The following is a 121,896-nucleotide window of genomic DNA, read 5'->3' as shown; positions in this document are numbered from 1 at the left end:
AATTGAACCAGCAACACTACGTCCTCATGAGAGCATCAGGAAGTCAAAATGTGCCTCTGGTGGCAGCTGACTACATCAGAAATACCATGGGTAGATGTTATTGCCATTGGCAAGTGAGTGACCCCAATCCCATACCTGATTCCAATTCTGGCTAAAAGCGCAGTATAAGCTACAAAGAAATCAAGGACGCCTTGAAACTTTTACTGTCCCATTTCAATGCTGTTTTTTTGATCAAAAGAATATGACCAAATGCAAGCCAGGATTTTTGCTATTTTTCTGGCTACAGGAATCCCTTCATATGTACTCAAGATTTACAGAGAGCAGAAGATATATAAGCTGACAACATTTTTCTGGATCTATTTCTACAGTGGTCATTTCTTCCCCCCACTGAGCTCATTCCTTGCAATCCTTTTGAGTTGCACCTCCACCTCAGCAGATGACTAGCTGGGTTTATTATTATTTTTGGCATCTTCAAAGGCAGAGTCTTCATATGACCTGGAAAGTGCAAACCACAGATGAAGCTCATCCAGAGGGTGAATGGTAAAGGACAAGGAAGTAGATAAATCAGCAGAAGAGGCAAGAGAGCCAAACTGATGTTTTCCTTCTGTAAAAATCTGCTTTGGAGTGAATGATTAATCATTTATTTTTGAGAGATGCTTGTTAAAACGTATTATAGAGGGTGGCCTCTTTGTCAGTAGGATATAAAAAGAAATGTCAATGTTTCCTGAGGTATCCGCTATCGAAGTCTCTATACCAGACTCTCCTTTCCTTCCTTTAAATCTCTTCTGGTAAGCAGCTACTTTGATCTTTCTTTTTCATAGCCAATTTGCTATATGATATTTAATATAGAGGGTACAGTATTCAAAGATGACAGGACAGCAATAAATCTGAATTCAAAGGAAAATTTGCAGAAATGACAAACCTCATAATCATCACTTCATCTGTATCCAGGCTCAGAATAATGTTTTCTTGTAGTTTGCTAATGGAAATGCATTAGCTTCTCCTGCACCTTCATTCCAGACTTGGGCAAGTTTTTCTACTGTATACATAGATTCTTATAAATTGCTCATCACCACAGTTTCTGAGTGCCTTCTAATAATGCACATCTGTCCTGTACTGTTTGGTCTTTCATCCTATCCTCAGGTGGAGAAGTGTGTATAATAGAGTGTCTTGTTTTGGTAGCATTTTAGGTTTTAATTAAATATAAATCTTGCTGTATTTGCAATTCCTCTGCCAAGATTCAGTAACAGTATAAGCCAAATTCTGATCTCAGTTACACTGGTGTAATTCTAATGCAATTCCACTGAAGTCAACAGAAGTTACAGGTGGAATTGAGATCAGCATCTGGTCCCATGTGTTTGAAAAAGTCCTTTCAACTGAAAACAAAACACATGATGGAAGAATAATTGATGGAGAAAGGTTAAGCTTCTTCTACCAAAGTATTTCCACTGGAAATACAAAGAAGAGATTATTTCAAGCCCGGCCCATGTGGATGACCAAACTTTGACATGGAAGCCACACATTACCCTTCTTTCACAGCTACATGGCCCTAGCATAAATAAGTGCATCCAGAAGAACCAATTTTGAAGAATCATTTTTTGAAGAGTGGAGTTCTAAATCATCTCTTTCTCTACTAACAATTATCAATTTTATTAGCATTTTATAAAGCAAGGCACAAATGTACAAAAATTGTGTATATTAAATCATCCCATTTTCTTATATATATATATATATGTATGTATATACACTGTGACACAATATAAAATGTGCTATGGCATTATAAATAGCACAACAGTAAAGAAGACAAGACTAATCTTTGTATCAGCTTAAAATCAGGCCCTATATTTGTCTGTGCTTCACCTGAAGGAACCAATTTATATGCATACACACGAAAAAAATCAAGCCACTGTCTTTTATTATTCCCACACTCACAGCGATCAAAGTTTGTTGCTAACAAGATGCGGAAGGAGTAACAGGCAGTAGACTAGCACCCAGAGGAAAACAATGAAGTAAAACAATTCAGGTTGCTCTACACACGGAGGTTCAGGAGGTAGAATGGCATTCTCTGGAGCCTCTAAGTCTTTCTTTCTCCTGCAAAAATGGATGAGAGAGAGATTGGGTTGGGAAAGGAAAACAACGGTAAATGTGCAGTGGATTGACTGAAGTGGTTGATTGAAAGACAGACAGAGCTATAATGAGGCAGTAGATCAATTAACCTCTTACAGTTCAGCCAGATAGAGAGAGGGAGTCTGAACTGTGAGGCATACAAGGGGGTTGTGCAGTATCATTCCTTGGGAGCCAGTGCACACAATTGTTTTAAGCCTCTGAAAACTACGGATAGATTCTCAGATATTGTCAATCAGTGCAGCTCCTGCTGAAGTCACTGGAGTTATGCCAGTTTACATCAGTTGAAGTTCCGCCCCTTTGTTTTAAACTGTAAACACCTATGAATATTGAGCAATGTTCAAATATGGATTTTTAGTTGAAAACAAAGCTAAGGTTTTCAGAAATTGTTAGTGATTTTGGGTGTCCTACGTGAGACATCTTAAAGGGACTTGTTTTTCACACGATGGGCCCACAGCAATTTTTGAAAAATCAGATCCCTTTCAGGTTTCTCAAGGTGGGCACCCACAAATCATTAGTCACTTCTGAAAATGTTTAAGTAACAGAAGCCATTTATTTTGGAAGTTCTTGCCTCCATGCATTTTTCAAAAGGGAGCAATTTAACTATACATTGATAGCATATGTTGGAAATATTTACTTGAGGGTGGGGGGATTTCCTGGTGCTATTTGGTCAAAGTTCTTAAAAGTCTGAAATGAAACTGAAGGACTAACAGGAGAAACTCCAAAATTTGCAACTGTAGTTCAACCCGGGAAATTTCATGGGTCCTGTAATGGAAACCACCACCACCACTGGGCACTTAGGTAGAGTTTTACATCTTCAGAGAGCCGTAATTAAATCAGGAGAGATCTCTGGAGCACATTTTAAATGATTCATGATGACCTGGGACAGCAACCATACACATTTTACAATGTATACATAGCATCTTCAGTGTGGCTTTTTTAAAATTTTAACTTGGAATAAACTTGTCATTTTTTTCAATGGTATGAAATATGCCCTCATGTTCTCTTTTTGTTTTTGGAATCACTGCAGATTTGCTTTAATTCTTCTTACTAGAAATCTGACTGGATATCAAAGGCAGTGAATTTTATGCTAGAGTTTTACAAAACAGTCATAATGTGACAAGTTGCTTACATAGTTTTCAGAAAGTAAGGCACTATCAGTGATACAAGTAGGAACTAGAAACTCCTGTTGTTTTCAATAGCATTTTTACATGTTTTCCATAAGGAACTCCTGTGACCACTAATTCTGAGCCAAATCCTGGCTCTACTCAAGTTATTGCAAAAACCCCCTTTGACCTCAAGAAGAGGTTTTATCTATACTGTAACTGCAAAGAATCCCGGTATAGACAAAGCCATACACTGGCTGGAACAGTCTCCAAAAGGCCACTGACCCAGGATTGCTGGAGCACATCACATTTTAACTCCACCCTTCTCCCATTCTTTCCTTGCCCTGGAATGTCCCTTCCACCAACCAAGCATGGAATGTTGCACGCAAAGAAGATTTAACCAAGGCTGATGATCTGCCACTATAAATCTACACCTACCAAATTTTGTTCTACAGACTTGTGAGGAGCTGCGCTGAATCCTATTCCATGCCAGTACCTATAATTTTCTAAAGTATACACTAGTTTCAACCCCTGTAGAATAGTTATGAATTCCATGAAAAAGATACTACCCACCTGATAATTAACAGATTTGTGTTTTCACTTGTGTCTGTGTTCTTCGGTTTGTTTTGGCTAACGTGTTCCTAAAATTACATATTTGTAAACAAAAATACAATGAAAAGAGTTAAATGCCTCTAAATAAGCATCAAATACAGCGACAAAGACAGCAGCTGACATTAAGTTATGTACAAAAATCTTTCTAAATTTTGCTCCAACCAAATGAGATCTGGCTTCTTAATACATTCCCCTTTGCATTCAACACCTGTCTGATATCAACAATAGTGAAACACAAACCGCCACAGACATTGCTGCTTCCAGTATCTTTTATTCACAGTGGGCAAAATTCTCTTTGCTTGCATACATTTTGAGTAGCTGGACTTTATGGATGAAATGTGTGCATGAAATCCTGGCTCCATTGAAATCAATGGCAAATTCCTATTGAATTCAGGGAGGCCAGGATTTCACCTTGTGTTTGGGAGAGCCACAGTTCCAGCCTGGGAAGATGGAATGTGGCTGTAACAGCACCTGTTGCCTCCCTGTGCCACATACATCAATGTAGGACCTCTTGAGAGAACAAGAGAAACCACATCTACCAGTGGAGTTGGACTGAGGCATTAGTGCAATGGCATGACGCAACAGCCACTGCATGTTTGAGGCAATAAACCCAATCCTGTTAAGTACTTATGAAATGCTCGGCAATTTGTGGATTGGACCATAAATGAGGTGTTTGGAGGCTACTGCACATAAAATACAGAGCATAAATCATGCTCCTGGCTATTTACTGAAAGCAGAAAGTGTCAGAGCAGAACGAAAGAAAACTCACTATGCAAAAAATGGCAGCCTCAGTGAAGTGAAGTCAGTGACTGCTACAGAAATATTGAAATTACAAATGTAGTCCCAAAATTATAATGTGTATAATTGCATGATTAGACATTAATTTGTGGATATACTTAACTACATGAGGTTTGATTTAAAATTGTTTGTGTTTTCCTTTAAAACTTTTATTTATTCCTAATGTCTTGGTGCCTAAAACCAGAAATTCCATGGCTTTCATTTAATCAACAGGTTTATATCTGGTTGTCTTTTAGCAATCGTATATAATTACTTTTTAAAATCAGTATTCTACCACTTATGAGGCCTGTGATTTTAGGAGCTAATTAGAAGTAGCGAATGGAAGATACTAAATTTTTCCACATACTAACCTTTTCAGTGGGATTAGGAATCTGTTTTCGGAGGTAAACACTGGAATCGCTGTAACTAATCCTGAAAAGTAAATAAAAATAAATTTTAAGTTCACAGAGCCAAATTTTACCTCTAACGCCCCTGCAATTCTGTGTGCCTCATCTTCTGGATATGCAAAACTTCAAATACACATTCAAATCCATGCTTTTATGCATACAAAATGTTCAGGTGCAATTTCAGAGGCTGCTCTGGAAAATCTGTCCATGATATGAAAAACTAGCAACAGCCCACTTTGAATTATTTCTGAAAAGCAATATCTTGATAGGTGTTGAAAGTGCACAAATCCTATTAGATTGAGGTGAGAATATATCCTCCAAACCGTTACCATTTGTGCTGTTTTCTTTTTTGAAATTATTTTACCATGAAAGGTATTAGAATGGTGGTTAATGTACAGAAAGCCTGGAGAAACTGAGTTAATGGGATTCTGGATGTGATTTCTATTGGGTTGGTTGTAGTTCTGACTATAATCTTCACCAAATTGAGCACAAATCCATTTTTGTTCAAATATATTCCCTTGCAACTAAATTAATATTCAAAAGAAACAGGAGTGAGAGTTAGCTGAATGTTTCAGTCCTGTGTGTATAGATATAGGACATCAACCATTAAAGTAGTTCAGTGGACATAGTGTCAGTGATTTTGTCTCCACTACAATTATAGCACAGTTGTGTGTTAAATGTGTTTAGGACTCTGTATGGCTTTGCATGTGTAGATGACCATGTTATAACATAACTTGATTTATGACAAAGTCACATTGCCATTGGTTCCCCCAACATGTTTGTGACTGTAACATAGAGAAGGCCAGTGGGGATAACATATACGAGCTAAATGAGATTTGTTCAGAAACATTCTATTGAAAAAAAAAATTCACATTTAGGCATATTAAGAACTCTAAAAAGTTAATTAATGTGAAGTACCTGGAAAAGTCCTGATAATCAGTGATTTCTTCATTTTGTTTATCAGGTAGCTGTGTAGTCCCAGATTCTGAAGTCTGAAAGTTTTCTGTGTGGATCACATTTTTCCTTTTTTCCTTCCTTTTACTTCTTATTTCTGGTCTCAACACTGCTGACAATGTATCCTCTAACTGGTCTACCATGACCTGTTTAAAAAAGAGATTTTCCATTAGACAGTGACAAAAATAGTACAAAAAAACTACAATACCCACAAAATAAAAATAATACAAAAAAAAATTACATAGGGAAGTGAACAAAAAGATTGACAGAGCCACCTACTACAGGATAGATCCAATAAGGAAAACAACAGAACTCCACTGGCCATCACTTACAGCCCCCAGCTAAACTCTCCAACACATCATCAAGGATCTACAACCTATCCTGGAAGATGATACTTCACTCTCACAAACCCTGGGAGGCAGGCCAGTCTTCGCTTACAGACAGACCCCCAACGTGAAGCAAATACTCACCAGCAACTGCACACCATACAACAGAAACACTAACCCGGGAACGTATCCTTGCAAAAAACCCCACTGCCAACTCCGCCCGCATATCTACTCAAGTGACACCATCATAGGTCCTAACCACATTAGCCACACCATCAGGAGCTCATTCACCTGCACATCTACTAACGTGATATACACCATCATGTGCCAACAATGCCCCTCGGCCAAGTACATTGGCCAAACCGGACTGTCTCTACGCAAAAGAATAAATGGACACAAATCAGACATCAGGAACGGTAACATTCAAAAACAAGTAGGAGAGCACTTCAATTTCCCTGGACACTCAGTAACAGACTTGAAAGTTGCCATACTTCAACAAAAAAACTTCAAAAACAAACTCCAGCACGGAACTGTAGAGCTGGAACTCATATGCAAACTTGACACTATCAGACTAGGTCTGAATAGAGACTGGGAGTAACTAGCCCACTACAAAAAATAATGTTCCCTCTTTTGACATTCACTCTTTCTCATCAACTGTTGTGAATGGCCTCATCCAGCCTGATTGAATTTACCCCGTTAACACTTGCCTTCCTCACTGTGATGTAACTCACCCATCCTTGCATGTGTATATATACCTACCAAACTGAAGTTTCCACTTCATGCATCCGATGAAGTGGGTTTCTGCCCATGAAAGCTTATGCCCAAATACATTTGTTAGTCTTTAAGGTGCCACAGGACTCTCGCTGTTTTGCTAAAAAGAATACAGCTTTGCCATGACCCACCTTTCAGATGTCTAATGTCTAGTTTGCTCCTAGTCTCCATAGCAATAAATTTCATTTAATGAATCTCACTGAACAGGATAAAAAAATAGCTCTTCTTAGAAAGCAAGTTGTTGCTTAAATGTTGAATTGGGCATATAGGGCTACATCATGCCATCAGTTCTTAAATAAAACTCCTCATTTCTTTCAAAGTGGAGTTTTGTTTAAGAAATCATGGCACAACGTGGCCCCTGGAAAGTATCACTTCAGATTTTTCTAACACTTCCCTGATAAAAGCAAACAGCCTGTACTCTGTAGTTCTTTTAGTTGATAAAATCTATAGGGTGTAGTGAGCCTCTACGGACCCAGTCCTGCAAATACGTACTTGAATCAGAGTTTGTCTATACATGAACGTTATAAGCAATATAAGGTAAGGTTTGAATTTAAATTGATATACTAGTATAACTCCCCAGGTGAACACTCTTATTCCAGAAAGAAAATACTCTTTTCCAGTTTACTTTATGTCATTGTGAAATGGGGTTAAACTAAACTGAAAGAAGACACTTTTATTCCAGGATAAGAGTGTTCTCATAGTGAGTTAGATTGGTGTATCACTTTAACTATGCCAGTGTAATTATATCAGTATAACTGGTACAATTCTTAATTTTACTTATGTGGTTAGTCCCATTCAAGTTAATATGACTACTTGTGTGAGTAAGGTTACTCAAGTGTATGAATGTTTGCAGGTGGAGATGCTTAGATTTAAACTCTTTAGGGCATAAATTTGTCTTCATTTGTATGTTTTGTATAGCACCAAGCATGTTGTCAGGCCTTAACAGCAACAGCTGTACCTAGGAGCCAACCCAATGACAGAAGGTTTATAAGCTTATATAATCATAATGTCAGCTACACAGAAGCATTAGACAGTGATTTTAAATGCTATTGGTAACCCATGAAAAATTCTCATTTGGGTAGTAGTATTAGGGCTTATATTCTATCGCAGCTATTATGAGAATAAAGTGATCACACATGAGCCAATCTGACATTCCATCCAGCAGAGGGCAGTGGTATACAATGTTTTGAGAGAACAGACATAGCATATTTAATACAGTTATCCAAAGATCTTATAGTGCAAATTAAGGTGCTGGGGCCACCTTACACAAGCAAGTAGATGGCTGAAATTTAAAAATCAAGATGAATACCTCAGGATTTTCTGGATCTGTAGAATCTTGAGAGTTTGTGGATATATTGCTGTCTTCCTCGAATTCTTCATTCTTTCCTATTAGGGCAGCCTGTACTTTTTCAGAGAGCTTAGTGGCACTGTCATGATCCATTTTCTCCTCTTCTATGTCCTCAGCATCCATTTCTGCTGGAGAGACACTCAGATTGGTTTGTAGATCTGGCTCCAGAATGCCTCCCTCATTGTTTAGTATAAACAGCTCCTCCTCATGCAAATAGTTCACTGATAGCTCACTGCAGATTTTGCTGTTTTCAGAAACATAAGTGTCAGGATTAGGCTTAGCAAAAGCTTCCAAAACTGCTGATATGGGAACATTGTAATGGGGGTAGTAGAAAAGATCATGGGGAATTACAGAAACTTTCAAAGAATTTGGTGACATTTTAGCTGAAGACCCATCTTCGCTATGAATATCAAGGTTCTCGGGAATTTTTGTAATGGGTGGGCTTGAATTTTCAGATTTGTGGGACACAGACATTTCCATTTGACCTTTGGGATCAGAATCCTTGGATGAAAAATTGGTATCTTGTATTGTCTGAAAAATAGGTGATTGTTTTGGATGTTCTGGCAGTTTTTTAGATATTGCTTCATCTAGTAGATGTGAAACATATTTACACATATCCTCTTCTTTGGAAGCATTTTCCTGTAGAAAAGTTGAAGTTATGGGTTCAGTGTCTTCTACTAGATTTGTTGGTTCATTTTTATGTGCATCTGAAGTCTGAGACAAATGGCTCAAAGAACAACTATCCCATGTTTTGACTAGTGAGTCCTTAACGTCATTGTTGCATTCAGTAGATGTCTTTATAGAAAATCCTTCTTTAGAAGATGATTCTGAATCAACTGTGTCAATAGAATTTTTCTGATCAGTCAAAACTGTTGCTGAAAGGTCATAATTCTGTTTCAATGGATCATCATATATGCTCCCTTGGTCCCCTTCATTCTGTATCAGTTTATCACTAAGAACTTCCCAAGAGGAACTGGATTCAAAACTGACAGATCCTGTAATCTGCAAAGAGCTAGGCCTCTGAGGTTCCTCTCCAGACAACAAAACCAATGACTCTTCCGAGACTCCCTGTGAATTATCCGATAATGGTTGATTCAATTTGTCATTAAGTTCTTCATGTGCAATTTCTGACTGGAGTTCCTCGGGCAAATCACGGACACAAACCTTTGGAGGAGGAGGGTGGCTCTTTTCATGGTTAACAGTATACACACGTTCTCCGTTTTCATTCAAAATCAAGATCTTGCCCTCTTGTTCTGATGGTGTATCTTTGATATGGACATATGTGGCTTCAATTGGGAATTCCTTATCGGGATCTGAAAAATCTTCCTGTGAAGTATGATATAACATTAAACAATAATTTACATATCACTTTACTTTTTCAAATGGCTATAGAAAGAGTAATTAATCAACCCTTATATCAGCCTGTGAACTAGTAAGTAATGACTGCCCCATTTTTTAGGTCAGGAAACTGAATTAAAGTTATTAAACTGCACAACGCCACACAGCAAATCACTGGCATAGCCAGATTAGAATTAAGGAGATCCCAGTTCTCAGTCATTAATTCAATTCACCTCTCCATGCAGCCTCTATCTGATTTAAATATATAAACTGGACTAAAATAAACCCAAGAGTCCACTAAATCTACTGTAGATCATATTGATCTGCTAGTCTGATTTTATCTGCAATCTGAACTGAGCAGTTTATCTGAAAAGTAGGAAGAAATTCAAGTTTTTTTTCATTCAGAAAATGCAATTAACGAACCTTAAAAATTGATGCTATAAAACACAAGTAACACAAATAATGCAACTGGAGACTTTAATAAACATAAATAAGGAGAAAATTAGTAGCAAAGTAACTTGAATGTAAGAGCTGTGTTTTTATCTGTATGTTACTTGAGGAAGAACAAGAAAACTATCATCCTGCTTCTCATGGGGAACAAGCATCCTTGGGATCTCCTTTTCATACTAAAAAGGTGTAATTTAAATTAGTGATGACCTCAAGAGGTCTGAGGTTCAGATAAGCCCTGAATGTCTGGCTGGTTATACAGATCTAAATGTGATCTCCCCAGTTCCTTCTTTGCTTTCAGGTTTTTGAATGTCTCCCATCCTTCAATCTCCCTTCCTCGGTCCCGCAACAAACTCCTCTACCAGAGCCCCAGGAGGCCCTCTCCATCTCCCACATGAGGTCTCCTTATCTACCAGTTCTTCCCAAAAAACCCCAACCTGGCCCCTTATCAAAGGTAAAGCCTGGAGTGAAATCCTGGCCCCACTGAAGTCAATTTAAGTTTTTTCCATTGACTTCAACGGGGCCAGGATTTCAGCTCTGTGGTCTTGAATCTGGTACAATGTCAGTCTGTTGAAGAACATCGCCAGTCTGAGCTCAGGAGATTTTAAGTCAAACCGATCCAACAAAGTCTGCCAAATTGTCTGAAATCTTGGGGTGGATTTTAGCACAAAGATGAAGCCTGTTAAGGTTCAGAGGTGAGAGAGGAGTGGGGTAGTACTTATTTGAATTGATCCGTACGTTTGTAAAACAGCTTTGGGTTTAATGTTTGGATTGATTCTTATTTTCTCTAAAGCAGTTTAATAGCCCCAAATTAAAACCTAGAGTATCGGTCAGACAAAAAGAACAGGAATCATTAAAATATTACATGGTTTTTAAACCACTTGAAATAAAATGTAATAATTCTGAAGATAAAAATGAGAACACATATCTGACTTCATCAAGAATGCCATGGCAAATTATGAAAATGCTACTCTCTGAAAGAAAAACGTACCCCTTCTATCTCTGGGAAATGCTCCAGAAATTGTGCCACATACGTCATGATTGATTGTTCATCAGGTGACTCAACCATTATATCTATGGAGAAAAAACACAAAGCACTGGGCTCTTAAATACTTAAAGAGGACTTGCACAAGAATGGGCCTTCAGACGTATATCCTATTTTTATGATTCAAGGTAGAAACATTCTTATGAAAAGCCATAGACTTATTTTATTTTTGAGGAGAGATGGCAGAATCTTCTTCTTTGCTGATGGAATCCAGAGGATCTTTCACTCTCCTCCACCTTAATATCCTTCCCCTCCCCAAAATCAAACAAGTGCTAAATCAGGGTCACCTTCCTTAGGATATTCCCACTATAGCATGTCAATGCTGCACTTTCACCAGCTAGTGGTTTTGCTGAGTGACAGACAGTGATTTGTTTCCAGTGGGAAAGCCGGGGATATCCGATGGCTCTAAACAGGGCTGCGTGCAAGTGTAGCAATCTGCCCACTTGCCAGCAATTGCAGGATCGAGGCCCAACCTCAATTTAGGCTTAAAGCAGAGAGAGGAGGGACAGATATTACAGCACACGTTTAATTTACTCAAGTAGAAAAAAAAATGGAAGAGACACAGAAAATTTAAAATTAAATTTAAGACCATTTAAAATAGGCAAAAGAGAAAAAAGTAATTTAAAAATAAGCAAGGACAATTATAAAAAAAGAACAGAAAAAATAAATTACTGGAGCTAGCAAGATGTGTGCCTAGCATCAACCTGATCATTTTTGCTCATTTGCTGGATCTCTTTACCCCACACTTCGCTCATTTTGTCTTTTTAGATTGTAAGTACTTTGGGACAAGGAGTCCTTTTGGACAGCACCCAGCACAATGAGGACCTGATAGTGACTGAAGCCTGTGGGACCTATTGTAATAAAAATAAACAATCATAAGTTTTTAATTATTTTACAGATACACCAAGGAAGGTTGCTGTGAATGTGTTACCTTCTGGCTCCAAAAGTCTAGGAACACCAAGATTATCTTGTGCTATGCTGAAAGCATCCTCTAAGTTTTCCCGAGCTGATTTCTCCAGAGCTCGCTTCATGTCTACCAAGTTGGAATCTATTGTTTTTATTACAGCTAAGAAAGCAAGGCCACTCCGCCAACTGCTGGCAAAATCTTGAACTGCAACACCATATCTAAATTTTAAAAAGTACAAATATATATTGTAGAAATCCATATGAAAAACAACCATCACCCCACAACAAAAGCAGCGTCACCTTCTAAAACTCCTAAATTATAAGTAAAGTTATCTAGCTGTAGTCATTATAGGTGAGAGTTTCTTGATTTTAGGACAGTAGGAAACACTTCCATACAATATGAAGACTCACTGTAAGTGGAGCCAACAGTTTGGCTACCAACTGATATCAATGTACTTGTAGGAAGTAGTTAACACCACCAAAATCTACAAGTACTTAGCAACCATATTGAACATTTACAAAACCATATGTCTGAGTAATTACTGATTTTGCTTTGCTATAGTGTTTTTAATGCCATAGTATGGGATAAGGGCCAGCACATAAGCATATTAAACCTATCATAAATGAGTCACATTTGTGTACATGTGGCCTTAAATATAGAAATCTATGTCATGCAGGATGCAAAAGAAATCCAGTGAAGGTATCTGACAACTTTTGAGTTTTTAAAAGAATTACAGTGAAATACCACAAAGATAGAATTCTGAAAGTTTCAAGGTTTAAAAGTATACAACCAAGTTTTCATTATCACTGTACTTTGTTGTTTCTTCCCATAGATGCTATAAAACAATTCATTTCTCAATCATTTATTTCCTTCCAAACTGTACTTTTGAGTGGTACTGAAAACACTTTGATTGCTTTGGTTATCGTTTCATTATTGGTACCCCCCAGTTATCAATGGTATTGATCAGCATCATAGTTCTAGAAATAGGATTTCTTCATTAACTTGTTCTTCCTCTGCTATCTGGATTGGCAGCAGCTGTTCATGAAACAATGGGCCAAATTCATCCATGGTTCAATTCCACTGACTTCACTGGAGTTTCACCAGGGATGGAGGTGGTCTAATGGAGTAGATTTTTAGAAGTGACCTTTTAATTTTGCACTTGCATTGAGGGCCCAAGTGTTCTCTTGTGTGCAGCAAAGATTTGTACATGTCAATTCCTAAAAAATTAATTTGGGTAAGTGAATTTTGACCCCCATGCCCTATGAAAACTCTGGCTTTTTCTTTACTATTTCTTTATGATTCATTGGGACTGTATGTAAAATCCAGAAGAGACCTCTGCACTATAACAATTTTACACTAACAAGCATTTTTGGCCTAAACTACTTGACAGTGTCCTTGTCAGTAATGTTTCATTTTAAATCATAACCTGGTTTTATTAGAGAGTAATTTAAGATGCAAAGGTCAGATTAAGATCCATATTTCACCAAAGTTTAAGGAAGTTTTTAATCCAGTGTTCCCATTGGAGTCACCACATTTTGCATTACACATGAAATGGCAGTTCTTAGAGAGAGACAGGTCTGCTTCTTTAGCGTGAACAGAGCAATCCCAGAGGAGAAAACAACATTAACAATTATCTTAAATGCAGTCAAAATCTTTCAATATTAATTATTACCAGATTCAAATCCTTCATTTATATCTAATCTTTTGATTTGTGCAAGACACTAATAAATTGCTAGCACCACAGGACAGGGGATGAGTCTATATCTGTGTCTTGCACACTGCCAAGCATGCTGATGGTAGTTAACATATAACATGCAATATTGTGAAATAATGAAGATAGAGGGCCTGATTCTCAGCCGGTTTAAGTCAGCCAGTTTAAACCAGCTGAGGATCTCACCCATAATATTAAAAAATATAAACTTGCTCACTCTAAAGCTTGAACACATTAAAACAAGGAAGATCCTACAGTATGTGTTATCATTTTAGATTCCTCCTATGGCCTGCAGAGGGAAATGAGTTTCTTCAGAAACAAACCCATTTGCAGCTGGTAAAATGGAGACTCTTTTAACCTACCAAAAGGAGGTTAGCTTACTTTCTTGTTTTCCTTTGAACCCAGGTTAAAAGTGCTCTGATTGCTTTTCGCTGATCTTTCACTGAAACAGACATGCTTCTCTCTATATTAGGAGTGCTTGGATGCGATGTGTCTGAATCAGCGCCGCTGGGCCCAGATGACAGGCTGGAAGAGGAGGAGTTCCTATTGAGGTTGCCTGTCAGTTCTTTAATCTGTATTGAAAAAGGTAAAACACGTGGTACTTCAATTTGATACAGACATTCAATCACCATAAATCCTGCTGTAGGAAAAGTAACACTCTTGTTCCTTTAGGATAAAAGCTCTCAAAATTGAGTTAACAGGCTAATTATAGATCTGTGCATTAAAGAATTCAGCAACAACTACATAGACCAGAATAGACCTAACTAGCAGCGCCCGTGTTGGCAGTCTTAACACAGATGTCAAAGACTGATGAGCAAGGATACATGCAGTGTTGTTGTAGCCATGTCGGTCCCAGGGTATTAGAGCGACAAGGTGGGTGAGGTAATATCTTTTATTTGACCAACTTCTGTTGGACTGAGAGACAAGCTTTTGAGCTTACCCAGAGCTCTTCTTCAGGTCTGGCAAGGATATAGTTATTAGTTTACAGGTCTGGTTGACAACTAAAAAAATTGTGCCATGAGAAAATGGGTTTTCATTAAAATCAAAGACTTCTATTGGAACAGATAGATTTTGGTAGAACTTTCTGTTGAGAAAATCTAAAGGAAACACTAACCAGAGAGGTTTGCTTTGTAATAACTTGAGTTCTTCAAGATGTGTTGTCTCTATGTGTACTGCCCTTCAGGTTGTTCATGTGTGCCATGTACACAGGGCCAGAGATTTTTCCCTAGCAGTGTCCACCTGGGCCACACATGCATCCTCGCTCTCACACACTTGCACCGAGGAGATAAAGGGGGCTGCCAGACCACCACCATCTTAGTTCTCTCTCTACCATCAGTTCCAGATGGGGTGACCAGGCAGTGGGGGAAAAGGATGGGTAGTGCACTGCACACGTCAAAAGAACTCAGTTTGTTACAAGGTGAATAACCCATCCTTCTTCCAGTGATTGTACCCACGTGCAGTGCCTAAAGAGTATCTCTTTCAAGGGGGTATACCTGGAGTGCTATGACACAACAGACTGCAGATTGAACTCCCCTGCCCAAAGAAGTATCAGAAACAGCTGCTTCCACCAATGCATATTGTTTAGTGAAGATGTGAACAGAACTCCAAGTTGCTGCTCTGTAGATGTCAGTAATAGGGACATCTCTAATGGAAACTACCCATGTTGCCTCAGCTCTTGTCAAACATACTCTCACATTGCCTTCAAGAGGGATATTGTTCATCTCATGGCAGAGCAGTATGCATCCCAAGATCCATTGTGACAGCTTCAGGGATGAAATGGCCTCTTTTTTCATTTGCTCCACAAATGATACAGAGAGACTAGGAGACTTTTGAAATGATTTTGTCCTTTGCAGGTAAAAGGCAAGAGCTCTAGGCACATCCATTGAGTCCCACACCACCTCTTCCCTGCTACAGTGAGGTTTAGGGTAGAACACCAGTAGATGGATATTTTGGTTAAGGTGAAAGTCTGACATCACCTTCAGAATAAACTCTGGATGCAGCCTCATGGATACCTCATCCTGGAGAAAAACTGTATTGGGACAGGGATCTGCCAGGAGTGCCCCATATTCCCTAACTTTTCTGGCCAATGTGATAGCAACTGAAAATGCTACCTTCATAAAAAGATGTAGCAGACAGCCGGAATCTAGAGGCTTGAATGGTAATTTAGTCAAGGTTGATAAAAAGATCGAGTCCCAGTCTGGTACAGGTTTAGCCACCAGGGGGAAGGCTCCAATCATACTCTTCAAGAAGCAGAAAATGACAAAGTGAGAAAAAACAGAATAGGTATATGCTAATGGATGAAAGGTGCTGATGGCTGACAGGTGTATCATGAGGGAACTAATAGACACCATGGATTTTAAGGACAGGAGGTAATCCAATACATTTGGACTCTGAGCCTGTAAAGGGGAAATTCCTCATTGGTCATACCAAAACATAAATCTTTTCTACTTTGCTTCATGACATTTTCTGGTAGAGTCCTTTCAACTACTGCTCAGGATTGGCTGCACATCAGCCAAATAGGCCTTTTCTAACTCCAACATCCATCCAAATACCATGCCCTCAGATGACGAATGGCTGGGTTGGGGTAGTAAATCCTTCCCTAAACCTCAATTGAGAGGTGAGATATGCTAAAGAGTCCGGACATGCTATCTGAGCCTAATGTCAAGGCATATTCTGAAGATGGGCATCAGCCATAGTCCTTTTCCAACTTTGAGGATTCGGAGTCCAGATCCAGTGGAGGAATTCTTGATATTGGAGGAGGCAGTCATGACCTGCCTCTGCTAGTTGATGGTACTGGTGACAGTCTGGTTTAATTGCTATGCAAGGTTTGTTATGAAGAGAGGTACCTCAGGGGGATCGGTACCAGCTGAAATCCCAATACTGGGCACTGGGCTCTGGAAAGCTGAGGCAATTCTGGTTCCAGGAACACCACGAGGTCATCTGGAGCCAAGAAACAAGCCGAAGTCGATGAAGTCATTTTTGTAACCCAAGTCACTGAGGCAGACGGCACCAGCAGCACTAATTTTGTAGAGTCTGGTGCCCAAGTACCAATCCTGGTACTGAAAGGTGCCGCAATCTTGCCCTTCAAAGAAATCCCAGTCCGGTCCTTCCCGGTACCAGACAGTCTCGCTCTGGAATGGGGACTTCTGCCTCTTCTCAGAGGACTTGAAAGGGAACATTCCCTCTTATTGTTGGAGAAGCACTTGTGTTTCCCTTCCCCTTGTCTTTCCTGGCTCTGCACTCCTACCTTCTTCAGGCCAATATACAATATACCACTGGTCAGAGATTGTTCCCACCTCCAGGAGGAACCTTCAGAGTTTAGTCCTACTTGGGAACAACCTGGAGATACTGCACCTGGAGGGAACATGCTCTTTCTTCAGGCAGTAGAGAGGTGTTGTGGTAGTCCCTGATCAGAAAGGGTCTGTGGCACATATCACAGCTTTTAAAACCAAGGATCTTTGGCATACTCCCCTGCCATCAAGGAGAACACTGAAGCTCCATCTTAGACCACAAGAGTTGAGAAGGAACTAAGATGGCAGCAGTTCAGCAGTCCCCTTTGTCCCTTCAGTGTAGAGCAGGAGGAAAGTGGGGGTGCATGTGTGGACCAGCTATATGCTGCTAGGGAAAAACTTCCAGTCATGGGTACAAGGAGCACATTCGCTACCTGAAATGCACTACACATAGAGACAATCACTTAAGAAGAAGAACAAAATGTCTACACTAAAATTTTATATCAACATAGCTACATCACTCAGGGGTGTGAATCACAATGCTGAGTATTTTAGCTATGTGAATCTAACCTCTGGTGTAGATGCGGCTAGGTCAATGGAAGAATGCTTATGTTGACCTAACTACTGTCATTCAGAGAGGTACAGTTCCTACAGTGACGGGGTATGTAGCCCCTAGATATCTAGATACCTCTAGATCAGGGTTGAGACACCAGATGTACAACTGAGGTAGGTTAGAGGAGAATCAGGCTCCCTGTGCTCTATATCTGTTCTTTATGGATATAGGTCAGTATTCTGCTGGGAAACACAATGATTTTATGGAAGTAATTCTCTTGTGATTACAACATATAAATGGTTTTACCTGAAAAAACAGGATTATATTCCATATTAGTCCAAGTACCAAAGAAGAGTTTCCATCCGCTATTTCTGCTGCATCAATGCTAACCAGTTTTACCTACAGAAAAGTAGGTTATAAGTTTAAGGGGATGTGTATATATGGATTATATAAGAAACACAGTGTAAATGTAGAATCAAACCAAATCAAATCAAACCCAGACAACAGGACACTCACAAAACCCTTTCACAGGCTGTCCCCCGTCGTCGTCGTCCTCCCTCCCCCGCAAAAAAAGCCATCACTGGAATGTGCTAACAAAAAATTGTCTTTGACTGGATAACCTTTTTTTTAAACCAGTCCATAAAGTCATCAAAAACTGCACACAAACTCCAGAGCTGTTCTAGACACTCTTCAGAGGTGTCTGCCCCAAAGTTGTTACAAGGAAAAGATTACAAAAATTAGACACCATTTGGTATATTTACTGCAAAATTCAGATAGTTTGAATTAAATACAGCGTAAACTCGAGGAGAGGGCAATGTGATTTGAAATCACCTTCTGTGCAAAGGAAAATAAAGCCTCCCAAGACTTCACTTTTCTTTTTAACGTACATCTCCCTTCCCCACACTCTTTACCTTATGGCTTCTTAAAGTGTTTATCACTGATCTCCGACAAGATCAATTAGAATAATTGCTGGGTTTGCTTAATCCTAGCAGATCCCAAAGTTCACACATTGTGGTTTCTTTCACATGATAACACCAGGATATTATTCGCTTAGATAATTCTGGCTTGTTGTTGGTAAAGTAGCAGAGCAGGAAGCAAGGAAGTTGTCAATATTGCAAATGACCCTCAGACTGAGTTAATGCCCAGTATCAGTCTGTGTCTATCACTCAGAAATATCATTCATATGAATCACTGAACAATACTTTACCCCACTATCCTGACTCTATAGAACTGCTGATTGTGACAGGTTCCACCCTATTTGCGGTTTAATAAATAAACCTCTAGCGCCATACAGCCAAGGCATTTTGCCAACACTTTCATCACCACCTTTAACTCCCGGATTGGTTTAAACTGAAATAATATATTAAATAGCACTTTAACCTGAGGCTTACAAAATAGTTTGCAATCCCAGTAAGAGGAACCTCTTGCTGTCAGATTTTCTTACAAGCCACAAAATAGATGGTTTGGGGCAACTGTTTAGGCCTATTGCATTTTTTTTAATGCCAGTATGTCTAAGGTGGGAGCTCTCAACTGGAGTTTATTGTTGGACTGCTTCCAGTATCAGCTGTAGTCTATCACTGCTGCTTACCTCTGTCAACCCATCCCTATACAGATGACATTCAGTTGTAAGGTTTTATCCACCTACACTCTTATGGAAACAATCAACATAGATTTGACTGTCAAATAGGCACTCCTCAGTTAAAAGGCTGATTATACCTAAGGAAAGCTCCATCCACTCTGCTCTGCCTTCAGATTCTGTAAGAGGGTTACAGACTGTGACATAGAACAACCCTTAGCAACAGAGTCAGTATAGAATGTGATGACAGCAGCATATGTAGAATTTAGTGCTATCAGTGGGTGGAGCAACTTGGGCAGAGAGGGTTTTCAGTCTGCCATTGGATGTTGATTGAGTTTGTGTGTTAAGTGTAGTGGTGGGGAGCATTAGACAATGTGAGAGTCTGAAACTGCTGCCCAATAGGGTACAGTTTTATAAAAGTCCCAACATCTCTCTCTCAGTGTTTCAAAATCTGAGATGTGGAGATGTATATTTATTTTAGGGCCAGATCATCCCCTTATGCAGGGTTTCCTCCATAGGGGACTGAAATACCAGTGAGTTTGGACACAGTTTCTGCCTGACAGTCTCCCCTCATGTCTTATGGAATAAGATGGAGGTTTGCCCCCCAAACCCACGGATCTTGGAAGATCCACAGAAAGCCATTTGCCTCCACCCCCAAACCAGGCCTTCTTTGTAGCTCATGCTGGATCAGTAGGGCTGGGGGTTCCGTAGCTGGGTTTTACTCCCAATCTCTCCATCTGGGGCTGCTCAGTGCACAGAGGAGAAAGCAATCAAGATAACGCTGTCAGCCAGTACGGGCTGACTTGTGTGTTTACTGCACAGTTGGAGGGGGAGGACTCCACAAAGACGGGTCGTCTCCACAGCTAGCCCTCTCTGCACCCACAAAGCTTAACACTGCAGAGTGCTCACGGAGGAGCCGCCATGAGGTCAATGGCAACAGAGTATACTGGAGAAACAGTTTTTTCTCCCACAGCCCAGACCCTCTCCATTCATAGAAGTGGAGGAGATGGTCTGCAAATCCAGCCTTACTTAGGCAAAATGCTTATGGAAATCAAATCCCACTAAAGACAATAGGATTTTGCCTTAATAAGGACTAAGGGCTGCATGATTTGGCCATTACTCTTTCTTAACCTAGTTTCATTCTGTGGTCTGCATAATGTACATTAAATGCAGAATATTTAGGGCACTGAATTTACTGTTTAAAACACTATTTGTTTTAAGAAACCTGTTTTTTACAGGCTTCTATTATCTCACTCTTCTTGCATACAGTGATTGTCAGGAGCTCTTTCCTTTAACTCTATGGGGTAACCCTCTGAGTTCCATTACTTAACAAGAGGCCACAGAACCCCATATTAACTTGCTTCATCTCATGTCTACTACTGTGTATAACCAGTGGAAGAGAGTAACATAGGAGATCGTATGACAAAGCAATTTCTGTTTAAATTTCTTTTTCTTTTTTAATGAAACCTATTGCACATGCTCCTAAAGTGTGGTTTTTAACCATACAGAACCTGATCCTAGTCTCAGTTATGCTGCTCTAAATCTGGAGTAGTATGTATCTTTTCAAAGTAATGGGGTTACATCAGCATAAATGACAGCAAAATTTGGCCCAATATTCAGGAGTAGATGGTCTAGGTAAAGGGTTCCTGGACAACAATGGAGTGGAACAAGAGAGACAGGCAGAAGAGATGTGGTATCTGGGAGAGCAGGGAAGCTGGAACAGCAAGGGGAGTTAGGTTGGTGGTAAACTGCTGAGTAGCAGTTGGTTTGCCAGCATAAAGTTAGCAGCTGTAACTGTGCTAGACAGCTGGGCACAGGAGTAGAGCTGTACGTTGGCCAGTAGGTGCGGCATTTGAGGAGCTGCTGATTTAGCTGCGTTAAAAAAAAGAAAGGTCTGCAACATGATAAGAATACTGCAACCCTTCGATCTCACACGGAGACACTTTAAAGGGAGTGTTTTTATTATAGGGTTAATTTGCCTATTAAAAAAAGTCAAGGGTATATTGTATAAAGGAGTCATGACAGATAAGGTGCAGCACGGGATGTGGATGTTTCCACCATCACTTCCGCTATCTCTCTGTCATGTTGTATCTTATTAACAGCCAAAAAAAAAATTTTTTTTTAAACCATAACATCGGAACTAAAGAAAATTCTGGTGGAAGAAATCAACACGGATTATTTCATTTTAAAATACTGAGCCCAATTCTCCTCTCACTTACAATGATGTAAATTAGTAGCTCCACTTAAGTCAGTGACATTGCACTAGTGTAAAAGTGGCATGAGAAGAAAGTCTTCTCTTATACTGTTTTGACTGCAAAAGTTATACATTTATTATCTAATGTTTCCAGATTTAATTTTCTCCTGACATGGACTCATGATCAGCTGCTGCTGCTGCAATTTAGTAAAGAAATGCAGAATTTCTGGTACTTAAAATACTTTTAATCAAAGGAAAAAAGAAAGAAATCAATTACCTTCAAAGTAACTGAAGAATCAATGCAGTAAAGATTACTTGCGTTTCTAGTTATTTTCTTTTAATATTGGTCTCCTGATCCTTTAATCTTGTTGAACTTTTACATTATATAACAAAAATATAATCCTTGTTTTTTAGACTCTGTAGGTGTCCTTCTGCATTTCTATGTGGTATTTTAGCCCTGCTGTTAAAGAAGGCACAACTTCTTTCAGTCAGTGCATTCCTCTTACGGACATGCTGCGTAGAAAACTAGGTGCAATTATATTTGCAAAATATACTGTGGAAAGTAAGAAACTGAGACTGAGCTTTGGAAATACTTACATTACTATCCTCCAAAAACTTAAGCGCTTTAGCTATGTTGTTCAACCGAAAAATACGATGGGTTGAGGACTTATATTCGTGCAGCTAGAAAACAGAAACACATATTGCTTTAAAAGGCAGACTAGTGGTGAACAGTCTGGGTTTTTTAAGTGAGTTGTTTCACATGGACAAACAAAACACAGAGCTAAGTGAAGACATTGTGCATGTGTAAAATAACCAAAAACAAAAACAAAACAAAAAACCCCACTGTCTGCCCTTCAATGACTAGCAAAGTGACGGAATCAGTCAGGACAAAGGATAAGTGCACAGATTAGTGGGTTAATCATTTAGGCTTTGTCTACACTATATCTTTTAACCAAGTTTATAATTGATTAATGGCTTGGCTGGTTTTAAACAGGATATGTCCACACATGAGATGGTCAAGATTTAGTTAATAATCATCGCAACTAACAGTTTTTCACCTTCGCTTGAGACTTAGGGCTTATTTTCACTGCTAAAAAAAATCCCTGATTTTTACCTTGAGGTATTGACTTTGGCATGTTTATTTCATGATAAAACTAAAATGCGTGGTCTTCACTGTATTTTTACCTCAGGATAGCTCATGCAGATCAGTTACATCAAGGTAAAAAACACACCTTTCTTAGCAGTGAAGACAAGCCGCTAGCTGCCCCATGGCCTTGTAGCTATAGCTTGGCGCAGTTTTTTGTTCTGTGGACAGACTCCTGCATGTGTAACCAGTTTGGCTAATTCTCTTTCCTCCAGGCTACCTGTGCAGCAGGACATCCCAGGATGCATTGCCCCACAGGTTGCTCAAGCCATTTTGTGTGCATGCCCTGAGGGCCTCTATCCCCTGCTGAGGCAGCGCGGGAAAGCTGCCCAGATTCCCTCAGATTGCACTAATGCAGACGTTAGACGGGAGGGTAGTTGTGGACACACAAATTCGCTGAGACACAAAAGCTGCAGTGTGCAGACAAATCTCCTGCTTTCTGTAACCCAAATCAGATGGACGTTTCACCAGTTGATTATGAGAACACGATTACACTTGTAATGTGGAGTCGATTGTGGGGCCAATTTCTCCTCTCACTTACAAAGCAGGATTATATCCACATAAGAGGGGTAAATCTGGTACTAAGCAAGTACGAACAAAAAGACCTACCACATAGTTAAAATGGGCAGAGGATTATCATCTGTAATTGATTGCTCATGTCTACAGCAGATGTTTCTATTTTTCAGGCACTGGGAACTTTGAACACAGTTTTCAAAGGTAATAAATGACAGCGAGGTCAAAATTTGGAAACACAAATCTCCACATACCAGGAGGATTGAACTAATCTGAACCAAGGTATCAGGATTGAAACCAAGGGCTACTTCAGAAAATAAATCAAGCATTAAGCCACAGATCTTTTGGTTTAATGAAAGCTACCAAAAATAAAACTACAATTTATAGATAAAAAACATAGCTCTACTAAAATCCTTTGCTCCTTCCACAGTGCCCTCCGTTTGAGGATCTCAAGGCACTTTACAAACATTAATGAAAGCCTCACATAATTGCTGTCAGGTAAAGGAGTTTACACTGGTCTCTCACCAGTGTAAGGTCTCATAAGGACAACATGACAGGTGGGTAAGTTAGACCATAGGAAGCCAGCTCACAGATAAGGGAACTGTACTGGGCTCACTGGCGTGCCCCTTCCCCCCACTCTGCTGTGAGAGGGAGAATCTGGCATATTATACATTCACACATGTACCCATATAGGGACAATCCCATACCACGTACAGGGTTTTCACCCTTATATACATACCAGATTTTGCCCCGAAAGGACCTCCAGCAAAGCCATCAAGATTTTCCCATCTTGAATATCAACAAACAAATCTTTCACTTCCAGAGGAGGATTGCACTGTGAGGAAAGGAAACAGTGTTACCTGGACGGTGCTGGGTAATCTTTTAAGCACTTGGTAAATCACCATTATTTTTTAAGGAAATAAGTGGCACTTTACAAAACACGGATGCTTATTTTTATTCTTATTTACCATTTGTATTACTGTCGCACTAGGAGACTACTAATGATACATTTCTATCCACTGTGGGCTATGCTCTGAAATTTTTCCTCCACTTTTCAGCCAAAACTCTTATTAGCCTATATGGAAATTTTGCCCAAGTAAGGACTGAGCTAAAGCTGATGGCCAGATTCTGATCTCTTTACACCACGATGTTGGAGTCAATGGAGTAATTTCAGTTTTACACCACTGTAACAGAGACCAGACTCTAGCCATATAGACTTCTGGGCTCGGCCTGATGTAAGTACTGGATAGACCATGGACCAGATTCTAATCTCTTACACCAGTGTCACTCCAGTAGACATCAGTGCTGTTACTATTGCTTTACCCTGGGATAAGGAAGATTACAGTCCAGGCCAGTGACAGTATTGGGTTGCTCACACTGTAAAGTTTCCTTTGGTGCCATTATATTTCCATGTATTTTTAATATACTTAACATGACATGGCAACGTCATCTACAGCAGCTCTCCTTTTCCTGCAAAACCCTCCGAAGGGAACCAGCCCCTCCACCCACGAAGGTGTTGGAGGATGATGTGTGTGCTGTGAGGCACACAGCCAAATCTACTCAATCCTCAGGAGTCAGTCCCAGCTGCAGAAATTACCCTCTGTTTGGGCATCACTTACTCATCCATCCCTAAAGAGCCACGGCTTTATTTCTTTGGTTGGACTGCATATTACAGTTTGATTAAGCACAGCTTCTGGCAATTTGGAACGGGGCCTGTTTGGGAATAGTCTTCCTCCCATTCAGCCAAAAAATACTATTCAATGCTACCCAGGGGTCTGAGAAAGATATTAGTTTCCAGAGCAATAACCTACTTTGAACCAAAAACTTCTTTTATAACTTCCAACACAAGAAGGACCTCAACCTTCAATCTGCTAAGCATCCACAACTCCTCCACCACAACTCATGGGGGCTGTGAGTAACCAGTTTCTCTCAGGACCAGGCCCATACCAAGGGGAGCAGTGGAGGACTTAAAAAAAAAATCTAACTGGCTTCAAGACTGAGCTTGATAAATGTATGAAGGGGAGGGTATGATCAGACTGCAGTGCCTACAATGGCATGTCACTGATCTGCGACTGCTAGCAGTAAATATCTCCAATGGCCATGATGGAACAGCAGATGGGGAGGGCTCTGAGTTGCTAGAGAATTCTTTCCCAAGTGTCTGGCTGGAGGGTCTTGCCCACATGGTCAAGGTCTAACTGATCACCATATTTGGGATAGGGAAGGAATTTTCCTCTGGGTCAGATTGGTAGGGACCCTGGGGTTTTTTCACCTTCCTCTGCAGCATAGGGCACGGGTCACTTGCAGATTTAAACTAGTGTAAATGGTGGATTTTCTGTCACTTGAAGTCTTTAAACCATTATTTGAGGACTTCAGTAACTCAGCCAGAAGTTAGGGGTCTATCACAGGAGTGGGTGGCTGAGGTTCTGTGGCCTGCAACATGCAGGAGGTCAGACTAGATGATCATGATGGTTCCTTCTGATATTAAAGTCTATGAATCTGCACTGTGCAATATAAGAGCACACCAAGTCATAGAAGACATTTGAAAGAGGTTTTTCTTATATTTAAAGGCAAAGCAACAAAATATCCATCTTTCAGTGGAACCTCAGTTTCAGGAAATCTCATCATCATGAAATATTCTGGCAATGCTCTCAATTCAGCTCAATAGTTTACTTTGACAGTTTCATCAAACCTAGCACCATCAACAATAGACATTGGCTGTTGTCAAAGAGCATTTTGCTTTGTTGTAGCTGGGAGAATATATGCAAGCAATCCAGAGAAAACACTCCACATGCCCACAGCGTTCCTAAGATTTCATGTGCTTTGTATGGTAGAATTAACAGACCCCCACAGCCTTTTCATGATCTAATTCTTTTTGTAAATTAAAGAACTTTTTCAGAAGCCAGATGCTCGGCATGCATTTCTGACAACTTTCAAACTGCAGTTATTTTTAAATCCTAGTAATTCACAAGGGAATTACATACCTTCTCTTTATAATGTGGATTGTTCCCAAAGATCTCATGATCAAAACGTCACTGCTTAGTCTGTATTTTCAGTTAGATTTAAGAAGACCCTTTCATTTCCTCAGTAACAGACACTGCAAATTCTTAAGTAATAATATATTTAGAGACTTTCATCTGAAAACTCTTGACAAGTCACATACCTACAACATCACTGAAATGCAGCCACCTCTGCCAGGAATTGTGGCAGCTAGACCAAAAACTGCACAAAAATACAGCACAATCCTGCACTTCCTGAAGCTTGGCCATTGACTCCCAAAGGGAGTAGGATTAGCCCTCTCAGATTGCAGACTCTTCTGGGCAAGGACTTAGGTATGTGTCTTGTACCGCTCCGCACAGTTGCCACATCAGTAGTAATACGTTCCTTTTCTGCAACCTTCCCACATTGAGTAGCACTTACTCATGAGAGTAGTCTCACTCTCAATGGGACTACTCAAGTAAGAAAGTATTATTTAGTGTGAGTAGGAGTTGCAGAATCAGATCCAAAGCAAAGTGTGTGTGTGTGTGTGTCTGTAGATATAGAGGAGATTGAGACAAACTGATAATTATGAAAAATACCACAAGGTCTTTAATATCTACATGGAACAGAAAAGACCTCATTTTTAAAGACTCAGTTTACCAACAGACAAATAGTAAAATGCAAGGAACTTAAATTATCAACCTGAGATGAAAGGTTGAGCCATGTTCCAAGGAACGCATGTATCTTAAGCCTGATGTTTAGACTCCTAAATGTGCTAATCCAATTTGAAAAGAACACTGTCAAAGTCCTGTTATGTATTTCCCACTATGAAGACCACAGCAACCAAGCCACACACATTTATTACCTTTATTATTTCTTTAGCTTTAAAAAGACAATAAAAGTCTCCCTCACAGGAATCTCTATGTACCTTAATGCTAACAATGAAATTTAATCACATAATGACCACTCCACAGCATTAAATAATCATAAACATGTAACAAATAAACTCAGCCAGCCAATGAATCAAAGCAATAGAAAAGCACTTTTCACACACACAGAACATGCCCTCAACCTTCCCCACAAAATAAAAAAAACATTTCAATTTTGCTATTTATTTTCTTTTAAAATCAGAATAATCCTGAATGTCCAAAGTCTTTAATCTGACACTTTTAAAACACTTTTCTCATTGTGTTGTTCTTCTGTATCAGTATGCAGCCAGTTTCCACTTTTCCCTACAGCACAGAGGTGTAACTTTAGCTTGGACTGATTTCTGGTAAGAGCAAAACATAACTCTTCTTTTGTTTATGACCATTGTCTTTTCTAGAGAATCATTCTTTTCAGGGCTCCAGAATAGTACGACCTGAGGAGCCAATGCAGTAAAAGGAATGTAATAGCATCAGGCCTTTATTTTATAAAGACACATTGTATCCTGAAACTCTTTACAGTAACAATATATATAAATACCAGAAGGCACATGAAATCAAGAAATATACATGGGTAATGAAGAAACTACATTTTCAGCAGATAGGTGTGTGCATGTATCTTAGCCTGAAGGAGGTATTTATAGAAGATGTATGAACAATTTTTACTTTTACAAATGGACAAAAGTGTGTGTTGGCCTTACCTTTTCCAAATGAAGATTTATCCACCTGGTAAAGGTTCTCTTCTGCACATTCTCCCTCTCCACTAGAAATAAGAAAGTAGGTGATTTACTCTTCAGAAGAGGAAAAATTCACAGCAGTTTCTAATACATTAAAAAAAAATATATCAACCCCATACAATAAGGAAGCTGTGTGGCCAGTGGATTACACCCAGGATGGTGAGTCAGGAGTCTGGGGTTTGATTCCTGAGTCTGACATGGGGTATGTCTACACTCTGAGTTGGGGGTGTAATTCGTAGCTGAAGGAGGCATACCTGTGTTAGCTCTGATCCAACTAGCATGCTAAAAATAGTGTCGCTGCGGTGGCACGAGGGGCCAGCTGCCCTGAATGCGTAGCCATCTGAGTCTGTAGGCATATCCGTGGGAAAGCTATCCCTCTTGCTGCTCATCATGAATTCTGTGGATTCGGCATGTGACCCAGGGCAAGCCTTACATTTTTAAGCATATGGGTACAAAAACACTTAAGCCCAGATTCTAGCAGCTGATTCATAAAGATAAACCTTCTGTATTTACAGAGCTCCATTTAATATAACTGGGCTCTGCACAAGCACAGTTCTACTCACACAGGTCAGCTTGCAGGATTATCAGGACCCTGACATACTCAGGGTGGCATATGCTCCAAGGTGTTTGCATGCACAATTTGAAAAAAATAGTGCTAAACCTCTCTCTGCCTCTCTCCCCAGCAATAAAAAGTGTAAAGGATAATTATATTTAGATATATGGATGAAAAACACTATGGCCTATTACGATGTATTTTTCTATTATTGCCATGATGAGATGTTGCCGTTCTGGAAATCCAATGTCAGCCTAAAAGGGGTGCAGTGAATATAGGCTGTCTAGACACTTTATATGTGTGGCAAGTGGGAGTTGTGGATATGGTTCCTAGCTGGAAATATTACAATTTCTCTCCATGTTACGCTTTCATGCCTGGGGTTAAGTGAAAGACTAGCCATTGCTACCTCAGTTATGAGCTAAATTGATTTCAAAAATAAAAATACATGCAGCTGCTATGAACAGTGAATTTTTTGCTTTGGTTAATGAAAGAATTAGAATGAAGCCTTTACCCTTTTAACGATGCTTTAGTGACAGGCTTTTGGCTAAGATCTACCGTAGTATGAGTTTATTATTTGACATAAACTCTATTGGGATATTAAATCCTGCATTCAGTGAGAGATGTTCTTGATTTTCTAACAAGTGTTTTCCATTTCTAACTACTAGAAGAGTAAGTAGTCTGGATTTTATTAACTTTGAATATTTAAAACCTAAATTAACAATCTGAATTAAATCTACTTCCATAAGGATAAAAGCAAATTTTAGTGGCTAAATTTAGCAAGAATAAAGATAAAGGACCAGATATTCAGCTGGTGTGAATCAGCATAGCAGCACTGACGTCAACTGAGCTATATTAATTTACATCAGCTGTGCATTTGGCCCAAAATTAATATTATTAGTAGTAGTACCTAGGAATCTGAGCCGTGGGCCAGGGCCCCATTGTGCTAGGCAGTGAAGAAACACAGAACATAACGATGGTCCTTGCCCCCAGGAGCTTTTAATTTAAGTGTAAAACAAGAGACAAGAGATGGGGGAGTACAAAGGAATATTGAGACAATATAGGTCACCATGATAGGTTATGGTATAAAAAGTTTGATTTACACACCTCTTTTACACACATTTAGGGAAATGTTCACATCTTGATTCATGCCACTGGATGAGAGTCTCATCTTCCTAACCTCTGAGCTATTGTATTTTGCATCAAAATGCCAACTTCCCTCAAAGAATTAATTATTATTTGTACTGTGATAACACCGACAGGCTCCAATCAGGACTAGGGGTCCCATTATGCTAGGTATTGTACAAGTACTTAGGAAGACACAGGCCTTGCCACAAAAGGAGTTTACAGCCTAATGTAAAAGGACTCAGCAAGCAGTACATTTCCATATTAAACTAAAGGGACAGCATAAAAAAAGTCATACTTCTGCCTATTTCTATTTACTTACTATTATAAAAAGTAACACCTACATTTCATTTAACTGAAAGAAATTAAAGAGACAATATTTTCATTTCAGGCATTCAGTACTTCTCAAGTGGTTCTCAGCTTTCACTTAAATTAAGGAAATTTGACAACTTGCTAACAAAAATACCATATTAAACTAGTTACCTGCTGTATTTCTATTTACTTGAAGAGCACATAACTAATATATTTAAATCATTTTGTGTTTCCTTAACAATAAGAAAATAATAGCTAGCCTAGTTCCTGGGTAATCATGTCCTGTAGAAGAAGTCTGAATTGTTATTGGTCAGCCTAATTATGGGTTAAACAGTAGCTTCCATAAATCACAGTTTAATATTGTGCTTTTAGATCATCTTAATTCCAGGGTCAGCATCCTCTAATGACACACACAATTATTTTGATGTATAGGAATAGAGCTTTTAGTGTGAATTATATCTGTCACTGCCAGCCATTCAAGCCTTTTAAATCAGCTTATTTCTGTAAAATCTGATTTTCTGTACGACTGCATAAAAAGAAATTCATTACCCTTTAAGTGTCTTAGAGAACACAAAAAATGCCAAACTAATTATTGCTATTGGCTTTTTTTCCCCAAAAAAAATATTTCAGAAAGTATGTGCAGTTTTTAAACAGCTCCTTGCACGTGAAACTGCAAGGTCACATTATGACTTTAGAATATCAATAAAAAGTATCATTTATTACCTGCAAGTCTCAATATACAGTAAACTATGGACCATGGCACATCCTTCTAGGGCCTCTCCCCTTTTGACTGACAGTCAAGCACCAGAACTGGCATTATATATGATCATGCAAGGAGGACATGTGCTATCTGTCCTACACAGCGAGGGATGTATATCTTTTGGTTTAGAAAAGGACAGTTGATCTCCGGAGACTAGTGTATTCCAATTCCAGTTAGGAAGCAAATACTATTAGAACAGTATTCTGGAATTTCTGCTCCAGCTGAAACCAGGTAGTCCAGAAGCATACATAGTTAGGGATGGGGAGAGATGGGAGAAGGGAAATTAACATTTTCTTACTCAGAAGAAGTTTCATTTAGGTCAGTTTCTATTTTATTTCAATCAGTCTGTGCATCCCTAATCCTAGGGTAAATAAAAAAGATATTCTGCAGGCTGTTTTGAACAGTTCCAGAGGGGTAGCCATGTTAGTCTGTATACAGCAAAAACAACAAGAGTCCTGTAGCACTTTAAAGACTAACAAATTTCTGCAGGCATAAGCTTTCGTGGGCTGCAAACCACTTGGTCAGATGCATGAAATAGAAATCAGATAGGAGGTATATATATACATTCAAGGGTAAGAAACAACAATGGGGAGGGTAGGTGTAAACAAAGTCCATTCAGTTAGAGTAGATGAGGCCTATTCACAACCATTGGTTAGAAGGTGAGAATGTCTGAACAGTGACAATTACTTCTTGTAATGAGAGAACCATTCCAAGTCCCTATTCAGACCCAGTTTGATTGTGTCAAGTTTGCATATGAGTTCCAGCTCTGCAGTTTTAATTTGCACATCAGATGATTTACATCAGATGATTTACATACTTAGAACAGGCATGCTTGTATTTTTGTACACAACCATATGAAAATTGAGGACAAAATTTCTACAGAGAATAATCCCTGGGCACAGAGCTGCTATGAGGAAGAACAGTGACCCTGACAGAGATACATTAATCACCTATGTGATATTCCAGTGCTACAGCATAACAGTAATTGGATTGGGAAAAGAATACAACAGCTAATGCAGTCCATATGCTGATCTGTAGAATTAATGGGGGAAAGTTCCACGCAGGTATTACTGACATGTTCCTTAAGTGTTTTTATTCTCTAACTTGGTTGACCTCCCGGTTTTGGTGTAGCCTCCCCTCTCTATGAGCTCTCTCCATTTGTGAGGGTTGTAGAGACTCTGTAAACTTTATACAGTTTCCATAAATCAAATGGAACCTTTTTTCTTTGCACCTACCATTGCGTAAAGGTGCAGAAAAAATCAGTCAAATCTAAGGTTTCTGCCCTGATGTATACAGTTTACTGAAATTGTGCTGGATTTACTGCACGACTAGAGAGCAATAACAGCATTATAAAAGAATAATTACACACACCATATGGCCAGCCTGCACACAAATCGAGTGTGTAATGCTGTAAAGGAAGAATGCCTGCTGTGAGAGCTGAATTTAGGGACATAATGTTATAAGGTAGCAAAAGCTATAGCATTCTGGTTTTGGTTTAACATTTGAGTTTCAGGGGTCAAGCTCAGCTTTGACCTTGTCATAAAAGAAACAAAAATTCAAGATGTGAGACTTTGTCCCCCATAAGGCAGTGACTGCTGTTTTCAGAGAGTCAAATTTTGAGTCCTTTCTTAGGCAAGACTTCTATTGACTTCAATGGCAGATGTGCCCAAGTGATTACTGATAGACAAATGCTGTACTCTAATACCATGCCCCTGTATGCAGACTTGATGCAAGGATATCTGGAATAACTGAGCAAGGGAAAGGGAAGGAAAGTCCCCTGAGAAGCTGTGGAGTTATTGCAAGCTTGGGAATTCCTCCCTGGCTTACAGCTGCATCCTAGAGGATGGTAGGAATTGGATCAGCCATATTAAGTGTATATTAACTATTAGAAAAAGGTTGTATCTCCTGCTACACAGAGCCAGAAAACACATGCTACTATGATGATGTCTGTCAAAGAGACGGCAAAAGGAAAATGGCAAAAGTAAAAGATAACCCCACAAAATAGTCCTAACTGCAGTCCTGGGTTTTAATTTTGATTCCTACTGGAACCAGTCTATGCAATTTTTCTGGTTCCCCTTGTCTGTTAATGGCACTGTCCCCTTCCCCATCTTCTCCATCAATGATTCCAGCCTTGAATCTATTCCTGCACTAATGTTTAAGGCCACTATTTTCTCCCCCTTCAAATCCCTCTTCAAGACTCACCACTACTGTGATGTCTACAAGAAATTACCCACTAATGTTAGTGACATTGAATGGCAATTGGAAATAGCTGTTTTTGATTTGTTTTAAAGTCCTCTGTATTCTGTTGTAGTAAAGCCAGTCATAAATAGCCCTTTGATATATGGTATCAGTGGTTTGGGCATGTTGATGAGTTGTGAAAAATGGAGAAATACCAGAGCTTTTGAGAGCTAAAAGCTGTTAATTAAAAATCATATTCTTCTATAAAACTAATTACACATTCAACTGTAAATTAGGAAGCCCACAGGCCAGGTGAGAAAGTCACTAAGAACTGGACATATGGTACCAAGCAGCCATCAGCTGACAACAACTTTTGACAATTAGTGATCTGAGCTGTAGCTGAATCAGCAAACTAGAGGTTAAAGGATCTCATTATCAGTTTCTTGACCCATCTACTCCCCCAAGCTCTGCTCACCTATACTTTCATTTTGTGGATTCTGTGTTGCTGCACTTGTGAAATAAAATACAAAAAGCAATGCAAATGCCAGTGTGGCAGGAGCTGATGAAGGGAGCGATGAAGAAAGATTGCAGAGGAGCCCAGGGATGACAGGAGGGTAAAGCAGTGACTAGGCCTAGAGTAATTCCATTTTATTTTCCTTCCTGGTCCTACCACATTTGAACTCAGTGATCTCAAGTTACAAGTTATTTCACTAGCACACTGTACTCTCTACTCCTGGATTGCAGTGCTGTTAAACATACTATTTAAAATTGCTGTGAACAACTAACTCACATGACAATATATAGGTAAAATTCTCCTCTCAAATCTGCTTCGTGGAGTCCAACTCCAATATTCTGCTCGCCTTTCACATGTAGCTCTCCCACTGACATGAACAGCAGCTTCATGTACAGTATGTAGGAGTGCAGATTGAGCCAAAGCACGAGGTGAGAGTTTTTTTTTTTTTTTTGTTTTGTTTTTTTTTTTTTTTTTTTGGGGGGGGGGGGGGTGTGCTTGAGAAGTCAAAACAGCTTAAAGTATTAATATCACTTTTCTTTTTGAAATACATCTGGGCTAGAAACTTTGTTGTGTACCAAATTTCAGCTTGATGTGATTTGGAGTACATGAAATATTAAATCCTTAAAACCATGAGTTTATAAAGAAAACATTAACTACAGCATATAAATGTAGAAACCAGTCTCAAGTTACCTACTCTGAAATAGTGCCACTGAACTTCCAGATGAAGTCGTTAAATTGTTTGTTGAAAATGACCCATTTACTGGGCCCCTTATTAAACTTCTATGGCAGGTGTTGAAAATTTGAGGCTCTTTCATTTCAAGGAAAGTTGCAGAGTTAAAACTTTATTGCAGAAATTCTTAGTATTGGTATTACTTGGTATTACTGTCCTACAGAGAGTCTCACACAGCACCAGATTTTCATTAGATGATTCCATGCAGTGTACTATGTTTTTTAGACAGAGTTCAGTTTTTGGTTAGGGCTGAATTTACAAATCAATAATCAGACATTCCTTTCAGATGTTGGAGAATGAATCAGATTCCCAGAAAACTTTACTCAGTTTTTTTTAGTCCTCAACATATCTGAAGATCATGAGGGGTTGGTCCTGCTTTGAGCAGCGGGTTGGACTAGATGACCATCTGAGGTCCCTTCCAACCCTAATCTTCTATGATTCTTCTTACCAGCTCCCATGAAATAACACTGCATGCTACTTTGGAGGACAAAGCTGAACTCTTCTATTCCAGCATCCCCCTCAACCTTTTCTACCTATTTGAAGATATGGGGCCTGATTCTCCTCTCACTTTCTCCAGGGTAGATCAGAAGTAATTCAACTGAAGCCACTGGAATTATGTCAGTGTTCATGAATATACAATCAGGCCCATGATGTACATTCAACATGGAGAAACTTATTACCCCCAACTTCTGATAGTTAAAACAATGGCACTAGACCCACCTCAGATTAATACTTTTATTCTTCTATCCCATGAGGCAATAGCTTCACTTTGCTTCACTTTCTCTCCTGTTCACACCTCTATGCCTCCTTGCATGCAGATATAACCCAACACCAAACCACCACCTGCTCTTCATTCAAAGCTCACCTAAACTCACTTTCAGTGTCATTAGTTGAAAAAGATTACAAAAACGTCACTGTGTGAACTTATTATTGGAACCCAATCCTGTGTCATCCCTTCCCCTCCTTCTGTTTACCCCCATTTGTTTCAGTAAGTCTAAAATCTAGATTGCAAACTCTTCAGAGCAAGGACTTGTCTTTCATTTATTCTGCAAAGCTCAGACCACATTTATGGACTTTGAAAAATATATACGATAATACCATCCCAGGGGGAGACCATCTTTTAGCTGACTGAGGTTGCAGACACACTCTAAAATCTGAAAATGTAATAAGATACTCTCCTGAATACTGTGCATCAGCTCTCTGAGAAGGGACTCAGGGGCAGTCATGTTAAAAATCAAACAACTGGAGACAAAGCAGCAAAATCAGAGAGTCTATCTGAACAAAAGGAAACAGAGACAAAAAGCTGAATGTTGAAGTGGCGTGGGTTAAATAAAGCATTTAAAAAGAAACTCTGCTCTCTCAATCAAGCATGACACTGACGGGCTTTCAAATCCCAGTCCTTAACAAAAGCAAGCCACACATTTAAGACAGAAAAAAAATCAGTGACATTTCTCAGCATTAAAAAACAGTTGAGAGTTATTCTGAGTGCTTATGTTTGCCACAGCTCTTATCTTAGCAAAACTGATGCAAATATCATTCTGACTAGATGCATTTTTATATATAAATACACATTATAAATGATAGTTTAATAATGAGAGAGAGTGTGCGTGTGACCAGCACATATCTGATATGATTAAATAAGTAAAACTACACAACAGCTTTCTGATGTCAATTTCAGATGTTCGTGACCTCTTTTGCCTAGAATGGTAGCTTCAAGACTCAATGGCAAAGCCTAAGGGACGATTGCCAAAGAGGCATAAAATATAGCTAGGTGTTTGTGTTTTGTATGTAGAAATCCTATGCTCAAGAAGTGCAGTTTTGTTTTCTGACCATACAGTAAGCCAGGTAAAGAAAAGTAGTCAGAGAACGAAGTGATATGGAGTTATTTTTCTGAGCCTGTAGAACAAGCTAGGGTTTCCCTGCCAGAACTATTCTTCACTATGGAAAACAGTAGAAAAGAAAAGAAAAGAAAAAAGAAAAGAAAAGGAGAATCCCACAGTGATATATAAGGCAAATAAAAGATATATGGTACAACTTTGAACCACAACATCCCAACACCAGAGGAAATGAACAGAAATGAAAGGAGGAAGCAAAGCCAAGCCTAATTATGTATGTACAGTACTGTAGGTCCAGTATTAAAAGCTGGCTGTCTAAATTCATTAATTGCCTAAGTTCCCAACCTGGAGCTGTCACTGAGAATGTGCTCAGTCAACAAACTTAAGGAAGAGGCTTCAAAACTACAACTGCACTCCGTGACAGCTGTGCCACGTAATCACAATAGGTTCCATGTTTTCTCCTGCCTCTTAAACTGAGTTTAATGGCCTTTGTCACTACTACTAAACAGTTCAGTGGGAGGAGAACAAGCATGAGGAGAAATGAACATTAAAAGCATGTAAAAGAACATGCAACTCTAAAATAAATGCTTGAGAGATTTATTGAGATTAATATTAACTGGCACAAAATCCTACAGCTTTAGAGAATAAGCAAATGCTTTGTCCATCATGAGTTAAACATGTGATATGAAATAACGGGTTGTAGATCATTACTGAAAGAGAAAAATCAAGTGCTATAAGATCTGAGCTACAGTCCGATTTGCAATGGGAGACAGGGCAGGCTAACAGAATCAAAAACAACTGCAAGTACTATTTTAAAACTTACGAAACTGTACTGTACACTGGAGTGATATGACTGAAATCACCATCAAAAGCTGAACTATAGCAGTAGACCATCATCAGATGTATTAATGTACAAGCAAAGATCTAATGGGACCCAGTGGTCATCCTTTAAAAATCTGCCAGTTTCCTTAAATGACATGATCTCATTTTTTGCAGTGTTCCCTAGAGTAAGGACAGGGAATACAGTAAATACTAACATAATCAAACTTACTTTTCTAAGACAAAACTGTCCAGTTTCCAAGGATGGAAGCTATAGGAGAAGCTACATACAATAGAAAAAGGAAGTGTTATCTAGTGGACGGAGCATGGAACTGAGAGTCAGCAATCCTGACTATTATTCTGGGCTATGTTACTGATTTGTCAGAGTTGGCACAGCTAGGCTTCTGGGACTCAGCAGCAAGCTGGACCTAAAAATCTGTGACACAGTCCATGGAAATTCAGAAATGTTTTATTTAAGTTGGTTATTTAACAGAGGTTTTTTAGTGAGTTAAATATGAAAATGAATAATCTAAATAGTACAGGAATTGTTTTGATGTTACATTGCATTTGCATCATGATGTCAAAGATTCAGAGATTCTAAGGCTAGAATGAATCATTGTGATCATCTAGTCTGACCTCCTGTATAACACAGTCCATAGGCCTTACCCAAAATAATTTCTGGAGCAGATCTTTCAGAAAAATATTCCATCTAGATTTAAAAATTGTCAGTGATGGAGAAACCACCACAACCCTTGGTAAGTTGTTCCAATGGTTAATTACTCTCACTGTTAAAAATTTATGTCTTATTTCCAGTCTGAATTTGTCTAGCTTCAACTTCCAGCCATTAGATTGTATTATATCTTACTCTGCTAGATTAAAGAGCCCATTATTAAATATTTGTTCCCCACATAAGTACTTATAGACTGTAATCACATCACTCCTTAATCTGCTCTTTGTTAAACTAAATAGATTGAGTTTTTTGAGTCTATCACTATAAGGCATGTTTTCTAATCCTTTAATCATTCTGTGGCTCCTCTTCTGAACCCTCTACAATTTACCAACATCCTGCTTGAATTGTGCACACCAACTGGACACAGTATCCCAGCAGCATTTGCACTAGTGCCAAATACAGATATAAAAGAACTTCTCTACCATTCAAGATTCCCGTTTATGCACCCCAGGATCACATTAGCTCTTTGGCCACAGTCACATTGGTAGCCCTTGTTCAGCTGATTATCCACCACAACCTTCAGCTCTTTTTCGGAGTCACCACTTCCCAGGATAGGGTCCTCTGTTCTGTAAGTATGGCCTACATTCTTTGCTCCCAAATATGGACATGTACGTTTAGCCACATTAAAATATATATTGTTGCTTACACCCACTTTACAAAGAGATCTAGATCACTCAGTGACTTGTCCTCTTAATTATTTACAAGTCCCCCAATTTTTGGGTCATCTGCAAACTTTATTAGTGATGATTTTCTTCCAGATCATTGATAAAAGTATTAAAAAGGAAAGGGCCAAGAACCAATCCTTGCAGGACCCCACTCGATGATGATTCCCCATTTACAGTTACATTCTGAGATCAATCCGTTAATCAGTTTTTAATCTATTTAATGTGTGCCATTTTAATTTTATATCATTGTGGCTTTTTAGTCAGAATGTCGTGTTGTATAAATCAAATAACTTACAGAAGTCTAAGTATGTTACATCAACACTATCATCTTTATCAACCAAACCTGTAATCTTATAAAAAAAAAAATCAAGTTAGATCAAGTTAGATCCTGTCAAATTATTTTCAATAAACCCATATTGATTTGCATTAATTATATAACCCCCTTTTGTTTTTTATTAATTGAGTCCTGTATCAGCTGCTCCGTTATCTTGCCTGGGATTAATGTCAGGCTGACAGGCCTATAATTACTCGGGTCATCCCATTTCCTCTCTTTAATAATTGGCAAAACATTAGCTTTCTTCCAGTCTTCTGGAACTGCCCCAGTGTTACAAGACTTGTTGAAAAATCAACATTAATGGTCCAGTGACCTCCTCAGCCTTTTAAAAACTTTTGGATGCAAGTTATGTGGACCTGCTGATTTAAAAATGTCTGACTTCAGCAACTTCTGTTTAACATCCTCCTGAGATACTAATGGAATGGAAAGAGTGCTATCATCATCATATGATGAGACTTCATCTCTGTTTTCCCCCCCAAATATAGGACAGAAATATTTATTGGACTTGTCTGCCTTTTCTTCATTATTATTGATAATTCTACCATTTCCATATAGTAATGGACCAAAACCACTCTCAGGATTATTTTTGTTCCTAATATACTTTAAAAACTCCTTCTTATTGTCCTTAATGCTACTGGGCATAGATTTCATCTTGTGTCCCTTGGCTTCCTTTATCAATGTTCTACAATTCCTAACTTTGGATTTATATTAATTAATCTTTCTTCCATTTGTTTATTTATTTTTTACATCTACCTTCATTTACCCCTCTAAACCAGATTGATTTTTTATCCAGCAGCCTTCTTCCTCAGCCCCTTTTGGACAACTAGTAAGATATTCTTAAATGATTCCCAATTATCACCTTTTTCTGTTTTCAGCTTTGTGAAACTGGCCCTTTTAAAGCACCAAGTATATATATTACTTGTCTGGACTTTATTCTGCTTGCACATTATAAAAGTGATCAAGTCATGATTACTTGTATCAGAGCTACCATTAACTTATTTTTGTGATTAGTTCCTCTATCTGTTAGGGCAAGTTCTAATACAGAATTCCCTCATGTTGGCTGCAACACTTTATGTGTTAGGAAATTGTCGTCTATAATGTTTAGAAATTCCAAGGAGCAGCATGAGGCCTCCAGCATATGTCACTCAAACTGAAGCCCCCCATGATCACACAGTATTTTTCTTCCTATAGATAGGTGTGTAAGGAGGTGGTCATCCTGTTACATCGCGTGATTTGGTGGTCTGTACTAGACACCAACTAGAGTACCCCATCTTGTGCTTTATTTGTTATGACACTGATCCATAAGCATTCAAGATTATTTTCTTCCAATTTATCAGTGACTCAGAAACAGATAATGCCACTCCCCTTCCCCTTTCGCCCACTTAAACCTTCCTGGACAGGTTATAACCATTGATTTTAGTAGTGTAATTGAGTGAATCCTTCCATCAGCTCTCAGTAATACCAACTAGATCAAATTTATGCTCATAAATAAGCAATTCCAAACCCTCTTGTTTGTTACCCAGGCTCTTAGAATTATTGTATAGGCAATTAAAATTTTTCTTCTTTTCATGTTCTTTGGTTTTTTTATTCATTTTGTTCTCAACATCTTGATTTTGTGCTAAATAAGTGCTCATATCATCCCCCTTTTTACCCTTCCCTTTTTGCTATTAGTTTAACCCCCTCCTGAACACTCTAGCCAGTCTGTCCACAAGGAGATTGGTCTCCTTTCTACTGAGGTGAAGGCCATTTAAACTATACAGTTCCATCTCCCTATAGGAGATGTGGGCAATGTTCCACAAAACCAAAGCCCTCCATCCTACGCCACTTATCTAGCCAATGATTCATTTCCACATTTTCTGTATTCTGTCTTCTTTTGGTCATGGGATAGGCAGGATCTCAGAGAGGATCGCTTGGACATTATTCTTCTTCAGCATGATTCTGAGTTCTCTGAAGTCAGCTAGTATCTGCGAGATATACGGCAACACAGTGTCATTAGTGCTGATATAAACCAAAACCAACGTATCCTTGCCTGTAGACTTCAAAAACCTATCCAATCTTAGAGTGACATCTCGGGTTTTCGCTTCAGGAAGGCAGCACACTGTCCTGTTGTCCACCTTTCCCTTGCAGAACATTCTTTTGGTTCTTCGGCGTATTGAATCTCCCACAAAGATCATCTGATTTCCTTGGATGGTTGGAGAACTCTTTGGAGGTAAGCTTGATTTTCTTAAAGATTAGACCAAGCTGCCATCCACATGATTGTCCTGTGCCTCTCTCCATTTCCTTGGATCTGCTGGATCTTGAGAGGTATCATCAATAGTGTCCATGTTGAGAATCTGGTATTGATTTGAAATGTCTAGCCATGTGGAATTCCTCCTGCTTCTCTTCTTTCCGGTGGGCACAGTCTGCCTATCCTCATTTGTCTCCAACCATGTAGAATGTTGCCATGACCTCTTGCCTCTCATGGTTATGGACTGCCAGGCCTCCTCTCTCTCCCCAATTCCCTTGTGGCCAGCTCCATTCTTCCTTGAACTTGGGGTACTGGTGTTTCCTAAATCTGGGTGTCTAGGAACTCCTCTGCTTCTCTTACTAGAGTCTCAATTTGCCCCTCCAATCCAAAAATCTTTTCCTTCAGCACAGCCACTAACTTGCACTTCGTGCACAGGAAATCCCTTCTGTCCTCCTGCAGGAACGAGAACATGGCACATCCATTGCAGGTCACCACCACTGTTCCATCACTGGCCATCCTGTTATCACATGCAATGCTGAACCAGGAAGAAAAGCATCTCACACTCCCTCTGAAACTCCTCTGTTAGCTGCCTCTGTTCATTGCTCTTCAGTTCATCTAGCAAGTGACGTTTTATACCAAGTCTTCCTTGCTTGGCACTGCTCTGATCTTCCCCTCACCCCCAGGGAGTGATTAACCACTCAGAGACTTTAAACAGCTGGGCTGATGAGAGCTCTAAGGGGCAGAGTACATTCAGTATTCTGCACATACTCTATTAAGAACGCAAAACCGCATTGCATGACTAGAAGGAAACTGAAGATTTGTTTGTTTGTTTAATGTAAGTTTCTAGTCCATGTTTGCAGAGAAGAGCTTGAAACTGGGATGCAAATGCACCATTAAAAGCTCAAAAAACAGAAAGACAATTTAAAAATGAATTATAGGGGCTTTAAAATCATATGATGTTTAATCCAAAATCATGATTTTTGGGGGCCTAATCTCATGATTTCTGAATGCTTGATGTTGAAAATAGTGCAACTTGGAGGGGCTTTAGATAGGGATTGTGCAACAGACCATTTTCTACATGTTTCTGTTAAACTGCTCAGAAGCGAAGTGTTAACAAATATATCATCTTCCAGCTTTCTCAGTTATGGGGAGATGGGTGTTTACACCTCTTTCACACAAATTGTTTCAGACCATGTCTGCAGCAGACAAGCACAGCATCAGAAGATCACTGTCTACAGCTGACTCAACACAGCATCAGTTTACACTGGGTTGATGTTTTCAAGGTTATTGTCACAATAATGTAGGCATTTTTTTGTTTTTGACTAAAAGTTTAGGATTTGTCTTGAGAGTTGATCCAGAATAAGTAGGGTGAAAATTTAAAGCAGATTAATTATTCCTTTTTAGTTCCATGTGTGGATGCTTTTATTCTAGAATTATTATTAGTTGTATTATCATAGGCCTAAGAGCTCTAGTCCAGGATTCCATTGTGCGAGGTGCTGTACAAACACAGAACTAAAAAACTGTCTCTGTCCCAAAGAGTTTACAATCTAAATATAACGAGAGACCACAGATGGACACAGACAGAGGGGGAATACAGGAAACACGGAGGGTATGTCTACACGGATGGCGGCAAAGTTACCGCCATAAGATCAACCTATCTGGATCAACTGACTGGTCAGTGAAGACCCACTCAGTCGATCCAGAAGTCGACGCAGTAAAACCACCTCCTCAAGTGGTGTAGCGCTGCATCGATGGGAACACGGTTCCCGTTAGCACAGTGCAGTGAAGACGCCGCGCAGAAAGGAAGCACAGCAGTCGATGGGAGTTATGCAAGCTACTCTGCGTAGCTTGCTTAATTCCCATCAACTGCCGCCAAATCGCCCAGTAAGTGTAGACCAGGGCTGAGACAGTGTTGGTCAGCAGATAAGCAATGGCCTCAGGACACCAGGAGCCTAACTGTTGTGAAATATTTTCTCTCTAATGTTTTCCGTGGAACATACTTTTAATTATAAGAGAAGAAGAATGGTCTTGTGGTTAAAGCACTGGACTGGGACTCAGAAGATCTGGGTTTGATTAATAGCTGTGCTACAGATTCCCTGGGTGACCTCAGGCAAGTGACATGGTCTCTCTATGTGTGTTTCCCCATCTTTAACAGGGGTATAATTCATGTCCCTCATGCATGTTGTGAGATTAAATCCACAAACACTTGGAAAGCACTCAGACCTTGCAGTGACAACTCTATGGCCTGATCTTGATGTCAGCAAAATTGATAGAAGCAAGGCTATAATCCATGTAACGGTCATTTCTGTGATATACCGAGTCTTGCTTCTGTGATAATCATCACTGCTTCTTCACATTATTGCAACATCTCTGAACAACTTTGGAAGAAACATTAGAAGGACTTGACCTAGTAAAATCTTGGGGAAGGATCTGAGGGCTCCCCTACAATCTTTTAAAGAAATAATTACATACAATTTTTACTGCCCTACCACTGTTTTACCAGTGAATGGCTGCAGTACCCTGTATATCCTACAAGAAATAGATAGAGCTTAATTATTAGACAGAAAAAGAATTATTAAAACTAACTCTAAAAACAGACCATTTGTCCCTTTCACATGAGTAAATATATGCAAGCAGATCATCACAGAAGCTGGGTGGGAATTTTGTTCCCATATATGATTGTGCAACTCAGAAAAATGCAAAACGTCTCACATTTGTACATTTCAGTGGTGTTTTTCTTCTTTCAGTTTATTTCTCCATTAATAAGAATGACTGCAATTTTAGCTGCAACAATGGCTTTGAAAACATGCACTATTTGCTTCAATTTATTTCCACAGCTGCAGTCACATTATTTTTAACTTCTTTTTTTTTTTTTTTGTAAAGTGGATTTGCTTTGGCTTTGGCTCCCATTTAATAAAGTGATGAGTTTACTGAAAACTGCATTGCCAGTGTCACAGGATTAGTAAGGTAAAGCCTAATTTGATTGAAAAATAACTTCACCCCATGGTGCTTACCATTCAAATCACACCAATGCCTACAGCTGTGCTTGGCCACACGACCCTGGTTTCACTCATTTGTTTGTTTTTAAATGGGAAGTAATGCAATACCAGTAATATCCTCACATCCATGCTCCAGTGCTGAGCAGTGGACCCAGTTCAAGGTAAGCAGGAACTATCAAACTGGAGACTAAGCCCGCAGAGAGGAATTCTTGTTATACCTGGTATATTGTGGGTCAGTGACTATAGCTTAGTAAACTCTGGACCAATAAAAAATAATGGAATCATTAACCAAGAGATACACACAGAGACCATATCATTTTTATCCATGCTTTATAATGAGGCAAAAGCCTGCCAGAAATCCCAAGGAGCAGGATATGATACTATGATACTACATATGATATATGAGCACCCTCCATTTGGTGCTGAGTACCCTCAGCTTCCCCTGATATCCCAGACTGTGCTCAGCAGTTGGAGAGTTGGGCCCAGAGAGAGAGAGAGAGAGAGCACATGTGTGCAAAAGAGCAGACATTTTCCTTTGATAAGACCCACACCTGGAGGTAGGGCCAAATTCTGCTCACCTTACTCACTTGGGTGGTTAAAGCAAATAGATATGGCCAACAGTCAGTTTCTCTTGCAGACAGGAGTACAGTAGCTGAGCAATTTTTTGACATCTAACTGCAAGGTTTAAAAGATGTTTTTGGATGGCTGTGGGTTTTTTTTTTGTCAAGCCCAAAGAGTACATTTTTTAAAAAGCCCTGTACATAGAGACTGTCACATTAAACCAGTAACTTATAAAAGGTTTTCAGCACACCTTTAAAAATATCATTTAATTCAAACAAACCAAATATAGATCCTCCTTGCCTCCTCCTACTTGATCTGATGTCCTAAAAATGGAGAGCCTAGGGTTGGCTTTAATAGACACAGGGCTTACCTAGCCCACTTGTTTTGGTGAGATAGCCATTGCTCCATTTATTTCTGCTTCTTTCGGAAACTGTCAACCCATTACATAGTTTAAAATCTAGTAAATTGTGGCATTTATACCACTTCAAAACTATCTCTTTCCATGAAAAAAATGCAATCCAACACCCTTACATAAGTGTTTTTAATGGGATTAACACATCTTTTTCTTGTCAATGACTAAAAAGAAGAAGCTGGAACTTCTGAATAAGAAAATTACAACTGACTAGCTAATTATAGTACTCCTTACAAATGCACAATATTGGCAATTTTAACAAACATTTACTGCTGAAGGCCATCATCTCTGCTCCCTTAAATATAAACAAACATTCTGTGGGTAAATTCTTATAGTGAGGGATTCATACCACATGTATAACGGGCAAAATTTGCCTTTGATTTCAGTCAGAAATTAAATCAAAGGGAAAACTTTGGGCCCATGTAACAACACTGCTTTCTCATAAGATCTTTTATCTTAGAATCTCAACACACTTTACATATATTAATGAATTACTCCTCAACTCAGGAAGGTAGGTAAATATCACTATACTCATTTTACAGGGGAATAAAATGAGGTACAGAGGGATTAACAGATTTACCTATGGTCACACAACAAATTAAGGACAGGTCTAGGACTAGAACCCAGGAGTACTAACTCCTACCCCAGAAGTCACACTTTCTGTACATTGTATACTACATGGGGGAAGATAAATGAATCAGACAACTGTCTTCCAAACCTATATAAAGGGACAAGGACTCTGAATTCCAAATACTGTAAGTCCTTTTTCTTAGTGGTGCCCCATATTTGTTTATTTGCTTTGACATTTACACTAAAACCAAAATCAAACCAGAAGAATGTTCTTTCCATAAAAAGGAAAGAAAATCTTCAAACATAAATTTGTCCCAAGAGCCACATAAAATTTCATGTCCCATAGTTAACTTCCAAGGCAACTAATGTTTCCCTGGAAACGTGTTTCTAAATCAAGTTGCTTTATTCATATCTTGTTCTAGCAATTTGTTCAGTAAATGCAAAGACAGACTATGCAGTAATGAGCTCAAAATCCCCAGACTTGCCTTCTGTAACCAAATCCCACTGTCCTTCAGGACACACAATATGCTGGGTCTGTTTATTTTAATTGCTAGCTGTAAAAAACCAGAAGATACAGAAGTATGACCTAAGCCACATCTCAACACACTTCTAAAGTTTGACTCTAGCTTGGACCACAAGTGAACTGAATTTGTTTTCATCTGAGTAGGTTTCAGAATTCTCATCCTTAATATATATTTTTTCATGTGACAAAACCACTCTATAATATGACAAGATTCAATTCAACTGGTATCCTTCTCAGAAAAGACCCATTGTTAGGATAGCCAGGTGCTGCCTGACAGAACTGGGATGCATTGGCAAAGTTGTGGTCCAGGACAGAAATAGCTGAGGTACTGCCAATCAGGAGCATTAGAAGAGCTGTGTGCGGTACAGGATGGAAATAGCAGAGGTGATGTAGGTCAGGTTTCATAGATTCCAAAGCCAGAAGGGACTATTATGATCATCTAGTTTGACTCCTGTATAACACAGGCCAGAGTCTTTCCCCACAAAATAATGCCTAGAGCAGACCTTTTAGAAAAACATCCCATCTTGATTTAAAAATTCTCAGTGATGGAGAATCCACCATGACCCAGAGTAAGTTGTTCCAATGGTTTATAACCCTCACCGTTAAAAATTTACACCTTATTTCAAGTCTAAATTTGTCTAGCTTCAACTTCCAGTCGTTGGATCGTGTTACACCTTTGTCTACTAGACTGAAGAGCCCCATTACTAAATATTTGTTCTCCATGTAGATACGTACAGACTGTAATTAAGTCATCCCTTAACATTCCCTTTATTAAGATAGATTGAGCTCTTTGAGTCTGTATCTCTATACACCAAAAAAATATCACGGCAGCAAGTCTCGAAGCCCCAGTCAACTGATTAGGGTTCGAGTTGTGAGAGCTAAAAATAGCAGCGTAGATGTCTGGGTTTGGGTCAGAGGCCTGGCTCTGAGACCTATCCCCCTTGGAGGGTTTCAGAGCTCAGGCTCCAGCTCAAGCCAGAGCATCTACACTGCTTTTTTCAGCCCCACAGCTCAAGCCCTGCAAGCCTGAGTCACTTGACCTGAGTTCTCAGACTTGCTGCTGTGGGGTTTGTTTGGGTTCTTTTGCTGTGTAAACACACCTTGTCTCTGTAAGGCACGTTTTCTAATCATTCAATCATTCTCGTGGCTCTTCTCTGATCCCTGTCCAATTTACCAACATCCTTCTTGAATTGTGGGCACTGGACCTGGACTCAGTATTCTAGCGGCAGTCACAGCAGTGCCAAATAAAGAGGTAGAATAACCTCTCTACTCCTACTCCAGACTCCCCTGTTTATGCATCCTAGGATTGCATTAGCTTTTCGGTCACAGCGTCACACTGGCAGCTCATGTTCAGCTGATTATCCACCAGGACCCCCCAAATCTTTTTCAGAGTCAATTCAGGTGAATTGAGAGAGTTGTTTGTGCGTCCAGGCCTGGAGTAGCAAAGTGTCCTGGTGATCAGAATTGAGGTGCACTGGCAGAATTGTGGGGCAGATGGAGTTACTTGATCATATTTTTAAGTTTCAAATGTATAGCTTGTATCTCTCTCCTCCCAACTTTGCCACTTCTTTTCTCAGATTGTAGCTCTTCAGGATAGGGACCATGTCTTTCTGTTTGTTTGTACAGTGCCTAAAACCTTGGGGCCCCCATCCTGTTTGGGGTGCTACTGTAATATAAATTATTATAAAGGGCACAGCGATTTCTGAAGAAGACTTGGCAGCAAAGGAAGCCCTTTTAATTACTGCGACCAGAAGTATCCATACAGCATTAGACTGGGACCCAGGAGGCCTGGGTTCTATTTCTGGCTCTGCCACTGGCCTGCTGCGTGACCTCGGGCAAGTCACTTTGCTTATCTGTGCCTCAGTTTTCCCATATGTAAAGTGAGACTAATGATACTGACCTCCTTTAGGAAGCACTTTGAGATCTACAAGTGAAAAGGGAGCTGGGTATTGTTATCCCTCCTGCTGGTTACCTTGTGATGGATATTCTGCTGAACCCTGCCTACCACTAGTAGATGGACTGCAGCAGCCCTGGCACACTTCCTAATTCTATGGTATAGTTGCAATAAATTAGGCACATATGACATGGCCACTCTTTTTGTAACTCTGTATTTAGAAGAGCTGGCTTTGGGTACCACCCCTCCATTGGTACACATGCTGTGCCCTTCTCCTCCATGCCTCACAAGACTTCCGGATACTGGAAAATACCGTGTTCCACTATGTGACTAGGAATCTTGAGGAGACGCTCTTTTTCTGGATGAGTGGCTCCCCTTTTGTCTTTCAATGCAGGGGAAAGTATTTGGTCTGAAGAAATGGAGAAGACAGCATTTATAGGAAGAAACCAGAAATATTCCAGTACAGCAGCTGGCCTTCTGCGCTGCAGCAGAGAGAAAAGTAATATAACACTAGGATTATCTATGACACCATTGCATTCCATCAAGTATCCAAGATCTGAAGCAGTGGAATGATCGATTGATTCTTCATTACAGATGAGAGACAATGGCAGATATAATGGACAGAAAAAGAAACCAGATGATTTTGCAATCCAGTGGTTACATAGGACTCCAGGTGCACAGTGCATGGTTAGAGAACAGCTGTAAAGACACCTGTGGCCAGTCTACAATGGTGCGTATACCACTCAGAGCAGTCAGCTGTTTGTCTGCATACAGATGGCAGTAGATAGCACTGCATCAGTTTACACTCACCTTTGAAGGTTGTCTTTACAACCATAAGGGCTACAGATTAGATTTTTAAAAAACCATTAGAGTCTGCAGAAGTTGAAGGGATTGATCATCCCATGCACTAGGGAGAGCTTCCGACCTGCCCATGGTGAGAAAAGAAATGGCTGTTTCAAGATCGACCAGGATGTCCCTCTCTCTTCAGCAAGAAGAATATGTATTAGCTTGGATGGATGTTGACAGTGGATGCCACAGCCATGAACAAGGTATGTGACTATGCAATGTCACCAGGAACAAATCACACACACACATGCTCTTAGTCATTTGTATAGAGTCCATTGCACTGACATAACTGTTCTCCTTCAGATCCCTCCTTAAAATACTCCTCTGCTGTGATGTCTACAGAGAAACGTGGTAATAGTTAGGTTGCTGGTGCGCTGAGACCACTGCCTACCATGCTGACCAGCATAGTCTCAATATTTCCTGTACTCCCTCTCTGACTCTGTCCATCTGTTGTCTTGCCTGCCTTATACTTACACTGTAAGCTTTTGGGGACAAAAAGAGTCTTTTTGTTCTGTTTGTACAGCACCTGGCACAATGGGGTCCTGGTTCATGACTAGGGCTCATGGGTGCTAAGGTAATACATACAAATAATTTAACAAACTAGGCAATATTTAAAAAGGGTTTTCTTTAAGTGAAATTGCCATTGCTAAGCCATGTTGACAACCAGGCTGTGGAAACTGAGCAAGAAACAAACCAAAACCAAAAATAATGAAAATGAAAGCTAAAGCAAATAAATAAGTATTGTATTATTCCCTGAAAGCTGCAACACACACATGCACTGATGGATGGCCAAGGAGAGCCAATCTCAAAGGCAAGGCCTTCCATATTGAAAATGCCCTGCCGCTTATGAAATGTAAACTCCTCAGGCACTATAACAGCCTTACCATGAGTCACAGAGACTCCCCTGGAGTACTCCAATCTACCTTACCATCCAGGTAAACTTGCCTGTGTGATGGATGGTCCCTCACATTAAAAAAACACAATATTCAGGTTACTTCCAGTCCCAAAGAACTTATCCCAGGTCAGTTACACATAGATCTCATGCCAAAGACAACACTTGTAGTCAATCATATAAAACTATCTAAAGATTTATTAACTAAGAAAAGGAAATAGACTTCTTTACAAGGTTAAAGCGGTAAACATACACACACAAATGAGTTGCAATCTTCAGTTTCAAAAAGTAATAGAAGCTTCTATAATAAGTTAAGCTCTGTATGTTCCTTAGGACTAACTGAAGCTAAGCATCGGGGATCTCTTGCTTATGCCTAGAAAAATTTGCCCTTGAGAGTCCAAGCAGCATAAAAGATACAGTTTCTCCTTATCAGGGATTTTTATTCCCTTTCAACCCCTTCTCTGAGCTGCCAGCTCAGCTGATGGGATGAATTCACTTACACTTCTCCACTTTGGGGGGGAGGGGGGAAGGGGAGCGGAAGAAAACAATCAGCAAAATCTTTTGTCCTCTGATGTTCCACAATAGTTCATCTTGATGGACCTTCTCTGTTGGGCAGGTCCTAACACCTTCTGTTGGAAGCCAGCATTTTTCACTAATTCCCGCCTCTTTCCAGTCTGGTGATTTACACAGCTACAGAGAATTACAATGCAAACTATTGCTCAGATATTCCCTTACAATATGAGATACGGATGTTCTAAGTGAGACTAACTCATGTAGCGACTTACAAGCATTCAATAAAGTCTAAACACTGAGCACATCTTTAGAACGCTAAGAGCTATCTTAACACTACTAACACACAGGTATGTCAGACTGGTTCCAGCTATGTATTCATCAGTGTTCTGTTGAGACCTAGGGGCCTTGGCATGAGGTGGCACTTGGTTTTCCAGCAACACAGCTTGCTCTTAAGTCCAGCAGCTGCAGAGGATCAGCAGCTGCTCAACACACATGCCCACAGATTCTTTACCTCCTTGTGCTCACCTCACTCCAAGCCCTGCCCGAGCCTCAATCCTGTCCTGTCCCAGCCTTGCTCCTGCCTTGGAAGCAGCCCTGCTCCTGCCTTCTCTGACTCCTGGTAATCCGGTTCTGACCCAGAGTTCTGACTCTGTCTCAACCCGAGACTCTGGCATTCAGACTCTGACTTCGGTTCTGATCTTTGGCTCCAATCCCTGGCTCTGACTCTGCTTTGACCTTGGGCTCCAGCATTCAGACTCTGACCACTAACCATCCAGTCTTCTGACAAATACGCTACAGCCAAGCCACTTTGTTTTGTTTTGTATTTTGTTTGTTTTCAAGTGAACACGCTGTAATAACAACAACTCAGAGGGTATTTAGAGCTACCTGCCACTTTTTGGGTTGACACTGCCTTTTCGGGGTAGACCATTAAGCTGGACAATGACCCAATCAAGAGCATCCATGAGACACTCAAAGAAGAACCCGGGCAAGGGAACTTTAAGAGCCAAATGCAGTCCTCAGAATTAGCTCCTGAAAGTTTGGCTAAAGGTCACTTCAACACTGGCATCTAGGGAAAGTGTTCATTTGTTTTAAAGAGCCTCATTGACTCAATTAACTAAGCGTACATAAGTGTTTGGTGCTCCTCTGGCTATTTTTCCTCCTCTGATCTGTCAGGTTCTCGCTCAAACATCATCTTAAACAGTCACAGAAGATAGATACCACTCCCTCTTGCATTGGGGAGGGTGAAGAGGTGTGTGACTTACCAGAACAGGGTTTATTCCATATTTCCTGAATGCAGGATGTGAGACTCAGGTGAAAAACAAGCAAGACCAGCCAGCACTTAGATAATGCAGTGATGCCATGGAAAATCCTAAACTAGGGCATTTACCCTGTGAACCACACCTACAGCTTCAAAACAAGTACATTTTTGTCACTTCTTTAGTATTCATCTTACTAGTAAATAAAATATACTTCTACCAGTTGATTGAAAAAAAACCTCTGCAACGAGATATTCAGAAGGGCCATTAAGGGTCCTATCCTGCCAGGTGCTGAGTGCCTCCTTTTTTCAGTGGGAGATAAAGGCACTCAGCCCCACACAGGGTCATTAAGAACCCTTAAGGTGGCAAGAGAGGAGAGATGATACTGCTCACCAGCCAAAAGCAAAGAATCTTTTGAGTAAACTGAGGAGTTTGGATTTTAATATAATTAGAATGTCCAGCATAGCAACAACATTTTAAAATTATTTGCACAACTTTCTTAAAAGTATTTGCACAACTTTCTTAAAAATATATCCCTGTCCTTATCACAAACATATCATTTACACTTCTTATCTCTGCCTTTTCCTTGCTCTACAGTGCAAGAAAAGACAAACAATTAGAAACAACATAAAACTGAGTCCTCACAAAATGGTTTAGAGGGAAAATATTTAGTTAATTTTAGTCCAAAAATGCAGGTTTTGTAAAATAAGACTTTTCACACATTAAACAATTTAAAATATTTTCATGAATGTTTGATTCCAGCTGAGGCAGTTTTTCTAACCAGTGAACAATCTCCTGAAGAATTTACAAAGTTAATCAAGGGTGAAACTGACTAGCCCATTTTCATTATCCAAGTTGGAAAAAAATGCAAAAAGTAATTAAGTGGCATAAACAGCAAAAAGTAAATTCAAAGTTTTAAAATTCTCTGAGTTTCAATACACTAAAACATTAGAGTGGTTACGCAGGAAATTAAGATTCTTTTAAATATAGCAGCCATGATTGTCAGTTACCCTATGACTGCATCAGTGCAGGACCCAAAGGGAGGAACAAAATAAGCTTTAAGTCAGCTTTGCACTTCCTGCGTTCTGGAGCAGCTGAGGCTTGCCCACCCCCCAGTGTAAGTTAGAGCAGATCTTACAATGTTCCCTGTGGTGCCTGGGATATACAAAGAATAGTCTTAGTACAGCAGGCTCAGGCCATAATCCTGGCTTGCTCACTACCTTCCACTCCTTGCCCCTGACGCACCGCTTCTGCCAGGGACTGGAAGCATAGCTACAGTCCTTACATGAGGTGTATGCCGGCTGGGGAGAGTTCCTGAACAGGGTATATTCTCAGGGGTCCAATGCCAGGAATTCCACCCTCTGTGTTGCCAGAGCAGTGTAAAGACCTTTTAATAAAACTATTAAAAGCAACAGAGAATCAGGAATATTATTTTTAATCTGGTAGTGCCCTTTTAACCGTTTTATGCCTCATTTGTATTTTTCTCTTATGGTGATCTGGTCTTTGATGCCATGGCCTCTTAGTTGCTAGTCAGCACATTAAATCCTTCTTTATAGGCTCCTTTGTTTAATGTAGATGGACTTCAAAAACCTCACTCCTAAGGTAAACCCTGAAGCAGGCAAGTGCTATAAACTAAGAATATTAATCACCTGTAACATACTTCTCCATCAACATAATCTGTTCATTTCACAACTGCAAAAGCCTAACCAGAATATCAATCAACACTTTATGAGGAGAGAGAAAAAACCCTACACGATGGACTGCTAGAATGAGAACTTAGACACATGCTTTATATTAAGCTTTTCAGTACCACATGACTAGACTGAATCTACAATGCCATATGTTCTTTTCTAGTTCTATCACTGCATCTCCGCAATTTACATACCATCAGAGGGCATGCAGATATCCTTTGTACAGAGATTTGCTTAACATTAAAGAGCAGTGGCCTAAGCTTCCATGAACAGAAAGAATTGGAATTCTTAATTTACTCTATTCAGTCTCAAAAGTCCCTTCTGCACACTCTGTGCATGTCTGTGCACACATGAACTCCTATCTAGGCTGAAGAAATGATATATTTTCTTTAAAAGATATCTTCACACAGTCTTGAAAATTGTAGGATGGCTGCTAAAAAAACTAATGACTCTGTATTTTTAGAAAGATAATGTCTTCTAACTGTTAGAACACAGGAAAATTAGGACACATGGATTATACTCTCAGTTCTGCCATTAACTTCAGTGCCTTGTACAAACCAGTTAATTTGTCTGTGCCTCAGTTTCCCCACCTTTCTGAAGCCATTTCCAAGATCCCTGGCTGAAGAGAAAACCATCTGATATTTTATTTAATAACCAACTACTCAAAAGTATCTAAAAATATAAAACGCAGTTATAACACAAAATAAAAATTTAGCAAAATTTAGGAACTTAAGGATAGCTTTTCCCCGTGGTGTACACATTTACTGCTAATTGGGACTATGCATACACTGCAAAAGGGTAAATGACCCCTATTCTCTTTTATATTACTCATTCTTTTCCCGTTTCAACTTTTTCCTTTCCTTGATTTTTTTCTTTCATTTTCTTAACATTGTGTTAAAATACAACACAGAAAAGGAACAATGACTGAAACAAGGACTTTGTGCCTTTCATTTTTTTATGATCATTTTGTTTCCTTAGATTCTGGGCCCAATCCTACTTCCACTGAATCAATGGCACCTTCTCCAATGACTTTACTGGGAAAAGTACCATGATCTTTCATTGTTATTCTCTCTCTTTGCATTTACTGTGTCCATTTTTCTGTGTACCGGTGTTAATTAGCGTCTGTCTCAGTCTTTGATCTCTTCTCCCCACTCTCTCTGCACATATCCTTGTTTGTTTCTATTTCCGTCTCTGTATCCATTTTCCTTTCCACTGCTTAGATCCCCTTGCCCAGAAGCTACAGAGTTCTGTGTCATGCTAAGCTGTCCTCGTAAGACCCTATAAGACAATCAGCTGGAAATTGATAATTATTCATAGTTCTGCTGCTGCTCTGAGACCCAGATGCAGTGGAAGGGGTGTTATATATTTCAAATCACTTCAGCTGTGACACTTCAATCAGGACAAAGACTGTCCCTCTGGCACCTAAGCATTATGTTGCCCAGCAGCAACTGATGCAGTGTCCCAGGCTGCTTGGTAACAGGATTTGGTCCCTGCACACTCATTAAAAGCAGCATCACAAGGGACCAAGGTCTTAGAATAGAATGCATCCTGCAAGTTGCTCAAGCATCAAAGGATCCTGTACCTTGGTTATTGGAAGGTCTGAAGGGATGATAGGATGAATAATTTAATGAACCAGGTAGAATTTTTAAATACAAACAATAGATTGAAAGCCATCAGATATGGCCACTGAGACTTATTTTTCCAAGGTTAAAATCCATCAGAATATTAGAAACCAAAACCCAGAGTTTTCAATGCTCTGCAACCCAAGGCCAAAGCCTGAGATACAATCCAACCTCCTATGGATTTCAATGAGAGCCTCGCCTTTGTAAGGATTAAAAAGGGGCAGAATAAGGAGTTCAAGACTAGGCCCACAACAAACAGGTACGATTTCTACTTCAATCAGACCTTCAAACAGGAGCAGAATTGAGTCTAACAGAACAAGATTTCTGTATATAAGTTTGACTGACCCTTGTCTTCTAATCCAGTTGTAAACTACACATACTGTAGAGAGAAAAAATATTCACACCTATGCACAAAACAGTGTCTAGTTCTCCTTCTCTCAGGATTCTCCTAATCTGGTGGTCCATGGTCCCATGTCCCAACCACATGTTGGATAGTCCTGAATTATTATTGCTCAGGGAATACGAATTGGATGAGATGTTCTTCATCCACTGTCCAATGCTATTAAGCAGCGTTGCTATGAAACAGCAGCTATACTTCCTCTAAGATGGTTGTGTTTCATTGGTGGTTGAAGATTCTATTGCAGTTTAAAGTTATGAAGAGTTCCAAGATCCTCCAGGATCAAATACACAACACAAAGTTAGAGGCAGCTTGAAGTTCTGTTTTTGTTTTGTTTTTTAAATTACTGTATCAGCTGTAAGATGTGTTGTATTAACTGAGATGGAATAAATGGGCCAAAGGTGTTAACATAACCCAGTCACTGTCCAATATTAAAGTATGTTAAACAAGGTTCGGGGTTTGGTATACAGAGACCTCAGCCTGCTTCGTACCATGGCACACACTTAAAAATCCTTTTAACCTTTTATTAAAGATAAAGGAAAGACAGAAAAGCAGTTAAAACATTTGAAATGTAAAGTATAAAGTAAGGCTTTTATTTCAACAACATCCCTTGTTCCCTCTCCCTTCAGCTGGCGACGATTTTTTGAAAGAAAAATAAACATTGTTTGATAGTCTCTTAGATGGTATCAAAAATAGTAATAATTCTTCTTGTGGGGAAAAGAGAATAAGTTAGTTGAGATGGGCTGGATCTGTTGTTGTTGTTAAAGTACAATCCCGTTTCATCCCAGATGGTTTTTGGGATTCAGCTGGAGCTGGTAGAGGTGGCAATGTCATCTTGGTCCCTCTCTGTGGCCCGGTCTGGTCAGGATATCTGTCAGGATCAGGATGATGAAGCCAAGGTCCCAGGAGATGGTGGGGGTGGTAGCCATGATTATGAAGCTTGCTCCAGTAGCACATTTTTCTCCCAAAGTCTCTTTCTTTAAGGATCCCAAAAGGGAGTGAAGGGTGGAATAGACAATTCTCTCATTATTTTGTCCACCAATTAGGCCTAGTTTCCAATGCACCAGTTTTGGTTCACTGGTTTCTGGTTCTACACTCTTCTTGTTTACTAAGCACGATCTTAACACCGTCCTTAAGTTATATCAGTAGGCCCTTTGATTTGGACTAATTCAGCCTGTTTCCCTTTCGTACCTTTTCTCTTCAACATTTATCGTAGACTATTGTAACAACTCATGAACTTTCACCATACTTTGTACGGTTGAGCTCACAATTAGGTAAATCTGTAAGCCAAGTTATCACAACAGATGCCAACTATGTTGAAACTAACAATAAACCCCGTCTTTCCAATGACTGTATAGGCTCGCCATTCACTCCACAATGGAAGGAAAACTAAGATTCTTAATATCTACAAAACTTTTTTTGACTGCTGGCATTCCCAGGAGTGGTGTAACAGTCAGAAGCCCATCTCAATAGTAAGTGGCAAAGGTTGCTGTTGAGCAGCAGTCCTGATCTGCATATGTGATGGCCATATCCACTAGCACAAAGACTGTCAAATCAGTCAAAATCCATCAAGAAAGTGGCTACGATAAACTTGTCAATGTGCAAGAGAGGGAAAAGGTGGGATACACGTCTCCCCTGCGCCAAAATATTTTTGTTTTACATCCCACTGTTAAAAGCCTGCTACAAAGTCTGCATGAGTGCCAGGACCTGAACCATGATCTCTTTAGCCTCTGTCCAGACCCTAAAGTCCAAAACCATCCTTCCACCTAGTTCTTTCTAGTACAGAGGGATCCGTTAGAAGTCCTCTTACTTTTTAGGTGATTGGTTTGGTTGGGGATGTATTCCCTATATTTAAAATGAGAAATGTCACTTGAATCAGTAATGGGGGGAGACTGGGATTAAAATTCCATCCACCCTAAAAGGCAAGTTGTTTTATATCTTAAGTATGAGGAAGAACAATTTCTACATTTGCACTTTCAAATAACACACTAACATTACAATTTCACAAGGTAAGGTTTCTCACTCTTACTCAGAATCAGCATCTTCTTGGATAACACCACATTACCAATTGGAATGTCACAGGCAGTTGGGGGGAATTCCAGTCCAATGATCAAGTTATAACTAGAGCTGGGCTAATTTTTCAGACAAATGGTTTAGTTGCTGAAAAATGCAGTATCAGTCAACCCAAAACTATTTGTGAATTTGACATGAGTTTGTTGAACAGTTTGAGCCACATTTTTTTTGGTCGGGACTTAGGCAATATTCACAAAATGGCTAGAGGAGGAAGAGAAGCTCAAACTTTTAGACTGGTGGCTAGGGCACCCACCTGGAATGTTGGAGATCCATGTACAACTCCCTCCTCCATGGTGTGGAACACCTATTTGAAGTTGGGTCTCGCACATTGCAGGAGACTGCCCTAACCACTGGGCTAAAAGTAATGACCACCACCATCGCCTGCTTCTCCTCTGGCTATTGTGTGGAATCTAGTCCTTTTCTTTTTAAAATGGTTAGTTTCCGGGCAAAACTAAACATTTTGTTTGGCCTGAAAAATTTTTTTGACGACTTCTTTGATTCACCAAATTATTTTTAGAATTTATTTCAATTCAAAGCTCCCAAATTTTTAAAATTTTTTTTAGAATTGCCAGTGAACTGAAAAAATCAATTATTCACCCAGCTCTGTTTTTAACATCTTATCTTTCTGTTTCTTAAGTTGTTGCTGTGACTGCTCAAGGTTTCCTTTCAGGAGGTCAACATTACCTGCAGAATTACCCATCTACTGAACATCAGGTTAGTAAGGAAGCAATGTTGAGACAATAAAGGCAGGTGACCAAAAGGTCACCTCTACTTACTCCTCTAGTTCTTTTGAAGGGTTAAGATGGTTATTTACCAACATTGAGCTCACTGTGCTATTATATAGAAAGAAAAGCCATTGTTTAAATTATCAATAACTTATTCATTAAATTTTTCCTGTCTTGGAATATTAATATTCATTCACATCCTCTTTTGGAAGCATAAACAGGCAGAATTAAAACAGAACTATTAGAAAATAATAAGAACTTGCCAGGCAGGTGGGGGGAGTTGTCATTCCTCAGGTCATGCAAATATATGGTGTTGTCACCCACCCTGACTGTCTCTTTGCTATATCAGAAGAGTGATTTTCCATCAGCAGAAACTGAAAGGCTTATTTCTTTATTATATAAGTGAGACTGAAGATATAAATTATCTACTCTGGCCTTCCTCTCCTCCTATTTTTTGGAGTTACTTTTCAACGCCCAAAATAATTGTAGTCTTGGTATTACAGTGCTCAGGACAGAACAAAAAGGCAAATTCGCCATAGTGAAGACGTTATGGTTTGAAAGGAAAAGTGTAAGAGCATCTGAAATAAATGTACAATGGAGCCATAACACTGATGGAGTTACAATTGTATATTTATCTAGTACTTCCCAGAAATGAATCCAGGTATGTATTTGCCAGCTATTGTCATTTAAATTCTTTTTACTTCCAAATCAGGAGAATATGTTCTCTTTAGTACACTAACTATGTGAACGTTAACGAGGCACTGTAATTTTCTTGAAAAGTGACTTTTAGGGAGGGGTTTTGCGACTGTCACTGAAGAGAACTATTGCTATGGGACCTGATTTAGCCACCACAGAAAACAGCGGTAAAACTTGTGTTGGCTTCAATGGGAGCAGGATTGGACCCTTATTGTCTGACATGGTTTTCAGAGACATAACACATACACGCACGCAAGGTAATCATTGTCAATTGCATTTTGATATTAAAAATGTAATAAGCACTAATTATTTATGACTAGATTAGGCCCTAGGCACCTTTAGAGAGGGTGCTGCAGGGCCATAGAGCAGACTGAGATAATCAGAATTCCTCCAAGAGACTCCCAGACAGAACTGCAGCAGCTACATCATCCTCACCTTTGCATGCATTTCCTTATCGCCTTACAGGACTTCAGTGACCTACTAGGGAATAGTGGAGACTACACCCCAACCCCCCAATGGCCAGATCTTGAACAAGGAGCAAGAGAGAAGGAAGTCCCTTGTGCTTTCTACCACCCCATACACTTAGTCAGGAAGTAGCCAGAAGCTATCCCTTGGCATTTGTATGTAGCCCTGTGTAAACACAGAGCACCCAACGCACCAAATTAAATTCCCAATTAAGTGTAAGTTAGAAGCATGTGAAATATACTGCTCATGAGATCTGTGCATTTCACAATAATATGAACAGATAAACTAAGCATATCCAGACCCAGACCTTTCCCTGGAAAACTTCCTGTTGATTTTGAGTAATCTACCCTGACAGTGTTTCCTGACTTAAAATTAGAACTGCCCAGTTCAATCTAGTCCTGGTTTCTGTTCTCTCTTACATACTTATGGAAATTCCAAGGCAAGCTTATTGTTGCTGCCCGTAGCAAACCAAATGCCCTTTTTCTGAACAGAGTACGCTGTGACAAACAGGATGGAAAAGCACGGTGGAGCTTGCCTTGTTTGAGCCTTGTACTCCATTAAACTATGAGTTTCAGACAACTGATATCAAGCATATAAGAACACAACTCCTTCCCTCAGGAAAGTGTCAGTTAGTGGAATTCCAAGATGATTCTGTAACAGTGACCTTTTGTCTGTTTATTATGCAAGGGCCTGATCCTGGGAGTCAGCCTTCCACTTTGCAGGATCAGGCCCCAAGTTTGGGCAGCAAGGTTTTGACTATGACTTTTATCCAAATGTAATCCAATCAGATTAAAGCAAGGAATTTTTTTTTATATTAGCTATGTTTTCTGGGAAGTGATGTCATCAAAAGTTTATCAATACTAATTCTTCATGAAAAGACGTACTCTTGTCACAGGCCCAAGTGCACCGCTTCCTGGCTATGGATCTGTGGACAGACGTATTCTGTGAAAAGATCGGTTGCCAACAAATGCCATTTAGATAGTAATCAATGGGTGACACATTTGGTTAGCCAACCAGGTTGTGAAAATCTCATTCAGTGTTGTAGATTCCATTTAGAATGTAAACTCTTCAGTTTACAGGTCTGGCTCCGACTCTGTGTTTGTACAAGACTTAGCACAATGGGGCCCCATTCTTGGTTAGGCTCCAGGCACTACCATAACAAATGTAAGGCTGAAATAATAGTATTTCAATGGGAATTTTAGTTGCTGTTTATGGAAGACAGGACCTACTTCCAGGTTCCATACAGATTGCCTTTATTAGTCAATGTGAGCAGGCTGGACCTAACAAGTAAGTAACTCACCTAACAAGTAAGTGATCATACATGACAGGATTATCTGGATTCCTTAAAATGGGGCCTTTATAGTTCCAGTTCCAAACTAGTTGCCCTGGGCTCCAGCCATTCACCCTGGTTCCTCTGATAAAGGCCAGAAGCTAGGTGATCTACTTGGAAATCTGTCGTCTCTTTTCTGCTCTCCCTCACCTGAAGTTTGGGATGTCAACCCAGTGAGTAGAGTTACGAGACCCAGTTTCTTTATGAAAGAGCCAATCTTAACAATCACCTTGAACCATAAAGTCCTACAGATACCTCTGGTAATGAAGTCATTTGCTATCCCTGGTCAAACAAGTTCACTCTGTACAGGGAGAATCACTGTAACTGGAATTTGTACCTTGCAGTGCAAAGAAACAATTCAGGGCATTTACACTTTTGGAAGCCAAGCACTCGACTCCTTCTAATCCCAGCTCTGCTATTTATTTACAGTGTAGCCTTGGGCAAATCATTTAACCCCTTTCCCTCTTCCTTTTCCATTGTACAAATACGGAAGCTGATACCTAGTTACTTGCTTCACACTAATGCTGTGAAGATTACTTAGTATTTTTTTGTGTAATTCCTCACCTCTCCCTCACAGCACTTGGAATAATAAAAAGCACTTTACAGGATAAGAATTACATCACAATTCACTATAACCGGATTCCACTGCATTGGGAGTTGGAAAAGCCAGAATGGAAGAACATGTCCTTCAGAGCAACTGACAGCAAGGTGCAAGAAACAGAAAGGAATTTCCCTCTAGGGATGGGGTGCAGAGAATTACCTGGTTGCCTGGAAACAGACTAACCACAGCTCAGCTTCCCCCTCCCTTTGCAATGCACTCATAGGAAGGGGCATAAACTGGCTGCTTGGGAGACAGAGAAGAGAGGCTGTCTGTGAAAAAAACTAGCCTGCTTTGAGTTCTGAATATAAACGTTATCTTGTAAAGAACACTACTACCAACTACCTCTGTGTTTTGTCCACCAGACATAGACACTACCTGGATAACTCAATCACACAGTCACCTGTGAAAAGTCAGCAGTGCCATTGCTGCCTGCTGCTACCAGCGTGTGACATTGCCAACAAAACTCCCTTGATTCAGTGGGGGATGCAATTAGAGGAAAGGAAAGAAGCATTAAAAAAGAAATACAAGAGCAGATGATGATGATTTAAAGCAAAATTATATTAATTTCTATCATGTGCTCGTTAGCCATATTTTCTATGTAGACTGCCAAAGTGTTAGCAGAAATAACAGTGTGCCTGTTGCATGTTATAAATCTAATATGAGTTTGAAAAGTGATAATGATTAGAAATTTAGAGAACCTCACAACTGCTCTGCTTACACAGCCTCATGCAACAGATCAAAAGGCAGAAGACTTAAGCATTCATTTTAGAAAATTGTATTGTTAGAGAGAGAATACGTGAAGTGTTCTATTTTTATCATATAAATATTTTAATAGCCACTCCTGAGTGCTCCACACTTGTAGTTGTTATATAGCTTAAACCCCGTGCAACTGGAACAGTGGAAATCCTTTGGAGCATCTCGGACCTTTGCTGTGCTGGAAGGGTGTTACAATCTAAGGATTAATAATAATTGACATTTAGGGCCAATAATCAGTTTAACATTTACAAATAAAGGTACAAAGTCTCTGCCCTGGGCAGTTTACAATTTAGTTTAGGTCCAGACAAAGCAGTTCAGATATGTACTACAAGCATGTCTGACTGGTCAAGATCCAGTCTTAAGTGATGGAGAAACCTTGCATTGGTCATGAATGAAATTAGTTAAAATGGAAATGTTTTATGACATCCTTAATTATTCATGTCTTTGTTATCAGATGCCTGAGTTTTATAAATGATGTGGTAGGTAAACATATCGTTGTCTCTTTAGCAATCTTAACTACTTTTTGTAACACAGTGTTTGTTTTGGGAATTACCTAAGTTTGATCTAAAGGCAGGTCTACACTTAAAATGCTGCAGCACAGTGCTTCAGTGAAGACATTACTGTGCTAACAGGAGAGCTTCTCCTGCAGCTGTAGTTAATCCACCACCGCAAAAGGCGGTAGTTATGTCGACAGGAGAAGCCTTCCCATCAACATAGTGCTGTCTACACCAGGGGTAGCTCCAGGGTGTGAAAAATCCACATTCCTGAGTGACACACTTATACCAATGTGAATTTATAGCATAGATCTGTGCTAAGAGAATTTTCTTTATCTCAGACGCTAACCGTCTGTGTGGTTAGTGCTGAAAGACCAGGATTCTGGTTCCAGTTCTGCTCTTCTGTGTTTTACTATGAAGTAGAGTTAGCTTCTCTCCAAGTTCCAAAGGGGTAGCCGTGTTAGCCTGTATACAGCAAAAACGAGAGTCCTGTAGCACTTTGAAGACTAACATATATACCTCCTATCTGATTTCTGTTCCTTCCATCTGACGAAGTGGGTTACAGCCCACGAAAGCGTATGCCTGCAGAAATTAAATTTGTTAGTCTTTAAAGTGCTACAGGACTCTCGTTTTTGCTTCTCTCCAAAGTTAAGGTTGCAAACACAGTCCTGTAGTAAGGCTGGTTTTGATAGCTTTTGTAATTAAAAAAATAAACAAACCCAGATTTATGCTTTAAAATTGGAAGGGAAACTGGCATCAGAGAATAGCTTCAGACGACATTGAAAATGGCTACTTTTCACAAAGGAGAGGAAACGCCAACGTCTGGAAACAGCCCCTCCTCTGTTCCCTACTGCAGAATGCTCCCTTCGCCTACTCGACAGGGAATATGCACAGGTACTTTACCAAATACAGTAAATGGGAAACAAAGTTTAAGTAACTTTGTAACTGTTGCTTAAGAAGTCTGTGGCAGAGGTGGGAAGAGAATGTTGATCTCTGAGGTGGCAAAGCCACCACTTGTTCACTAGAACACACTGTCCCTCATGCAAAACAGCTCAAATCTCTGGATTCAGGTAAACTGTAAAATTGGCATAATAATGTGCACTCACCCTTATAAAGTGTTTTGAGATCTACACGTGAAAAAAGCAGTAAGAAAGTTAACCCATCTGAATAGATGTGTTTTATGATCATTCTACAGCTAGTACTTATAACTGGTTTCCCCTCTACTGGATGGAGAATACATAGGATTTTGGTTTGCAAACACATTGAACCCTTACTTAGTAAGGATGGGTGTAACAGATTGGAAGCCACTCCCTGCAAATGAAAATATGGTTTTAAGCAGTTTCCAAAGGAATCAGCCCCAAAAGTAAACAAGGCTGACACATAAAGCTGGCTGACCTGATTTTAGTAAGTACCGCTTTCAAGGTTTATAGACATTTAGTACTGAAACAAAAATTTGGCAAGAAGTTAAGGAACTAAAATATAATGAAAATAAACAGAGATCAAGAATGTCAGAAAAAAAAAGTTGGAAAGTATGAAAAAAAAGGAACTTCTCTGTTTTATTCACATGTACACGTCACCAGCCTCCCACAAACATGCACATCTAAGTTCCCCAGGAAGCTTCCAGTGCAGAGAGAGTGACTATAGAATCTTTTATAAACGCCACAGAAACAAAAATAAAAAGCAAACTGCCTAAACAAGGCTGCATTTGCATATAGCGGGGTTAGGTCCAGCCCAGAACATTCTGCTCTTTATTTGTTTGCATGCTGAATACTGTACATAAACACAGGCTGACTAAGTGCTCCACACAGAAGGAGAGCAGCTTTCATTTGAAAGAAAGGGATTAGTGTTTGCCAACTTGGTCACCAGCAAAAGAAAATCAGAGTGACCTTTGCCTTCCAACCCCCCGTCCCACCCGCAGAAGCAACAGAGCTTAAGCTTCAGCTCTAAGTGTTTAACTCCATGGGTCCGATTTTCCTCTCTGTTATACTGGGATAAATCTGGGAGAAATTCCACTGAAATCAGTGGAGTTGCACTGCTGTAAATGAGAGCATTAGGTCCCATTTCTAACATAAATCAGTCTTCTCACCCTTCACTCCCTTCCATTTGTCTTTCATGGACCCTGTCTAAACTTGCCTCCAGGATTCGGCGGCAGTCGATGGGAGTTACGCAAGCTACGCAAAAAACTTGCATAACTTCCGTCGACTTCTCTGCTCCTCTTCTGCGCGCCGTCTTCACTGCACTGCATCGACGGGAACCGCATTCCCATCGATGCAGCACTACGCCATTTGTGAAGGTAGTCTTAGTACGTCGATTTCTGAATCGACTGAGCAGGTCTGCACTGACCGTTCAGTCGATCCAGAGAAATCGATCTGATGGCGGCAACTTTGCCACCGTCAGTGCAGCCATAGCCATGGTCTTTGGCTTTCCTCACTCACTCAAGACACCAGGTGCCTCATCTGCTCCTGCTCCCATGAAGTTAATAGCAAAAAACTTCAACCAATTTCAAATGGAACAAGATCAGACTGAGAATTTTAGTTTCACAAAAATGCATTTTTCCATTTCTAAACTTTATCCCCCTCAAATAAACTGAGTAAAATTTAGATAGTGCTTCCTTACAAGCTCCCCCTTTCACCAACAACTACACTGAGGATTTAGGCCAGATTCTTAGCTAAGTTATACCGGTGTGAATCCAAGGTAACTTCTTTGACTTCCCCTGAGTTACACCAAATTTATATTGAGATCAACATTTACCCCATCGTTAGGCAAAGATCCTGCTAGAACAGAAAATGTATACACTTCATTCTTTCAACCGTCACTGTACTTTGAATTTATACCAGAATTTGACCCATGCCTATGCACTTGTATCACCATTTATTCAACAATGCAAAATATTATGTAGCTGGAAAACACTATATTACAGGGAAGTATTACAGTGAATTACAGGGATAACTGGTAGCATTGCCTAAGTTTGCCCAATACTTTCCATTATTAGACCCTGTTTTCAGTGGCTTATAAACTTTGTTAAACTTAAACCATTCAGGCTGAAATTTTCCATGCTGGAAATTTTTTGATATTTTGTTTCATTTTAATCTGAGGTAAAATAGTTCAGCCATTTCTGAGAATGAGACCAGAGAAAAATACGTTTTGCCCATGTTGAAAAGCTCTATTGTCCTCATCCTTTGGAGCGAGGACTCGAAATTTGGCACGGGGTTCCTTTTGTGTTGGGACTGTACCTTTTGATGTGCCTGTGAAAATCTGCTCAAATTATAAGACTTTAAGGAAAAAATAGTAGATGGTCATGTAATTAAAGACAGGCAATGCTAATTTTGACAATTCCTAACTTCTGAGTGCCTGACTTTGCATCCTTAATAGCATTCTTTTAATGTAGTTTTATGTGTAATATTGATATGTACTTTTAAACATCTTTTAGTCTAAGACCTCAGACAATTTCACAAAAATCAAATTAATTCTCATACAAGTTCTGTGCAGAATAAATTTACACTTTACAGATACTGTAAAATGTTATGGAAGACACAGATATATTTAGAGCAAAATCTTCCACCTTATGTGGCTAAAGACAGGTATCCAAATCCTCAAATTGCAAAATGGTGGTTGTGGATATTTGTCTAAAATATCGCAGAGAGACAGTGGCAGATCTGGGAAAAGAACTCAGCAATCCTGACACCAAATTCTCTGTTCTAACCAGTAGCTTAACGCTATCACTTACTCTCCAAAGCAATTGATGTATCATGGCTAAGGCTACTGATTTGTCATTGCAAAAAATTTTAAAAAGGCATAGGGTCACACTTTTGTAAGCAAAATATCCTTTCCAATAACACATTTTACACTGCATAATTAACTAATAGCTTTAAATTACTTAAAAACTGAAGGACTCTCTCCCAAATCCACTACAGTGGACACTGATAGAACCAAACTGTAAAAATTCCTGGGACTCCTGATAGATAGCAGAATTGCTGAGGTTACAAAGACCATGACATCTTATGAAAAAGCCCTAAAAGTCATGGTCTGTCATTAAAGGGATGGCCATAGCAAACATATAGCTTTAATGAGGACTAAACTAATGCTGGATCTTGTAAACCCCTATGCATGTGAGTAGTCCCAGTGACTACTTGCATAAAGTAAGGACTACTTTGAGGAAAGATTTACAGGAACAAATCCTTAGTTAGTAGTCCAAACAACTTCCCACCATTTACCAAGATCTCCCGAGTGGGGCTGGCTTGTGAATTTAGAAAAGGAAGATCCAAGTTCCCATTCCCTTATTCTTCATAAGTACACACAAAAAGTAAATACAACTCTGCACAATGGAGCTGTTCCTGAGGATAAACAATCTCACTGTGATAAAGTTAACATTGCGACTAGTGCTGGGGAAGTCTCAAAAGTATCTCTCAGCCTTCACTGCTATTTGGAATACCATTCAAAGATTTTTCATGCATAAATAAATTAGGCTACAAAGGACTTCAAATAGCAAATACCCTGCATAGTGAAATAAGCCAGAAGAAATATTTGGATGATATGTTTAGTTTACACTAATACAATGACACTTTTATGATTTTGGCATATAACACATATTTGTATAAATTGTGCATATAAATTCTTCAGCCTCAATGTGAATACATTGCTTTCCTTCATGTAAATCACCTATGCAACTTCTTTACATAGAAATCAGACAGACTGCTGAAAATCCAGCAGCTTTCTAGCTAAGAATGCCCTGCCTATGACTTCTTAGACAAATGTATTTAGTTTTATAATTCTAACCACTGTTAAGACCCAGCTGCTGGTTAAAAACTGGGTGTGTGGTTTCTTTACATGTTATTTTCAATAACTGCAGTGATATCATAGATTTGAAATCCTGAATGTTGAAAGCATCATTAAGAGATTAAACACTCACAAAATATTCTCTGGTAAATATATAAAGCTGAGCATTCTCCAACTATATTATGATAGTTGATCAGAAAACACACACAATAATATTCCATACTTTGCTACTAATTTAAGGAAGTATGTAATCTTGACCTGTAAAAATGACCCTGACATTTGTTAGCTTCACAGTTTATAGCTTCTGGAAATGTGACCATTCACACTGTATTTTCTGGGCCAAATTCACTGATTTCTATGGACACAATTGTTCAAAGAAAGGCATACTACAGAATACGTGTTTACTGTCTCTTCTCTCCAAAAATCTCTATAACTATATTTAAAGTAACAAAGCCTATTAAATCACAACCACTGTAAAAAGAAAAAAATCGTACAGTATTTCCAAATCCTCTAGTAACCATGGGCAAGTTACATTATGCTGGACTGAAAACAGTCTAGTGATTTTAGAAGGGATGACAAAAAATAAAAATAAAAAACAAGCAAACCCCAGTGCTGGACTAATGGTGTTGAAGCTCTATGTTGGAGCATCAGAAGTAGTTCTGCAAGCCTTCCCCGCTCACCCTACTGTACCACCGATATGCCTTAACACTGGCATGTATGAAGAGTCTCTAGCAGCAAAAAGATAGTTCCATCTCCACAACCATTAAATCACTTGTCTCCCTAGTGAGACCAGAAATGGGACTGAAAAACTATGGCCATGTCAACACTATGGCGACTACAGCACCACCTCTATGCCACTGTTCTACCGTGCAGCTGCACAGTACAACAATAGAAGGAGTTTTTCCAATGCTGTAGGAACTCCACCCCCCAAGTGATGGTAGCCAGGTCGACAGAAACAATCTTCTGCCAACTTAGCTGCATCTGCACTGAATGTTAGGTTGGCACAGCAATGGCACTCACGGGTGTGGATTTTTCACACTCCGGAGTGACGCAGCTATGTTGACCTAAGTTTGAACTATAGACTAGGCCTTTTGGCCTTAATTATGGAAACAGAAGGTTCTGCAGACCCCTTCTGCCAGTGCAACTGCAGTTCTGTGGAGGCTTCCCTCCATGTTACCATCTTGGAATCAGATCAGATGGGGGACATAACGTACCTATTATCAGGTTATCCATGCAAACTTATATACACAGAAATGAAGCCTATTCAATAGCTCTAGCAGCTGCCGAGGGTTAAGCAGGGCTCAGACTTTCGGATTGGGTTAATTCCTTCTTATGACAAAAATGAGAGGAAACACATAGGATTCTCTTTCCTAGTTTATTTTTATTTACAATATACACATGGTTCCGCTGTTGTTGCCTTGAGCAATGACATAAGCAGCAGCAAAAGCTTACACCCAAATATAGTCCCGCTTCCAGAGCTCCAACAAGACACAGCTTTGTGCTTAGCATCCCCAGCCAAACAGTTTCTCTGTCTGTTGCTTGCTCCGGCACAGCTTCCAGCTGCAGTGTCTGTGCCTTCTTTAACCCTCTTCAAAATATATTAAATCCTGTTATAAGAACGATTGGCCCATCACTTCAAAATCCCTTGTCTCCTCCAGTCACTTCCCCACACACACCCCTATGTGGATGTGCAAACTGGAAAAGGGTGGTGGAGGGAAAGTCTCGCCCCACTTTGCTTCCCCATTCAGGACCCAAACACAAATTGTAGATATTGTACCTAAGTGAGTGCCAAGACTGTGCAGAACTAACATGACAACCACCCCAAAAGAAGCAAGAAGGAACAGCCTTCCTTCTCCACATCTGCCAACAGAATCTGAGAGATAGCCATACATGGAGCACATGCTACGTCCTCCTCAATGACTCTGAAAAAGATTTGGGGGCATTGTAGATAATCAGCTGAACATGAACTCCCAATGTGATGCTGCAGCCATAAGAGTTAATGCTCTCTGGGATGCATAAAGAGGGTAATCTCAAGTAAGAGTAGAGAGTTTACTTTACCTCTCTGTTTGCACTGGTGCAAAACTGTGTCCAGAATCTAGGAAGAATGTTAATAAATTTGAGAGAGAAGAGAAGAGCCACAAGAATGATTAAAAGATTAGAAAACATGCATTTAAGGTGATAATAGCATGAATTCCTTGATTCTGAGCTTAATAAAGAGAAGGTTGAGGGATGACTTGATTACAGTTTATACAGACAAATATTTAATAAAAGACTCTTCAATCTAGCAGAGAACTATGTAACATGAACCAATGGCTGAAAGTTGAAGCTAGACAAATTCAGACTGGAAATAAGGTGTAAATTGTTAACAGTGAGAGAAATTAACCACTGGAACAATTTACCAAGTGTCATGTTGGATTTTCCATCACTGACAATTTTTAAATCAAGATGGGATGTTTTTCTAAAGGATCTGCTCTAGGAATTATTTTGTGGACGTTCTATGGCTTGTGTTATACAGGTCAGACTAGATGATCAATAGCCTTTCTGGCCTTGGAATCTATGATTAAGGAGGTGTAACAGTAGCCACACTCCGTCGTGTGCTGGGGAGCTAAGACACAATGCACTTCTTGGAGCTCTCTTACACCATTACCAGTGCAGAGCAGTATTTAAGCAGCACAGTCCTGCCCAAAAAGGAACAATTTTAACCTTGTAGGTTTGAAAAAAAACAAAACAGACCTCCTGTCCTCAGTGCTTAAATTGTAATGAAAGAGGTGACAGGGCTTAAGCAATTAGGTACTGGGGTTCAAGCAATTTTATTACTTTCATAAATGACGTGGCAGTCGGGTTCCCAGCATTGTTAATAAATAGTAATGGTGGGAAATTTTCAGAAATTCCCTGGCTATTGTGCAGAGGTGCAAATGAGGACAGAACTCAGCCTGTGTGTTATCTTACATCATATAAAAAGTAAGAAGTTAGTGAAGCTTACGAAGCAGACAGCAGATAAATACCAAAAGTAGGCCGACTGTTCATTTCCCAGTGTCAAAAAGAAGAAAAACTGGAAAGACACAGGACACTGCAGGACAGGTAAAAAAGAGAACATCTGAGATCTAAAGACAACTGGCTCAGATGGAATCCATCTGCAAACTATGAGAAATGGCACATAATTCTGGGAGACATAAATAGAGCTATCTAATACGAGAGGAGAAATTATTCCAGGACAGCAAGACGTGTAAAGCCACACCCTGAATGCCTTGCAGAGTTCTGGTCACACTACAGGAAAGAGACAAAAAATAAAATAATAATACTTTGCATTATTGTGTCCTATGCAAAAAATCTTCATGCACTTTACAAACACTTAAGTCTCAGTCCCACCTTCCCCCCCCACTCCCTTGTTTTACTTCTATTTGATAGAAGGTAGAGGATTCAGTGACTAGCCCAAGGTCACACAGTGAGACAGCAGGAGGAGGAGGAAGAGAAGCTGAGAGACCTTAGTTATTCAATAAGGTTAGACTCAAAGTAGTCTATTTCCTGGAAAGGAGGAGAAGTGGTTTCTATGCTTTGAAAACAGATGTTATAAGGTTATTTGAGCTAATGTCTAATACTAGAGCAACATGGCATGAAATGAGTTATAATCTATTTATTGGGCTTTCTCGGAGTTTTGTTACCGCACCATAGTATCTGACCATATCCCACTTTAATTAAATTGGCAAGGCAATTATTTGCATAGGACCAAAATTATGTTTTCACTTTACAGATGTGCAAGATAACAGTTACTGCCATGAGGGGCCTACAGTCAAAGAAGGCAAATTACAGATAATGAATGGAAGGGATGAGAGCAACATACAATTAAGAAATTATGTTGGGCATATATCTTGTTAGTTCCACCATTTATTCTTTTCACAAATGGAATTTCTTTGTATAGAGAGAACTAACCTACAAACTACCAAAGGCTACAATAAGTACTATTGGGACACATAAATAAAGGGTTAGACAAGCAGTCGGGGTGCAGTTGCAAATTCCAAGAAGAAAATGCAATTAGCTGGTAAATCTAGACTCCTTCTATTTTATGTTTTACTGAACTGAATGGGGCAGATGAGTCATTTCATATAGTTTGCTGGTCCACTGCAGTGCAAAATGCAGTTATAATATTAGGCATGATCTTGTACAAATAATACACATCCAGATGGCAAATCAAGCCTCTGTGCGGAAAATCTCTGTTAATGAGAAATGGACTGGCTAAGACAGTATTATATACTATAGTCATTACATTAGTGGTGATTTGTTGCACAAATGTATATGTCCAGATGGTACCAAAAATACCCCAAACTTTCTACACACAAAAATGTGAGCTTTTTATTATTAATAATGAGAAATGCCTTGAGTTAGAAAAATTTAACTTATTTGTTTCCGCACTTACTGCCTCATTCTTATCTCTAACTACTGAGTTTCACTCTATATGTGAACACTATGTCCACACTACTGCATGGAAGTAAATCTATTGGAAAAGCCACAGGTGAACCATGCAGAGTGAGGAAGTGGTCCTGCAGGATACTTACGTGCAGCCACCTTTCCAGCCCCACAAAACGTTCCACACTCAAAGTAGGTGGACTGGAGTGCGGCAAGCACCTAACTCAGTCCCTCAAGAAACACCTTAGGCATCTAAGTCACCTGGCTCCAGGTGATGGGTTCCCATTTGCATGTCACTAAGCAGAGATAGGCACCACCCTGCAACCCAGACTTTGGTGCCAAGCTCTGAGAAAGGGGCAGGGCTTAGCATGCACCTGTCTCATCAGCCTCTCCCATTGGCTAGCTGATGTGGCTCCCCACCTAGCATTCTGGCTTTTGTGTATTGAATTCTCAGATGCCTATTTCTCTCCATTCATTGTATAGGGAGCCTATGTGCCTAACTTGGCCTTGTGGATTGCAGTGGTGTTCCTGTGATTTTCTTATGTACCTAAAAGTTAGGTGCCGTGATGTTCAGTATTGCAATGTCTAAATCCCTTCGTGGTTCTCCACCCTCAGTTACTCACCTGTAAAGTGGGGATAACACTTCACAACCTCACAGGAGTGTTGTGAGAATAAATACATGAAACACAGTGAGATGCTCGGATGCTTTGGTAATGGGAGCCGTATAAGTACCAGGGTGGATAAAAATCCCTTTAAATAGAAAATAAAAAAAAATCATATTTGTATTTAAATCAGATTTTCTTATTCTTCTTTTTAAAAGTAAACCTATTTAAAATTAAATTTGAAACTATGACTACCCATGTTAAGGCCTAAACTTAGTATATCTATTAAAATCATTTAAATTAAATTTAAAAAAAATATTAAAGTAAATGTTTGATGCTGAAGTTTTAAAGAAAGTAAAACCACTGACTAAGCACTAGCTAAGTGCTAAAACTGCATTTAACAGTAGTAGTCTCTTCCGAAGATACAGAGAAAGTATTTTCTTAATTTGTTTAATCAAATAGTTCAGCTCAATAACTAGTTCATTCATACTTAAAAAACTGACGGGGAGCTGAAAAAGCAGGAAATTTTTATTTCCTCTTTCAATATATGAAAAAAAAATGAGGTGTGAAGTGGGTAAGATCTACTAGTTCTAAAGTCTTGAAGGACATGGTGACCAGAAACTGTTTGTTTCCCTAATTACAGATAATACGTCCTTTGTTTAATAAATCAGTTTTAAATGCAATGTAACCAGCACATTTAAGGTAGTTATGTATCCAGCACATTTAAGGTAGTTTTATTAACTAATGAAAAACAATTTTAAAATGCTAGTTTTGTGCATTTTTAATTGAATTCCAATTTGTATCCAAATAGAGCTTGACACATATCGTGAGTAAAATAATTAATCATCATCTAATAAATAAGGAATGCATTATTCACCATTTTCTAATATACTACAAAAATGTAAAAATTAAGAATATGAATAAATAGTTACCAATCAATGAGAATCAACCTTTCTTCAGGAAAACAACTAAGAAGTACAAATAAAAAACAACATTAAAACTGATTATTTAAATCCAGGTTTCCTGCTCGCTAATTTAAATCATGATTAAAATTGATTATTTAAATCAATACACCTTGATAAGTACCTTACAGAACTCAGCTAAATAATATGTATTAAAAGCACTGTTAGAATGTGTCAATGTGACAAAGTGGGAATTTTCTGTAATATTTTTATGAACCCCATGTGTGCCTAAGTTTCCCTCTATACTTTGCATTGCTACCCAGTGGGTGCAAAAGGGATAACACTGCTCCCGCAACAGCCCAGGAGACATGAGGTCCACGTGTCACCTGATTATCTGGTGGAATGCCTTGGTCCTTAAAGAAATGGTTGAAAAAACCCATCCAAATCCATAAAGACAATGGTAACCTCCCAAAGACTGAACAATCAACACCTAAGAGCAGGAAAGCCCATCTGGCAGAACATGTGAACTGACTGAGCTGAAGAATAAAGGGGGAAACAAAAGGTGTCCTGTGGGAAAAGTAAGAGCTGCCATTGGAGGGACTCAGGGCTCTCATCGGAGATTGAGGACAAAGAGACAGAGAATAGAGCCAGAAATGGGGTCCATACCAACTTTTCTGGCTCATTGCACTGGTTTGGCCAGGATGGACTATGGCGTAACCTTTGCCTCCCTCTACTAACTGAAGGATTTTCAGATTCTAATCCCAGGTGGTGACTAATAAATTGTTAACTTGCCTGGAAGAGGCTGCCTGTGTCACTGCATGTACTCACTGGGAGCATTGTACCCTGAAAGAGTACAGTACAAGCCTCCCGCAGGAGTCTCGCTTGGCTGGATTTGCTGCAGGGAGCCACAGGCAGAGACAGGGATTGCTGGTTCCTGAAGGCCCACTCTCAGAGTCTTGAGGTACAGTAGAATAAACAACCCGTGGCTAGCCCAGGTTAGCTGACTCGGGCTCATGAGGCTTGGGCTATAGGGCTAAAAATTGCTATGTAGATGTTCAGGCTCAGATTGGAGCCTGGGCTTTGGAACCTTCCCCCCTCTTGGGATCCCAGAGCCTGGGCTCCAGCCCAAATCCAAATATCTACACAGCAATTTAACAGCCTCACAGCCCAAGCCTGAGTCAGCTGACCTGGAGCAGCCATGGGTATTAATTGCTGTGTAGAAGAACTCTTAGAGATCATGGGCCTACTCCTGTTGAACTGTGTGAGTCCTTGGGGGCCTGGCATACTAAAGGAGTCATTCCCAATGGACTGGCTATAGCCTGGGGCATAGACCAGGCTCTGTGGATCTGTGACAGTCAGCTAACTCCTAACCTCTAAATCCTAGTCAAGACAAACCCCAAGTGGCTTTTGCAGCTCTGGTGGAAAGAAGGCCTACCACCTGTTGATAATTGTATCTGAATTCCAAATTCAGGTTTGGGCCCTGCATATAAGTCCACAACTATTTAAGGCTGCCTCCACAACCACGCAGCTCTGTTCTCTCTCTCTCCAGGAAGCTGACATACTGTACAGAGCCCGCCACATGCATAGTGCGACCTGCAAGGCAAAGTGCCTGTGGGTGGCCCACATGAGTATTTTTGTCATATGGAAATCATGTTTACACCCAGAGTGGTATGTTTTCCATTCAGCTCTTGAGATGAGGTCTATGGTTAGGACCCAAAACTGATAATTACTCTACAGAGCAAGATGAACTTGCAAACTTGTTTCCTTTGACTCTGACAGGATAAATTAGAGCAGATCTGGAGGAGCTTTAGTTTATTATTGTTGTAAGTTTTGGTAAGCAAATGAGAATGTGATAGAACCATTTGAGCGCTGTATTTATAATTACATTAGCCAAGCACTCATCTGTCTAGGCTCTCTGGTGGCCTAAATGATAAAATGTAATGGTCTCAGCCCAGTTCCTTGTAAACAGGTGCCTACACCACAATAATGACTGCTGCAATAGGCACTAATTGGCATTTTCAGCGTAAAGGCCAAGGACTGAATATGCGTGGAAAACAACCCGCTCCACAGACAGCTATCGGAGAGCCAGCAAGATGATTCTTTGGGCCCATCAAAAGTCAGAGGGCAGTTAAGGACTGCACAGGCCCCAAAGCCTACCAGTTGAGGCAGCCTGAGCTGCTGTGAAGCAAAGTCTTTGAATGAACCATGATGATAATAAATTTTGTGGACACCTAGGGTGACCAACCACTACTTATTTTGAGGGATGTCCCTTGACTCCCTTATTTCACTGATTTGTCACATAAGTGAGGGAAGGTTGAATCAAACCTTTGCAGAGCAGCACTAAGCAATGTAACTTTTGATTAAATCTTGTTTTCAGTGTAGAATTCAGCCTGAAGAAACCAAGTGTTTTGACAAAAACTCACCACAAAGCTCAAAAAAAAAAAAAATATTCTCTTGCTGTATTGTCCTAAGACAGTACTGAATTGCATACCTGAAATAAAAATCATGGACATGGCTTCTTGTTTGAGAAACATGTTTGTTAAAACATGATGTTAAATATTCAGAAGTTTCTCCATCCCAGACCTCTGTTTTTGCATTTGTAACACTGTTATGGAATGATAGGAAGAATTTAGAAAACTTCTGGAAAGTTCACTTAATGGCTAAGTAAACAGCAAATACTTGCTACATATTGGCACTAACGTTTTATTGCAAAGAAGGATCAGTGAGTTCTGTGTATAGGGGATGAGGTGGGGCTTTCAAGCATGACAGCCAACTCCTCTTTCTCACAATTTCTTAAAACTTGTGCAATTTATGATGTCCATTCCTCCCTCAAATGCAGCAATGGAAATAATACTTTCCTTGTGTAAACAGACTTGGACAGATTGCAGGAACCAGCTAATTATTGATTCTGTTAAGGCTGAGTTTCAGATTAAAGTTAATTTCAATGATACATGTAAACAGTTTTATTAATTGATTTAAAAAAAAACCAAGATGTATGAAAATGTATTAAAACGGATAATAAGTATAATTTTAAACATTAAATTGAAGCTTATGATAATTGCACTGTATACTTGAGGGCAGTAGAAATGTACACTTGAGAGAAAAATACATGATATGCTAAGAGAAATGGATTTTCCCTAAAATGTCCCTTAAAATAAAGTGATGTCCCTTATTTTGCATGTGGTTTTCCCAGAGGTTGTCACCCTAATGCCACCACATTTGCAAAGGTCTCAAAAGTCAGGAGACGCACAGCTTTGCTCATCTTGAGAGCTGGTCTCTCCTGGTCATGTTGAGGAGTATAGAGGATGTTGTCCTTTCTCTTTGGATACATGATTATTTCCTGACTTAAAATAATGGAACTGGTGCAACCTTGAGATTCTTAAACTAAAATATGTTTATGATAAGTGATATTTCTACCATCAAGTGAAGCATCATACAGCAGACATTTAACATTGCTGCCTAGTTGTATTAGCAACCAAAACATGGTGCCTCCTTTTGATACATGATTTTTGAAGACAATTAGATTTCCACTTCCCTTTGATCCTTCTGATAAATGCACAGTGTTTTCAAGTTTTGAAAGGCCAGAATTAAACACTTTGAAGCACTATCTGTCATAGGAAGAAGAAACTCTGCCTACCAAGCAAAAATTCATACCCAATCCTGTCTCAGCCAAGGTCAATAACTGTATCAACTCTTATAAGAGAATAGAACAAAAACTCTTTTTAATTTAACCTTCCAACTTTATGTCCTTCTAAACTGATGTGTTTCAAAAACTGAGAAAAAAGGAACAGCTCATTCAAGAGTCCCAGTGTTTCAAAATGATGGCTTGTTCTGCCACAAGGGAGGGTCTTTTTTAAAGAAAAAAAAGAGGAACTAAATATTATTGAGTTGAATTCACCATCAAGGACAGGAAATCCCCAGCTGAACAGATGGCATTTTAAGGGCAGAGATTCTGCTCAGATTCTGCTCCTAGTTACACTGGTGTAAACCCCAACACACACCACTCAGGATTTACAGTAAAATCAGGCCCAGTAAATCGCTTGTCAAACAGGTGGAATCTTAAGGGCAGAAAATGTCTTGCCAGACCTGTGAACTCTTAAGTTTCCTGGAGTTATACTTCCGTTAGCAGAGAATGTTTTATTGGAAAATAAGAATCTACATTTTTGCACCACTTACTAGGAATAACACTTAAAGTGGTGCCTTGCATCTTCCACTCATTTACAAATATTAACTAACGAATCCTTACAAGACCTCTCTGAGGCAGGAAATTATCATCACATTACAGATGGGGAAACTGAGCCAGACAGGTACCCAAGGCCACACAGCAAATCACAGCAGAGCCTGGACAAGACCCCAAGGAGGTTTCCTGACTCCCTGGCTTATATTTAATTCACTAGACTCTGCACCACCTCAGAAAATCAGAGATATTGTGGATATTATTTTAATATCCTAAACCAGAGGTATGTAAGTGTTCACTTTCAAAATCTCCTTTTCTCCCTAAAAGCCACCACAGGTAAGGCTGTCCCTCCTTACTGTCCCAGAGTTCTATCTGAATTGGGCAGGGTCTTTTTGGTTCAGAGACCCTGTCTATGGAACTGAAGGTGTTGAGCTATCTTCAAGCCTGTGACTGAGGAGGCCTCCCTGTTGGAGTCAACATATGTTAGGGCATTTTGGTGTCCCTCCTCTTTATAATGGCTCGTCCCTTTAAGAACGTTTTCTCTGTTTGCCCACTTTTTGTTTGCCTTGCTACTGTCTCTGGGCACTGAGCCCAATTTGGTTTAATTTTTGTTCCTTACATGCAGTGTCCCAGATACTATTTTTGAAGTGGGGACTTTATAAATTAATAAAAATATGTTTGTAAATAAAATATTATAACCACAGTTCATGTGACAGAGAAGGAATGTATAATGAATGCCAATAAAAGCTAGAAAGCGCTGCGTATTAAGGACCATTCTAATGGGGGATCAATTTTTTTAACAGAATTAGCCAGGCACCGATGGATATGTTTTTATTTTTAAAGAACTTTGAACATTCTCTTCTCACTCACACTGACTTTCCTCTGGTGGAATCCAACTGATAATGGCATTACTCCATCTTTACACTAGCGTGAGAGGAGAATCAGGCCCTAACCATATTCTACACTCTCTTCATATGCAGATCACCCACTGATATCAATAGGGTGTATCTTTACAATGACCAGTACAGAAATGACATAGGGTTATTTGTACCCATCAGTGCACAACTCCTTTTGAGCATTCAGCCCATACTGTCCACAAGACCAGGTATTGATCTTGTACTTAAAAATCCCGTGCACACTGAAGCCTCAATGCTACAATCTATCTCAGCAGGGTCCTATGCCTGTGAAGAACTCCACTGACTTTAGCAGGACTCTGAAGGGGCTAATATATGTGGAGTCCCACTGAAGTCAGTGAGGTTCCTCACATGTATCAGAGCCCTCGTGTGAAGCTCAAACTGCAGAACTGGGGCCTGACTAATCAGGCAATCTCACCAGAGGCTCCATGTCACACAGGTAATCCACCTCACTTTCTTTGTAAATGACACTGAATAGCAGAAGCGAAGGATCTGCCAGCCCAGCCCGCTATTTTGCAAAGTTCCTCCTCCACTCACATGGTTAATTATGTCAAGATAAAAAAATTGGGACAACAATATATATATATATATATATTTTTTTTTTTTTTTTTTGGGCAGCTGACCAGATCTGAGATCCAGGTTATCAACAAACAAGTCACCTTAAAAAGAAAAATACCTAGTCTGAAATACAAATATTTCAGTTTGATCAGTCTTGTGGGGGAGAGGTTATGCAGATATTTTATAAGCAAGTAGATCTGCAATATGAAAGGTATAGAAATTAATTCAACATTCTTCAGACAGTTTATAGATTCACTGGGTCTTATTCTACTCTGAATTATACTAATGTAAATCAGGACTAATTTCAGAGTTATGCCAGGGAAAAGCCCTGTGAAGCCAGAATCAGGTCCTTAAAATTTTTTATGTATGTCATTATTAGTTCAACCCAGTTAGCAGCATCCCCTAAGAATTATACTATTTTAATGATTAAATCTAGAGTTGTACCATCAAACTGAGTAATATGTACAGAGAGCTCAGTCGCCTCTTAAGTATTATTGATCAAATCTTTTCAGGTTCAGCAGGATCCCTGATAGGATTTCAGACTGGAATTAGAAATCCTGTCTGTTTCCAGAATTACACCTGCGTAAGGTCTCATTCTGTAGATATCCCGACTTTTGTTGTTATGAGCTGCATCTAAATGTTCCAGTGACAGCATTTACCACATCATCCCTGACACATATGTGACTGCTTATATGGTATTTTTTTTCCATAATACGTGAATTTTGAAAATCCACTTCATATTTCAATGAAGTGAAATATAATATTATGTGGTTCTTTTTCCTCCCTTTCCTTCTACTGATCTGTCCTTATCATCTGCCCTATAATAGGTAACTTTGGTCAACATTGCACATAATCATGCTAGCATTTCAAAGGACAATGGTAGGTCAAATAAAGCCCCAAATTTAGGGATTTTCCCTTAATGCCAACTGAAAGGTTTTTTTAAACTTTCCTTTTTAGTGTTTGCAAATAAAAATATTGCAGAGTTGTTTGAATACTTGAGAACATGAAAATAAAATAGCCTTGCAATTGTCTTTAAATGTAATCAAAATTCACTGGTCTGTAGTTTTATCCAAGCTATTTTGGAAATGCAAATTAAAAAAAAAAAGGCAGAAAGAGTGACAAATAAATTAGCTTTCTAAATCTCTTTCAGTTTTAATATGGTGCTTTGAGTTTTCTAACAACATTTATTGTTTAAAAATATGTGATATTTTAAACGGACACTGTCCTTTTAATTACAGCCAAACTACGTAGGTGTGTGACCTCACCAGGTCTCATAAGACAAGTGAGAGGAGTTGGGCCTTGTCAAAATTTATATGGAAAGGCTCGATTGAAAGAAACAGGATGTAGTGTCGGTGACTGTAATGAATAGATTGCTCTCAAGCTTAAAGTTAGGCACTTCCTTAAGCACCTTGTGGAACTGGTATCTAAACAGGTGACATTCCTCCTTGTGAACAAGTACTGAATCCATCACCCAGCATAGAAGGCACAATGCTGTTGGAACAACTGAGCCTGACTCTCTGTTTAGCAACACCAGTTCTACGTGTAACTGAATGGAGAATCAGGCTCTCTGTCTTTTGGATTACTTGGAACAAAGAGGTCTTGACTTTGTCAATTCCTGGCTAATGAGTAATTAAACATTCAATCTTACCTTTCTCTGAACTCACACCTCTCATGTCTCTCATTTCAAGAGACATCACTCTTTTTAAAAGCAAAGTTCCCTATATTCCATACAGATGTAGTCTTCCTCCATGTTTACTGCCGAAAATTACTTAAATCAGAAATAAAAAATCATGAACTTGACGTTACAGAGATATTTACATTAGAGGAATTAATCTAGTAAACTTTACGTTTCCTGCGTTAACATTTTTTTTAAATCTCTCAATGTGGGTCTTTGTTGTACACGGTTTTCCACATTTAGGCCTTCACAGGTTGAGAGGTGGTTCTTAATTTAATTTTTGTATGGAATAATGAGGTTAGTTCACAGTTCGACAGCACTTTTCATTCAAGGTTCTCCATGCACTTTACAAACATGAAGTCCCGGATTTCTCACACACACTGAGTACTTTACTCTGCAAGCAGTTGCTTTGAAATCAATGGGTCTATTCACAGAATAAGGTACTACTACTCAACATAAGTAAGAATGGCAGAATCAAACAGTAAAGCAATTAAAAGCCACAACATCCTAATTTTCATAGGCACATTGTTCACACTTAAAATATTTATTCAACTTGGAAACGTTCTATTTTTTGAGAGATATTCCCTATACTTGAAATGCTACCAAAAGGCAACTATTTTTGTAAGTGTGACCATTGTAGATATTATTATACCCAATATACAAGATGGTAAACAGAGAGATCAAAATTTTCAAAAAACAATCTACTAATTCTGAAAATCTCAAATTTTAGGTGCCTGACTTGAGACATGTAGGGCCTCATTATTTAGAAGGGTTGGGCATTTGATGCTCATACTGGCAACAACTGGTGTTGTGGGTGTGCAAAACCTCTGAAAAACAGATCTTGGTCTTAAGTTGAGTTCCCAAAACATGAGACACCCAAAATTAGTGGACACTGAAAAACTGGGCCTAAGTGACTTGGCCAAAATTAGCCATTGAGGCCCTGACCCAAAGCCTACTGACATCAACAGAAGACTCCCATGGATTTCAATGGACTTTGGATCAGAACCTGAATCAGTGGCAGAGTGAGGGAAAGGACCCACAAGTTCTGACTCTTGGTGAACTCATTTCACAGCTTAACAATCTTAGAACTCTACTACCCTAGTATCGTACAGCATGTTAAAATCATAAGAAACGAAGAGCATAGTTTTCAATAACTGCTATAGTACTAACTTCCTAAAGGGGCATAAAACCTCTGACTACAGAAGTGTTCTTCTCTACCTATATCATTCTAGCTAGTGCAGGGAAAGACATGTCTAGTACAGTACATGTACATTAATCAGACTATTACAGAGCACTGGATAACAGTCAAAAATATTCTTTCAGGAATTATTTTCTTTAACAAATGTTGCCTCATTCTAGTGAATAAAACTAGGCAGATGAGCACACACACTCAAATGGCCATTTCTGAATGTGCTTAAACTAACCTTCTTGTTGGGAAGATTTTAAAATATTCTTATAACAAAATGTTCTTGCTGTTGTTGTGATAAAAATAATCTCTTGGCTGAAAATTAATTGTTGAGTGTTCTACTGCTTTATGATGTAGTCATACATTCAGTGCATTTTTTTCTTTTCTTTTTTGTGTTTAGAGGAACATGCTACGGAGAATTTATTAACAGAACACATAGCACAAAGATATAAATATATCAGAGGCAACTAGCTGCATCAGAAAAAAAAAAAGGAAAGAGAAAATTCAGTGGTTTGTATGTCAACAAGCCTGTATTTATTTTGTCGTTCACACATTCCCCTTTTTCTTTCCCTTGGATTATCACTCTTCTGAGTCTTTGCTCTGAAATCACTCCTGATTCTCTTATCTAAAATGGAAAATGTTCTTGTAGCTTTTAGCAACATTTACCTGTGATGGCCTTTTACTATCATTTCCTATTTTAAAAAATTGAAAATAGGAGCTTTTAATAAAAAGGGAAAGTAAAAACCCATCATCATATGGCCATGGCTAAACATCCATTTGGCAGTTCCATTTTTAAAACTGGCATTTATTTTCCTATATCCCATGGCTCAGTAGTTGCAGTGTTTAGCAGCTTTCACCAATGGCTGTGCCAGTTTTAATCTTTTAGTAAAAAAGCGAGAATGTGAGCACACTATAATCTACACCAATTAATTTTTTAATAGAAGTGTAAAGTTATTGGGCCTAATTCTACTCTCATACCAATGTATAAATTGAGACTAATTACAGAACTCAGTGGAATCACACCCTTGCAGAAGCTTTTTAAAGGAGAGTCATTCAGTTCCAGTAACTGGCATGGTACTGACAATTTTAATTTACATAGGGATTTCAAACACGTAAATTTCATTTCAGTGAATTATAAAACCAGAGAGAGATTCTGATGAAATTATAAACCATAAGTGCAGCGCTCAGATAGTTTGTGATATCAAAATTTCAAAGTTTAGTTACAACAGAACTACAACGGTTAGAAATAAAGTTGAATTGCAAGAATTACATTAGCTATTTTAAAAAAGAAAAGAACTCTTATGCAGTGAAACAGCATGAGATGGCATTTGAAGTTAAAGGCAAAACTCCCACTGACTTTAATGAAGCCAAGATTTAATGAAGCACAAAATATTTCAAATCATTTTTAAGCCTTGCTACAATAAAAGCATGCATCCTTGTGTGAAAAAAGATAGGGCCTGCTTACATAGATAATAGGTGTATCAATACAGACCGAAAAAGTGTATCTAGTTCACAAATATTTATAATGAATTCATAAACTCTTTTGTAAATTGACAGGAGTCTTTACTGATTCTGCAACTGATAGATTTATATACATTTTTTATGCTTTGTATACATTTTAGGTTTGGAGAGAACCTATCCAATAGGATAGAATGAGATTTATAAACGGAGGGTCAAATTCCGTTATCAGACATGTGTAACTGAAATCAAAATGTTGCCCTTTAAAAAAAATTTACTCTCAGCTAGAGGCGGCATATTGCAGTGTATATGGCACTAGACCAAAAGGCAGAAGACTTGCGCCCTAATCTTTAAAGATACTTAGGCACCTAACTCCCACTGAAATCAATGGGAATTTAGGCACTTAAATACCTTTGACAGTCTGGCCTTGGGCTTTATTCCTGGATCTGCCACTGAGTTCCTGTGCCATGCTGAGCAAGTCTCTTAAACTCTCTGAGTGCTCCTATCTGTAAAAGATAGACAACTCTTATTCATTTTTATAAGTCATATGAGATCTAGGGTTTAAAAGTAAGTGCTAGGTATTATTACTTATTCTAGAGCTACACCATAGTACATATTCTCATCTGATGTATTTCCCCCCTTTAATAGCTAAGATAAGGCCTGTCTTTCAAATATCTTACAGTACACGCAGTGAGATGACAACTATATACCCTTCAGATTTCCTCTTGTACTATAAGAAGGGAATGTGGTTTTTCCGTGAACACAGTGTTATCCAATGGAATTTGCCCTGCAGGATAGTAGCCTCTTCAGGACTGTAGGAATTTTAAGAGAGAGGCTCTATAGAACAGTGTGTCTCTTATCAAAGTATCTTTAAGGTTCATAGAGGGTAATGAAGTTTAATTCCATCTTAAACAAATTATTAACAGATAAAGAAAAGAAGAGGTGATCCATTTTTAATTCATTCTTCTTTCATGGAATCTTTTCCTCAGAAATATACCAGTGAATTTAGGGTAAAATCTTATTGTGTATAATTAGGGGGTAATTTTAAAGTTTTAGGGAGACTTTTGAAGAATGGATTCAGACAATCCACGTTAATCAACATCAGCAGAAGAGAGAGAATCAAGAGTAGATGAAATACTGCAATTATGTCATAATGAACAATTGCTAAAACTAGAGACTGACCCAACAATGAACGATTGCTAAAACTAGAGACTGACCCAACCACAACCCCCCAAAATTTGAACAGGTTCAAAATCTGAATATTGGGGGGTTCAAGATGCAGATCAAAATTTTGCAAAATGAGCCCATCTCTAGTTAACACACACCTGCACTCCCACACATTGTCACAAGTTGACTGCTAGGCTGATTTTGGTCTCCTCTCAGGTAAATTAAATATGTTTTGTAATAAAACCACATTCCAGCAAATGCAATGTCTCTTCCAGCATGCTTTACTTCAATATCTTTAGGAATCAAAAGCAAGAAATAATAGTCTCTAATCCAAGGCTTTTATTTTAATTGGACATAGAGTTTATATCTCAGTTTCATGCAAACTGTTGATTAAGATGATTGGTAGGTTTCATTAAACAAATTGTTTTCCTATCCCTGCACACCAGAACTGCTCTTTATTGTTACATCAATTCATATTATCCCTACCAATCATAGATAATTGGAGAGGGGCAAACATAACTTTGGAGGAAACATTTTATCAGTACTGTACTATTTAATGTAATAGTGATATCTCTATGTAGCTAGCATGTCCTACAGAGGGATAACAAAAGTATCTGAAAGTCAGTGTACCAGCTTTGCCCAGGCCCATTCAACAGTAGTTCATAAGGGCCTATGTCACCTATTTCAATCAGATAGTGGGCTAAATTCTGTAGTTACACCCATGTAAATCTGGAGTGATAGTATTGACTTCAGCTGAGCTACTCCAAATTTTACACAAGGGCAACAGCAGAATTTCCCCTAAAGTTTGTAAAGCACTTTGAATACACACCATTTGAAGTCAAAGGCAAAACTCCCATTTACCTCAACCATGCAGAATCAGACTTTGTATTATGATTTCTGGCCCCTCAAAACACAGTGTTAGTTCACTGTTTATTAGTTATTGTCTGAATGAATGACTTTAAATTAAGGTTAAGGCTATCTTTATCCTTGGTTAAAGAGCCCCAGCATTCTGTCCGGGTTATTCCCTATGGTATCTTTCTGCTGTTCAGAATGCGGGCCACTAGTTTTGGGTCTTCACCCTCTGTGAAACGTTGGCCAGGTGAGACTCTGAGCCCTCCCAAACTGTAGGTCCTCCCAAAGGAAGAGGACATTTGCTCTTATTCCTTCAGGCATGTGACTGGGTGATGAAGGAGGCACTGCCTGAAAGTAACAACCTACTGTACCACTTCAGCAACTTTCCCGGCTCCCTTCCTACCTCTTACACACACTTTCTTGCTTATTTCCTTCCTCTGGTGGAAACCCTCTTGCTATCAGTTTTGTCAAGGCTGTCTTTCCTTTAAGGAGGGCCTGTCACAGGAATCCCTGAATCACAGCACCACGACAGGCGTCCCCTGCACCCTGCTGCAGAAACTTCGTCCCTCTTTGAGATCTCTCCCGTCATAACACTGCCCCTTGTGTACCTTGCCATTGAGCTGACCTGCCTGAACGTGAAAGTCCAACACAAACACCTTGTTGTCCTCCCCATCCCCCCGGCTCCCTCCCTCCCTCCCAATACAGAGGCTCCTTCTTGCAGGTCCCAGGCAAAGCAGGAAAGAAAGTGAAATAAATAAAAATCCGCCCCCCCGCAAAGCAATCACCCTCAGAGGGAGCCCCATGCGCCCGCCCCCGATCCAATACACAAATGCCACACACAGGTTTGTCTCCGAACCCAGATCAAGGCGGCGAGCGAAAGGGAACGGTGAGGTCAGCGCACGGCCGGAATGAAGGAGCCGGGGGGTCGCGGGGGCCGGCACCGGAGCGGGGTCTGCAAGCCCCCGATCGAACCCAGGGGGGAGCAGAACGCTCAGTGCGGCGGGGGCGGGCGCGGGGGTGCAATATACGGATATTTACCTTGGAGGTTTTGCACTCGGATGTCGCTAATCTGCCCGATCAGCTCCTCCCGCTGAAACCAGTCCCACTCGTGCCCTGCCATGGAGGAGCCGGCGGGGGGTGGACACGGCGCCGCTTGGAAAACGGGGATCCCCCCTCCCCCCAAGACACACGCACAACCGGAGTCCTCTGGAGCCGGGAGAGAGGAAGAGCAGGAGAGGCGGGGAAGGGGGGGAGCAGCAGCCGGCTGGCGGGGCAGGGAGAGAGGCAAGGGGGTCAAGAAGGAGCGGCGCGCACAGCGGAGCGGGGCCGGGGGCCGGCCCGGGGAGCCCAGCGGAGCCGGCCCGGAGCTCCGCTCCCCCGCGGCAGAGGGGGCAGGGAGAGAGGAGCCCGGCCCAGGCAGGCACAGACCGGGGGGCGGCGGCAGCAGGAGAAGGGGGTGGAAGGGAGCCCAGCCGAGGCGCCCACGCGGCTCCCTGCCCCTCTGTGTGCAGGGCAGGGCTGTCCCGCTCCGAGAGCTGCCCCCGCCGGCCGGATCAAGTTTTTAGGGCTCGTGGTGCTGAGGTCGGAGGTCTGCAAGTTGCAGCATATTGTGATGCCGCCTTGTGTTGTGGCGCTGAGCTGACGCAGCCGCAGCAATGGCAAGAGAAGACACCCGCCCGGAGGGAGAGACTGGAGGCACCTGGTTAATATTTGCTGGAAGGCAGCCTTAGGGCACGAACCTCCCAGACACCTTCCCTGCCAGCCTCCCCCCGCCTGCCGCCTGCCTGGGCAGCCGACGCCGCCTAAGTGAAGAATCTCTGCCCGGCGAATGAAAAAGAAAGTGAAAGCCCAGGCTCGGGGAACTGATACTAAAACACCCCCGCGCGCGCACACACACACACACACACACAGCCCTGCGCTCCTGCGGGGGGCGGCGGGGCCCGATTTATCTGCGAAGGAGGGAGAGGACAAGAGCACCACAAGGCAGGCGCGGGGTGGAGCGAACGTGTTTAAAGCCAGACTCCAACCTGTAGCCACTGGGCTGCCTCCATTGCCGAGTCGGGCACAGCTGCCCCGGGGAAGCAGGAGTTAGTTAGCCCGACAGGCTTGTGCCAAAAGGGCTTCTTCTGGCATCTTCTTCCAAACACTGGCCCTGATCTAATAGTCACCAGGAAAATCCCTTTGCTCCTCTCCTAAAACGTGTCTTGATCTGTGCCATTTACTTTAAGACCAACACCCGCGTCCCTACTACAGCACCTCCTCCTCCCTTGGTCTCTGTTTACACAAGTCAATCTTCTGGCAGGGGCAGCAGGGGGGCTGGATGAAATATGAAGGTCTTTTCTGTCTCTGCGGGGGGTGGGAGGTATAATCCCCCGTCAAGTAAGTTGCACAAATCAAGAGCCATCTCCCAGCAGAAAAGGAAAATATTTTTTCCCGGTCAGTATTAAATAAATACTCACCACTAGTAATTAAAATAAATAACTGCTATTACAGTTTGTTTTGGGTTGTCCTGCCGTCTAGACTGGTGAGCTTTGTTTGTGGTGTGTTGTGACATTTAAGGTCTTTTCAGTGTCATGCCATATGGGCCCCATATTTGAATCAGAACTGAACAAGGAAACATTAGGGCTATAGAGATGCTTAATTACTAGGGTGATGGCTGTGGTATGAAAACCTAAATAGATAGTAAAAGCATGGACATCATATTTCGTTATTTAATCTGTACGCTTCATTATTTTTAATAATTATTGTTTTCCTTGCAAATCCACAAAATTAAATCATTAAAAAAATTACTAGTACTGCTAGTAGAGTATGATTACTTGGACTAATACATGAATTGGGATCTGCAAATTTTAATATCAGTGTATTGGAACTTGCAAAATGTAATTTAACTGAATTAGGATCTGCAGGTTGTATCATTAATATTTTAAAGGGCTGAGATGCCATGTAGATATTTATGCCATGCCCTCAGGCTGTTTTCACCCAGTTCTGGAATTGAGTAGCATTCCCAGAGCCGGTCTAACAACTTTTCCTATCCTAAATCAGAATCAGATGGGGGAAGGCGGGGAACTAAATTATCAGCATAGCAACCAGTAAGCAAGCTATTTATCACAAGAATGAAAGGTACCAAGCAATCACCCCAGATGTAGGCCTCGGACCAGCTCTGACTACTAGCATAATTATTATTTAGATTACAGTAGGTAAAGACGCAGTCCCTACCCTTAAGAGCTGACAAATTAAAAGGACAAAGAAGTAGTGTAATAAGGAAGGAATACATACCTTATGTTAGTTCCATTTTTAACTAATTAAACGTCTGACTCATTTCTTGTAGGCATCCAGGAAAGAGTGGGTCTTCAGGAAGGATCTGAAGGAGGGGAGGGTAATGGCCTAGCATAACAGCTCTGGCAAAGTATGCAGTGTTTAGGAACGGGACTGAAAATAGAGCAAAACTGGTTATGGGAGCAGTAGATTGTACAAGGCATCAAGCCTGACATAAATGACTCAGTGGAGAAAGTCGAGAGTGACACAATCAGGAACATGGTCAGATAAACTGGTAGAAAAACAGAGTTAAGTGGGGTATTCAAGGATAAGATATTTACTCATGATATGGCAGCTCAGGAGAGCAGGATTCAGAGCAACACGATCACTAAAGACCCTGATATTTAGTACCAAACAGTATGTTCCTTTCAAATGGGAGAGGGGAAAAAAACAGTCTTACCAACCCCAAGTGTTGAAAAATCATGAGTCAGGTCCCAAAAAATTATCAGAGGGACTTTAAAAAAAAATCAAGATTTTTAAAAAAAATAATAAATTTTGGCTTCTTATTTGCCTTCTGCTTTTAATCCTTTAAGGGTCATATTTTTATGTTTCCCCCCACAACCATGAGGGCTAGAAACTTTTTTTTTTAAATATAAAAGCAGAGAGTCTTCAAATATTGAGACTCCAAATATTGAGAGACTCGTGATCAAAATCACTGAAAACTTGTGGGAGAACATCCATGAATGTCTTACATACTTACTAAACAAGTAAGCAATAACAAGCGATGAGGAGTGAGATAGTTCTTTTAGGCCACAGGTTCTCAAACTTTTTTGCTGGGACCCCCCTGTGAAAATATTTCAGGCTGTGACGACCCCCCTATGCCATGCCATCCTTACTTCTGCACTGCTGCCTATGCCATGCCACCCTCCCTGGCTATGCCATGCCATCCTTGATGGGGCTGACAGCTCGCAATCCCTACATAATAACCTCGTGATCCTTTGTGGGGTCCTGACACCCAGTTGCTGAGGGTGGCATTTTTAAAGATAACTGTGGATGAATTAGTGGATTATATTCTCAGGTAAAGGTATTTGTCAATATTTAAAGGTGACCTGTTAAGGAAAAAGAAGTGGAGAAGTCACAGGCCAGGGGAAGGAGATATGGGGGTGGGTCTAAGACGGTTTTCAACCCCCTTTGTGCCTTCCCAGTTCTGGGCTGCTCTGTGGCTCCTGGTGTAACATAGGCCTTGTCTACACTAAGGCCTTGTCTACACTAAAAAAATAAGTTGACATATTTATGTTGACTTTCAGCCACCGCTATAATTACAGCGGTGGCTCATGTCCACACTGCTGTCCTTGGGTGGTGGTGTGCGTCCTCACCAGGAGCACTTCCACCAACCTAAGGGGCAGCATGGGGAGCTGAGAGACCCATCTCTCAGCTCCCTGCTGGGAGCCCACAGGCTCCCAGGTACCCTATGGGCTGCCCTCTCCCCACCCCCACTCGTGGTCCCAGCCGGGGGTCGGGGCAGCCGTGCAGGGACTTCTCCCTGCGTCCTGCCCTGTCCGGCTCTGAGCTGGGAGTGGGCTGCAGCAGCCTGCTTTTGGGGTCAGGCCTGGAGCCTGCTGTGCCCCAGTTCGCAACTAGGTGGCAGCCACCCGCAGCTTGCTGGCGTCTGGGGCTCACAACGGGGCTGCAGCCTCCCGCGCCTTGGCTGCGAGCTAGGCAGCAGCTTCCCACGCCCTGGAAAGCTGGACAGCAGCCATCCATGTCCTGCCCAGCTGGAAGGCGGGTTGCAGTCTTGGGAAGCCAGGCGGCAGCCACCTGTGTCCCACCTGGTCCCAGCTGGGAGGCAAGCAACAGCCGCTGGCGTCCCAGGCCTGCAGAAGGGCTGCCACCGCCCGCACCCCTGGTGGCAGCTGCCAGTTTCCTGGGTTCACAGCCGGGTGGCAGCTGCCCACGGCTTGTCTGAATCCCAGGCTCTGGCCCCGGCTCACAGCCGGTAGCCAGGGAGCAGCTTCCCACGCCTGGCTTGGAGCACCCGCGCCCCGGCTTGTCCCACAAGCCAAGCAGCAGCTTCCTGCAACCCACATCCGGGAGCCCAGCAGCTTGCAGAGCCGGGTTCCGGACCTCCCCCCCTTACTTGCCGATCTCACTGCTCTTCAAGTATGACAGCCCCTCCACCGCTTTAAGGTGACACAGTGTCTACACTGACACTGTGTCGCCCTAGCTCTGCTGACAAAAGCCCTAACCTCTCGTAGAGGTGGTTTTATTTTGTCGGAAAAACAGGGCAGTTTTGTTGGCGGTGTGTACATGAGCACTGTTTTGTCGACAAAAGCTGACTTTTGTCAACAAAATTCTCTAGTGTAGACCAGACCATAGTCAGCCCTGGGGCAAGGGTGTCTAAGGGCTCGTCTACATGGGAAGTCATTGCAGTATAGTGATATTAGCATATGGTTAAACCGCTATATTTAAACTGGTATAACTTCCTATGTTGATACCCAGACTGTATCCCTGATAGCTAAGTTGAATGTGGCTTGTGTCCATACTGCTGAGAGAGCCTTTTCGTGGCTTCTGCATGTTCTATGAGCTCTTGTTCTATGTAATACAGATGGGTGACTGGATCCACTGATGCAGGAACCAAAGCACTTGTGGGCAGAAGTGGGTGGAAGCCATAATGGGCTCTGCCAAATGGAGGCATGGATCACGTTGTTGTAAACTAATTCAGCATATGACAGCAGGGAGACCCAATCATCCTGATGGTAATCCAGGAAGCACCAGATGTACTGTTCAATAATCTGGTTCACCTGCTCCACCTGCTTATTGGTCTGTGGATGATACGCAGAGGAGATGAGAAGTTCTATCTCCAAGAGTTTGAAGAGCGCTCACCAGAAAGGGGAGACAAACAGTAGGCCTCAGTCTAACACAATGCTAGTCAGTAGTCAGAGGAGCTGGAAGATGTGTTCAAGAAACAGGCAGGCGATTTCCAGGGTAGCGGGAACCATGTGAGAGGGGATAAAGTGTGCCATCTTGGTCAGAGCTCGATGGCAACCAAAACAATTGTACATTCATTGGAGCTGGGTGGTTTTACGATGAAATCCAGAGATACAGTAGACCAGGGGAGAGACAGAGTGGATAGAGGCTTAAGGAGACCTGGTTTTAGTTTGGCCAAAATGGCCAGTGAGCTGGGAATCATGACATTATTTGAGAACTGTGGGTCTAGACTGGCCACTTGGAACATAAATGCATTCTCATGATGGAAAATTCCATCCTGTAACTGAAACTCCAAAGTGGGCTGGGTGTCCACATCACCCAAGGTCTGGCACATTTGAGTGGTGACGGGGTCACGAGGCAGCAGGGATTGAATGAGTGACAGTAGGTCCCTGTCCACTGTTCAAAGGATGAAGTTGGATGGCCTAAAGATGGTGAAACATGATGTCATGCAGGACTCGGCAAGTTTATCCTAGTACGACAGGGTGGTACCTGATGTTGTCTCCATCTGATTGCTTGCACCTGGGCAATGTCTTGCACCTATCACAATGAAATCAAATTAGGCAAAGAAAAGGGACCAGCAGATCTGGCAGTGGTTTAGGTTTTGAGACGTATAAAGATATTCCAGGTTTTTGTGGTCCATAGGGACCTGGACTGGAAATTGGGCTCCTTCAAGGACATGAAGCCATTCCTCAAAAGCTGCTTTAGGTGCAAGCAGTTCCTTGTCCTAGCTGGCATAGTTCCATTTTGTTAGGCTTAATTTTCTGGAGTAGAAAGCAGAAGGGAGGAGTTGGTTACAGGGTCTCACTTGCTGGGATAATACAGGTCCTATAGTGACGTTCAATGCATTGGCTTCCACAATGAAAAGCTTGGAAGGTTCAGGATGGACAAGGATGGGAGCAATAATAAAGCCCATCAGCTGGTTGAAAGTGGGCTGGGCCTCAGGGATCAGATGAACCAGCTCCCCTTCTGTCAGAGTGTTGTAATGGGAGCCACCACCAATGAGCAGGGCATGGGGGGGAGTCAGGCTTAATGGGCAGAGCAGAGGATTAAAACCAAAGGCAGCATCAGGTATCAAGCCGAAGGTCAGAGCTGAGATGGAGTCAGGCGCCAAGCCAGGGGTCAGAGCTGGAGACAACGTCAGGTACCATGCCAAAGATCAGAGATAGAGACAGCATCAGGGGTAAGGTGGGGGAGCAAGGGCCTAGAGTAGGGCAGAACAGCAGGAGCTGGGAGCAGACGGAAGCAGGAACTGGGTGCGGTCAGGAATGTAATGCTCAGGAGTCAAGTAAGCAGGAAGGATCCATAGTAGCAGCCAGCCAATGATTCCTCTAGCTGCTCAGACAGCTTCCAATTGTTACTTCCTGGTTTATATAGTACTCCTTAGCCAATCAGGGAGCTGGATGTTTCCCCCAATCGGGAACTTGTAGGGTGAGGTGCCCTTTGTGTGCAAGCCCCCCTGGACCTTTACCTGATTACTCAGGTGAAGCTACTGGGTGGTAGTCATGGCCTGCATGCTGCCTGTGGGCCCAGGTTCGAGGCCTAGTGATCCCTCACACCACCAGGTAGGAAAACCCCTTAATGAAATGGTGATAAAAAGGTTGACGAAAGCCAAGGAACCATTGTACCTCATGCGTGTCACTTGGAATGGACTACTCAGAGATGGCATGAATTCATAGTTTAACCATCAGGAGATATTACATACCCGAGGAACTCAATCATCTTACGATCAAATTCACATTTCTCTAATTTACAGCAGAGGTCATTTTGGCAGAGCCTTTCCAGAATCCAGCATGCATGTTGTAGACTCATAGACTTTTAAGGTCAAAAGGGACCAACATGATCATCTAGTGTGACCTTCTGCACAATACAGTGCATGGAATCTCACCCACCCACTCCTGTAATAGACCCCTAAGCTATGACTGAATTACTGAAGTCCTCAAATCATGGTTTAAAAACTTCAAGTACAGAGAATCCACCAGAGAATCCAGCAGCAAGTGAGCCGTGCCCTTACCCCAGATATGCTGATCAGCTAAACCCTGAGCATGTGGGCAGGACTCACTAGCCAAACACCCAGAAAGAACTCTCTGCAGTAATTCAGAACCCATCCCATCTAACATCCCATCACAAGCCACTGGGCATATTTATTGCTAGTAGACAAAAATCAATTAATTGCCAAATTAGGGTGTCCCATCATACCATCCCCTCCATAAACTTATCAAACTCAGTTTTGAAGCCAACTAGGATTTTTGTCCCCACTGCTCCCCTTGGAAAGCTGTTCCAGAACTTCACTCCTCTGATGGCTAGAAACCTTCATCTAATATCAAGTCTAAACTTCCTGATGGCCAGTTTATATCCATTAGTTCTTGTGTCCACATTGGTGCTGAACATAAATAATTCCTCTCCCTCCCTGGTATTTATCCGTCTGATGTATTTATAGAAAGCAATCATATCTCCCCTCAATCTTCTTTTGGTTAGGCTAAACAAGCCAAGCTCTTTGACTCTCCTCCATAAGACAGGTTTTCCATTCCTTGGATCATTCTAGTAGCCCTTCTCTGCAAATGTTCTAGTTTGAATTCATCTTTCTTAAACAGGTTGGTTGTGAAGGACCTGTTTCTCAGAAAAGATACAGATGTCATCCAGATAGTTCACTACAAACTAGTCTGACGTCCCTAAACGTCTGTGGATAAAGTGCTGAAAGGTTGCTGAAGCATTATGTAGTCCAAAGTGCATCACCAGGTATTCAAAGTGCCCATAGAGGCTGTGGAATGCCATCTTTCATTCACTGCTTGGATATGGAGCAGGTTCTAGGCCCCGCAGAGGTCTAGCTTGGTGAAAAACTTTGCAGAATGAAGTCTCTTGAAAAGTTCATTTATGAGTGGCAAAGGGTATTGGTTCCAAATGGTAACCTTATTCAGTGCCTGACAGTCCACTCAAGGGCACAGAGAAGAAAGTCAGGGCACCTGATGGGGATGCAGATGAATATCTTTTGCAGGTTCTGTCTCAGAGTGCCTCCAACTTGGGCTGTGACAGGAAATAAACACAATCAAATGCAATCTCAGGCCCTCTCTGGAGGTCTAATGGGGCAATGGTAACAATAGGGTTTGGGGAGAAAAAGTCCACCCTGCCCTTGTCAAAAATGTCTGCAAGGTCCTGGTATTTCCTGGTACTGTTTGGGTAGCCAGTATTTGGGATTCCACAGACTCTATCCCTGCTGTGCTAGCACCCCCAGTGCATCCTCAGCGTCAAACTGTGAATAGCTTTCCTGGGTTCTGTTGGCAGAACGATGAGCAGAACCAAACCTCACTAGTCTTCCAGAGGATATTTGAGTCATGGATGGTAAGTCAGGTGATCCCGAGGATGACCGAAGAATGTGGGGATGCACCAGATCAAACTGCAGGATTTCATGGTATTACTGAAGGGTCCTGACTTGTAAGGGGCTGTCTCATGCGTGACAGGACCCAAGGAGAGGAGTGACCTGTCAATGGATTTGCCCAGGTCAGGGACCTCTGAAATGGCAGAACATCACCAACAAAATAGGAGTAGAAGATGTGCTGGATGTTGATGGGCAGCTGCTAAGGTACCAGTGGACAGGTATGGAAACCATATGTGGTCTTGAGGGGAAGATAACCAGCCCAGCCCGGACCCCTCTATCAGGGCTGGATCCTGGTGTTTCCTGACCAAGATGCAGACCCGGCCTTTTGCTGAACAGAAGGAGGCAAAGGGCTCCAACCCCTCTCCCCAGGCTGCGTCGCCCTTCATGCTGTGGGGGTGGGGAGTACTGGCAGTCAACTGGCCAGGTTCATGGGAGCAGGTGTGGGTGGGGTGTTTCTCTTCCTTTCCTGTCGGTGTTCTGATAGCCAGTTGTTGATCTTAATACTAGGTCAATAAATGCATCTAGGCTGGCTGGGGTCATTATGCAGGCCGAGCCAGAAGTAGTAGCGCTGAGCAGCCTTGTTCCATTTGGTGTCTGCCACAAAGTGCCAAAAGAACGCAGCATAGCTGGGCACTGGCTGGGTTTCCCGCTGCAGGGCCAGGAGTATGGCCTTGACTGTGTGCATATGGTTTGGGCCGTCAAAAACTACAGACATGGCCTGGATGAACTCAAACTGGCCCAGGAGAGGACTAGACTTCTCAAGCAAAGGAGATGTCCATGGCAATGCTTCTGCAGACAGCAGACTACAGATAGGTGCCATCCTGGCATCGTTAGTGGGGAACGTCTGTGGGTGCAGCAGGCTCAGGAGCTGACACTGGTTCATAAATCTGGAGAAATTTCTGCAATGGCCATCAAACTTGGGCAGCAAGAGCTTTGGTTCACGAGGGTTGTGAACTGCTGGTCTTGTGGTATTTACATGCAAGGCTGCAGTCTGTGCCTACAGGGCATTGATCTGAGCCTGTAGATTTGGAAGACCCTCCAGTAGCCTTGTCATGTGGACATTAGCCTTCATTGAGTCCATCCCAGAAACAGAGCCTGCTTCTGTCTTTTTGGGCTGCACAAACTGTCATGAACGGGATGAGGGTGGTCAGTCCCAGTGGTTGGAAAACAGGTGGTCATGTGTAGTGGTTGGAACCACAACCAGGGACCAGGTGTCAGAGCCAAGGGTCACAGCTGGAGTCAGGAACCAAGCAGGGGAACAGGGCAGGAGTGGACTTGGCAGGACAGGAGCCCAGCTGGGAACAAGGCAGGATCAGGTCTGGAGCAAGGCTTGGAGTAGGCAAGGCACAGTGAAATCACAAGTGGGTTGAGCATCAAAAGATCAGTTGCTGCTGTTGGGCTTTACAGCAGGCTTGTAGACTTCCTTGGCCAATTAGGAGGAGTGGTCAATCAAGTGGCCTTGCTGTTGTTCAGCTTAAGACTTTCTTTCAAAGTGGGGAGAGATGGCTGTTACAACCAAGACCCAACATGCAGTGATGACATCCTTGAAAGGGGATTGCTGTGTGAACACAGATACCTGTCAGGTCTTGAATGCAGCCAGGGCCTCTCCAAATCTGTGCCATAGTTTAAAAGCTAATGGAGTTACACCTAGGTTGACATCTCCATGTGGTACTGCAGACAAGCACAAACCCCTTGTGCAACCTAGTCTCCTTCCCAGTCCACTCCACCCCATCCCACCATCCTACGCTGCCTGTCAGAAATTCAGTGTTTAAGCAATGTGGAGGAACCATACTGTGGTTAACCTTCATAAAAACTATTAGTTTGTTAACAATTTTATATCATTTGTGTTGTTTGCCACAGGTCTCTGCTTGTTATGGGTATGTGGCAGTTTCTTTACAGGATTGCTAGAAAAGTGTCAGGAGTTGCAATTGCTGCCACCCTAAATATATTAAACTGTGGCTGCCTCAGATTGCTGCAAAGATACAGCCAGTGTGTAGCAATTTAGCAGCTAATGCTAAACTCCCGCATGGGCAATAACAGCTGCAGGACAGAGTATTTTCTGATGGAAATATGATTTCCATAAGTGGAGCACAGGATCTATTGAACAGGCTCGTACATGGACAAGGTGGTATTTCTGCAGATATTATGCATACATGTGGCTGGTATGACAAACTGGGAGTTTAGAATAAGGGTGGTTGTTTTTTACTGCTATTACTCATTCTCTTGCTTGCCCTTTCTCTGTAGTTCATCATCTCTTGGGTGTGGTTTATGTTAAGGTGTGTGTTATTTAACATACTGATGGTGGGGAGGAGAAGGTTCCACTCTAGCCTGGATTCAGTTTATTTTGTTACTCAGTTTTCAGGCTGCTTTAGGGTGGAAGGCAATGAGTGCTAGTTGTATAAATATAATTTGCACACTATATATCTGGAGTTGTTTTCATTGGCCCAGATCTTGAAGTCCTCACTTTTTGCCTAGGTGAAATCCCTCACTGACTTCAACAAGAATTTGACTAAGTAAAAACTGTCTAAAGAGTTCAGGATTTTGCCCATTATCCTTGTTTTCTGTGGCTCTGTTAGCAATAGCTGGAGTTAGCCAGATCCACACAATGGGTGTACTTAGCTGTTTATACTTTGGCCCAATTTTTTTTTGTCACTCTTGTGTGACTGGCTGACTTGATGACTCTCAAGTCTATTTCTTTATGTTCTAGAATGTCATGTGCTTCATTGCCCCATTAGGCATATGACAAAGGTTGCAAATCTCTATAAGGAAGAGAGATCACTTTAAAACATTTTTTAAGGCATAACATGTTATATGCTACTCTAAAAGCTACAAGAAATGACAAAAGGCACAGGAAATAAGGCCTCAATTTTGGGAGCTGATGAGTGTCTCCTATGAGATGTTCAAATTCCTCAGCAACTGGCTGCCACCATATAATTTTCAATGTCTTAATCTATCCTGCTTGATCTTAACTTGAAGGGACACAGACACTTCCAGCAGAAAACAGAGGGCTGAAATAATAATCAAGGAGACAGAGGCGATGCAGGGGGTGTGTGTCACGTGGGGTCATGTGACCCCCCCCTAGATTTCTGCCAGGATTTATATGCCCTGCTCTGCACCCAGCTGCATAATACCAGAACCTTTAAATTGTGCCCCCTCCACTGTCAACAGTTATGCCTTGTCTCTGCAAGGAGATGAAAGAACCTGCCCTGCCTAAAGAGTGACCAACACACAGAAAACAAGTGGGAATGTGGGGGAGAGAAAACACAGCAGGGATTTTTAAAAGGCATTTTTGAATTTGTATGGTTCATATTTCTGAGAAGAGCTATAACTTAGGCCTCTGAAATAATTGTCGTTGGAAAATACTGTTTCTAGCCCTCTTTTAAACAAATCCAAATATTTAACTTCATAGTCATTCATAAAATCAGAGGAATTGTTCTGCTGGAACAGACCAATCATCATGTCTCCAACCCTGGATCCTTCAGTGGAAGATGGAAAAGCCCCCCAACGTATTTATGGGGTATTTCTTACTGACCTCCATGAGCAGCTTATGACTTTAAGCATGAGTGTGGGTAGGCATTTCAATTTATAACCTGTCTAGTGTAATTGCTCATGCTATTCTAATAAATTAATAAATAATAATAATACCTAGTGCTATATCGCTTTCCATCAATAGATCTAAGTACTATAAGTATCAAATATTTTTTTACATTGCCGTTTTGTGCTATTTCTTGGTTTATTCAGTTTGAAATAAAATCTATGAGCCCTGAAACAATATTGTATTATGGAAAATAACCTGTATATTTTAGTAATAGAATGTTTGCAGAAAAGGGGGTTTTGTGTAATTTATGCTTAGCACTTCATTGTAATACAGCAACATGCACTGGCCTGGTAGAGTATTATATGCAAATAAACAAGAAGGTTCCTATAAACTACCTGACCTCTATAACGACACTGGAACCATAAAATATTCTCCAAATTGCCTGTCATTCATCTCACTTCAGAGGTAACTCAACCTCTCTCCTGTTTGTTTCTTTCTATTTCAAGATATGTGTCAGCTCTGCATCTAATGTCAAAACAACTGGTTTGAGAGCAAAATAGTAATGAAAAATTCTTTCCTTCTTCCATTTCCTCAATAATAACTTTTCTGGTAACACAAATGTATATAGATATGGCTGTGGTAGGTGCCCGTTATCTGATAATAGTGCTGTCTTGTGATGAACATTAGAGGTGAAAACTGATGGGACTCTGACACTTCTACTGCTATATTGGGATTCTGTCGCGTAAGATTTACTGTGAAATGACTCCATATTCATCAGAGTTAGAGATTTTCAAATTTCAAGCCATATTTATATTTCATTCAATATTAATTTAGCTTTTCTTCTGGAAACCAGCGTCTAATGCATTTTTAGAAAAGGAGAAAGAACTGGGATCAAATTCTGCAGTTGCTCCACAGACAGAACAAACTAGTTAAAGGAGAATTTTGCTTTTAATGGCTTTTTGCCAGAAAGCTTTGTCATTTTAAACAATGACCTTAGGGGGTTGTGCTAACTAAGGTGATGTTAACCACGTGACTTTGCAGCTAATGTAGGCTGCAGGGTAGAAGTCATGTTTAACATTGTGTCAGCTGGTCATGGCTAACCCTTATGTTTCCAGTAGGCCTTGCTAGTGGATGCAATGTCCAATACTACTAGTTCTGTTTAACCTCCTGTGAGGTAACACACAGTTGCCATCTAACATGACCTACTTTTCTGGAGTGAAATCCTGGCCACACTGAGTTTTGCCACTGTTTTCAAAGGGGCAGGATTTCACCCCTGCTGAAGACACTGCTCTGTAAAGGGACCTGTGATGGGGTGTCCACACCACACAAGGCCTAACGGGGTAAATTAGGCCAATTAACCTATAGGCCACACCTGGAGGAAAGCCAGGGCATGTTAAAGCTTAACTGGTTGATGAAATCCAGCTCAAGGAAGAGCTGGGCAGTGGGTGATGAAGACAGAAAGCTGGCAGCAGAAAAGGGTTGCAGGGAAGCAGGCTGCAGTCACTCCTTGGGAGTAGGGAGGTATGTTTGAGGCGCTAGGTTTCAGTAGTCTGTGTTTACTCCCTGGGAGGAGGGAGTTTGAGCTGGTACACCCAGAGGGGGGGAGTCCAGAAGCTGTAAGAAGGTGTCCAGGGAAGGAACAACAGCCCGCACAGTTGCCAGGTATAGGGTTCCTATATGAAGTAAAGGATAGGAGACCATTGGCGTGGAAGGACTTTGATACCTCGTAAGGGGAAGACTACAGCAACCTGGCTGAAAGGCCAAGCCATGAAGACAGAGCGCCCTGAGTCACAGGGAGCAGGAGAGACAGCAGGGAGTGCAGCAAGCAGCAGAAGGGTGCATCAGGACTGAGTGGAGCTAATCCCCAGATGCAGCCATAAGGAGTAACCCCTCCTGGTGACTACAGTGACTCATCACAGGACTTAGCACAAACAAGAATCGAGCTCAGAGAGAAAGACTGCAGGATTTGACCTTTAAGCAGGAAAAGCAGCAGAGAATGGCAGAGAACACAGATATTTGCACTTTCAAATGTGGATGCAACACGGGCAACCTGTCAAACTCTGTGTGCAGGCTAAGCCCTTGGAGGTTTGTAAACAAACTGGTATTTGTGTATGCATGATCCAGGAACTGTGGGTAGAAGTGACGTGTTGCCAGTATTTTAACAGGATCCCTTTCAACCCCCCCCCCAACCCCCTTAACCTGTGTTAAGCTCCATGTCCCACCGATAGATGTGCTGTAGAGGGGCTTGGGTATTTGTTTATTTGTTTTTCCTATTTTAACAATTCTTTTAAATAAACATCAGCTAAGGAAGGAGACTACAGCATTTGGCAAACAGTCTTAAGGGCACTCTGATGAAAATGTTTATTTTTGTTCTTGAGAAATGCACTGGAACAAATTAATCTCTGCTGTAACATCACTGACTTACACTGGGCCATTGGGTATGTTGGTATCATGGGGGAAGGAAGAGAGGGAAGAAAACCTTATAGGGAGATTCTGGGGTGTCCTTTCCTGGAAAATTTGGCGAACCTCTAGGTGAAGTCTGGTATATTCCAAAGCCAAACTATTTCCTCTTCAGAAATACTCTTATAAACTCAAAGGGATAAAAATAATCTCAGGCAGATCTAGCAATCTGTATAGAGAGAATAAGCTCCATCATAGGCAGCAAATTCACTCCAATTCTACCATCAAAGTAGTAGTGGAATATTAACGTAAGTCCCTTCCAGCAGATCTCTATTTTCAACTCATTTTATAATTACTGATATAAAAATGCCTTTCACCAACATAAAAAGCTGCCAAGGAAAACTCACAGCCCCGATGATACCTGGCAATACCCCTGACTGCCAGCATTTGGAATGTTAAGACCTTCTTTGTTATATTTCAAACATCAATACCGTTCAATGGTTAATCAAATTTAATTTAAACAAAGCATTTTATACGTGCTTTTAGAGATTCCAGGCTGTGGTGGAAGTGTGCAATGCTATTAAACCCTTGACCTTCAACTTTTTACCTCCCAATGCACGTTAGATATGGTGATCTTACAACATTGCCACACCCAGTTGTGTCTTATTTCATAATTATAAATTGAATTTAAGAAATATTTCATTTGCACTGATCTGTAGCTTTGTGTGATATGGTGATCGCTCAGATGCCATTGAACTGGGGTGGCTGAGAGATGAAGAGGAGGGTCAGGTGAGCGGGGCAGGAGTGGCATAGACAAGGAGACAGGCCCCCCACTTTAAATGGTGCTTTGCAGCCCCAGCAATAGCCTGTTATATGCAGGAGGTTAGACTAGGCTCTTCTGGCCTTAATGAAACTATCCTAAAGAATCCTTGTGTTGTTGTTGTTTTGCATATTTCTCACTTAACTCAAATTGTTTCCTACGCAGACAGTGCCGAATAGCTGAAGTCCTTTTTTTACAGACCTGTACCGTGGCAAATGAAGTCTCTGCTCATCCACGCGAGCTGCAGCATGAACAAAACCTTCCTTTATTGAGGAGGCTCTTCAGAATTCTTGAACTGTCACAGTTCAGGGCAGCTACATCTGTATTCCCGCCCTTGTCCTGCACCAAGGGCACCCATTCTAGGCTCCCAGCTCCTCAGCCTTCATCTCTCTTGGGTAGAAACCCATGTCTCTCTTCCTCTGAACTAGGTTTTTTCCATGGTCCATGGTTCTTTGCCTACTGTGTGGTATTCCCAGAAAGCCAGGCTGCCTCAACAAGCCAGTGTCTGCTCTTTTCTTTCTCTCCAGAGATTATGAACAGTGTATTTGCCTGCAGTCACAAGTTACCACACAGCTCTTTCTAAGCAAAGCACATTTATTCTTAAGGTGACAGCATTACAGAGAAAACATATTCAAAACAATAAAAAAACCTACCTGCATGCTATAAAGCTTACCAGAGATCACCCTCAACTCCAGCCTCAGGTTCTGGTAGGTGTCAGTCCTTCAGAACCCACAACTGGGGTTTCCCTGCGGTTACAGGTCCATGACTGTCTCAGATTCAGAACCGGAACAACCACAAATGGTTCAGTCTTTCCTTTATACAGCTTGGGCCTTTGATCTTGGCCTCATGTAACGGTGACAAAGAGACAATGTCCCACTCTTTAAGGCATAGCTTTAAAAGGCTGGGTTTTTGCATAACCAGAGGTGGGGAATTTGCATTCACCTCTACCAAATTGAGGGGTGCAATCCAGACCCATGAGGGGCTGTGTCACCTGGGGTGCCTCACAAAGTTTTGCTGATGTAGCTCCCAACCTGGGCCTCTCACAAACAGCATGCAGGTCACATGCTGAGTGTCTGTGTACAGCTGCAGTCCTGGTGCAGCCACTCTGATCCCAGCAGCTTGTTAGCCCCACTTCAGCCGCACTATGGCTTCCAGCAGCCTAGGTTACTATTTGCAGGGTGACCCCAACATACTCCCAGTCTTGAATTTTCCACCAAAATATGTGTTTTGCACTGTCCAGCCCTCTCCTGGACAGTTAGATAGTAGAGGTCCATTGACCCTCTAAGGGATGAATGTACAACAGTTTGCTACTCTAAAACAAGTTCTTCAAGATGTGTTGCTCAGGTCCATTCCACTATAGGTGTGTGCACACCTCCATGCATGGCTACCGGAACTTTTTTCCTCTTAGCAGATCCCGTAAGGCCGGCTCCAGCACTCACTGGAGCCCCACGCACATGCCGCGGTATATGAGGCGCTGCTGACCCTACACCCCCTCAGTCCCTTCTTTCTGCCAAATTCAGCAGCGGAGATGGGGGTTGGGTCATGAAATGGACAGGAATAACACATCTCGAAGAACAGCAGTTTACTGGTAAGTAATCTTGTTTCTTCAAGTGCTTACTCATGTCCATTCCACTATAGGTGACTAACAAGCAATACCTTGGAAGTGGGTTGGAGTTACTGATGAGCTTCCTGTAGCACTACTCTGCCGACACCCACATCTTCCCACACCTGCTGCATAATGGCGTAGTGGGACATGAAGATATGCACTGATGACCAGGTGGCAGCTCTGCAGATGTCTTGCACGGGCACTCTTTCCAGGAAGGCTGTAGATGAAGCTTGAGCTCTGGTTGAGTGATCTGTGATGGTTCCCGGAAGCGACACCTTCGCCTGCTTGTAGCAGAACTTGATGCAGGATGTTATCCACGAGGAGATGCGCTGGGTGGAGAAAGGTGAGTCTTTCATCCAGTTGGCCATTGTGACAAAGAGCTGCATTGATCTCTGGAATGGCTTTGTGCGCCCGATGTAGAAAGCCAGGGCCCGTCTCACATCCAGCGAGTGCCTCCTCCTCGCCTCCTCTGAACCATGAGGTTTGGGAAAAAACACGGGGAGAAAAACATCCTGGTTACAATGAAATTGGGAAACCACCTTGGGCAGAAAGGCCGGGTGCAGCATCAACTGAACCTTATCTTTATAAAATACTGTATAGAGAGGGTCTGAGGTCAGCACCCTAATCTCGAAGACCCTTCCTGCAGAGGTAATGGCCACCAGGAAGTCCACCTTCCAGGAAAGCATGAGCAGTGGGCATGAAGCCATGGGTTCAAAGGGGGCCCCCATGAGTCGTGAGAGGACAAGGTTGAGATCCCAGGGAAGCACCGGATCACACCTGCGGATAAAGCCTCTCCACCCCTTTGAGGAACCTAACCAACATCGGGTGGGAGAACAGCGATCTCCCCTCTAGTGGCTGATGGAACACCAAAATAGCCGCTAGGTGAACCCTCAGGGAGGCCACCGCCAGTTCCTGGAGCTTTAGCTGAAGCAAATACTCCAGGATCACCTGTATAGGCGAGAGGCTAGGCAGGATACCACAGGACTCCGCCCAACAGGTAAACCGTCTCCACTTAGCCTGATACACGACCTGCGTAGAAGGCTTCCTGCTGCCAAGCAGGACTTGCTGGACCTGCACCAAACAGGCTCGCTCGCCTTCAGTCTGCCACAGAGCCTCCACACTGTGAGGTGCAGGAAGTCCAGATCGGGGTGCAACAGGCGACCGTGGTCCTTGGACAGGAGATCATGCCATCTCGGGAGCTCCAGAGGAGGGGTGATCGAGTGGTCCAGCAGCATGCTGAACCAATGCTGGGGCGGCCAGGCTGGAGCGATCAAGATAACATGTGCTTCGTCTCTTTTGATCTTTAGCAGGACTCTGAGCAGGAGTGGAATGGGTGGGAACGCGTACATGAGGCTCCCCGACCAGCTCAGGAGGAAAGCGTCGGAGATCAACCTGGCCACTCAACCACAGAGAGAGCAGAACTGTGGGCACTTCTTTTCCAGGCTGATGCGAACAGGTCCACCTGGGGAGATCACCTGGGAACCGCCGTAAGATCATAGATGCCACCTCTGAGCATAGTGACCAATTGTGGTGGGGTAAGAACGACCTGCTGAGGCAGTCTGCCTCATCATTCCTCACCCCGGGAGGTGAGAGGCTATCATGTGGAAATCGTGCCTCACTGCAAAGTCCCACAGCTGGATAGCTTCTCTGCAGAGTGCTGAAGAGCAGGATCCCCCTGCCTGTTGATGTAGTACATGGCCACTGTGTTGTCTGTCAGCACTTGTATCACCCTGCCCGCAAAGAAGCGGAGGAACACTCTGCACACGAGGCAAATGCCGACAGTTCCTTTACATTGATGTGCAGGCGCCTTGACCAGATCCCTTGTATGCTGAGGTTGGCACTGATATGGGCCCCCCAACCCATATCTGAGGCATCTGATATTAGGGTAACCGAAGGGATTAGCTCCTCGAATGGAACACCCTTTAACGCTGCCCGAGGGGACCTCCACCAGTCTAGATAGGCTAGGACTGGTGGGGGAACTGTGACCATCCGATCCAGGGGGTGTCTGCTGGGAACGTATACCGAGGCCAGCCACGCTTGAAGCTGTCTGAGTTTCAGGTGAGCGAGCCTCACCACATAGGGGCAGGCCACCATGTGCCGTAATAGCTGCAAGCAATGCCTGACTGTTGTTGTAGGGCATTGGTACAGATGGGTGATAATGGAGGCCATTGCCTTGAAGTGCAGTTGGGGCAGGAAGGCTCTGGCCTAGGAAGCGTCCAGGGTTGCACCAATGAACTCTATATGCTGCACTGGATTTAACATGGACTTTGTTTGTTTATCAACAGGCCCAGCCAGCTGCAAGTGGCGCATGTGAGGGTCACACTGCTCTGAACTTGGGACCTGGACCTGCCCCTGATTAGCCAATGGTCCAGGTATGGGAAAATTTCCCCTTTCACCTTATGTGCACAGCCACCACCGCCATGCATTTGGTAAACACCCTCAAGGCCGAAGACAGACCAAAGGGTGAAGATGTAAATTGATAGTGAAGCCGGCTACCATAAAGCAAAGGAAACGCCTGTGGCTGGGGAGGATAGATATGTGAAAATATGCATCCTTGAGATCGAGGGCGGCATACCAGTCTCCTGGATCCAGGGAAGGGATTATGGAAGCTAGGGAGACCATACGAAACTTGAGTCTCTTGATATACTTGTTGAGACGACGCAGATCTAGTATAGGCCTTAAACCCCCTTTCACTTTGGGAATGAGGAAGTACCTTCCCCCATGCCCTGAGGGACCTTTTCTACTGCTCCTAGGCTGAGGAGGGTCTCCACCTCCTGAATGAGGAGTTGCTCATGAGAGGGGTCCCTGAAGAGGGACGGAGGGGGAGGGTTGTTGGGGGGGGAAAAGAGACAAACTGAAGGGCATAGCCCACCAAAACTATACCAAAGACCCAGCGGTCCGAAGTAATTTTGGCCCACTCAGAGTGGAGGGGCTCAAGGTGGTTTAAAAAGGGGTGGGAGGGATCCAGGAGAACGGTTGGGGTGCCACCCTCAGGCGCAGCATCAACAGGGCCTCCTTTGGTTGCCCAACCACCTGGAGGACCCCTGCTGAGGGGCTGAGGAGGAACTTGGGGGCAGATGGCGTCTCCTAGACCCCCTATTTCTGTCCCTTTGCCTATAGCTTGAGAACAGTTGAGGTTGGAACCTCTGTTGCTGCTGTGCCTGGGGATGCAACTAATGCCTAGATGACTGCAGTGTGTAAAGGTCCAGGGAGCAAAGTGTGGCCCTCGAGTCCTTCAGACCATGCAACTTAGCATCAGTCTGGTCTGAGAACAAGGCTGACCTGTCAAAGGAAAGGTCTTGAATGGACTGCTGGACCTCTTCTGACAGCCTGAAGGATTGGAGCCACAAGCATCTGTGCATGCATTTGGTGGAAGCTATGGCCCTACCTGCTGAGTCAGCCGCATCCAAGGATGCCTGGAGCAGTGCTCTAGCCAAGGGGCGCCGGACCCGGCACTACGGGATCTGCTAAGAGGAAAAAAGTTCCGGTAGCCGTGCACAGAGGCGTGCACATACCTATAATAGAATGGACATGAGCAATCACTCGAAGAAGAACTGAAATTACCAAACAATTCAATTTAAACACAACACTGGATTCATTTTGATTAAAGAATAGAACAAGTTTATTTAACTACAAAGATATAGACTTTAAGTCAGTACTAGTATAAGGCATTAAAGTCAGAAATGGTTACAAGAGAAATAAAGATAAAATTCTCATAGCTAAGAATTAACAAACTAGACTTGGTTCAAGGTAAAATCCTTACCACAGTTCCCCAGAAACATTGCTGATAAAATTTTCAAGTCGGGATCTCTCATGAAGTCTAAAGGCTGGTTTCCTTTATCTTCTTGGCTGAGAGAGTGAGAAAGAGAGTACCTGGGGTGATTTTGCCCCTCGCTTTTATAGTCAGTCACCCTATGAAATGTATTTTCATGAGGGTTACCACTAGATAAAGTTCCTTACAGCTGTAAGGATGGAGACATGGAGTCTCGTGATGAAAGAGGTCCCACGTTATTTGTTAAAATGCAAATCAACCTGCTCCTGCCCCCTTAACTGCCAAAGAATGACCATTTGTCTGCTGATTGCCAATCAACTTTCATGAGAGTTGACTAGAAGTGTCAGTTTTCTTTTGGCATCATTTCAGTTTATGTTAACAATTTTACGTATAATATTGCTGCATACATTTGACCATTATATTATTGATCACCAAGTTATTAATTTTTCAAATTATACCTCACAAAGCATATTTTGCACAAAGATTATTACAGTGGTGTGTAGGGTGTGAATAGAGGGGTGCATTCAGTCACAACTTCCCCTTAGATATTCCCCAGGAAAACCACTTAACACTTTTTGTTCCAAAAGTTCACCGTCTGACAAAGTGTTCAATTTAGTCCTTTAAATCCCCAGGTCTCACATCTGTCACCTCTCCCCCCTCAAGAGATTACATACAATCCCAGCCCAGAATAATACATAAATAATTCATTTAATACAATGGACCCCAAAGATACTTAAACTTAATTCAACAATGTCTCCCAAGGATACTGCAGAAAATTGCCGTATCTATCACAATAACAAGGGCTGTAATTCGTGCCAACTCCCAAATACTGAACTGTGATCAACACATTTCATATAAACCATTCTGCTGCCATCAGAACTTTTAATCACTACCAAACAAGGCCACATTTGAAACAATGACCTTCAGATGAATGGCTTAACAATAAATAATAATTATTTGATAATGTATTCCCAGTCCTCTGAGCCCTCCAGTCTCCTAAACACACCAATTTTAATTTTTTTAAAAATTGCCACACTTTTTGTAGGTCCCAATGCATACATAAACTAAGACATTGTAGTAATGTAATTCTTTCCAAGATGTACCTTTATTGAACATTGAGGTTAGTTTTGTTTTCTAGTAGATTTGGTTAAACAGTTGTGCCTCCGCACCTAAAAAGAATACAGGAATATCACAAAACACTGGTGTAAAATAAAAGGGTGATCATTGTAGTCATTATCCAGAGCACTCTCTTTCTTCTCCCGGCTCTCATCATATATATATATAATGTTACAATCATTGGTCCAGATTCAACTTTGATATAACATAAATGAAGTCATACATATTCATTGTGATCATCAGTCTGACGTATAACACAAGCTATAAAACTTCCCTGAAATAATTACTAAAGCATATATTTTATCTGTGTATTATGACTGTATAAATACAGTCTGGGGAGATTTTTCAAAGGCACATACGGCAGTTTAACTTCCAATGGGAATTAGGCAGCTAACCGCCATACGTGCTTCCCTCTGCATGTTCAGGTATGTTTTGAATAAAATATTTTGCAATAGATAGTAGCCTATGGGAGGGAGACACCAGAGTCTACCGCATTCAGAGCACTGGACTAGGATTTAGAAGATCTGAATTCTAGTCCCAGCTTCAACAAAGAGTATATGTGATCACAGGTAAATCACTTAACTTCTCTGAACTCAAGTTTCCCAAGTTACAAAATAAGATATTACTGCTTACCATATCTACTTGACTGAGGTATTGTGAAGCATAATAAACGAATGTCCTCAAGATGGAAGATGCTATAAAAGAATCAGTTGTTATTATTGCCTCTGCAAATTCAAAGTTACTATTAGATTTTGACTAGAGAAGTAGTCACTAAATGGATTATTTGAGCAAATTTAAAAACAACACACCAGCTCCACCTTCTTGTAACTTTTCTCCACAGTCCCTCTAGAACAGGGGTGGGGAACCTTTTTCTGGCAAGGGCCTGATGGTGGCCCTGGCGGCGGCGGGGAATTCGGCGGCGGCGTGGTTTCACGGCGGCGGGGGGGGTTTGTGGGGGGGGGGGCAGTGCCCGCCGCCGAATTCCCCCAGCCACCGAAAAGGGGCGAACGGCGGCAGGGTTTCGGCGGCAGGCACGGCCCCCCCCCCCCCCTCGGAACCCCGCTGCCGCCGAATTCCCCACCGCCGCCGTGAAACCATGCGCCGCCGCCGCCGAATTCCCCCCTCCGCCGCCAGGGCCGGACCAAATGATTTCACGGGCCTTATACTGCCCGCGGGCCAGACGTTCCCCACCCCTGCTCTAGAATAATCCAGAGTGTACTGCACTTACTTACTCCTATTATATTCAATAGCATTGGTTCATGGGTAATCAGATGAAGGTCATGATCTCCAGGTCAGGGAGATCACAATGACAAAGTGTAGTCACTTTGTACAATTCCATCATGTATTGCTATATTTGATGATTTCTTAAAGCACCAGCTCCAGGAGTCATAAGAATGTCTGCTTTCATTTTTTTTAAGAAATACATTTCTAGCCCTCCTAGTTGCAGAAGAAAGATAGAAAACAAGAGTTGGTTGCACCCTAGGGCTATAAAACCAGAAGATGAATAAAAAAGAACCCAACATATATTTTTTAAATCTCATAATTTTTCTTAGGATCGTGACTCATGATTTTTGAACACTTGGATCTGGCAACTTCCCATATTACTGAAAAGCACAAAATATTTTTTTTTTAAGAATTAGGCAGCACAGACAATACTGGAGAGGTTTATTTACGATACTGGGAAGTTTGATAAATCAGCTTCAGCTTTATGGTGTTATAAAGATTACTTATATACAGTTTTTTATTACTTAAACAATTCATTTATATTTTTTTTATTTATTTACTTACAAATACAGACCTTGTTCTTCTCAGAAAGAACAGGGGTGATAAAGACAGATACAGAACATACATGCAGAGACACTTTACTTAAAGGATTTTTGACTATTTTTTGGGGGGGAAATGGGTGGAATTTTTACAGATAAGAGGATATACTACAAGGGGGGTGGGGACGGGGATGTAAGGAATGTGCTGTTTTTATGGAAAGGCAGAATTACTAATTGGGCATTTGGTCTTCGAGTTATTAGGCATTTACACTAGCTATTGTCTTTGGGATTTCGTTATGCATGCCTGTTAATCATTGTGGGTTTCGGTGGGGCTGAAAACTGCTTCAGGTTTAACATTTCTAAATCAGAGGCGAGCCTCCTGCTAGATCCCAACTGGATGAAAAGAGGATTCCAGTATGGAAAAGGATCAGAACCACCACATTCGAGAAAACAGTGGCTTTAGTAACAAATAATTAGATTTTATTTGAATTCAAAACATTGAGAAGAGCAACTCGTTTCTCAAGAATGTAAAGGAAATAATGCACACAAAATGCTGGCAACTAACATACATTGGATTATGGGGGAAAATATTCCTCAGAATTATGACCCTAAATTTAAAACCAAACAGTGTCAAGTGTTTCACAGAAGAGAATATTGTATTTTGAAATGCACGAGCTTTATAAAAGTCCTGGTTTTCAACCTCTGACGTTTCAGTTTTGTCCAGAGACTGAGAAGCTGCTAACAAAGCACAATGTGGCATGTCTCGCACTGTGCATTTCTTATGACAAAACAGCCATTGAGCACTGAGCAGTGGCCATTAGCAGCCTGTTAAAATGAAATGTAAATTCCATGAGAACTCATTGTTTTTACAAAAATCACATGCAATTTTTTGCCAAGCAGCCTACACAAATATTTAAAGCCTGCCTCTTTGACCAGCACAATTTAAAAAAAAACAAAACAAAAATAACAGGATCTTTTCCTTTGTGCAGTTAGGATAAAGAGAGAAATTCACCCCTCCCTGCACAGAACCTAAGTAAAGGAGTTTTGTGAGAGCAGCTGAGTAGGAGTGGGATGGAATTAATCCCTTCAATTTGCAGGCAGGGCACAGGGCTGCAGTCTAAACCTTCTGGAGCGGTTATTGCAACCTCTGGGCTGGAATAGTAGTTATTATCCCTGTGCACCTCAGCTCCCAGAGAGGCACATACCTAGGATGACAGTCGTTAGTTGAGGCAGGATTAGAATTTGGACATTCACTGTTGCCAGTTCTCATGATTTTGTCATGAGTCTCATGATAATTATTGTTTTCCTTAAATCCCCAGCTCCCGCAGTCAAGTGGAGATGTGATGATTTCAGCCTTCATTCTTAAAGAAAAAGTAAGTTTCTAGTCCTTGTGGCTGTGGAAAAAGCTTCAATATGTGACCCCAGTGCACCCTAAAGGCTCAAAAAGCAGAAGGCAAATAAAAAGAACACCCAATCTATTATTTTTACATAATCTCATGATTTTAAAGGCTGAGATATGGTTTTTGAACATTTGGGGCTGGCAATACTGCAACTCCCAACCATTCTCATTCCTCTAGACCAGAGTCTCTCAACCTTTTCAGGTTGATGGCCTCTTATTTGAGGTAAAAAAAAAAATCTCACAACCCCCTTACATTTATTATTAAAGTAAGGGCAAATGTATCAAAGATACCAATGAGAAGCTGACAGAATATATGCATGTGTTTCCAGAGGTTGACAGAGAATACTTGACCTTGAAGAGTAAGGGTGTTAGGGGAGTGGGTGAGCAGACGTTCCTTTCCTTGAGATTCTGATAACAATTTCAATGCCTCACAATCCCCGGTTGCCTTTTGTGACACCCCCACGGGGTCATGACCCACTGACCAAGAAAAACTGCTCTAGGTCATGCTGTATCTCATGATCCCTCTCTCCAGCCCAGCCTTGATTCAACAAAACACTTCATCTTGCTGGATAGAGATCATGCGTAAGTGCTCTGCTGACTTGGGGCTGTAGACATGAGACAGTGTCCAATGTATTAAAATGAGGGGAGAACGCCAAATCTTTGGATTTTTGGTGTGAAAGCCTGAAATCAATGAGCTTTTTAAAATCAGTTTCACCAGTACCAGCTAGGACACCAGGATTGTCCCTCCAAATTGGCACAGCCTTTGTGCACTGGGCTGTCTGGTCACCGTAAGTAACCATAGTCATTAGTATCATACAGTATAGGCCTCGTATCAAAAGACAGAGTGACTCTAAATATAAAGATCAGCTCTATTCCAGCTGCATTTTTTCCAAAGGACAAGCACCTCATATAGTATATACATATTTCTGTGTGTAATTATAGTACTGAAATGGAATCGTTTCCTAGCCAAATGGAAGCATGATGCCCCAGCTCTATGAACCCATCATCTGAGTTCTAAGGACACATTTATGATCTGTCTTGGGTCAGGATTATTAAGCCCTCTGAGTGCTGGGACACAAAAATTTGCAAAGCCTCCTTGGCCAACAGCTGCAGAAATCCTATTTCCTGCTCGATAGAGGCCTGTGTTATGAGGGCGTGATTAACCAGTTGCAAAGCAGCTTTAAAAAAAAACCTGTTGACGTCACAAAGCAGATGTGCTACCTTCAGAGAGATACTACAGAACATTAACCAAAGCTACCTAATCAAGGATGATCTCAAGAACATTTTAATATCCAGTTCTGATAGATTGCACACATCAAATAAATGATCAGTTGCAAAGTTCTTATGACAACCATTTAGCTGATCTCTGTCCCTCTTTCCCACATTTGATTTGATAGGCTTTTCTGTTTTAGACTTGGATATCAAAGTTTAAAGGGACTCTTTCAGGTTAAAATCATATACAGTACAACCTCTGATTTAAGGGCCTGTCTACATTAGCAAATTTTTGAACCAGTTTTAAAACTTGTTCAGCTAAACTGATTTTAAAACTAGTTAGAGGCATAGCATAAATCCGATTTTGTAGTTTAAGGTGACCTGATCTATTTTTGCTGAACCCATTTTAAAATCAATTAGAAAATTTCCCCAGCGTAGACGTAAGCTGGAACTCTTTGTTATCCAGAACATGGTTAAGTGCCCCAACATCTGTTTATTACATTGGAAATTCTCTCACTTACCTAAAAAACTCAGTTATCCACACTTATTCAATACCTCCTTTCTCCACTATTGGTAGAATTGAGGTAATATTGTATGTTGCTAATAATATCTTAGGCTCCAGTCTTGTAAACACTTATGCACATGCTTAACTTTATTACAGTCAGTGTTCCATCGATTTCAGTAGGATTACTCAAAGTAATAAAGTTAGTCACATGAGTCAGAGTTTGCAGGATCAGGGCCTCAGTCACCTTTTAAAAACTGAAACAGTTCTATAGAGTTATCTTACTTTACATTATTTTTTGTTGGCTTTTACTTTATTTCCTTCAGCATAGACAATGGGGATAGACTATCAACCAATTTCACTGTTATTTCTAGTCTGTTTCACCATTGGAGTCTCATGCATTAGCACAATGTTGCAATGTTTGGGTTGAAAACATTATAGAGGAATATTTAAATCAATATAAAAGAACTGATGTCACTGAAATAAATTGTCCTGAAAACATTTCTCTCAATACTAGGTTTAAAAACAAACAAACAGCTTTTTGTTTCTAAAACAAAACCTAAATTGTTTGGCCTAATCTGCCTGACAGCGCCTTTTTAAGCATTTTAAACAACAGCAAGATGCCAGCTCTCTTGCTCTAGGGAATATCTTTGGTAGAGCCGATTCTTAAAAATATAAAATTAAAATAAATCAGTAAATTGAAAGAGTTAGGGTCCAAAGCAGACAGTTGCCTGTGTTTTCATTACCATTTTTTTCACTGTAAAGACAAGTACATTGAACCTTATCCTCAGTGGCCACTAAATGAATAGACAAAATGGATTGATCGACACAGGGGTCTTTCTAAAAAAGGTAAAACAGCATTGTAATCATCATGGTCCCAATCTTGAAAACTCTTACTGCTGGACATAATGCTTGCTACAGGTTAGTCCCACAGGTACTAGGGACCTCTTATTTGAATTTGCCACTTTTCAATTTCATTGAATGTCCCATTCTCTGTTATTATGGTATAAGGCAGAGAGAACAGAAGTTTTTGACTGATCTTCCCAGTAACATTCATTTTGGGCCCTGATCCTGTAAGCTGCTCCGGATGGACAGAGCTCTCTGCTTGTACAGAGCCCCAAGAATGGTGAGGAAAATCTATGGCTTGTGTTAGGCAGGAGGTCAGACTAGATGTTAATACTGTCCCCTTCTGGCCTTAAAATCTATGGAACTTTACAGAGCTGCCTTTAGCACAAAAGTTCCCCTTTTATTAATATTTTCTGTATTGCTAATGATTAATATTCATAGCGCACATCAAAGAAAACATAGGGCCAAAGCCAGCAAAAATTCACCAGCAGAGCTGCAGGCCTGGTGGGCTATGCAGATAATACTTCCTGTTTATTTGAGGGAAGTTTAGATTTCCACAGCAGTTGCAGCATGCCAGATTTGTCAGGCCTGCTTCCTAACACCATAGCTTCCAACTCCATCCAGACCCTGTGAAATGATTGCAAGGATACTCAGGGAGGATGCTCAGCTCGCCCTTAAAAATGAATTGCCTTAGTTCTGAGCACCACTGCCCTCTACTGGCTGGAATATATATCAGAGGACCTGCTCTCAGATGGCTTTAAAAATGATCTTTGCAAACATTTAAATGCAGTACATCATTAATTATATTATTAATACAGTACCATAAAGGTGTACTAAATGCTTTAAGAGACATGGTTCCCAACTCATCAAGTAGATTAGTCATTTACAGATAATTGTAAAGGTAAGAAAAAAAGGTTTTGGAACTTTCTGATCAATGCAACTTTACAGTGTCTCTTTAAATTAGAGATGGGCGTGAATGAACCCCCCCTTCCAGCCAATCAGATAATTTTGTGGGAGTCTAGATGTGGATCCTACAAACTGAGGAGTGCAGAAGACAAGCTGAATACATTCAACAGCCTAGAATCTTTCGCAGACGAACACATTTAATTAAGGGCTTTTTCACTAATTAGAAACCTTAATTTGGTGAGGGTGTGAAGCAGTTCCCCACCCCTGCGGGGAAACCGCTAACACATGCACTACCAGCCTCCTCTCTGTGGAAAACTAATCCTATATTCAGAGCTGCCAAGTTCCAGCGAGACATCAGGGAGAATGTCACAGTACCAATCCGCAGGGATATACGGGGTCTGATTCTCCCTTGCCCTGCACCTGCTGTAGCCATGTGTGCCAGTGCAAGATGGGTGTAAAACACTGCCATTCTCATTGTACGCTCACTTTGCACTGGTGTGTTTGACTACGCAAGGTCCAGAGAAATGGAGACCCGAGCCCTCTGAGTTTGTACCTTCTGCTTCGTCCCCTCTCCATCAAGGCTTTTTTTTTTAATCTCTCCCTATTCTGAGCCTCTCTCTCTCCAGTTCTGCTGGTGGCATGAGAATGCTGAACACCTGCCAAGTGACACACCACCCCCTTTTTTCCTCAGCCAGTCAATCATGTGTGCTCCCTGCTCTGCCCTGATGCACAAAGGGGGTCAGAGCAGGGAACCAGGTATCAGTTAAGAGAGAAAGGAGCACTCCCTTAATTGGCACTCAGCTCCCCACTTTGGCCCTGGGTTTCAGAAAACATGGGGCAGAAGAAACAGGTAGCAGCAGATAGTGCAAGGGCAGGGGGAGCTAGTGCAGTCAAGAGAGATTAGAGGAGCCTGATGGGTGAGTGGGAGAAAGGCCCCAAATATAGGACACTTCTGGTTCAGGGAGTCTTGACAGCTCTGCCTATTGCCGAAGGAAGAAAATTCAGCATTCACTAAATATACATCTCCCTCTTAAGCAACTTAACATAGAGGATGACAAAAAAAAAAAAATCTATGGAATTATTATACCACATTCATTCCCCTTTTTGTTTTAAAAGAATCCAATTTATTAAGCAGCAATACCTGGGATTATACCCACTGAGCAAAGTCTCAAAGGATGCGTCACCATCTAGGTGCATTTTTCATTATACAGTAAACTCTGAACTCCACCAAAGGTGTTTTCTCATAATGTTAAACTCAGTGCCTGACAATTATTATCCAAGTCCATTTGGTGCCAGAAGTGCATTCAGTGGAGGAGTAATAAATCCTTTCATGCTGTTTAATAAAACAAGAAAATGTGTTACTCACACTTGGATGCTAAACTTTATTACACAAACACAGCTAAAAAAATAAATGGAGTATTTCCTGTTTAGAAGTGCCTACAAGTCATGTGATGTTGATTTTCTCCAGGTGTTGCAATTTTAAATGAAATTTGCACCGAAGTTATTCTTAAAGAAATAAACTAGCTTTCTTTTTCTAAATTAAACAACATGTTGTTAAAGATGGAAAAGCAATTGTAAAAAAAGAGCATTCAGTGTACTGTAATGAAATGTAACATGGTACAGGATGGTTGCCAAATTATACAGGAATCTTGTGAGACACTACGCAATCTATTTGAGCCCATTCCTGACCAAGTCCCCAAATTATTTACAGATTTGTCTCCAATGACAAGAAAAATCCTGAGAGTTTCTGAGCACCTTTTTGTCTGTTTATTTTTGTCTTGACTATTTAGATTGTCGGTTCCTTGCAAAGAGGCAGGGACTGGTTTTTACTCTGTCTGTACAGTTCCTACTGCAGTTGTGGCCTGATTTTGATTGGGGCCTCTAAGGACTATGTAACACAAATAATAAAATGTTACTTCATTGAGATGCTCGTCATCTCTCAGAATTAGGTTCCTACCTTACAGTAATTCTCCTCTCTGTCTTCAGTGTCATCTTCAGAAATAAGATAAACCTACGTGGGTAATTCTATTCTATTGTTCTAGGTTCTTATACTGCCCTCATCACGATAGTATCTGAGCACTTTCCAGTAGTGCATTAAGTGACATGACCAATATCTGTCATGTGTGGTTCATTCTCTTTCTCTTATCCTCTCCCCAGGGAAGATTTATGTATCCAGCTCAGTGTTTTGTTTTGGGGGGATTTTTTAAATGTACTTGCTGCTCTGTTTATGTTAGAGAAGGCAAGGTCAAAGAAGTGCTCCTTGCACTTGGAGCAGAAGGTGGTGAAGGCTTGTGATGATTCTTAGATTTTTTGGGAGTTTGTTGGAGATTCTCTGACTGGCTCCCAAAAAGGTTCTGTCTCATGCACAGTTGAGCTTTACCCTTATGTTAGAAAGTTCCATTGTGCTCGAGGAGTGGAATTGCTGACCACTGTCTTCATCCTGGAGCTTTAAGCGATCTTTTAGACAACCTGGGCTCAAGGAATTGAATGCCTTGAAGATAAGGACCAAGACCTTGAACTTGACTGTGTAGAGTGGAGGACAGGCCTGATGTTCTTGCCATAAACTGTGTTGCTGAGAAGATGCACCGCAGTGTTCTGTACTAACGAGAGTTTCCTAAGGGCCGATGGCCTCATGCCCAGGTATATCACAATGCTGTAGTCCAGAAGGGAGGTGATGAAGGTGTATATAACTGAGGCCAGGTCACAATCTGCCAGGATGGGACAGAGTCTCCTCGCCAACCAGAGATGGTAGAAAGTGTTACTCACGGATCCTGTTATGGGAGAGCTTAGTGTCTGCGAGGAACCCCGGAGCACTCAAACTACAGACTGCACGGACTAGCTGTGGATATCACCTTCGAGGAGACTGCACTGTACTTTATGAAGCCTTCTTTAGTCTTCAGTTTCTCACAAACAGCCAGAATTTTTAAAAAAATAAAAAAATTCCTTGTCTATCTTTGATAAAAATGAAAGTGAGAGGAACAGTAAAATCTACTAATTACCAGATGTTAAAAATGAGAGAATTCAAAACAGCCTGTCCACTCAGAACTCATGTTACTGATAAACAAATGAACTTGTAGGATGCTCAGTGCCTCTTCTCTACAGTGAAATCTTTTTGCCGCAATGAAGGCCGAAGAAGCCTGTCTTGGTCCCTTAAGATGCTTCTGATACATACTATAGACAAAATTTATTTCTGCGAGCTTGGAATTGTGCAGCATAGTAATAATAATACCTAGCTCCCATAGAACACTTTTGAACAGTAAATCTCATAGCACTTTACAGAGGAGGTGAGTATCATTATCCTAATTTTACAGATGGGGAAACTGAGGCATAGAGCGGTGAAATGACTTACCCAAGGCCAGCCAGCAGGCCAGTGATCAGAAGGTTTTATCCTAAACACGTCTGAAGATAAATCAATATTGTCATCTTAACGGATTTTACTTCTTTTATTTTTTATAAACAGGATGAAATCTGTAGAAAAGGTGCCTTCTTGATCAATTTTAATGGATTGGAAGACTAAAATAATAAATTAGCAATAATAAATACCAGAGTTGCTTGTATACAGATGAATTGCAGCTTCGTAAAAACTTAAAATTTATTTTCTGGGAGGTGGGTTTGTATCAACTAAATTTCCTACCATGAAGTTACTCGTCTTGGTAGTTGAGAACAGATTTATTCACCTTTCTTTGTACTGATGGTAACAGTTTTTCAGTCCAAATGTACCTTTGGAATTTTAAACTTTTTCAGTTAATTCCACTAATGGAACTTGTGAAGCTCTTCCTGGCAAGGGTTATTTTGCTATATTGCTGTTATTAGTCAAATGTTTTCAACTTAGGTGCCTCATGTTGGGCTCCCAAATACATATTTAAGTACCTAAATAGAAGCCAACCTTGTTTTCAGAGGTGCTGAGGATCCCATACAGCTCCCAATGAAATCAAAAGGAGCTGCAGGGGTTTGCCACTTTTGAAAATCTGTCCCCTTCTAGTAATAATGCAAGGGGAGATTGGAGGTGGCTGCTCAAGATTAATGCCGCACTCTTAAACCAACAGGGGCTCAGAGCAATGCAGAGGACATATCTATATCCTATCAGAGGGTTTAGGTTAACATAAGATTGGGGGTAGTGATACTAACATGGAAAAAAGCTGGTAACACTCACGGCTTTGAGACGGAGTTGGAGGACAATGAACACTGGGCATCACATGATTAAATGAAAACCTTTGCTGACATTTTAAAAAAAACCAGTCTGCCCGAGCTGTCAGTTTGGTGGCATAGCCATTATACTATATAAGAATGGCAACTGAAAACAGAGCATATGCAGAATTTAATCTGATAAAAGCATGTTACATGTTGAAATTTTTACATGAATTTGTAAGTCCGAAATGGCATGTCTGGCTTTAAACTTGGCTTTGGTGCGCACACTACCGGGTTAAAAACTCATTAACAACTAATAATTTTTCACACCTGCTGGAGACCCAGGCCAGCAATCCTCTTTCTGGAATCAATTCAATTCACTGGAGGGGGGGTGGGGGGGAGTGGGGGGGGGGTTAGAGTGCAGACAAGACCCCTAAACCAAGTTGGGGGTAGCCATGTTTTCTAGTCCTTCTTGTATACCTGGATGCATTGCCCCACATGCCACTAGGGCCACTATATGTGCATGTCTTCTGGACGCTATTATGTGGTGTCAGATGTAAGCTAGGTCTATCGCAAAAACGCAGCAGATAAAGCCACTAAAATCTCCTGAATCTAGGAGGGAACCTGGCAAGAAAACTGAAGGAGGAGGTTGCAGCTCTTCTAGTTTTTCTGACAGTAAAGTTTTGACTACACTGAGAAATTAATTCAGTTTAAGGGAGGGTGCGAATTTAAAGCGGAAAAGTTATTCCTGGTTAACTCTCTGTGGGGATGCTCTTTTTCTAGAATAAGTGTCTTATTATGAATTAGTTTAATCCCCTTCTAAAGGTATTTTTATCCTAGAATAAGAGTATGCACACAAGGAGTTAATCAGGAATAACTATTCTGGAATAACTCCCACATAGACAAGCCTTAAGTGGTATTGCAGGAAAGCTGCAGAGGATAAAATCTTCCACATTGTTGCATGTGGCAGGCCCATAGGCAATGAAGATCTACAGAATGTTTCAGAGGGAATCTGAAAAAATTCAAAAATTTGAATTGAGCCACCACGAATGTCACATTTCCTTTTCAAGAAATCATCTGTCAGGTGAGTCCACTGACCATTATGCTACAAACAAACTTAAAGTGAAGCCATGTGATTTTAAACAGCTACAGATGGACTAATTAGTGTATTGTAACTAACCACTAGGTCAAAGTAAGGTTACTGCAAAAAACAGATTTGACTTGGCAAATAATTTGATTAAAAAAAAAAGTGCTCTAGTAGATTCAAGGGATCTTACTTAGCATCATTAGAACATTGCAACACACTATACATGGTTTTATAGGATCACCAGTTCAGAGACCTGTAGGCAAAAGGATAGAAACTTTACTGCTAACTTCTAACAAATTTCTGAGCCAAATAAAATTAACCCTGATGTAGTTACAAGAGACGCATACAAACACTGCTATGAGAACAGCAGAGCTGGGTCAATTTTTTTTCCCAAAAGTTTTCAGCATTTTGTTTCACATTTCAAATTTTGATGAAAAAAACGGGAGGGGGGGGGGAGAAATCACAATTTCCCCCCATTTTCACAGCTGTAGATAAGAACGCCCAGACCTGATTCCAAGGGGGAGAGAACACTGCATTTCAAACAGAAGGTGGCAGGCAACTTGCTGAAGTAAAAGCTGTACCATCTCTATCTATCCATCTCTATCTATATATTATGACCACCTCTGGGGGTCAGCCCTCAGGAGGAAAAGAAAACAATCTAAACAAAACCAAGAGGGACCCTGTTGCTCATCTATAATGCACTCACACAGAGACAGAGCTAGCTTATGCCCACCCAGTCATGAACCATAAAAAACACCAGAAGCAGGAGTTACAGATGCCAAGTGACAGATCCACCTCATCAGCCACGACAAGTCCTTGCAGATGGAGCTGTTTTGACAACAAAAAGCGGTTGTGTGATCAGAAAGTCATTGAAGTGCACGGGTTACTGCCAGTTCTCCAAATACCTCACCTCCATCCTAGACATTATTTGTGTGCTCTATGATGTGGCTGTATTAGTTTGTGATGGCTAATTTTGGTCGCTATTGTTATATTTGCATTTGATTTTCCAAAAAAGGGAAGATGTTGCAGTAGCCAGTCAAGTCCCAATGATTACTGACCTCTGCCATGTGTCAGGGATATAATCGCTTGTAACCCTGACGCAGGTCATATGACTGATGTCAAGAAATTAAGATCACCTCTTACCAGCATTCGTGTGTGTCGTATCCTTGGCACAAGGAGTATCTTTATTTCTTGTTATTATTATTATTTGTTTGTTCCAATTTTTAACAATCAAAAGCCATCCTTTACACTGGGTGCTGTTACAATATGCTAAAATTCACATATCCAAGTATAAATTCAGCTATACAAGCAGCTAGATTGCATCCTTCATTCATTTTTCTTTCACATTTCTAATAGAAATTCTCTAGTTTTTCTGTACCTATTAGAAAGGTTGCTTTGTTGCCTAATTAAAAACAACCCCTCCTCATAGATACGTATCAGATGTCAGCAATGTGGGGTTTTATATTTAATACAAATGGCTCTCAAACACACGTATGTGATCCCTGGGAGGCCTCCGTTTGTCACCTTTTACAGATTTGTCTCCTAGGTATCCTCAGCGTTTACTGCAGCTGACATTGCTTCCTGTGGACTTTCTCCTACATACTTTCTTTATGTACCTGCAGGAGTTGATCGCTTTGCAGTCATTATTCTTTTCCTATTTTCCCAAGTGCTTTTATGGCAACTTGTGCTGAATTTCTAGACTAGCTTGTGTATCTGGGGCTTCTTTGTGCTTTTGTTGGATGTTTTGTTTTTCTTACTCTCTCCCCAATGGCAGTTGCTTTATTGCATGTCAGCCTGTGTCTCAGGCTTTATGCTCTGGGACTTTCGTTTGGTTTGCTCACGGAGCAGTCCTTTTCCCTTACCATTTCCCTGATGCCTTGTATTGCATTTTTATTACAACAGAGGCTATGTCTACAGGTCCTTCAGGCTATTTGTTCTGAGGCTTTTATTGAATTCTCAATAAATATGTTTGCCATTGGGGGTCCTTAGCTGGTTTCCTTACCTGTTTTATTGAAGCTGTGCTTCCAGACAAAATGTTAAGCAGCTATTTCGACAACAATCTGGTTTCTCCTCTGAGCTCTTGCACAGTTTCTTACATGTTTGAGTTGGCTGAGCTACATCCTCCTGGTTTCTTTGATCTTTCCCTCACGTTCAGGTCCTTTGTTGGCTGTTGCGGTAGTGTAGGTGCTTTTCGTCAGTCGTTTCCATTTTGCCTGGTAAAACACGCAGACGAACGCACGCACACACACACACACCCCTTTGTGTCAAGTGGCAGGTGGAACAAAAACAGGTCAAGCCCGTTCTGCAGAAACGTTCTAGATTTAGGGGAGGCAAAGAAAAGCAGATAATATGCTCGTGGAAACACCTCTTTGATGAGGAGGTCTGATTGCTTTTGCTGGAATTACATCATGCTTCATAGAGGGTGCAGGTAGGAAGGGAGGGAGACAGCTTTAATGTCTGACAAGCTGACAGATTTAATATCCTGAGGAGGGTCTTGCGTTAAGAAACCCCAGAGTAGCCTAGCATTCACATTAGCATGATATTCTCCTTGGAAGTACCCCAGACTCTCAAAACTTAGACTGGCCTGAGCCACAATGTTTCGATCTAGAGCCAAATCTGAAATTCAACAGACTTTGGGGGCATTCAGATCTGGGTTTTGGTTTGGTCCCATCTCTATGAGAAATAAAATGTGCTATTGAA

General features: G+C 41.0%; 1 protein-coding gene across 2 annotated transcripts; it reads right to left on the bottom strand.

Annotated features, from left to right (window-relative positions):
- Positions 1-1,897: 1,897 nt before the first annotated feature.
- CLMN (calmin) lies at positions 1,898-86,357 on the bottom strand. 2 transcript variants are annotated; one of them, XM_067555108.1, is made up of 13 exons: positions 85,524-86,357; positions 27,684-27,745; positions 23,823-23,918; positions 22,024-22,107; positions 17,963-18,055; positions 14,255-14,445; positions 12,187-12,380; positions 11,202-11,284; positions 8,387-9,751; positions 5,945-6,126; positions 4,991-5,051; positions 3,804-3,871; positions 1,898-2,091 (listed from the first exon to the last, which is right to left on the bottom strand). In XM_067555108.1, exons 1-13 carry the CDS (start codon positions 85,603-85,605, stop codon positions 1,938-1,940), a joined length of 2,715 nt encoding a protein of 904 aa, XP_067411209.1. In that variant the 5' UTR covers positions 85,606-86,357; the 3' UTR covers positions 1,898-1,937. The 2 variants fall into 2 exon arrangements, with proteins under 2 accessions (XP_067411209.1, XP_067411210.1); XM_067555109.1 differs by lacking the exon at positions 85,524-86,357 and adding an exon at positions 72,529-73,461.
- Between the last annotated feature and the right edge of the window lie 35,539 nt (positions 86,358-121,896).

Source organism: Emydura macquarii, unplaced genomic scaffold (assembly GCF_026122565.2).
Source record: "Emydura macquarii macquarii isolate MOO-44397 ecotype Brisbane River unplaced genomic scaffold, CSIRO-AGI_Emac_v2 contig_1551, whole genome shotgun sequence".
NCBI classification, from domain to species: Eukaryota; Metazoa; Chordata; order Testudines; family Chelidae; genus Emydura; species Emydura macquarii.
This window is presented reverse-complemented; position numbering and strand designations above follow the sequence as displayed.

Bases quoted from the DNA above. Each gene is read 5' to 3' on its own strand.
- CLMN (XM_067555108.1), bottom strand. From the start codon at position 85,605: ATGGCAGGGCACGAGTGGGACTGGTTTCAGCGGGAGGAGCTGATCGGG. The intron at 18,056-22,023 runs GTAAGTATTTCC...ACTTTTCTGTAG, and splicing joins AGTTTTTGGAGGATAGTAAT to GTAAAACTGGTTAGCATTGA. The intron at 11,285-12,186 runs GTAACACATTCA...TTTTCTCCATAG, and splicing joins TAGACTTTTGGAGCCAGAAG to ATATAATGGTTGAGTCACCT.